This window comes from Ruditapes philippinarum, unplaced genomic scaffold (genome assembly GCF_026571515.1).
Source record: "Ruditapes philippinarum isolate M1 unplaced genomic scaffold, ASM2657151v2 ctg3836_1_1_1_1, whole genome shotgun sequence".
Taxonomy (NCBI): Eukaryota; Metazoa; Mollusca; class Bivalvia; order Venerida; family Veneridae; genus Ruditapes; species Ruditapes philippinarum.
In genome coordinates, this window is record NW_026863071.1 from 1 (window position 1) to 134378 (window position 134378).

At 31.6% G+C, this 134378-nt stretch overlaps 4 protein-coding genes and 1 long non-coding RNA gene across 6 annotated transcripts; 4 read left to right on the top strand and 1 right to left on the bottom strand.

Moving 5' to 3' along the window:
* Nucleotides 1-9809: 9809 nt before the first annotated feature.
* LOC132721066 (serine/threonine-protein kinase TAO1-like) lies at nucleotides 9810-22295 on the top strand (the record flags this gene model as incomplete). The annotated part of the gene is given in 8 exon segments (XM_060705318.1): nucleotides 9810-9945; nucleotides 10852-10986; nucleotides 11407-11535; nucleotides 12555-12752; nucleotides 13518-13757; nucleotides 14348-14560; nucleotides 15130-15312; nucleotides 15859-22295. Coding segments are annotated over 8 exon segments (1501 nt in total), but the record flags the coding sequence as incomplete, so codon positions are not given.
* A 2866-nt stretch (nucleotides 22296-25161) lies between these two features.
* On the top strand, nucleotides 25162-59996 carry LOC132721067 (serine/threonine-protein kinase NLK-like). Its single transcript, XM_060705319.1, has 10 exons — nucleotides 25162-25580; nucleotides 29601-29730; nucleotides 32436-32491; nucleotides 44087-44193; nucleotides 47835-47920; nucleotides 48502-48711; nucleotides 49333-49521; nucleotides 50013-50211; nucleotides 50660-50756; nucleotides 51723-59996. The coding sequence occupies exons 1-10, from the start codon at nucleotides 25384-25386 to the stop codon at nucleotides 51775-51777; spliced, it is 1326 nt and encodes a 441-aa protein (XP_060561302.1). The 5' UTR covers nucleotides 25162-25383; the 3' UTR covers nucleotides 51778-59996.
* Nucleotides 59997-68472: 8476 nt separating this feature from the next.
* Nucleotides 68473-80221, top strand: LOC132721069 (ion channel TACAN-like). The gene is made up of 12 exons (XM_060705320.1): nucleotides 68473-68636; nucleotides 69558-69673; nucleotides 70045-70161; nucleotides 70830-70889; nucleotides 71514-71627; nucleotides 72411-72500; nucleotides 73249-73314; nucleotides 74035-74096; nucleotides 74413-74505; nucleotides 75186-75250; nucleotides 75884-75952; nucleotides 77705-80221. Exons 1-12 carry the CDS (start codon nucleotides 68499-68501, stop codon nucleotides 77858-77860), a joined length of 1146 nt encoding a protein of 381 aa, XP_060561303.1. The 5' UTR covers nucleotides 68473-68498; the 3' UTR covers nucleotides 77861-80221.
* A 6642-nt stretch (nucleotides 80222-86863) lies between these two features.
* On the bottom strand, nucleotides 86864-95449 carry LOC132721070 (DNA repair protein Rad60-like). The gene is made up of 7 exons (XM_060705321.1): nucleotides 95195-95449; nucleotides 94092-94215; nucleotides 92132-92269; nucleotides 90935-91091; nucleotides 90549-90693; nucleotides 88130-88257; nucleotides 86864-87524 (listed from the first exon to the last, which is right to left on the bottom strand). Exons 1-7 carry the CDS (start codon nucleotides 95220-95222, stop codon nucleotides 87285-87287), a joined length of 960 nt encoding a protein of 319 aa, XP_060561304.1. The 5' UTR covers nucleotides 95223-95449; the 3' UTR covers nucleotides 86864-87284.
* Nucleotides 95450-121953: 26504 nt separating this feature from the next.
* On the top strand, nucleotides 121954-129351 carry LOC132721071 (uncharacterized). 2 transcript variants are annotated; one of them, XR_009624420.1, is made up of 4 exons: nucleotides 121954-122275; nucleotides 125301-125384; nucleotides 126082-126210; nucleotides 128777-129351. It is a non-coding gene; the product is annotated as an uncharacterized LOC132721071 (long non-coding RNA). The 2 variants fall into 2 exon arrangements; XR_009624419.1 differs by lacking the exon at nucleotides 121954-122275 and having other exon boundaries at nucleotides 123247-125384.
* The last annotated feature ends 5027 nt before the right edge of the window (nucleotides 129352-134378 follow it).

A 134378-nucleotide genomic window follows, 5' to 3' on the forward strand; every position in this document is an offset into this window, starting at 1 on the left:
AAGGTTTAGTATGTGATTCATAACATAAAAAGCAGGCTTCTTGATAACGATGGGTTAGGCCCCTTGTAATGTTGAAGATGAAAACTTTGTCTAGTATAGATAGTTACTTGTTTGTTAACTGTTTGCACAGTGGGTGATAAAAATTAATAAAAATAATATGTATAGTTTGTTGTGTATGTAAGTTTTTGGTTTATTACATATTGTTTTGTTGTTATAGAGCATTTTAGTGTGCATTATGTTTATTTTGTTAAGATTTTCAGTTTTTTTCCTGTATGACAAGCATGTTAAGCATCTTTATGCTGTTGAAAGATTAGAAAACTATTTGCCATTAATCACATTATCTTTGTCAATGACAAAAATTGTGCATTTGTTGCCATTGAATCGCCAATGCTTATAATGTGCTGAATTTTTTGCATTTCATTGTGAGAACAAGTTTTCATTTTTAGCTCGACTATTCGAAGAATATGAGAGCTATTGTAGTCGCCCCGGCGTCGGCGTCCGCGTCCGCGTCGGCGTCTGCGTTGGTTAAAGTTTTTTGTAAAGTCAAATATCTCAATTATTACTTGAGATATTCAATTGAAACTTACAATACTTATTTATAGTAATAAGGTACATCAGATTGACAAGTTTGATAACTCTGCCTACAATATTGACAGAATTATGCCCCTTTTTAACTTAGAAATTTTGGTTAAAGTTTTTTGTAAAGTCAAATATCTCAATTATTGCTTGAGATATTCAATTGAAACTTACAATACTTATTTATAGTAACAAGGTACATCAGATAGACAAGTTGGATAACTCTGCCTACAATATTGACAGAATTATGCCCCTTTTTAACTTAGAAATTTTGGTTAAAGTTTTTTGTAAAGTCAAATATCTCAATTATTGCTTGAGATATTCAATTTAAACTTACAATACTTATTGATAGTAACAAGGTACATCAGATTGACAAGTTGGATAACTCTGCCTAAAATATTGACAGAATTATGCCCCTTTTTAACTTAGAAATTTTGGTCAAAGTTTTTTGTAAAGTCAAATATCTCAATTATTGCTTGAGATATTCAATTTAAACTTACAATACTTATTTATAGTAACAAGGTACATCAGATTGACAAGTGGGATAACTCTGCCTACAATATTGACAGAATTATGCCCCTTTGGAACTTAGAAATTTTTTTTGTTAAAGTTTTTTTGTAAAGTCAAATATCTCAATTATTGCTTGAGATATTCAATTGAAATTTAAAATACTTTTTTGTAGTAACAATGTACATCAGTGTGCAAAATTGCATAACTCTGCCTGCAATATTTGCAGAATTATTTGCCCCTTTGAAACTTAGTAATTTTGGTTAAAGGTTAAAGGTATTCAAAGATATTTGCTTGAAACTTTACACATGCACTTAGGGTCATAATTGGAGGGTCATAATTGTATGTCACTGACCAAGTTCCATAACTCTATCTTGCATTAAGGCTGATTCATATCCCCTTTTCTACTTAGTCTCTTGGTTAATGTTTACATGCAAGTTTTACATATCTCAATAACTATTAAAGATATTTATTTAAAACTTCACATATGCTTTTAGGGTCATAATTGTAGGTCACTGATAAAGATCCATAATTCTATCTTGCATTTAGGCTGATTTTTCATGGTAAAGTTTTGTTTGTAAGCTGTTATCTCAATAACTACTGAAGGGTTTGTGCCTTTTTGGGACAATTTTATGCATTCATAATAATAAAGCAGTGATTTCTTGATAAAACATCTTAATAACAAGCCTTTGTACCTTGTCTGTCAATTTATGTATTCATAGGTAATTAGTATTATTATATTCAATAAAACACCCTTGTGACATTACCTTCCGAATAGTCAAGCCAATACTGTATAATTAGACTCTCTCTAAGGCCTATAACATGAATTTATAAAAAAAAATTAGCCCTTTTGTGAACTTAAAAAATTTAACATTATCAAGGCTCTTTTACTATCAAGCACTTAGAATAGTCGAGCGTGCTGTCCTTCCGACAGCTCTTGTTATATTGGCATTGTAAATACTGTTTATTATAATGATTGATTTTCAATTTATATGACAACATATAGCCAGTAGAACTTCATTTATGTTGGAAGCATTAATTCTATGAAAGGGAAAGAAGTTGCTTTGCTGAAGACTTCCCTTTGTTCTTGAACATGAGGCACTGATTGACAATGATAAAACATTTATCAGTTTATATTTATGTTTTGTTGATTTTCTCTAAATTTTTCCATTCAGATTGATATAATTTTGTCAAATATGAATACAAAGACTATCATTAGAAGCTATTTGTTAAGAAATATTTTTCAGAAGTTTTTATTATTACTAAAAAAATTCTGAACCTTTGACTTTCATTTCAAACCGTGTAGATGGCAATTCTAAAATGTAAGAAAAGGGCTAGGTAAATAAGTACTGAAAAGTTAGCACACTTGTTCTTAATATTGAAGCTTGATAATAAAAGGTTTGACATTTATTAAGGAAACCCACATCATATTAGCAATAACCATGACCTTTATAATGATGAATGAAAATAGACTGACCTTTCATATCTTCAAAGTAGAAATGTTTATTGAGAACAAGACTACAGTTGTTGCTTATATAATGATAAATCACATCATTCTCCTGTTGGTTTTTGTTGTTTTATCATTATAGTAATTATTTTTATTTTGGTATTTACACACTGCAGCCCAGTTGTAACGTTCATGTTGGGATCCAATGTCTTAATACCACGTTATAAAGGGGTTCTGATATATAACACTTATCATGAATTTACCGCATTGCTCCACCCACTGCCAATTCACATAACATTTAAGATATTTTACTGTCCATTCAATAAATATCAACATATTTGTATTCTAAAACAATTTAATAAGTTAATGTATATTATTTTGTAAAATATTTCTATTTATGTTCAAAAGAAACAGAAAACTTTTATAAGGAAATATAAATCACAAATGTACACAGTTGTACGGCTTCCATCTTTAGTTGTGTCCCTTAGTTAATAAATCACAAATTTACACAGTTGTACTATAAAGGCTTCCAGCTTTAGTTGTGTCCGATAGTTAATCAAACACAATTTGTCAACAGTCACAACAACTTATGTAGCTCAAGGCCTATGAGGGGGCGTCCGACGTCCGTGGCAGATCGGTTAAGGTCGTTGACTTCAAACCACTTGCCCCTCACCGCTGTGGGTTCGAATTCCTACAGGGACTTTGGATTCTTTCATGTGAGGAAGCTATCCAGCTAGCTTACGGAACGTCGGTGGTTCTACTCAGGTGCCTGTTCGTGCCTGAAATAATGCACGGAAGGGCACCTGAGGTCTTCCTCCACCAGTAAAGCTGGAACGTCGCAATATGACCTATACTGTGTCGATGTGACATAAAACCCAAAACAAACAAACAAGGCCTATGAGTGTTAAACTGATGTTAGTGTTATAATAGCACTACATACGGTAACTGCATGTTATAACAGGATAGCAGTGTTTTTGATTTAGTTACAGCATGACATGTTAGTCCATTTCCTTCAGTTTATTATTTTTTTGTCAACTTAAAAGTTGTCCTTTAATTTCTTTTTGGATTTAATTTTTTGTTGTTGTTGTGGAACACTTATTATCACAAGTACATTGTGTTTTAGATGTGACTTATATAGTAGCTCTAGTTAACTGATTGAGTTAAATGATTGAAAGCTAAAATAAAGATTTTTTACAAATAGATCAGAGAAATATATATAAAGAATGATAAAGGTTTTGACACACATTCTTAAAGTTTTTGATTTATCAAAGATTTGTTAATACTTTAACATTTCATATTGAATTGATAAGTAAAGCATTTATTTATTCTAAGAATTTCACATTGTACACATGGCAATTTTGTTATATTTTAAATCAAGGACTGGCCTCTGCAAACTCGACCCACCTCTTATGGTCATTTTGGACATACGAAGGTAACATATTGCGCAATCGAACTAGCATTTGTACATTTATATATATATATATATATATTGTTAACTGTGTGTTGTTTTTTATGCATATTGTATGAAATATTGTCACATTGGTTGAAATATTCCTGTTTGAAAGGTATTTGTTTTAATTTAGTCATATTTTAACATGTTGTCCATAAAGTATTAAGTATATTTTTTGTTGAAATACCAGATGTGTAGGGAAGTTTAATAAGGGCAAAGCTTAATTTCTCATTGACAAAAAAAAATGATCTTGGACTGGGAGTCTAATGGTTATTTGTCTCTACTCACCCCTGATTACAGAAATCATGTAGGCTTAGTAGTCAGTCACTTGTGGAGAAGTTGATAAATACTGATTTGTTATCCAAGAAAGCTGGTTAGCTGAATCAACTGCTAAGATATAACCAACAATATGTGTGAAAATTAGTGTAAAAATTAGTTGTTATCTAAATGTTTGATTGTTTTATCTTGAGTAAACAATGCACAATAATGATATTTAATTGTTGGTCAATTTGGTTTTATAAAGCCAATTTATCTTGAAATACATAATCGAATTTCTAGGTTTTAGGAAAATTTAGTTGAAGTTTTTTTCTAGGTAATTGCACAATGATTAAAAGTCTTCTACTACGGCTTTTTAAAACCTAGAAGTCTAATTACATGCATGGGGGTAAATTCACTTTTATACATAATGCAAAATTAATAACTTTGTTATTACCACTTATGGTTTTTTCTTTTTTTATGCCAATTTAAACTAGGGCCGGGAATTATATTCGAATATTCGAATATTCGAAACACTACCGAATATTCGAACATTGAAAAACGAATACGAATATTCGAAAAAAAGAAATGTTTTTTTTTTGTAATTACTTTCAAATTTCAATTAAGATAGCAAATTAAACCATTGATCTTTACTTGACCAGTTGTTCACACGTTTGTATGACACGTGTCAACGATTATCGCCAATTAACTGTGAAAACTTTGGGGTCTACAGTTGATCAAAAGGGAGCCCGGTCACAGTTTGCAATTTACCTGTTGAACAGAATATAATGTAAATATCTTATTTATTGTTTTCTGTGCAATAATCTGTCCAATTAATCAGTAATTGTCTTAAAGTTTGTGAAGACGATAAAATCGACACGTATTAATCGGTGCTTTATGTAAGCAGTGTCAGTGTCTATATTCCGTCAAAATATATTTATTCCGTAGAATTAAGACTCCGTGTGATATTTACTGCGTTATAGCTAAACGTATCTGATGAATGTTTAAACCTTATCTTAAATTATAAATAAATAATATATTTAATTCAAGTTAAGTTTCAATGTAAATTATGTGTTTTGGGGGCTAAGAAGCTACGGTGATTCATATTACTGTCAATCAAGTCACGTGAGTTACCTACCGTTAATTAGACCATGAAGACCAATGATCAGCAGTCAGATTAACTGAACAAAAGGCAATCAAATTATGAATTTATTTCAAAAGTAAACATTTATGTCGATTTACAATATATAAAATAAAAAACTTTAACGTAGTTATATAGGTATTTTTAATCGTCGATTATTCCAAACATATTAAAATTGTACAGTATTCGACGCAATCAATTTCGGATACGTATACGTCAAAGAGAAATATTGGAACAAATGTTGTAAAAACGAATATTCGAATATATTCGAATATGGAAAACGAATATTCGAACATCAAATTCCTTATTCGTTCCCAGCCCTAATTTAAACACATATTTTTATCATATCTCCGCGATCAGTCCACTTAACTGGCTTTCCAGGATGACTAAGCAGTATTTATCAATTTGACCAACTACAACTATACTGTAATATACATAATGTCCACACAAATAAATTCTAGGTATTTTGATTGACATTTGCATGCTATATTTTGCACTTTATAAATTCTTCAGTATATTTATCTATACATCTCTTTGTAATAATGATACAGATACTATGTAGTATCGAAGCAAAAACCTGGCTCCTACAGTTAAGTTCACTTCTTTTCATAGTTGTACAAAATATGTTATATTCACTATATTCTATTCTTTATGTAAGAAAATACCTTATATTCACTATTTTCTATTCTTTAAGTAAGAAAATACCTTGTACAATATCAAATAAGACTATCATCAAAAGCTCGTAAAAATATTGGCCGAAGTTTGTACCCCACTTTCCATGTCTGTTGAAGATGATCAAAGTATGCATACAAGCAGGAGCAACAGTAGATGTTATTATACAATGCTTTCTACAAGCCCAAGTGACAAGCAAAGTTGCTGTTATTACTGGCTACTTTTGCCAAACCTATGATAAATGAAAATGCTATAAATCAATCAGGAGTGCTTTACTGATGGGGTATTTTCAAATTTCCACATAACCACTTTCAAATTTATGGAGAGCTCTGTTAACAAATTTATATATATGTTTTCAAGTAAATTGCCATTCCAAAAAAAAAAAAAACGATATGGAAAGTGACGGCAATGGTAAAAATTGAAACAAGCTGTTGATAGTGTATGTTACCTTCTAAACAGGAATATTTCTATATACCAAACTTTATAATGTACATCTTCACTTCTGTATGATGATCTGTTATGTTTCTTGGTGCAGGTATTCTTGATAATGTAATCTGTAATCTTTTAATTTAGTAAGCATGAAATATTGTCTTGAAGGTAATGGACAAGTAATGGAAAGTTAGTGTCAATGTTGTTATAGTATTGAACATTATAATATTTGAAGAAAGCTTCAAGCATATCAGGAGCATGCCATAGTCAGCTTCTTGCAACTAACCAGTACGGCACCATTGTCATGACTTAAATAGCGCTTGAACCCATGACCCCTGGCTAAGAGGCATTATCTCCTATTCTGAATGTTGTTACATATTTGAACTTGGTACATTTTCAGTTTGTTAGTTTTTGGAGACTGTATTGTCAGCTTACAAATTGTCATTACTTACCCATTACCTTTTAAAAAGTTGTGAAATGTATGTGTTACACTTTTGAGATGAAACTCCTTCTCTTTCAAGAATAAAACTATCAATATTTTTTTTCCTGCTGGAGTTTCACCTTAGGATGAAAGTTTTATTTTGACTTCACAAAATGTTTGCAAAATGAACCCAATTTTCAAGATAATGTAAGTTAAGAATACAGTAAATTTCACTATAAGTTCATTGTTATGTACAGATTTTAGAATAGAACATTTTGTTCTTCCAACCCATTTTGTTTCATTTTTCATTGACTATCTTTAAAGGAAAAACAAAGCAATGAATTCTTAAATTATATTAAGTAAGTCATCAGCTTGGATCTAGACTACAGATTTTCTACATGTATATTCATTAAACACTAGTCATAAGTGAACTAAGACATGAAAATTATATGCACAGTGTGTTACTAGCTTACTTTTTCTGTGATATTGTTACATTGCATCAATTCTTTGCTTTTCTAGTATAACTACATATAAATCTTAAAATGGAAGTGAAATGAAGTGCATGCACTGCATCCAGTTAATATTTAAATTCAAAGTAGTCAGTACTTGATTGAATGATACAATTAGTACTTGTTGTTATGTGTTGGTTAACTATATTAGATATAAACATGTTTTATACAATTATGTATTTTAAGTGACTAATATCATGCATGTATATATATTGTGACATATATATTAATCACTAGTTTTGGTATGATATGATATAAATATATAGTTTAACATTTCTCTAATGCACAATTGTATGAATGCCACACCAAAACATATTCACTTTAGCGCCACTTTTTCGAAGAAAAGGCGGAGCTATTGTCATGACCCATGTCGCTATGACAGCTGTGTTGGTCATGGCATTGGTTAAATCGTTACAGCTAACCAATCTGGTAAAGTTTTCGTTTATGACATTCAATTCAATACTTACATAATGTAATCATTACAATCATTTTTGTATATGTATCAACTGAGGAAGCTTAATAAAGCGAAACATGTTTTGATACTTAATTTGTGTTGGTTTTTGATCCAATTATCCTATAATGTAACATTGAAATTTAATATGTGAGAGCACCTAGATCAGTTTTACATTTTGTACCAATTTTCAGGTGAAAGGTCACTGGCAAAAGCAATAGCAAACCAAAACATTGTTCATTTAAGCTTAGTGTGTTTTAGAATAAACTTTTTAGTCCCCTACCGGTTTACCGGAGGGGACTTTAGGTTTACCCTCCGTCCGTCTGTCCGTCCGTCCGTCTGTCCGTCCGTCTGTCAGTCCGTCAGTCCGTCCGTCCACAAAACTGGATCCCGCGATAACTTGAAAAGTACTGAAAATATTTTTATGAAACTTGGTATATGGATAGATGGCAGTATGGAGATTATGCACGTCTTTTTCTTTCTTCCTATGTTGAAAATTCTGGTTGCTATGGCAACAAATAGGCTGAAAATATGGCAAATTTTACACATAAACTGGATCCAGTGATAACGCAAAAAGTACTGGAAATATTTTTATGAAAACTTGACATATGGGTAGATGGCAGTCTTGAGATTATGCACGTCTTTTTCTTTTCTTCCTATGTTGAAAATTCTGGTTGCTATGGCAACACATAGACTGAAAATATGGCAAATTTTACACATAAACTGGATCCAGTGATAAAGCAAAAAGTACTTGAAATATTTTTATGAAACTTGACATATGAGTAGATGGCAGTCTTGAGATTATGCACGTCTTTTTCTTTTCTTCCTATGTTGAAAATTCTGGTTGCTATGGCAACACATAGACTGAAAATATGGCAAATTTTACACATAAACTGAATCCAGTGATAACTCAAAAAGTACTGGAAATATTTTTATGAAACTTGACATATGGGTAGATGGCAGTCTTGAGATTATGCATGTCTTATCTGTTCTTCCTATTTTGAAAAAATATCAGTTGCCTTGCAACAAATAGGCATAAAACATGGCAAAATAAACAATATTTGTGATTAGTCAAAAAGAGCTGAAAATTTTTATGAAATTGCATCTTTAATTCAAGAGTTATCTTCCTGTTTAAGAATTTTGCTTTTAAAATGTTATATTTTTGGTAACAGGGATGTTTCAAATATTAACTTTAGAGTGTCCTTCAGTCCGTCTGTCTGTTCATATAAACTGTTTCCTGTGATCACTTTTAAAGAACTTTTCCAACAAATTTACTTAAGATAGAGAAAAATTGAAAAATTAGTGAATGGCCCTTCAGAATGTTGATGGGGTTCTAACCGGTAGGGGACTTATGGATTGCTTGCAATACTATGATAATTGCTTGTTTATATTTGATTTTTTAAACATGAGATCTATCGATGAGCTGTGAACATAAAATTGAGGAAAAGAATTAGCTATTATATTGATTTACTGCTTTTGAGATGGAGGTCCTAGATCAAAAATTTGTGATTTTATCCTGATACAAGGAAGTTGAACTTTATTTATTGTTATTCAATTATTGTACGATACTAAAATTATTTATGTGTTTGTTCATATGTCAATGTTCTGTATTATATTTTGAATGTGTAGAATTCCAAGTTCTAGTTTGTTTTTTTTATTTTCGTATAGAATGATAATAATTATAAGAAGTTTAGAAGTTATAGAAAAACATTTGGTTATTAATTATATGCCATGTAGCCTTAGGTAAAATTTACATTATGACATTGATCTTGCATGATTTTATGACACTATAGTTTATCGTATTTGTCTTTATAGCTTTTTACATATTCTATACATACACCTAGTAGTTACAGGTATTGAACTTTAAACTTGGGCATTACAAATCTTATGACACTAATATCTCTAAATGTAATATCTTTAATTGATTACAGGTGCTAGGAAAGATACAGGAAAATAACTTTGCAACAATACGAACAACGCATATAGTGACCAAACAAATACAGGAGCATGAACATTCTAATGAACTCAATGAACAATTTGCTGGTTATAAACGAATGAGAAAACAACATCAAAAACAGTTACAACAGGTAGGACGAAAAATTTTAGCTACATTGTCTTAGGATAATGTGATAGTGAAAATGCACTGAGGTCCGTATTATCATTATCATCATAATCATGTATGTATGTAAAAGTAACATTGGCATTTCACCTCATATATCACAAATCAGTGTAAGAAGATTGGAAACATGTCTTGTTTGTTTTCAATTGTTTTTATCAAACATCTATGACATTATGCTATCTAAGTGTAAATGATGAGTGAACAGGTAAAAGTATTAAAGCTTCACATTTTGCCATAATTGGTTTTTAATTTTGATTGTACTATGCAAAAATGATCAATAGTCCACCTAGCTGAAGAGAAATTAAATGCATCTGTAAAGTTTAATTGACAAAGGGTACAATATTCCCTGATCAAATTCTTTATCTGTAATTGTAATAAATGTCAGAATGGAGTATTTTTGTAATTACTGGGTTTGAAGTTAACAAATCGAGAATTAAACAAAAAAATTTTCAATCAACTGCATTAAATTTTTCGATTGACAATAAAGGCATATAATTTTGATATAAGATATTGAGGATATTGAATGAGTGTAAGTTCAATACTGAATTTATTGCACACATTGAATAAAATTATTTTATGCGAGCATAATATTATTTTATTCAACATGTGCAATAAATTAAGTAATGAACTTACACAAATTTAATATTCTGTTTATCACATACCCAAAATAAAGACTGTTAAAAGTGAAATAAGAGTCATTTTTCATTGACGTGCCTATAGTATAATGCTAACATTATAAGCTTGTCTTTACACTATGTTTGTATACCCCTAATGACGTCATGTCAACATATATGCATGGCCGTGCAATACCATATTTACGAAGTCGCAAAATTGGCACGGGTGTGCGATAAATAATGTTTTGCAACAATTACAGTTGGAGACAAAGTATTCTGCAGAAATGGAAGAACACAAAGTTAAACTAGACAAGGAATATGAGACTACTAGACAGAGTTTTACCATGGAGTTAGAAAAATTAAAGAGGAAAATGATACAAGATCTGGAGAAAAGGGTAGGTTTTTAAATTTATGCCGTTCCTTTATAACTGGGGGAGAAACGTAAAATTTAAAAAAAAAAAGATTTATTCCATTCTGTAAAGTTTTCTTAGTTTAAACATATTGATTATAGCTTGATTGTGAAACTTGTAATGTATATTAATGATACTGGCATTATATGAAGAAACATCAACACAGAACAAATATTATTAAATGTTATTTACTTTAACAGTTCAGTGTGGTTTATAGCTTTTCAACTTCAATAATTATTAGCTTTAACATTTCTGAGATTCATAGCTAAAATGTTTATGTAAAATAAGTTATGAAGGTATTGGTAATTTCCCTAAATAATCAACTACTGTAGAAAATTTGATAATGCTTTGAAGTTGAAAAAAGCAATGAAAATATGAGTCTATTTGATTTGTTGTTTATTATAGCAAAAAATAAACCAAGACCAAGAGAAGAAGTTGACAAAACAAATTCAGGCCAGTCAAGAGAAAGAGCGTAAAAGCTTTGCTTCAGAACAGAAAAAAGAATATAAACATAATAAAGAACAAATGAAAAAGGTAAGTTCACCATCAAATTATTAACTTTTGCCAGTGTGATATTGATTGCATTTAAACCATTGCAAACTTGTTTGCTGGACATACTGCTGTAGGCAATAAGCAAATTAAATAAAAAAATAAGATTCGGTAACAATAAACATTTTCCTGTAATACATTTAGTTTGCAATCAATTTTATTTCAATAAAGAGCTGAAAGTTGCTTTATTCTTATATGAGTGAAATAATAATATTGATTGTATCATAGTTTGGAGACCTTTCTGTTGAAAATGTGTCAGAGTTAAATTGTATTACATAAATATACACAGTGCGTTAACTGGAGTGCAGGTATTAGTTACCCGCACTCCAGAGCATGCCCATTGATTGGCTCATTTTTGCTGGGGTTTACTTATTGTGACGGCAGAGAAAGTGAAAGCGATAGAAATATTATATTTAGATGTTCGTTCATTGGTTACTTTTCTCCAGGGTTTCATATTGTGACAACAGGGAACCTGTTTTATGTTTGACTATGATACAAAAGAGAAAGAACATCAAAATACTTGGCAATCAGATTTATACTCAGGGGGCTACACCCCTCGTACAAATCAGATAGCCTTGTGTTTCAATGCTCTTTCTATTACTTATTTTACTTAGTTAAACATAATTTACACAGCTGAATTTACGATCTGTTGTAATTTTCACAAGAATCATCATTTCAACAATATTTTATAGTAATAACACTGGCTTCTCATTATAATGCTTGAGCTGGGGTCCAATGTCTCTTACCCCGATATAACGGGGTTTTAATGTCTCAAATTAACAATTCAGAATCTATCCTCTACAAGAAAATAAAAATTAAGAAAATCTAGTAACTTATGACCATCACAGGCATATTAAGCTTTTCTAGTAAGTCTTAATATAGTGTACAGTCTCTACCTTATCAACATATGACAACATCAGTAGTGTTGAAGTCAAATCACTCATTCTAACATTTACACATTTATACTGTCTAAAAGAACCATATCCTACTTGATCTACTCACAGAATATAGATTCAAGTACACCTAAGAAAGAACGTGATGATGCAATACGAAATCAGAAAGAATCTATGACAATACGACAGAAGGAGTTAGAGGATAGATTAGATCGTCAACAAAAACAAAGTTTAGAATATGAAATTAGAAAATTCCGTCGGAGACGGTATCTGCAACACCATCAGTTAGAACAAGAACTACTCAGGGAGGTAATGTACAAAGTTTACTATTATGATGCATTAGCTAATTATTTTGGTGATTTAGAATAAGGTTCTCATATCCTGTATGTTGTATTTACGGTTGTAACCACACTTAAGTGAAATTTTATATTTGTATATAATTATGCTTCTAAAACAATTTTCAAACTCTGAAGAATATGTAAGATATGTACTAAAGATATTTGTCCACATTATACTTAGTCATAAAAATAAATGCATTCATTTCTTATTAAAAAAATTTTACTAAATAAATTTCTTATTACCTCCCTTTATTAACATGAAATGTAAATTTCAGTAATAACTTTAGGATAATTGGATCAAAAACCAACACAAATTAAGTATCAAAACATGTTTCGCTTTATTAAGCTTTCTCAGTTGATACATATATACAAATAATGGAACTGGAAATCTTGGAACTTGCAAAATTGATAAATCTTCATTTAAGCATTATACATGTATTTATGATATTTATCCATACAAAAAATGAATTACAGGATCTTTAATTAAATTTATGCGAGCAATGTTTTGTTTACACAATATACAGTTAACAGTAAAAAAAAGGTTGGATTTCAAGTACATGATAAGTTGTCATAGAATTGAGTACAATTAAAAAATGAGAAATATGTGAATAATATTGTATTAATTTCTAGAAATGATTATGCCATTAACGCCATCCTGTCATGTCATATTAAAAGAAATATTTAAGAGGGATATTATAGAGTTACAAAACCAAAACCATTGACTTTATTTTGACAGGAATTGAATAAGCGCCAAGCGCAATTAGATTATGAACATCAGATGTTACTTAGACATCACGAGTCAACGAGGGAACTAGAATTTAAACAACTTGAGTCCTTACAAAAACTTCGGGACGATCATTTGAAGAAACAGCATCATACAGAAAGACAAAATCAACAGAATTATAACCTTAAAGCAGAACAAGACCTGCGGAAGAAACACGCACTTGAACAGAAACAACAACCTCGAAGTTTACGGGTAAGTTTGTATGTTATATACACATTCTCTTCTTTTGTGTAAATAGATCCACATTGATTCCAATACCTCTAAATTAAAACAACTATAAAATTTACAAATATTCTTTCAAAGTGAGAAACAATGACAGTTTAAGTTCACTGATCAAAATTTATATTTTGTCAATCTTAATTGTGTAAAGCTGGTAAGTCTTTGTATTACCTCAGTGTTAGGATGTTCATACCAAAATAACATATTCCCTGAATGATATTATGCTTTATGCCAAATATCATTTTAGCTGATTGTTAGTAAAATTAAAATACACTAAATAACATTATTTATCAATTTTGTAAAAACAAACATCAAAACAATAGCCCCAAAAAACCAGACACAATTTATGCCAAATAAGATACATGTGTTCAGTACAAACATATTTTGAAAAAAAAGTTTGTCAGATTTGAGATCTGTTCAGTATAATCTTTTTGTATGCCAACAAAATATTTCACTTAAATGTTGTTGAAAATTAATGCAATTCATTTAAACAACAATATAAACAGATGTATATTTTACCTTTTACTATAAGTAATGTATAATACTGTATCATTATTTAACAGCAAAAGGAGTTACAAATACGGCGCCAGTTCCACGAAGCAGTTAAGACGCAGCAGAAGCAATACAAAGCTTTGAAGGACCATATAATTGCAAACACTCCGAAAAATGAAGTGAAAGCTGTCGCGAAAAAATTAAAAGAAGAACAAATGAGGAAACTAGCAATTCTTGGTGAACAATATGAGCAGAGCATAGCTGAAATGTTACAACAACAAAATGTAAATACAACAAGTTATAACTCATGTTACCTCATACTATGTTGTTAATATCTCAGCAGCAATTTTTGAAGATATATCTAGTTCTTTTTCAGAATAGCTATATATTCTTCACTTTTCATCAACTTGTTAATGTTCCAGAAACAATTTGACCTTTGCAGTGTCTATATTTAACATACACAAGTAGTTTGTTTAGACTGTTGCAAGGATGTTGTGGTTCTATTACGTTGGCATCTCTATTTTCAATATCTTGAGAGAAAAAAATAGGAGATAGGAATGCTACAATATAATGTACATGTATATACAAATAATACCAATTAGTAATGTACACAGTATAGGCATGAACTGTTGAAAAAAAAGGATTGGGTCTTAAAGCTGAGTTTCTAAAGGCCTTTCTGTAATTAGTGCATTAATGTAAAAAATAATTTGTCCAAAAATGACTTTTAAATGTATTTATTATGAAGTGAAGCAAAAAAAGATTTAACTATTTCTATTAATTAGTTCCGGCTGTCATATCAGATATTTTAAAAGATGTTAAGACAATATTTTCACAATGTGTGTTTATATGTCAGATGCGTCTTGATGACTCTCAGTTAGCAGAGGAGAATGAACTGAAGCAAAAATTACAGCAGGAACTTGAGTTACTGATGGCATATCAAAGTAAAATCAAAATGCAAACAGAGGCCCAACATCAGAGGGAGAGAAAGCAGCTTGAAGAGAGAGTTTCTTTGAGAAGAGCATTATTAGAACAAAAGGTAAAGTTGAAGCTGAATGGTTACATATTTTACATTGTATATATGATCTTGTCTCAGTAAAGAAATTTTTGGACCCTGTTAAAATGAAACTGTAAAAGCATTAATTTTTAGCTTGACTATTCAAAGAAAAAGGAGAGCTATCATACTCCTCAAGGCATCGCTGTCGCTCTTTAGTTAAGTTTTAATAAACCAAAAATATCGAAGGGAATGGGTTGAAATTTCACACACTTATTTGAGAGCTTAATAGGAGGTCACTTTCCAAGGCTCATAACTTTAACATGGATTTTTACAGAATGATGGCCCTTTTTGAACTTAGAAAATTTAACTTTTTCCAGGCTCTTGTTTTACTATCAAGGACTGAAAATAATGGAACATTCTGTCCCACTGACAGCTCTTGTTTGACTTGATGGATGTATAATATGAAAAGGAAGCAAAGAGAATGTTGTAGTTTTTAATTGTTGCAAGAGTTTTATAAAGCTTCCATTACCTGCAAGCATAGCATTATGTTTTGTAGACATTCATCAATATACATAAACTTTTTTTCAGATGGAGGAGGAATCCGCAAAATATGAGCAGGAGAAGGCGGAACGTATCCGTCGTTGCCAAGAGCGCCAGGCACATGAAATGGACGAATTTGATCATGAAACTGTTCAGTTAGGTATGAACTCGATGGAGTTAGCGCAAGCTTCAGTGAGAGACAATCAGTATGATGATATGAGTATTCGTGGAAGTATGATCAGCTTGACTGCTAGCAGTAGTAACAGTTCCTTTACGTCACAACACAGCAATTCACAGGCATATGTTTCACAATGAAACATGGTTATACTTGTTTTAACGGAAAATACTAATTGAAACAACGGTCAGCATGTCTGTTGGTGGGAAAAATAAACATACCATTGTCACTTTTAAAAGAAGTATGCTGAATTTAGAAAATATTAAGCAGGAATATGACCCTTGAAATACTGTATTATCATGAAGGGGCAGTAGATTGTAAGTGAACAGAATTCTGGAAATAATTCCCCCAACAGCTTGCCCAAGTTTGTTCTTAAATATTGAGCTATATTATATAAGTGCTCTATATATTAGTAACAACTAACTGGTAAAGTTGCAACGATACAAGTGCTAAGTGTTTAGTTAAGGTATGAAACTGGAAAAAGTATTTCTTGCAGTTTTGATGAGGAAAGTTATATACTAATATTCCAGACGTTAATTAAGGTAACAGGTATATGCGAAATCGAGCATTCAGGTTGAAGCCAACAGAAATTGAAGGGAAACTGCTGTTATACGTATAACTTAACTAGAGAAGGAAGCGTATGAAATTCTATGCGATACTTTGACTACAATAATGTGATATATCCACGTCGTCTATTTAACACTATATATAGAACAATAATAAATATTAATTAATATCGGTGAGTATAAATGATTGTAAGCAATAACAATACATTAATTCCGGTTGTTTGAGAGATTTTGTTCCTTACGTTCTTTGTTGATAAAGATGAAGTGATTTAAAGGTGTGATGATGATAGGTTTTAATTTGTTCATTACAGACTACCTGTATAGATTTGATTATTTATCTTACCCTCTAGTTCATGTATAAATTAACTCTTTTCTTTTATATAAGGAATGTTTAATCATTATTATGTTGCAGCTATTTTTATACCTTATTTTTGTTGAGTTATATTTTCCATTTCGTCTTTGCTACTCAGTGTACACATTCTAAATTTCTTTTGTTACAGAATTGGAAGTTTTGAGACCTGTCTAACAATAAATCTCTTGTCATTGGTTAAATTTTTGAAAGTGCTCAGTATTGACCAATTACAAGAGAGAATATTTTAGACTGGTTTCCGCTTTGAATTTTGTAGCAACAGACTGTGTCCCTTGCTCTTCTATTTATGGTAAGACACATACATTTATTAATTTGGGACAAAGAAAGTAAAATGTTAAATTTTTCATTTTGATATGTTAATGCATTTAAATGAATAATAAATGTTTCTTTAAATCTTATGTAAGAACGGTTATCCAAGACTTGAGTTATTATTAAAACTATGAGTAATGCTAACAATGATATAAGAATGTTTTCTGTTTAACCTAGTGAACAGAATGTTATCATTTAACGAACCTATACAACTTGGATAAATTTTAATCCGTGAATGATCATCTTGTGTATAAATGATAACTTGATTACTTAGATTATAGAAATGCTTGTTTCTTTCAGAAGATCAAAACTTGAGAAATTTTACACTCGAGTATCTATGAATAGAAGAGTAAAGACCAGGAGCATTACCTATGACTTTTAACTTTATTCCATTGTATGTCTTTCAGTTGTATTATACCGCTATGCCATTAACTTGTAGATAGGGCCTGTTAACGTGAAGTAGCGTTACATATATTAAAAGCTGTTACTACATGCCTGCTGATGTCATTATCTGTTGTGTTATTTTCGGAGTATGTTGCAAGTGTTTTAATGTAAATATATGTTAAACATAATGGGGGGGTGGGGGGGAGATACTGTTGTATGATGGTAGATGGTGAAAGATCATGCTACTATAAAAAGCTAGCGATTTTATTGAAAGTAAAGCTTTCTGCTTAAACCTTTAATGTGTTAGCATTGCCATATGACCTTGCCCCATACATTTTGTTTGTGTAAAATAAGAAATGAAACCAATTTAGGGGCACTGTAGTCAACCAAAGAGACTAGAAAGAAAGTAATGATGGATTCCTCCAATTGTAATCTATAGAAATAATTTAGTCAGTTTTCACATATAGCAACATTGTCATATGATGCTCTTGTTATCATTTGAATTATTTCAGTATTGTTATAAGGAACATGTTAGTAATTCTTCCAAATAGACAGCATTTACTGACATCATATTGCATGTAATAATAGCAAATATTGACACAAAATACCACTGTAAAAATAAAAGAAATATGTATTCAGACTTTATATACCCATATCCTGAAAATGCATGAATCTGTTTAAGGGTGTTAGTATTATTTATAATTTAGATTTGAATAAATCTGGCTAGTAAAAAAAAAGAAAAAAAGTCAAAGTCAGTAATATTCTTCATAGTGCAAGAATAAAAAGTTAAAATCTCCTTATCTAATAATGTGTTAATTTTGAGTGATTTCAATCCTTGACTCTGTATATTATTTAGAAAGGTTTTCAATCTCTCAGATTTGGGTCACAATTGATATTAATGGGTACCGAATATATTTACCACTGAGGGGAACAAAGGTCTGTCACTTAACTTAAAAATTGGAACATCTATTGCCTGACCTTGACAAAAGTTTCGCTGATGTGACCCAGCTAGGTGAATAAGACTCATATTGCAGAAACCACAGAACATTATGATACAAGTTCATACAACATGTTATGCAAGTGCTACCTTATTATTATTTATTGTATGTTAGTGCTTTTAAATGCTGATGATAAAAGGAACGACTGTATTTTTAATATTTTTGTTTCCTTTTGCAACATAGCCAGAAATTTCTACAGGCTTTCTTTGTTGATAGATATTGCAAAAAATAATTGTCCAGGGTCTTAAAATTTGTATACATCTTGCCATGAAAAATTGCATTTAAAATAGTCATTGAAGTAAAAAATGATTTCACTTTGAATTTTTAAATTTATACTCTGCTGAAATTTCAAGCCATGGTGTTCATGCTTTATGGAAAAAAAATCAGAGCTACAGAAATCTTGATTTGCAAAAACAATTGACTTGTTGTGAAGAAAACTCATTAGATAGAAGATCAAACAGTTAAAAAAAGAAGCTTTTTTACTCTACTCTAAATGCCAGGCATATGTATAACATTGTCTTTGAAATGTGAGGCATTTGTATATGTTACAATATGAAGACTGTGATATAAACCTGTAAGAAAATTATCAGCATATTTTGTAGTATAAAAAAATTTCCTTTTCAATTGGGGGGTTGGTCTAAAAGTCAACTTTAAGTATATGCGGCTTTGAAGGCTTTTTAAATAGCTCAGTTTGTATCTTTAATATATTTACACATACATATATATACTCCTTTTCCCCTCTCTTGTAAATGTACATTAATTGTAAATGGCGAAAATTTTGTAGAGATTATATAACATTGAATTGTATTCCGTTTTATTGCCAAATTTTACAATGGGATTGATAGTTATTACATAACAAAATGTATCAATTTTCTCCATTTAAAGCCATAAACATAGTAGGGAAACAAACAATAAAACTATGATATGATGTATGCCCAAAATGCAGCTTTAAAAAAATGCATTTCTTTTTCACTTAAGATTGTTTAGAAAGTTTAAAAAAGTTATTTTCTTTTACTTTAGTTATAGTTATACTATAACTATACTAGTTTTCTACTATTAGATAAGGTCCATGAGATAAAGTAATTCTTCTTCAAGTTCTCTCTCTTTTGCTGTTGCATGGCTATAGTCTATGTAAAGGGAACCCTGGCATACTGTACTGATTGAGAAGTGTATGTTTAATGTTCTTAAATGGGGACAGTTGAAATGTTTAATATTTAACTTTTGATTCCATTTATTATAAGTTGATTCAACACATCTATGCACATTTAAGTTTGTTCATCATCATCATCATTTCCTCAATGATGTATCCATCGTTTTTGTTATTGAATCTCTCTCTTCATCCCTTTCTGTTCTTGATATTCTGGCTCTTTTAAAAGGTGATTTATCCATTTATGGTTGGTGTAAAAATAACAATTCTTGTTACCTTCATATTCTTATTTTGATTCGAAATTTTAACCGTAAGCGATTAGCCTCTAGTATAGAGATATAGATATTGATAGCTATGTACTATCAATTATCTCGGGCTGTTATGGTTATAGACACCAGCTATTTATGGATATATTACTATAATCAGATTCATTTTCATTTGATCACAATGTCCTGATGAATTTTGTGCCAGTATACATTAGAAGAAGAAAAAAAAGTCAAGAGAAATGGAATTATTTGCTTGTTGTTATGAGCAACTCATTAACTTGTATATGTATCGCTATGGTTTTAATGTTAATACTAAAATATGTTATTTTTCCCTTGGATATATAGGATTAACTGATGCATATTATATAATGGTTTCAGTAATAAAGAATATATATGACTTGATTTTTTGTCATTAAAATATTATGTATACAAGATGATTGTTGATTAGCATTTTAAATGTAATATGTTGCAAAGAAAGTAATCTGAAATAATGAAATGAATTTTAGAAGTAAAAAATGATTCTTTTCTTTATTTAACCATTTGTTTTACCATAGCCATATTTATTTGATATTCAATCAAATCTGCCTGATTAAAACCATTATTTCACAAGCTGAAAGAAATGATATATATTATTGTTATTCAAAATAGTTCTTTCAGATAAGATGACTACAAATTATTGGTTTCTTAGGGGAAATTTAAGACAAAATTGAACGTAAAATTGTTTCCTTTATTATAGATCCTACATATAGTTGATCACTTATATATCCATGGTGTTTTAATACCATAATAATTATCATTGATATGTATTCTTACATACTCACTAATTAATGAGAGATTGAAATTTTAATATGTGCATATGCAAGTGTGGACTTTCAAATTAATTAGATTACTTAACAATTTAATATCAACTTTGCTCATTCACTAAGAAATTCAGCTTTTCAGGTACTATTTTTAACTGGCTATTGTAAACTTCATTTGCTAACTAGTATTTTGAAATGCTGTTATGCAGTAGCTGGCATTTTATCCATTCTTTGAAATCATTCGCAAGTCTTTTTGAATAATGCATTTTATTTTTTCACTCTATATAAATCATTATTACATGTATGATATTACAAGTTAATAATTACCAAGCGTTCAGTATAATTACATGTACACACATACTTCAATTGTTGTTTAACAGAATTGAGACCATTGTTAGTCATCTGAATATCTTATATCTTCTGTAACCATTTGATATCACTGTTTTCAGAACATACATATGAAAGTATTTAGACTTTTTTTCTCCCTTTTATATTTAAGCCGCATCACAAGAAAACCAACATTGTGGGCTTTTGACCAGCATGGATCCGCATGCATCTGCGCAGTCTGATCAGGATCCATGCTGTTTGCTTTCAGTTTCTCAACTTTTAATAGGGTAGATAAGCGAACAGCATGGATCCTGATCAGACTGCGCAAATGCGCAGACTGGTCTGGATCCATGCTGGTTGCAAACGCACTATGTTGGTTTTGTCGTGACGCGGCTCATTTAAAGGTGGCACTGTGTCATATGTTAAGCTCTGTTCATTGTTCTTGAATAATTGGTTTGTTAATGTATTATTTTTGGACAGTCATTTTCACAGGTGATAGAATAGAAAATACAACATATGAGACATTATACTGTAAACTTTCGTGCTTGATGGTTTACCTGGTCACTTTTACTTTTAATTTATTCCATATTGTTACTTATTAAATTTTTTTTGCTCCAACATATTGCCATTTGAAGTGATTACAATAAGATATAATTTACAATATATAACATTTTCTGTGTAGGACACAAAAATATGCATAAATATGTAAAGTGGTCTGAAGAGGATGAATTTAGTAAACAAAATTTGCTTTGAATTTTTCAAGCACCATATATTTTTGGATGGCATACATTCACTAGTTTTCTGTTCTAGAGGGTTAAAAGTGGCTTTTTATGTACAATTTGTTCTCAGCTGTACTGTATTTTTCCTTCACCATTAAAGTAAAGGAAATACTCTTAATGCCATAGACAGGGAACAAAAGTGCTAATAGAATATTGTTTCAATTGTTAACTGATAATGAAATACGATATTATTTTTTCTTGTTCTCAGAATAAACTATTCCGTTCTAGAACCTGTGGAAATGGATGTGTGAAAATAATGTGTACAAGCAAAATGTATGTAAATCCTGTATAACTCAGACTTACCTCAGCTTAGGTAGCTGTTGATCATCATATTTAATAAATAAAACAATAATACAGCAATATATCACATTGTTATATTCTTAATTCAACTCTCACCCTGTTATTATTATATTCTTATTTGTCAACTCTGGCCCTACTGGTGGCTACAGATTTAACCTACAGGTGTGCTAGTACTGTTGATCTTGGTCTGCGCTGGTTGCTAGTCAGACAGTTAATATTTTAAACTTACCCAAAAAACTGTTGTATGGTTGGTTTAGTACATACATGTACTTCAGGAGGACCAAGTCCATTTCAGATATTTAGCTTGGTAAGAGCATAATCACAGGTAATATTCAATCTTTGTTATTTTGCCAGCATTTGTGTTTTATCTCATTAATGCCAAAGTGTTTACTGGTGCAATTTATACAGGTATTTTTAGTTCATTGGAAGTGATTACCCTGCCTCTGTCATAGATTCAGAAAGTAACGCTAAACAGTGAACAAGTTTGACCAAATGGACGAATTTTGTGTGCTTTGACCATAGGATTAGAAGCATCGCAAAGGTGTAATTTGACCATGGAGTAAGAGTTTCGACATAGGTGATATTTGACCATGGCATTAGAGGCATACTGGTAGCCTATGTGTATTAAGACCATGGCTCAAAACTGGAAATATTTAAATTTGACTTGGCCTATGTGTAATAATTTGAAGCTGAAATAATGGCAGGAAAAAAGAAGTTCTGTTTATCTGATTGATATTTGGAGAAAAAAAAAGATATTTGAAAATGAAAGTAGAGGTTCTACAGAATAGGTTATCTATCACTTGCAATAACTATCTCATTCTGTCTGGTCAGGAAGAATGTTACATAACAAAAACGGACTTGTTGATCAATAACTTGTTAACATGTTACATAGAGGATATTTGTTTAGTTCGTTGTAAGATCGGAATATATTTCACCAAGTGAGCACCAAAAGGTATATTTCAAGAGTGGCGCAGCCACGAGTGAAATATGAACTTTTGGTGTTCAAAAGGTGAAATATATTTCGATCTTACACTAAACTAAACAAATTTTCTTTTTATTATATGCAAAGAAACGTTTTAAAAAGACATTAAAACCTAATACTGAATGAAAAGCGCGCCAAATAATAATACAACGTGACATCATTTACGATGTCACGTCATTAAGTTGGTACCCAGTTCTGTGAACGCTGGTATTTCACTGAAACAACGTAAGGGGCTTAAATTCAAAACAGTGAAATTATCAAAGTGATAATTTCACTGTTTCAAGCAGTGAAATTACCAGTTTTATATCACTGATATATTTCTATAACCCACCGAAAAGCATGTAATAAACAAGTATATTTACATTTATATAACTATCCAAAACAAGTCTGAGAAATAATGTACATCAGAACAAAACAATTGTATATAAATAGTATACAGGAAAAAAAAAGCAAACCTACTAAAATAGCTCAGATATTGTATAAATGTACTTCTATCAATCCCTTTAATAAATTTGGCTATATTTGACCGTTGACAAAAAAAGAAAGATGAAAATAGGAATCATTCACAGCAATCCCTTGATATCAAAAATTTTGATAAGAATGTTTCTAAAATGATTTTGTTTGCCTTCTAATCAATTAAATCCTCACCCTGATGCCAGCAACAGTTTCTATCCAAGCAACCAGGACCAAGACAAGATTAACAGGCACATTCTTGCAATCTGATCATGGTCTGCGCTGTTCACTATTCAGTAAATTTTTGTGAAAATTTCCCTAAAGAAGATGAATGACGTTGTCCAGATTGAAAGATGGGCACATTCATTTTAGATATGTAGTAGTAATAAGGATTAAAGACATTGAGTATTAACTTTATCTAAGTCTGTATTTTGGAAACATTAATTATTTTTTATTTTGTGTTGACTGATAAGTACTGTGTCTGAAGGTACAGAGCTTCTGTCGGACTCCAGATTTGTGTTCAATATTTAATAAAGAAGAAATTAGGCCTATAAATAAACAGATGTATTTGTTTATATATTTCCACTCTCATTCATTTGATTACACATCTATAGTTATGAGAATGGAACAGAATGAAAATGTTACTATATCTCAGCAGCATTAAGTTGTACATGTACTTATTTTAGTAAATAACAGTAACTCCTGCATGGTAAGAATAAAGATTTGCCTTTGTTACCCCCCTTGATAAAAATTTGAAATTTTTCAGTATCTGGGAATTTTTTTAGTAATGAGACTGAAACCAAATAAAAGTTGATAGATAATGATACATTTCTTGGTTCAATTTAGTCATTAGTTTGATTAGTCAGATACTAGTACAAGTCATGTCATTAGAAGACTAATTAATTGGCTGTCATCCATAGTTTGGTAATAAATAGAGACTGGGCATGTTTTATCTGGCACAGGTCAATGAAGAGTATGCAGGACTAAAACTGTTAAAGAACAATACAATGACCTGAAACAAAGCTCCAAGGCTTAAAAAAACTTATTATTATTCATTTAACACTGTGTTTGTTTGTTTTTTAAATTATTTTCTTGTTGTTGTTGTTCTTTTTTACTTCAAATTATCATCTGAAAATTTGTTGCCTTTAGTTTCAAAATTGAAAGTTACACAGCAAACACATGGTAAACTCTTACTGCAGAATTCTGAGTAACAAATTTTAAAAAATAAAAATTGCTTTTGATTTAGATCTAATAATTTACAGCAATTTTATTCCTGAATTTAATAAAATTTAAAGTATATGATTTTTAAAAGTTTTGTTATCAGACACATAATAACTAAAAGAATTTATACAAATATTTTCTAAAAGATGCTGTTCAATTAGCACACCTTTTGCCTCTGTACACACCTGTAATTACTAATGTAAACAATCAGCTCGCACCTTGCAACCTTTGACCCTTGTGACGTTGCATCTTGGGAATATGTACAAGGCGTAGTCACGTGACTTCTTTGTGTGCTAGTCTCGCCGCGTGTGAGTCAGTGGAGCACTCAGTTAGTGACTTTTGAAGGAAGATTCTACATGTTCTGTGCTCAATATTTTAGGATATAATTAATAGAAAGCTTGGTGAATCCTTGCTCAACGTGCCATTATATAAATTGGATATGCTTTTTGAATAGTTATCGCGTACGAGCTGGTTTTCTAACGGCCTATCCAGGTCAATGTTGACAATGCCAATGGCAATAGTGGGCCAAAGGCACGCTAGGCAAATGATGGCATTTTCAGGTCCGCCGGCTCCAGTTCCCTCGACACATGCTATCTTGACTGCCGCAGTAGCTGTCCCTTATTACCAGGTCGTGCCCCCACAAGATATTCAACCGGATAGACCCATAGGTTACGGGGCATTCGGCGTTGTTTGGTGAGTACCCCTCCCGACAAGTAAATTCCCTTTTTTCCATAACGGGTCATTGTTGTTTTTCCTTTGTTTTCACCTTTCCTTAATACTTTTTGTATGAAAGTATATGTATTTTCATAATGTTATTAATCTATGAGTAATTATTTGTTTCTTAGATTATTTTTAATTCTGAACTGATAAATTTTAGGTCAAGTCTTTGTTCATTATCTGAACAGCTGACTTCTGTCAAGACATGTTCCTGTAGTTTTTGGGTGAAGTCATTTATATTATAAATTAACTTTAAAATGTATTTTGCAGTAGAGTAATTGAATGATATTTGTATTATCTATATTAAAAGATAATTTTCATGAATTTTAAACATTTTGTACACTAATTGTTATTTGAACTATGGTCCAAATATAATAAATTATACATATACATGCTACTAAGGACCTCCATCATGGTCTTTTGTATTAGTGACTTGCCTTGTCGGTTATAATAACCTAATTTTAATCATCTGCCCATTGCGGTATCAATGGTATGCCATGCATTCCGGTTAAATTTGCCTATCAGTTTCATGTTGACAGGGATTTTGTTTTATGTGAATGTGGAAAGAAATTTTTCCTACGAATGTGAGGAAGTTGTTTATTGATGGTTGAAATGAATTATGAAGGTAAAGGATCAACACAACAGATGATGTCTTCCACCTGTTTAAAGTGGAGTCTGGCTTCCTCCACTATGAAGTATGAACCAATATAAATCTGAAAAAAAGTGAAAATCTGATAAATGTCATTTTTACGCAAGGGGTAAAACCTTTAATATAATTATTTAGCTTTAAATTATACTTAGGGGAAAAAACATTGCCTTGTCTTTGTCCACCCTGCAACAACTTTAGACATATTTTAAGGTCTAATAATGTTTTATAAGAAATTGAATTGTAAAAAATGCAATAATAATAAAGGAATGCCAATATGCATGCATACATAAAGCATTATAGAAATGTACTTGTTTTGTATTTGTATTCATGGTTTTGTATTGATAATCAATTATACATACAAGTGAGTGACTATTGTAATAATACAAATAAATTTGCATATGATGATAATCGCATAATGGTCTGACATACCATCTATAGGCATAAGTGCTTTATAATAATGTTCTCTGAAAATTAGGTTGAACAAGAGAACATCAAGTAGTTCAGGTGTTAAATTCCACTTGTGCCTTTCCCTGATTTATCACACAAAATATTGAGGGGATGTATTGTAGGGGTTGGTGCAGAAAGAATTGATATTAATTTATTTTTTTACCAGAGCTGTTGTGCTAACCTCATTCCACAAGCTTAAAAAAGCTTTCAAAGCTTTCTTTAAAACATTTTTATAACAGGACATTTGTTTAATTTTTATAAAGTGGAAAAAAAATGACAAAATGCTTGCCTTTTATGTTCGTGTTCCAAGAAAAATTGGCAGATGAGTGTCTCTGAGCCAATTATAAAGTACCTAAACAGTGAGATATTACCTTCTCTCTTTCTCACTAAATGTTGTTTTTTTGCTGTGTAAACCACTATATTAATAGTTTATGGACTTAATTGGTGAAGAAAATGTAAGAGAAAGAAAAGAAAATAGTTTATTAACTTAATTGAGGGAAAGGGAAGAAAGGAATGCGGCAGTCTTACCAGATATTGTGGCAGAAAGGAATTTAATTATTGAGTGCAGAGCAAGCATGATCAATACTATACAGTGGTTGTATAGTGAGACAATGGTTTGTGGAATGTTCACATTGAAGCTAGAATCTATTTAACATGGAACACATTCTTGTAAATTGCTTTTTGTCAGGGCTTTTACCCTTTTCTGTTGAGGCGAAAATTAAGAAATCCATACCATGTAAAAAAAAGATCTGCAACAGGCAAATTTACTATCATGATCGTTATTGTATAATTGTGTACATTATCTTATTCCAGCTGCAATTACAGACTGCAAAAGAAATCATGATAAACTTGGTCTCATCATAGATGCTTTTTGAAAATTATTTTAAAAATCCAAATTCTGCATGAATTAATTTCTATCATTTGTCAGCATTTTTACTTTAATTAGACTCTCAGAAATAAAATTCTTAAAACCCATGGACTTCAAACTGGATTTCAAACATAAATGATGAGACAAAATCAACTAGAAACATGTCACTTTGTTGACATGTTTAGTTACATACATGTAAATGAAAGAAAATTGTTGACAATAAACAAACTAGCCAGGGGTCATTAGCATGATATGAGTATTTCATTTAGTAGCATTGACCCCTACTGTGACAGATGTGTTTAAACAGAGCTAATTGTACACAAAGCACCATAGGGGACAGTGTGTCAAAACTCTAGAAAATATATTATTAAAAAATATGGTTTATCATAGACAGTTCAAAAAAAATTCAAACAATGATGCTACAATAGGTCATCTCGGTTTGTATGAAAATATCTATCATGGTAATGCAATGTTATATATATAAGAAATAAGTTCACTGAACCTTTGATTTATCATATTCATAAGATTTTTCAGGGAAAATGGATCATTAGATAATGTAACTAGGTCAGTTTTTTTCATTGGATATAGTGCAATGACCTATTTACTGTTGACTCTGAATGACGGGCTGAATCAATACAGTGTAGGAAATATTTTTTGTCGGATCAGTGGAACATAATAAAAACAAAATACTAATAACTGATGTAGAACAAAAATTGTGATAATAATTCAGTTGTATGACATGAATATATTTAATATAATGCTCAAATTAACCCGAAATCATGAGGGCTACAAAGAAACTGAATTTTAAGGTCTTTGGCCTATATAATGTTCTTTGTTAAGGAGGAGTAAGAAAATAAGTTTTTACTGGTACATAGGTGAGAAGTACAAATAAGATTTTTAAGGGAGCTTGCAGTGCTGATAAATGACTGACTGACTAACTACCGGTATACTGATCTACATTGGTAATAAAAGGAACCAAGCCATATTCATATTTCTGTAGGTCCAATCAGTCTGGCAATATCAAGAATAATCAAAATAGTTGCTTGAAAAGGTTATAATATTATATACTCAGGGTTGCATTTGGCAAAGTCAAGGATTCAGTGATGTCTAGTCATGGACTCATGGCTGACTGTCACACTGACTGTTCACTTTTCAGTTAGTATGTATTTTAATATGTTTTATCCAGACTGAAAGATGGAAAAGTCCATTTTAAGCATAGTAATTAGGTTTTATTATGTTTCCATATGACAAGATTTTGTTTTATACAGATGTAAGCTATAAATAACATATTTTCATATGTTAGGGCTTTCTGAATGACTCCCAGAGGTTAATGGGATCAGTTGTTTTATGACATATCTTTTGACTAATTTCATAAGCAACATGTTTGTGAGTAAATGAATTTTCCTGGACAAGTTATGATAATGTTGCCATGTATACTTGATATGTTATATATAGCTTAGGGAAAATCTTGAAATGTCATAATCATTTAAATGCATATACTGTGTAGAAAACCTACTCAATGTCACTCTAAATAATAATAATCTACTGGTAATATAAGGCCTTATATGGCTAATAGCTGTTTTTTGAACTTTAGAAAGTAATTAGCTGTAAGATAGCAAACCTTCTGAGATTGGAATAGGTCAGTACCCTGAGAAGAACTCCATATAATACAGCTTTTACAAAATAAGTGGAATGACCAGATATTAAGATAACCCCTAATTTTGTTTGTGTAGAAGAACAAGAGCAAAATAATAAGATTTGATGAAATTTATTTTTAATTATTTGTTTCTTGAAAAATTAAAAACACATGTCAGAAAGATACTAGTTGATTTTTTTTGTTTTAATTGAAAAATTAAATTAAATAAATAACTTCGCTGATAATGGAATTTAAAGGTATACCCTCAGCCTGTATCTATTCCTGCAGTATAGAGCCAGACCAGCCTGTAGCAAAAAATTGTAATCATGTGCATCAATAAGAAATTAAACGTTGTCTTGACTACAATGTAATTTCATTTTTCACATGTATTTTCAGGTCAGTAACAGATCCAAGAGATGGAAAGCGTGTTGCCCTCAAGAAAATGCCCAGTGTCTTCCAAAACATGGTCTCTTGTAAGAGAGTGTACAGAGAACTTCGAATGCTCTGTCAATTTAAACATGACAATGTACGTATCATAGTCAACCAAGTTTTTGATGAAAGTGTTTCTTAACTACTAATTAGATATGATTTGGAAATTTATTGGACCACAGTCCTGAGACGTGGGTCTTGGATAGATTGTTTGTTTTTCCGTGACCAATCGGTTAAACACTTGAATGTTGAAATACGACCATTAAAGTTGATGTAAAATATTAATTCATATATTGCGGGTAAAACTGCAATCAAACAAAGTTTTGAGGACAAGAAGCAGATGTTTGAAATTAATGTTCTTGTTTAAAAATTAAAAGGTTGACTTAATTTAACATAACCCTGGGATTTATAATAGTAAATTGGCTCAATATTTTACATTTCGTTTCAAAGCAGTCATAAAACTGAAATTCAGACACTTAACCTGTTACAGATCTACAATGTAATTTAGCTGGGCAAAAACTTCACTGTTATTTCTTTCTATTAAATGCTTTATATTTGAATTGTTCATTTTGAGATGTAACTGGGTTAGTTGGACAGATCTTACAAATGTTACCAACTAATAATATTAATGAAAAATTAAAGTCATTCTCTCAACACTAAAGCTGTTACAATTTGTTTGGTATAAACTATATTGTATATTTATTTACTCATTTTAACCTGGTAACAGTTGACAAATCACATTATTTGTATCTAAATTTAGGGTTGTTTAAAAATCAATACACCTTTGTGTTGGACCAGACTTGATATTTTATAGTTTATTATTAGTTGTACACATAGGATTTAGGAAAAACAGTTGATAAAACCAGATAGATTAGGTCCATTATGTTATTGTATATATAAAATTCAATTATATTTTTAACAAATATACTTGTCATTCAGACAGACTGTCGTAGTCTGTAAGTAAAACAGGAAGTTTATATTGTCACCATATCAACAATAATATTTATTCTTTTGTTGTTCTGATTATTTTACATTGTATTTTTTAAGAAAATAGTCATATTATTTCGGTTTTTGTTGTGGGAATTTGATTGTGAAATTTGTGACAGAAGCTTTCAGTTGATTTATTAGGTCACTGTCTGAAAAAACAACAAAAATACTTACAACAATTACATTGTTAGGTCTAAAGTTCATTTGTTTATCCTTAATTTGTTAATTAAGGCACTTTTGTTCCAGGATGGTATTCTGTTTCTGGTGTTTTAGCCTCATTTAATATGTGGTCCTACTTTTTACATTCATTTATTAGAAGCTTTCAATTTCTTTCAAAGCAAAGTTATTTGATAACTAAAATATTTGCCAGAAAGGTGATACATATCAGTGAAAGTTTGCAAAAAAATGCATTTTTCCTTTCATTTTATTTTAATGCAGTTTTGTGGTCAAAATATGGCCCCATTCACAGAGCCCAAAACACATTTTTTCACAGTTGTTTAACAATGTTAAATTATCAGAAATTGTATTTGTAAAATAAAGTCAATGCCTTTAAATCATATTAAGAATCTGGACGCATAAAAAATGACTAGGGAAAAATCAGTTACCTTTATAAAAAAAAAAAATTATTTATGCAACATATTTGGGTCATTTTCCACAGTTGTCTAAAATTTTCATGATGGAATTATTCAATAACATAAAGCCACCAGCTACAATTCTCTTAAAAGTCATCATTTGCCATCTATCATATAGACTTTTAAGGGGGTAAAAATGTAATAAACAGCCATAATAATAAACTTGCCTGCAGACATTATTTATAATGTTACTTTGCACTGTTGTTAATACTGAAAATGGTGTTTTATTTGTCATCTGAGCATTTCTTTCCATTGATTGCTTTTTGAATTAATAGGGAATAGGAACATTCTTTGTATGGTTGTATCAGGAGTATAAAAATCAATATATACCAACATTCCCTGCCAGTACTAACAATGTGTAAGATTATTAGTCATACAATGTTATATAGCCACAGTTATGTGTAAAATGACAGGTATGCTGTATGACATGACAAAACTAGGTCACACTGTTGCTACCCGTATTTTACTCCTCATTTATTTAAACTCATCATTGACCTGTTTTGATATTTAAACATTGGGCTAAGTTTATTCTAGATCTAGAAGGAATAACATATATTTTATAAAGAAAGAACAGCATTTTTTTTTAACTTTTGTCTTTTATAATGTTTGTCATGATATATTAAATTAATGGAGTTTTGTAGAAAGATTTAAGATTGTTAAGTTAAATAATTAAAATGAGTATTATAAGGATAAGTTTTTAGGATAGGTTTTCAATTAGATACTTCTATAGTAAATAATGAAAGGGAGAGGAAACACACATATTAAAGTGTTACATTATATATATGTGGACACAATTTCTTTGCTATTATTTTCTTTTTATAATCTTTTATGAAAACAACAAGTTTTGACAATTGTAGTATTTCGTAATTTGATATTCATGTTTACTGTAATTTGAGCTAAATCAATATACAGCCATAGTCTGACTTTGTAAAGTCTGGGTTTTTTAAGTTAGCCCATTTTATATCAAGAAATAATTATATAGGTTTGAAGAATGTTTCAAGACATAAAGCAGACTTTATTGGGAAAAAAATGTTGTTAAAAGATTTATATAAAATTAGTCTTTATATAAATTGTCCCAATTTGCATTTTATACAATTTAAGCATATTGAAATGTAAAAATTGAAAATTGTTGATTTTTTTATTAAATTAATAAACTGATTTTATATATGTTTCACTATTTCAGGTTTTGTCAGCATTGGATATATTACAACCTCCACACATAGATTTCTTCCAAGAAGTGTATCCTTTCCTATAGAGTAAACTGTACATATTGTTCTGAACATACTGTACAACGTGTACTGTGCATATTGTACATATATGAAATGGTAGCAGGAGGTAATAATTTTATTCAAAAGGCCAAGTTAACTTATCAAGTGTTGCATAAATCAAACATTAATCAAACATATAATGAGTATTTGATTTATCATATGCTACTGGAATTACTTCTGGATTTCATCAATAACATACTGGTATACATGTATATAAAAGTCATACATGTACTTACATGATGTATGTAACTCACTGTATGTAACACACTAAAATTTCACCTCAATTCATTCTTGAACATACAATGATAATAAATGAATAGAAAGTTTTTTTATAAAAAAAGATTATAATTATCTTTCTTTGAATAGAAGTTGTGGTACTTCTAGGGGTTTGGCCCGGTTTTAATAAACATAAACCTCCTGGTGAGATATGTTCCATAAATTATTTATCCGAAAAGAAAAAAATCTTTCATAGACAGCATAAATTTGATGATAACTACAAGACTTCGTTGAAATTATTCAATATGAACTGCTAATTTTGTTGTCTTCTGCCAAGGTTTGTTGCATATCTTGGCATATAATTTTGCTTTGAAAGTCAAATTCTTTGATTTCTAAAATTCTTTTTTGACAATACAATTCCATAATCTGCTTGGTTTTAGAAATATACATAATTATTATATTTTTGAGGACATAATCTCGTTTCCTTGGAAATAGATTTTAATATAAACCATTAATTATCTTATCCGTTTTGCAATGTATATACTGAACTTGGTTTAACTTGCGCTTCTATTTTTGTATTATAAATATTTTCATTTAAGCTGTTCCAGGGAGAATTTGCTGTATTAATTATTCATAGAGAACTAAAACAGAACCTTAAATAACTGGTAGACTTCTTGAAATTTTGGCCTAGTTCTTAAACACTAATGTGGCATATATTGAAATTCAGAAAATTTGATTTTGACATTTCCTTTTCTTGCACTATTTTAATTGTGAACAATCCTGATATATTTCGACACAAAGAAATACAGCATAAAATTATCAGTCTTACTCTTAGGCTGTCATGTTTATAAAAGAAACAAATCTGAGTAAGATTTTATTGTTTAGGTCACTGTCCTATTTGGTTTCATTAAGGCATTGACCTTAAGCTCATGAATTTTATTTTTTATTGCAAATACAAATGAACTGAATTTAAAACTTCAACAATCACAAAATGATTAGGGTTAATAACTCTCTTGTATTTTTTGGCCTTTAACTGTTATTTTCTTGTCTTAACAGAACCAGGGTGTTCTAAAAGTATTTCACAGTAATGTAATGGTTTTAAAATCTATATAAGAGTATGTAAAGAAACCTTTTCAGTTTCAGACTTGAGTCTACACTCCCTATGAGCTTGTAACATGTATACAACAAGCTTGTGTTTGAGCATTTTATATAGATCAGTTAGATATGCTTCCATGAATACCTTGATAAAATGTTGGGCAGATAAAATATATGTATAACCCTATCTCACCTCACAGGTGTAGACTGTATTTTTAACATTTTTAAGATACTTCTTTCCTCTCTCATAAATTCTTCTGATCTAGTGAATTCAGTCAACCGCAACTCTTAACATCTTTATTTGAAATTAACCTGTGGTTTGAAATCATTGATTGATAACACTGCACATACTCTGGAAGCTAAGAACTACTTAAGTTCAAAGTAATAAAAAAAAACCAAGGCATTTTATGGTTCAAAATTGTTTTCTTTATATATATTAATGTCTTTGTATATTCTTGGGCTATTAATAAACTTAAATATTATTTTAATTTTTTTTTTATTGAAAACTGTCAGAGAAGTAATAAGGGTTAAGTTGTAATTGAATGAATACTTTGGGGTATGATGTATATATATATATATATACACGCACGCACAATGTCGCTAAATCACTGTAGCAAAATAAAGAATAATAATATACCTGCAGAATTATTGTCTTGAAATATTAAGAAGAAAAAAGATGAATATTACATGTTACTGCAGGTGTTGAAAATTTGAATGATATCCTTTGATATGAAGTTTTAGATTGTCTGTAAAATTTTCATGTCTTATAACAGATGTTGTCTGGTATTTGGCACGGCTTTCTCTATGAGTAAATTTGTTTTGTAGGAAATTTGGATGTTCTTCGTTCATAGTTGTCTGCCACAATTATGTGAACAAAATATGCGGTAATTTCTGCTGACTCATCAACTGTAGTAGATTTGTATCATCATGGCATACTTGGTGAAATTCTGTTGCTGTAGTAGTAGTAGTAGTTTTTGTAGAAATTCTGATTGGGGAGGCATAAATTTGTCATATTCTAAATGCAACAATGGTGTTTTAACAGGAAGAGATCCATTGCAGTATAATGCTCAATTTGTAGATGATTGATATTTACATGATACTGAATTACATAATTATATTATGCTATAAGTTCAGGCCTGGGGTATATGTTTAAAAAAAATTTCATGCACAGCATAAAAACAACAAATTTCAGAAACTTAAGAATATATCAGAGGTGTCAAGATGAAGTCCATTTTTAGCTCTGACAGTTATTTCGAAGAAAAGGGAAAGCTATTGTACTCATCCAGTTGTCGGTGTCAACTTCACAGTTTCGTTAAGTTTTTGAGGGCAAGTTGATATCTTCAAAACTACTGACGGGAATGAGTTGAAGGTAACTTACTTGAGAGCATAATATTAGGTCATCTTCCAAGGCCCATAACTAGATCATGGATTTTGACAGAATAATGGCCCTTTTGATCTTAGAAAATTCTACATTATCCAGGCTCTTGTTTTACTATCAGGCACTGAGAGGATAGTGGAGTATGACAGCTCTTGTTAATTTCTGATCTTTCTGTTTTGATGTTATTCTACAGAAAAGCATATTAATACATTGCAATGGTCCTTATTGTTTACAGAAAGCAAGAGAGTCCTAATTGTTTGTTCACACACTGGGAGAGTTATTTTATCCTTGAAGTTATTAGGATAGTTCTTATGTTATTTTATTACTTTTTCTCAATAATGTTTTGGTGAGATAAAAACCATTTGGTTAATTGTTAGTTACAATTGTTTTGGGTTTTTTTCATTTCTTTTTTTTATAAGATCTAATTCTTCAAAAAAACACTTGACAGAATGAGATTTTAATTTCTGATTCAGTCAGGTTTTATCTATGTATTTAAATTTTCTCATAGAAAGAATTCCTATTGATAAAATCTGATGAAGGATAATGAATGAGTTTTTATAAACACCTGGACTATTTATACCAGAACATAGTAGACCGGAACTGTAGTCATTGTGTATGGCTTGTTGTAAACGTTTTGTTTATAGAGTCTGCTGGAATGAATAATCTGGTATCAACAATGTATAGAAATTATTTACATGAATTCTATAAATATCTTGGCAACTATTTCACAATTAATGAGATATGATATAAAGGTGTATATGTGTGTGTGTGATGCTAGGTACTAAATCACAGGGTCTGTGTCTGACATGCTGGAGATTAACATGGCATGCTAGCTCATGTTTCTGTCAATATTGTTGTTATTCTCAAACTTATATAAACGTTGTTTTTTCGAAGTAAAATGAGAAAACCTTTCATCTTTTAAAATATTGTTGTTATGTCCATTTATACATGTATTCATTCTTGATAAATACCCTACAGTGGTGTTGTTATGTTTTCAAATAACTTAAATTTTTTGCTTATTTTATTTATAAGGTATTATAAAGTAAACGAGGCCAATATAAGTTGGGTGCAATACTTCTTGTTGTGTTTAAATAAAATAGTTCAAGTAAAGATGTATTTAAAAGTTCCGATAGTACTGGGTCTGACTGTCCCTGTTAGTACAGCACTATAGTGAATAGGGGATGAAAAGAACGTAATTCAATTTTACTTATTATCTTTTTTCATCTTGATCCACTGCATGTTTCTTCGGTTTCTTCTTCTTCTGCTAAGGAATATTGTTGCTTTACTGTTCATTGATTTTTTCTGACTTTTCCTCCACAAAGTATCCAATTTCCAGAAATGGTAGTCATAAGTATCGGTGAAAAATAACAAGGCTGATCTTGAAAAGTAACCATTCTCGGAAAAGATGTTTAATAAAAGTAGTACATTTATGTATAGTTCTATGATATTAATGGCAGTTTTTTCTTGTTGGAATATTATAATGACAGCATCATCCAAGTTTTCAAACATCATCTGACCTTTTTACATTTATATGACTTGTCATAAAATGGCAAAAATAGATCATGTGATAATCAAAAGAAGTCTTAAAATGTATTCCTGTGCAATATATAATATCAAATGTCAAAAAGTAGTTACACATTCATAGATGACATAAAAGGCTTAAATTGTGTAAAAGTTAGTTTGTGACGCATTCTGATAACTTATGTTATTATACCTTTTGGTATAGACTTGCATTAATTCCTTATGGCAAGTCTGTGTTGTGCTTCATAGCATTGTTTTGATGGAAAAATAAAATACTAAAAAGTTCTTTGCAAACCCAGACAGTTTTACTTCATATTAATGAATTCTTCTATGTTGTATGACCAAAGTTCATGAACATCAACTGTCCTGATTGTTTTGTAAGGAAACATAAAATTCCTGTTAATTATTTAAAAATAAGACAGTTTCACGGTCAGACATATGTGCACATAATCTCTCTAGATTTGGTGGTGTTTTTTTGTCTTTTGGGTTAAAAAAAGTCTGTTGATAGGTGAACAACATGTGGTTTTATGTGCAGGTTCAATGCAGTTGGCCTGAGGTCATTGCACATATGTTTAGAGGTCAATGTACATTTTGTGAGGTGATTTACACGCTAATAATAGGCCAAGTAGTGGCGGTTTTCAGGTAGAAATAGAGTTTGTGCACAGATAATTACTGGTTGATTGACAGGCATCGTTTGCCTCATTTGACACCAATACTTGCTATAAAAATTGATGGGTGAACATTTGACCTGGAGAGACCTTAGACAGATACCAGTAAAAAACAAATTCTGATGCTTAACTTAAGAAATTTCAGCTGAATTAAGAATAAGAAAGGGTAAATTCCAAACAATGTAGGCAGGCTTATTTTGAACCCTCTGTATTTCTTTGAACAAAGATGAATCACACTGGGGAATTGTGATTGAAATTCATTTTGTATAAATGACATACCCCGGTATCAATAATGCTACATAATAACCTAGACTTAGCCGTATTGTTTTGTATCAAAGATACAGTTTTTCTGAAAATTTAGAGATCACAATATCACCATCATCTTTGTTGAGATTATATGAAAAATATGTCATTATCTTTAACATCCTTGTTTCATTTTTTTATCATCAAAAAAAGTCTTTGTTATATTGACCAGGAAAATTTTTCTTCCGTATTCATGCCAAAAGTGGATTAAGGCTAATTCTCAAGTTGAGAGCAATAAGGAAATGATGTACAGGAAATGACCAAGTTTAAATTATCATCCTGTTTTTGATGTTGTCCTGCAACATTCTGAGTATCCTTGTTTTTATATCCGAAACACTGATTGTTAATTATATAGGCTTTGCCTATTTATATATATTTATATATATATTTTTCAATTTCAGCTGGAAATGAGTCATACTGGTGTTGAATTAGCAAATGTAACTCGGTCAATGTAAAAGGTTTACCATTCATAATATTAAGAAGTGAATGTATAAACAACCATATTAAAATTGTTGTAATATTGTTGGTTCAGTCATGTTTCGGTTAGTTTTTTAAATAAAAAATTTCAAGAAATTGAATCTTGTCTAAAAAAAATTTCCATTGAGAACAAGTATAAAGGGTTTTAATCTTTCGCCCATTCATCCATCAAGTCCTAGGTATTTGTTATATCAGTTACTATATAAAGGAGAAAGTTTATAGTCAAGTCGAGACAAGTTATCAGACTTTTTAGGTCACTAGGTTTCAAATTATGGGTTGTTTGTTTCCGTACACTTTTTTATCCCATTTTTATCGCCCCTGTTAATGGACTTTAATTTTGAACAATCTGTTTTGTATATTGTTGATGATATAAATCAAACATGTGACAAGTTATAAAATATTTTAACAAGAAATAGACCTCTGTTTTAAATTTTTGAATTAATGTTTTTTTGTGTATAAGAGCAAAATTGATATAATACAGTGTATATATTTTATGGTATTGACTTAAAACATGAATAAGGACATCATTTTGTTATTTATCAAATGTGGTATAGTAAAGACGAAGTATTAGTAATTATGACATGGTCAAATGTGGGTGTTTTTGTGATGAACGTTGGTTACAAACATAACTAATATATAGGCGGTGTTTGCATTAGTCAGAAATTAAATAACATAAAATGTGTACTTTTAGGCTAGCTGTTTTTAAAACCTATAATTCTTTTGCAGAAAAGCATATAAAGGTCACGTAAAGAATGTTGGTTGAAAATATTTATTCAATAAAATCTGAGGCTTATTCTGTTGGATAAAGTGGCTGTTCAAAATATCTAGCTGAAAGAAAATGTCGAATTTTGAGAAAAGATTTTTTTTTTTTTAAATTATATGGTCATTTTAAAATAATTCTCGAAACAATTAATTTATTATTATCTACTCCACATAGTTTTCAACCTCCCTTTTGTGGAGTAGATAATTATATATGGTTTTTGTTTGCAAGAAATCTGACATTATGTATTTTAAAAGTATTGAGATGTTCTTGGGGAAAGTTTTATGAAAAACAAAGACGTGAAAAGTAACAAGGAAAAAAAAAAATCATCAAATTATATTAATTAGATTTAACCTCAGTTTTACTGTCTTTGTTGTTTTATTGTTAGAAAATACCAGTCCTATACTGTAAAAAAGAAAAGAAAATAGTGAAACTTTGAGGATTTGAATATAAACTCAAATGTATTGTTCTTTTTTTTTTTTTTTCCTTGTTTTTTTTCCTTAAGATTTATTTTCCGTCTTCTATTTATAAAATTATAAGCTATAAAGAGCCAAGGTTAAATTGTTAACTGAGACGGGAATATTTTCTTGTTTAAATGTACTGATATACTAGATAGATAGATTAGTAATAAACAGTGGAAAACAAATATCTGTCGACTGTGTTTTGTAAACAAAGGAATGGGTTCATATCAGTTTTCAATGATGAAATTAGGAACATGATTTCTTTGTGTCTTTTGTGTATTTGTCGATATGATTTAGCAGTACTTAAGGCTTAACTTTATTTCTAGTTTCTTTGTTCAGTTTTACAACCTACACCTAGTGATTAAACTCCGCAAAACCACACAAAGAAAAATTTTGGTAAATAAAGTCATAGGTTTTGGACCAAGAACATATGGAAAGGGAGAGCACCTTTGGGCTTTTGTGTGTACATGTGGTTATAAAGAGGTGGGGGGGGGGTGAATGTGACTTCAGTTTCTTTTTTTCCTTTGATGTAAGGGGAAGAAGAAATTGGCTGTAAAATATGTAATGCAATATATTATAAATTACACATGTTGAGTTAATTTACATTTTTTTCTTTGATGTTTTTTTCCTCATCTCTTTCCTGAATGTAAAATATTGTTTGTTGTTGTTCAGTTTAACCTGAATATGAAGTACATGGACATAACTGTTCAAGTTCATTTCCAAATTTAGTCATACTATACTTTAATTTTTCCACAACAATTGTTGCTTTATAATAAACAAATATTACTATTGTTTATGCAAAATAAGAATTATGTTATGTTAAAATAAATTATTGGTTACCAATGACAACTATTAACAATTAGCTACCGGTATTAAGGAAAGCTATAGCCAGCAGAATTAATGCTGTGAATCATTTTATGAGCACAGTACATATAACCTACTTGTATTCAAGTTAATCTTGTTCTTTGTGCTGACCTAGCCTATATCTGACTAACTGATAGATCTTATTCATTTACAAGCTGTTTATTTAGCAGTGTATGAATCAAATGATGAATTACTCATTTATAGATGATGTCTCGTAATGAAGGTGTTAATTAAAGCATAATTTGTGATATTGAAATGCATGTTACTGAAGTTTTCTTTGTTCTATACATGTTTTTGTTTCCATTAAATTCTGACTTTGATTGGTACTGTGAAGTCACTGTAGATAGATCATTTATTGCAAAAAGGTTGTAACTTGCTCTGTAGGAACATTCAAGTTAGAACATTGTATTCTCTGTCTCCCTTGTAATGTAAACCAACATTTTCTAAATTGATTCCTCCTCTTTGTTTCCTAGCATCTGTCAAGGTGCCGACTTTGAATCATCCTCTCTAGACACATCTGCAGTGGCTTCTCTTTTTCTATATGTAATTATTATTACTAATTATTAAATTACTAACGGCTGCGGTATAAATTATTAGGACTTCTTGTATAATGTATATATACGTTATTCTGTGTCCAAGGTAAATATATCATAGGGTGACATCATTCTTCTGCTATACTTATTCCTATTTCTCTTTTACTTTGTTTACATTTATTCATATAATAATGATTGTCTCTTTACTATCTTCATTTGTCTTTGCATTCTGTCTTATTTTTAGTCAGTCTGAATTTTGAGATAACATCAAAGTCTTTGAACAAGCAAAATATCATAATATGACCATATTGATATAGTGATTGATTTGTACTGAAATCATGATCATGTAAGTGCTTGCTATAAGTCAGTGACCCATGTCACATGTCACAATAACATCATGTAATGTATAACATATCATAAAATCATATAAATGCACATTAATATAGTGTAATTCAAATGACAGCTTGTTCATTATGTAAATAACACATATTTTCACTTCATGCATACATTAATGAATATAAATATTGTAAAAGTAATGCAAAGTGCTAACCTTGTGTTGTTTGTTAAATAAATAAAATATGAGCGGCGGTTTTGTTTTGTCATTGACTGATTATACTTTGTTGTATTTTATTTTCAAATGTTTTGATGGGTTTTGAAGGTGTGTTTTGTTACTCATTCACACTTAAATATTCAAGGTTTTAATGATATGACATTAGTGATTTTGAAAATGTAATACAAAAAAAATTTTCATTCATGATCATTCACCAACCCCATGAAAAAAGAAAATGAAAATATTCAGAAAAAAAGCTTTCTTTGTGCAATTGATTCCATGTGGGCAAATATTTAACACGTTGCTTTAGCAGTGCATGGAAACTCAACTTTTTTATTAAAACTTTGAAGGATCACAATTATGTAAGTTCCCAGCAATATTATCAAAGAGGCCTTCATAGATTTGTATTTGGTTATTTTTAGGTGAATTTTGCTCAACAGATTACTTTGAAAGTAACAACCTTTATATGGAAAAATAAGCGCGTTCAGAATTCTGCAGAGGCTGTCATTGCCATGTTTAGTTTCACTATAAATGGTGACAGAATTAGTATTTGTACACATATATTTTTCCTAATTAAGAGCATTTTGTATCTTGAAATAGACATTATTGAACTTGCAACCTATCCAGGACATTGTACTGTGAAAGGAGGGGTTGATTTATATAGTTATATGAAGTTGCTGTTATTGATCTATAAACAGGAGCCACAAGGGGAATGATTGCTCATTAGTGTTTTCTCTGATCTTTGAAATTGAATGACATTTCATTCTGTTAATGAGAGTGAAACATTAATATAAATGTAAAGAAAATAAGCGTGTTATTTTTTTTTTTTTTTTTTTTGCTGCTTTACTTTACATAGACTTTATGTTTTGACTTGTGCCCTATGGTTTCTAAAGATAAGAGAATAAGATATGTTCATAGCTCATTACTAATTTTTGTAAGCTTGATTATGTTTGGAAGCTTGAAAATATTTGATTCTTTAGTCTACTCTGGTTGTGACCCCAGTAGGGCATATTGAGACATGGACAGCTAAACCACATATCCACTGCTTACTGTAGCAGATATTATGAATGCTTAATGCTTTAAATGGGCTTGTCCATCTTTTAATATGTGTTTCATCATTTCCAGTGGAATTTCCAGGAAAAGTTTTGACTGAATAGCTAACAGTGCAGACCATTATTATATGGCATGGATGTGCGGACTGATCTTGGTCTGCACTGGTTGCATGGGTAGAATTAGATGCCAGTCTAGCAGGCATAGGGTTTATATCACAGGTTGTTTTAATTCTTAGATATTAAGATCATAATAATATATAACAGTGTATAATAAGTTAGGGTGGTACTCGAGGACTTGGGGTTGGGAAGAAAATAATACCTTGAGGTTGGTTATTGTTGAGATGGGGAAAAAAAGCAAATTTAATAAGTTTTTCAGTCTTTTTAAAGTTAGTTTTAATAATGGGTTATGAGGTGAAAGTACATTTTAAATACTGAACTTTATATTTTGGTACCCAGTCCTTAACTCTCTTTAGCTCCTTGTCTTAAGGTGAATGAATAAAAAAATAGGTCCCAGTCTGCATAGAAAAAAATACTGAACAAAGAGCTTAATGTTGTAATATTGCACTAGTTTGTTTTATACAAAGGGGGATATTATGTGCTTGAACCAGAGCACTGATATTATAGAAGGGAAGGTACAATGGTATGGGAGCGGTATAATATTTTTACGGTCTGCTAAGTCATCAACATAGCAGATTGATTTATTTAGACTCAACCAAAAAGTTGAACAGACAGCTGTCATTTTAGTACAAACAAGTGAACCAAGTCAACTCTCGGTGTTTAGTATTTTCTTTTTTATGTGTCCGATTGATCTATCCCTTGTCTCACCCAATGTTATGCCAGTACATAGTGCTATGTATTATTTAATGAGTGAGTGAGATTTTTTTCCCCTGCAATATGTTTTCTCCGATATTTGCTGGTATTTCTCATTGATTGAACCGATAAGCTCTGACTATATATTGTCAAGTATGCATGATTACTGTTTTATAGCTTTAGCCCAGATTCTAAAACTGCTGTAAAGTACAGATCTTTGTTTCAGGGATTGTTGAGATTTCAAATCAATTCAGAAAACTTTTTTTTTGTTTTACTTAAATTCTGTTTTTGGGTGCAAGTTGTATCATCGTTAGTACTTTATTTTACCAATCTGAACTTGACTATACCAAGGCTAAATTCTTTTCTACAGTCTAGTGTCAATTTTTCCTTTAATATTAATAAAATGGTCTATTGGAGTGGTGGCCTAGTGTTTGTAAAAATTGTTGAGTTACCCCTCAATGCAGGGAAATTGGGTTCAAGCCCTTAACTTGGATCACAACAATGTTATGTTATATGGCACTGGTACAATTGTTAGTTCATTAAAGTGGGCTCATTACTGAAGTTACTGTAACAATCAAACTACTATAGTGTTTAAACTGTTAATATTTGAAGATTTAAGATTAGTATAAATAATATCGAAAAAATAAATGAAATAGCACGAGTCCTATGATCAAACATGACATTATTTTAAATAAATGAATCATTTGAAAGATGTCATTATTTGTTTCTTTAAGCTTTATTGTGAATCACTGTGTTTAATTTATGAAATATCAATAATATTCAGTTTTCTTATACCAGCATATAAATATTTTATGTTTGATTTTATTTTAATAACATTCTTGCAGAGAAAATAATAGATTCCTTAACAGATTGTTTAGATATGTGTTAACGCCATTGATGCAGAGCGATCTCCATAAAATCATCGTATCACCCCAGCCATTGACATCAGATCACGTCAAAGTCTTTCTATACCAAATACTCAGAGGTAAGAGTTATTGATTCCAATTTGTTACATTTTTTTCAATAGTACATCATTCTTGCAGTGTATCCAATAAGGATTTCCTTCCTGGTGATTTGCATGGCCAGAAAAAGCTTCAGGGGTTCTCCCATGCTAATTATTCTTGTCCCTGTCAGCCTCCATAGTTAATTGGTGTTAATGGCTCTGACTTTAACACTTGACCTGCAGACTTTGTGTTATGATTTTGCCTTGTTATGAATTTAGAACATTTCATTTGAGGATTTAATAGATGTAATATCAAAATATAAAACTGGAGCTATCAGCTGAGCAGTATAGAGCCTGGTCAGACTGCAAGGATCTCCAGGCTAGCCTGGCTCTATATTTCTGGCAAATGCTTCCAGTTCCAGCAGGGTAAGGTTTAAAACTTTTTTGCTCAATACAGCAACAAGATACCTCATCTATTTAGTCAATGCTCAATATTTTAACTTTAATTTGAGTTGCTGTATGTTCGCTACATCTTGTTCTGTAGAAATTCTTCCAAATGTATCAGATTTATATAAAATTCTGTGGATACGCTTTGTCTGCGAAGTTTTTGTAGACAATGTCAAGAAATCAAAGTGTCTGTATAGCATTAAAAAAAAGAAATGGCAAAGGCCACAAGAAAGACGCATCATCTACGACCATTTTAGGTAATAACGTTGCTAATTTTGCTCCCAGACATCAGATGAGCGATTATCTCAGACTTTTCACAATTGTGGCTGACTTTTTTATGACCGCAAGGTATCAGTGAAGAAAATTCTGTCACTAGGAATGTTGTGGGCACGGTAACCAGACAGACTAATTGTAATGATAGGTGTACTACTGAAGAAAGTTTTTGGCCAACGATCTCTATGAAATACTATTCCAAGAAGAGAATATTAGACTTCCTTAAGATCAATATAGGTGGCTAGACAAGTTGAGATGTGATGGCATGGTGCACTGAAACATTATGCTTATATATAGTAATTTGTTCATGTTTGATGCATCCATAGTGTTGGTCAAGAATTAAGCAACTGTTACATAAAATTTTAATTGAATTGAAATAAGATTTTGCAGTATGTATTTCATAGTTGCATGCTGGGATGCAGTCAATTTCTCTGTGATAGTGCATATTTTACGATATTAAAACATATCATTTTATCATATTCAGTTTTTCCAATGGGACTAAATTGTCTCCCAAGATGAAAATTCTGCTGGCTTCTATAGATAAATAATTGTGGGTTTGTTTTTTTAATCAGGGCTCTGTAGATATAAATAGGTATATAATATTATATTTGTATATCAGTCAAATCTCACATGAAAAATTTATTGCAGTCCACACAATTACTTTTATAAGCAAATGCAAATCTTGTACAATATAATACATCTGATGCAGGTCTTAGTAACAAATTATGGCATGTGAATAGTTGCGTGTGTACAAAAACACACAAATACGTCATTTATAAAAAGTCATCATATTTTAATAAATCTTTTTTAGCTATCAAAACAATCTAATTTAACCCCAAAAAAAACAACATGAACCTTTTTTTAAAAATAATATTTAAAATATAGGAAAAAAATAAATATTATAATGAATAAAAATTAGATAAGATTGTGCTCAAATTCTCTTCAAGAGTATACTATTTATAGTGTAATAAAATCAGTGATTGACCCAGTTTTTCTCTTCTTTTTTATGCAGGAAATGTTTCTCCCAGATAACTTGATTTCCTGCTCTTCTCTCTCTAGTTATAGATTGTGCAGTATATAATATCTTTAACATGTAAACTATTGGGAAAAGATGGAAAAGTGCTCCCAATTTTAGACAGTCTTTTGTTGAGTGCATTTTTTTACAAGAATAATTTATAAATACAAGGAAGAAATTGACCTACTTATTCATGTTGAGAAACTTACAGATTTTCCAATTGGCAGGGTTCTAATGGGGGAATTTAGTTCACTTTGATTTCACAATGATTAGTCTACATTTTATTGTTATTATAGATGCTTTCATAAATGTTTCATGAGGTGACATTTTAATTTCTCCATGGCTAAAGTAGTTGCTGCATACTGTAAAAGCATATTACTTTAGCTGACTTTATTCTCAGGTTTAATAATGCAGCTGTGCCTGATTAGCCCATATTCTTCAAACTTTGTGCTTTTAATTTTGAAACAGCCTGTTTGTAAGTTTTCAGTGATTTCACTATCAGAATGCCTTGTATAATAGATAGACTAAAATAGACTCAAGTCAAAATAGCTGGTCTTATTCTGATTGTGTATCACACTAAATATCTTAAATGGACTTGCCCATCTCTCAATCTGGACAAAACCATTCATCATTTGTAGGGTTGGGGGGGGGGTGTTCAACACAGTCTGATTGAATGGGTTGAATCAGTTGCAGTCAGCAGCAGGCTTAGGGTTAAAAACCGAAAATTTGCTTTGTCAGCATTTCTATTGCAGTTTTTACTTATGAAATGAACAATTTGGCACTAATTTAAGCCAAATTTCCCATTTGATTGTATTTTTTTATTTCAAAATTGCAGCAATTCATGGATTCAATTGGAAGTTTATCATAAAACAATTCATGTTTTAATTTAATACAGAGGCAGTTTAAGCAGTCATGTGTTCGGATGTCAATTTACAATTGTGCACCTGCACTTTAGACTGCACCATTAATTACCCGTATCAAACCTGAATTTTGTAGTATAGGAATGTTAAATATGATACATCAAACAAGACAAGGATAGATAAGCTAATGATTTCCAATGCAGAAAGATAACTTTGAAATTCTTTATATTGAGGGGGGTATCTTTAAATTTCACATTCTTTCACCTATTAACTTACTTTTGAGAGAAAGAAAGAAAATCTCGGTAAAATATTACAATTTTTTTTTTTTTTCAAAAAAAAGCTAGAGAAAACAGGTTTGTGCAGAATTAGTTCAGTTTCTGAAACTTGATAGTTCTGTGTGTCATCTTTTTGTTTTTCTGTTCGAGACAGACGACAACATCCGTAATGTGATTCTTTTCACTTTTTCTGCAGCATTAAGACATATAAGGCATAAACACGTGCAAGGCACTTGTCAGCATAACAAATTTTTTGTTTAGCCTTTTTTTTTTATTCCTGAAAGTTTCTCATGCCAAAGTAATTAGGCACTTGATTTTCTTAACCACGATTTAGTTATATTCACATTTAATGTGTTGATATAAAAGATAGAATAAAGTGGACTAGCTAATGTGAGAAGGTTGATTTGTGTTAAGATTGTTCCAAGGCAGTTGAGCATAAGTCATGTAGAGTTATGCCATGATTATAGGGCCAGCTAATATAAGTGCAAGGTTACTGTAAAATTTATTAAGGCCTCTTTTTATACAGTCAGGTAGTTCACATGTTCAAAGAATTCCACTTATTATAATCATGAAGGCAGAAAACTTTAATGTTCCCTGCTGTTATTGAGACAGTGGTTTTGCATTCATGACCTTTTTGATAGCTTCAAGGTCACTGGAACTCACAAGTAAAATAGAATTTTATTTCCATAAAGTCAATGCTATTGGTTGTCACACTTTGCATGTATATTTTACACTGTTTCTTTGTTTGATAAATATTATATCTAAAATGTTTACATTGTTCTCATGTTTTGTGTATTTTCTGTATCATTTCAGGTTTAAAATATTTACATTCTGCACGAGTCATACATCGAGATATCAAACCAGGAAATCTTCTAGTCAATAGTAACTGTGTTTTAAAAGTAAGTTTTGTTTTGTTTCTTGACATGCGACATGTACTGTACTGTTTCCAATTACAGCACCTACCCTGCATGTTATTTAAATTTTTCAATTAGTGATAGTTGAAAAATCTGGTAGTGATATTTTAATATTCTTTTGAGTTCAAAATGTAGTAAGAAAAAAGAGAGATTCATATACAGTTTGAAATAGACAATTTACATGTACATTATAGAGTGAAATATTTTCTTGTTATAAGAAAGAAAAATCAATTAGAATTGATTCAAAAAGTGTGCAATAAGATTTTAACTATTGTTATATAATTATATGGTTGTTAAAATTTCTCTAGTTTGTTTCAAAGTTACTCTTGAGTTCTGAGGGTAAAAAGTTCTGAAGAAGGTAAAAGGTTTTCAAGAGCCCTGGCCCTGAAGTTATAAAACTTATTTTTTCTGAGTTCTGTCTCAAATCTCAGGAGTTTCATTGGCCAGTGTAGGTTCTGTGGGAGTTTTTGGCCAATCAAATACCTGAGATCTGAGCTTGAGCTTAGAGAATTTCTTTATAACTTCCGACCCTTTATAGTGATAATGATATATAAATTTTATTACAGATATGTGATTTTGGTTTGGCGCGAGTTGAAGAGCCAGACGAGTCAGTTCACATGACACAAGAGGTTGTAACACAATATTATCGTCCACCGGAAATCCTTATGGGGACCAAACACTACACCTCCAGTATAGATATATGGTCAGTAGGGTGCATCTTTGCCGAACTGTTGGGCCGTAGAATCCTATTTCAAGCTCAAACACCCATTCAACAGGTAAATACTCTAGAACATATACTGCCTTCCTACATAGCGGGCTAATGAAAGGTCAGTGCCCCTCTCTGTATTAGAAGATGACACCTGGGCACTTACATATGATAACTTGAATGTTGTCATACAAGCAATAGTATGACCAGAGGGGAAAAAACATAACCAGAAAAAAAAAAGAAATAAGTATTTACTGTACAACAGACATATTGGATTTAAACAAGTTCAGCCAGTTTTTATATGAAAAAAAAACAGAACATGTTAGATATCATTATCTCATTGTAATATTACAGCTTGATCAAAAAATCATAATTTTTTTCTGATAAAAAATGCTGAAAATTGAGTTAATTTTCATTCATAAGATTTTGAAACAAGTGACATTTTCAAGCTTATTCTACCATTACTGTCTTTACAATAACTGTCCATGTTCTGAATTCACTGTTCCTTTACTTATTTTGGGATTTGTCTCGGATTTTCTAGTGTAATCATAATAAAAGGTCTAATATTTTAAAAATGGTATTTAATTTATATGGATATCTGTTAGTGTTAATAACAGAATAATGTTTTTATTTACAACTACATAGATACTGAATGAAACAATTAATTGATTTTAATGTATTTTTATTAAAGTTGGATCTCATCATTGAACTATTGGGTTCACCGAGTCTGGAAGAAATGCGATCAGCATGTGAGGGAGCTAAGACTCATGTTTTACGAAGCGCACATCGGCCACCATCATTAGCAGCCTTGTATACTCTCTCAAGTCAAGCAACACATGAAGCAGTCCATCTACTATGTAGAATGCTCGTCTTTGACCCTGTAAGTAAACATGCTGTACATGTTATATGTACTGTGATAAATCGGGTTGGAACATGTCCTGAGCTTGTTTGGAAAATTTTCACTTGTTTTGCTTTATTTACAATTCGGGTTGTCCTGAACATGTTGGAAATTTTTATCATTGTTTATTTGTGGCTAAATCTGAAATCTGCTGTATCTTTGTAATCTTAATCTTTGCAACGACTGTAGAGTTAAATGTTGTTAGAAACAGTAATGACAGTCTAGGTTAGAAATTTGTATTTGTTTCTGTAAAAAATGTCATTAACACACCCTTGTGGCTGAATAAAATAAAGCACCGGGCATCTAAGGTCTTCCTACATAAGTAAAGCTTGAAAAAAATCGTTTTATAATGAAATCAACTTTAGATAAGGTTTTTATGATATAAAACTTGACTTAAAAATACTATTTTCATTTATATTGATATATAAACTTTGACTTTTAAATTTAATTTTCATTTTTTCTCATCATTATAGGACAAGAGAATCACTGCGGCAGACGCATTAGCACACCCGTATTTAGACGAGGGTCGGCTACGATACCATTCCTGTATGTGTACATGTTGCCATAATGTGGGTGGGGTACGACATTACACCAGCGATTTTGAACCAATATGCAAAGAACCATTTAGATATGACTTTGAAGATGATCTAACTTCTGTCTTCAAAGTAAAAGGTATCAAAGAGTTGTTTCCCTTGTCTTTTCATTTTGAAGTAGATTATTTTTATGACTTGAAACCAAATATAAGAAATGCTCAAAACTGTGAATATTATATTCTAAGCTTATGCATAGGATATTGGCAACAAGTTTTTTTTTCGTTTAGTTACGGCTTGAAAAAATTGCAACAATTCTTTTACTGTATATGATTTCTTAATATTATATTCTGGCAATTTCCACATGGGTATCTTTACCCATCTTTATGGACAATCTGTAGTCAATGTTCATGAATTAAGTATCAACTGAATAGTCAAATTTAGCCTACTGTCTTCGTGAATGACTGAAATCTTTAAGTGAATGTTTTTGTTTAGGAAAATATAGATTTGAATTTTCGAACAAATTTTTTTCAAATAGATATGTCTAACATCTTTTCACTTGATAATTGTTTTCTTTTCCCCCATTTCAGAGAAGCTACACAAATATATTCTAGAACAGCAAAAGGGAAACAGTCGTGTGCCTCTATGCCTTAATCCAAGTTCCATATCATTCAAAAACTTTGCAAAGTAAGCATATTATTTATGCAAAACATAAGTGTAATAAAGGTGTATTAAGAATTCTATATAGATAAGAATCTTGAAAATATTAAATGGAATTATATGCATAGTGTGTAAAGAATCAAGTTACGTGTATTGTATGGATTAACACAGCATTTTATGAGAGGATTTAGTGAATTATGATAAACTACGGTTTTGTGTACAGTACATACACACTGTATAGTTGTTTTTAAGAAAAAAAACATAATTTCGTTTTAGACAGATTTAGATTGAATAATCTGTAAAATTCATGGGAAATCATAATATAAAGATAAGGACAATATAGCACCGGCTTTAACTTATATACAGAAGTATAGTCTGTTTCAGGGAAAACTGTGTTTGTTCAGCAGTTTTCATGATTGTTAGAGCTTTTTTATTTGCTTTCGATTTCGTATTATTTCTCTCAAGTTGTATATTTTTTTCGTTAACACTAGTTAAAATCTACTAATACGTGTTACATCTTGTTATGCTGCTTTTAAGATATAAAAAGCCAGATTGTATGTAGCCTAGAAGTTTCACAGATAGCAAAACAACATCACAGAAACAACTTCAAATAAAAAAATAACTACGTCTTGCTTAAACAAATTCCTCCTTTTCTGTTGAAGGGAGTTTAGAATCGAAACATTTGACCTGATCAATAAATAATATATTAATAAGAGTGAATTGCTGATTTTGATTTGAATAATTACGTCATCAAAATCAAATGATGTAACTTATTGTTTTCAACAATTTTATTTTATTTATTGATAATTTAAACATAAATTTTAAAGTTTTATTTCTTGCAAAACCCTGAAAATATTTATTTTATAACCAAACTGGTTTTAGTATTTATTCTGGCTTTTTCCCCCTTTCACACTTAATATTTGGAATGAGTTGAGTTTTATGTTTACTGCCGCATGGAGTTATAATTTTTCTTTTTCTTTTGCAATTTTGCAGCTCTCAGGTTGCCCAACCCTCGGAACTGCCTCCGTCACCGCATGTCTGGGAATGACCAATGTGATCTCGAAATACTGCCAAATATTTATACATACAAGTTGTGTTTCGTACAAAGAAACATGTATAACTCTGCAATTCCAAAAATACAAAAGAGACGTATGGAAGGGATGATGACTGAAGACTTAAAGCTTTATACAAACAATGAGGACCAAAACTAAAAACAAATCGCGAATCAAATCGGCAGCCTAGTCTAAGATGTATGAAAGCTTAGTTACGAGTACAAAAGGTGGCGTATAAGAAGAAAAAACATTTTTACTGGTGCATTCTGGGATATATGTGAAAATGGACACTTGCTAAGATATTCCCACAAGTGATTGCAACTCTTTAGTGAAGAACCATTGTATGGATACATGGATTATTTTGCCTTTTGTTTGCGTATTTAATAGATGTATGTTTTAAATGGTGTTTGCTACCTGTAACCTTTTCTACTTTTTTTTTTCTCAGTTTTTGAAGCTTACAAAGGTTTGAGTTTGTTTTCCTTGTTCAAATTATGTTATAGCATAAACAGAAAGTTTTCTTAGCTGGAGTGATTTTTCTGTGTATTACTAACAGTAGTAGATAATGTTTTATGTAAACTAAATGGTGCTTTCTAGGTAGCAAGTTGAAAGTTTGTTTGGAATTCTTCTTCTTTAATTGTATCTCCCTTCTCAAGTACTTTATTTGGGGTTTTACTGTGAATTGCATGTAACAAAACTTAAGTCGGTAATTAGTTGAATGCAACTCACTGTACATAATATTATATGTTAAGGAAATGGGGGGGGGGGGGGTTACGAAGCTGGTACATTTTGGTATAATGAACATAAATATAATTGAAACTAAATTAGAATAAATGTGGTGATGACATTAGTTTTATAGGTCAGTTAATGCTATGTACATGTATTTTCCTGCATTTTACGTCACAAGTTTTATATGTACTCTCACTTTCTTGATCTCACGCTTTTAATGTGTCCATTTATGTCGATAGAATATGTTTACACATATGTATGCCATATTGTTGTGTACATTACCCCTTATCTATAAGAACATAAGTCTTATTCTCTTTTTATTCTATTGAACATTAACAAATTTAATATTGTAAAAGGTTGTTATAAAAACGGGCCAAATTATTACTTGTATCAAGGAATATTTGATTTAAAAGATTCGTTCAATTGTAAATAATTTTACTTGTTTTCTTAAGCTCACCAATTTTGGCACGAAGGTGATTTAAATAGTGATGGCTCAAGGATTGATTAATTTTGTGAAAATAGTAACTTTATAAGATATTATTGGATTATGTTTCATAATATTAGTAAACCATTATATCAAACATAGATTTTGATCCTCGGTGAATGTGAAATAAGAAAGAATAATTGGCCATTGCAGTGATCTGAAGTATTAGCTTTAAAAGCAAGAATAATTGATATGAATTTAAGGAATATACTTTATAATATGATGAAATGTTCATTAATATATAAGAGGTAAAAGACGATGCGTAGATTTTCTGATACTCTGGAAATATAGAGAGGGGATTATGGTATATAAGTACTTTGATACGTGAAACAATTAACATTGTATGTACTTGAAACATTGACATTTTATGTGCCGACTATTTATTATAAAGCCCAGCTGTATTTAAGTCGCTAAAAGCTACATAAAGAATTTAAGAGAGTAAATGCACTTTATGGTCATGACAATCTACGGAAATATTCGTTTGTTTTAAACGTTAAACTCAGGGTAAACATGCTTGCAAATGAAATTGCTACAAAAATAATATTTCCATGTGTGTGTACATTTAGCAAAAAAATATTTCATGTATGTTGCTGAGATGTATGAATATTTAAATGCAAATACAAAGCTGATTGGTTCTCTTACTTCATAGCTCCGCCCACTTGTTGAATAATTGATTTGAGATGTAAACTTGAAAGCTGGAGACATATCTTGTTTGAATTGAGTCGTTAAAAAAAAATTAAAAATTTTTTGTTCACTTCCTGCTAGCTTTCATGTAACTGTGTATGGGTCAAGTTTCTTAACCAACCTTGTATAAAGTTCATTTACAAGAGTGATAATGTTGATTGGTTGACTGTACAATGTTGTACATGTATTGAGCAGGGTGTTTAGACTTTAAGTAAACAGATTCTGGTAGCTGTGCAATGTTATTTAGGATTTTTCTGTTGGCAATAGTAAACAGATAGGTCAGTGAATGATGTTGTAAATGCTGAAAAATTTGTTTAACTATTTTTCCTGATATTACATCTACAAATGCTTGTAATATAAATTATTCATATGTAGAATGTGAAGAAAAAAAGTGATATTAATATATTAATGTTTTTTTTGTAAAACAAAAAAGTGAATAGTCCCACCATTAATAAAATATTGTTTTTAAAAGCATTAACAGCAAGTTATAGATTAAAAAATTGATAAGAACGTCAATTTATTTAGATTTGTTCTCGATATATACATATATATGTAAGTGTATTTTCTCTAGGTTGTTTCACTGCATCATTTCTTGTGTGTGTGTATATATGCAATGAAATATGCATATTTATTATAAACAAAATGGTGCATTGTCAATACACAAAGTGTAGAGAAGTTGGGAGAAGAATAAATGTAAACATATCTAACGAGGTTATCATAATGTGTGAGACGCATTTTGGAGAGAAAAAATCAAATGTGTAGTAGTTCGACCACATAATGTCATTTCTGTATAAAATCATGTATGGAATCGTGTATGATACGTGCCAGTGGGTCAATATACTGACAAACTGATGTATCAGTGTTCAATACTGTCTGAAAATTGGTTAATTAATAGAACAAATATATTAACATCATTGTCTTCAATTTTGATGTGTGCATTTATTTTAAATTGAAATTAATTTGAAAAGGGAAAAGCCATATTTGGGTCATATATTTATGACGTTGTAAAATGATTCCAGTTTGATGAGATGATGAAAGCTAAGCTTGATGTACAGGATGTTTTATTTATATTATTTCTTTCCAGTAATTGTACATAAAAATTTGCTTTCTTCTTTTTCTTCGAGGTCTGCTGGACCAAGTCTACTTATTATATATTGTCAAAAAGAAATGCAAAATTGAATGGAGATCAACCAAAGATGCCAATTTTGAATCTCCAAATTTATATGTATATAGTTTCTTGAATAGTTTTGTTTTATTGCATGTATTAAGATTGTGATTATCCATTCTTGTAAATCAGGAAAGATTTTTTTTTTTCGCAATTGGACAAGGGTATGTTGAAATATTCAATTGGTTTTTGAAGTTGTCTACATTTGAAAGTGTCGGTCCTTTTTCAATTACAGAGAAGGGACTAAAAAAAATTTACTTTCGCAGATGTCATTTAATTTTTGTGGCAAAAAATGAAATAGCTGAAATGAATTTCTCTTTGTAAATGAAGAATTTGTACAGTGTAGTGATATTTTATATTAAAGTAGCATTAGAATCTGATTTTTTATCACCATCTTTTTACTGTATGTAATAAGAGTAAAATCAAGGCTTCTAGTTTATATACCGTAAATAGTTGTGATCACTTTGCCTTACATATTTTATACTGGTTATAGACATGTAGATCCTTTTATGTCCAGATTTAAAAAACAACAACATTTTATTTCTGATCCATTTTATGCGAATTGCAGTCAGTTTTATTCTGTTTTTGGTCCTTGTTTAAAGTTGGTATTTGCATACAAAAAAGTTTTTCTTAAACATTTTCTGTTATTATTTGGAGTGTACATAAGAAGTTAAAACAGGTAAAAGATAATGGCCCTGCTGTTTTAGTTATTCATTTTATATTAGTTTTTGTTAACAAAAAGAATGTTAAAGTGACAACTTTACCCAAATTATAAATTATTTGCCCAGAATATAAATAATAACCAGCATTACAATATAATAGATAAATTTTGAAATTTTGTTTGACTCGTATAAGACAATGACATTTTCTCTTTTAATGCTTGAAAAAGGTTTATTCTTGATAAAAGATTTATTTTTAAGGCACCAAAAGTTCCCTTTGTAATTTTGCATGTATATTAAAAAGGCTTATTCTTATTAAATTTATATGGAATTTACCCACCCTGTTTAAAATTGTGCTAGAATTTGTTTATTAATTATACATATAAAACACACAGATATAGTAGCTTATGTGAGATGCTCTTATCCAAGACTTTGTGAGGGAATAAAATTGAAAATCTAAGGTATATTTTCCTTTTGGTTCTGTTTTTTAAACTTGATTTGGTGTAAATTTGTGTTTCACTTTCTCATTAATATGGAAAAAAAATTATACAAATTAAAAATTCTCTTTAAACTGGAACATTGTCATATGTTCAGAAAATCTATTTCAAGGAATTTGATTATATCCCAAAAGGTAATCCAATTTTTGAATGCATATGCATTTTTTTGAGACCTTGTTTAGTTGAGAATGATATTGTTTAGGTTTGAGGTTTTATTTTCTGGCCTAAAATGAGGACATGTTCAATATAACGGCATACAGTGGCAGTGAACACTGAAAGAAGAAAATATTAGAGAAATTGTATATAGAAGTATATATATAGATATATATATCTGCAGATAGCAGTGTGTATTAGGGTGTGAGGTTTTCATGTATTCATTTGTATCATATATGTCATAGATTAGATGTTTTTTCTAAGGTGATTCTACGTGTTTGTCTTGTATTTGACAAGAGTTGTTCCCCCTCTAGCAGTTAGGCAAATTCCAGTAATATGTTGTAGTATTGTCAGAACTAGTTTTAAACTAATGAGAAATAAAATTTGGAGGATACGTTTTAACAATTTTCTTTGATTGAGATTATGAAATGAATGGCTACCATTTTAGCTGGTAGAAGTAAGAAGGATGGTCTTGGATTTACAGTTAAAATGTTACTCTCTGGCATGTTACAATGGGGATTCTTCATGATGTATCATACGTTTGATATATTCTTATTGAATAATTTAAGAGATATATTGAAAGAAGTTGATTATGGAGGTCATGGTCTGTACAGTTCAGTATTATGTTGATCTATATTTTCAATATTTCCCTTAAATGATGAATGAGTTTGTCCAGATTAAAAGATGGACAAGTCCATTTAAGATATTTGGTGGGGGTATTTGTTAATACTGCATTATTTAAACAGAATCCAAGAACAGTTCTTAACAGCTAGCTTAACCATCAACTGAAAGTATTATATGACAGAAAAGCTGAGTTAAAAATTGACAAACATTGAAGTTTTGCTAAAAAATGTGTCAATTATTTGGGGCAAACAGTTTTATACAGTTTTACGTAAGAAAAATAAATCTTTTCATATTATCATCATATCCATCACACAGATCATGAGAAAATGTATAGTTGTATGTACAGAGATGTTTAAATTACTGTCATTCCAGATTCGTGTACATATTCTGTGATTATTCTTTTTTCTTATTTTTTCAAAGGGAGTGTTATTCTTATTTTGTCCATCTATATTATAGTCGAGTATGTGATTATTTATATGTGTACATGTAGATTTGATGTAGTTTTTTTTTCATAAGAAGGGAATTTTCAAACTTCCGTTACATTTATTTATGATAGTTGATTTTTTTTTTGAAGTGTTGATAACCTCAGATAAAGCAATTATAAATATAGCTTTGTTTCCTTTTTTAGACCTCATACGTTATTATTACTTTTCCTGTTAATAAAGCAGATATAAATACTTGCAGATGAAAAAAAAAGAAGAAAATTGTGGTTAGAATCCATTAGAATTTTTTCAGTGTTCTCCAAATTGGTTATAATGCATGAAATTGCTTTTTGTTCATAACTATTTTTTGTGTGAAATTATAAAACTAATACTTTATATACTAGATATGTACCATATTACTTCAGACTGTGTGCAATTGAATTTTTTACTTGTTTTCTTGTTGTTTTTGTTTGGGTTTTTTTCGCTTAGAAAATAACTTCTTTTTTTTTCTTTTTTTTTCAAAATTATGACAAGCTTTTATTTACAGGTAAAAAGTCCGTCAAAAAAACAAAAAATTATGTAATTTTTTCATTATTTTTATATAGTTTGTAGAATGGGGTTCTGAAAATGTTTAAAGTGCATGTTGGTGTGTATATTTCTCACTTGTATTCATACTCATAATCATTTCATATTATTCAAGCACTTATCGAACATTTTGCACAACCCTCTCAGGGTGAAAAAAAAGTCCTTTTTTTGTAACTTTTGATTTCCACAATGCTTTTGCATTTTCTATTTGGTGTTTACATGTATTTATATGAAATATTGTTAGTGGTGTATGTTTCTAAAAACCTGTACATATTGATGTTATATTTGGAGCTTAGAGACTTTGTTGTTTGCCCTATACTATAGCCAGTGTCCCCATCCCAACACCCCCTTTTTATTCAGTCCTGAAAAGTTGTATGAAAGATGAACAGAAAAACTGTTGTATCATATATACATATATAAATATGAGCCACGTCATGACAAAACCAACATAGTGGGTTTGCGACCAGCATGGATCCAGACCAGCCTGCGCCTCTGCACAGTCTGATCAGGATCCATGCTGGTCGCTTACCAACCCTTTTACAAGTAGAGAAACTGATAGCGAACAGCATGGATCCTGATCAGACTGCGCGGATCCATGCTGGTCGCAAATGCACTATTTTGTCGTGACGCGGCTCATATATGTAATCAGTTACACAGTTCTCCTGTTCGATCCTTCATACACAATATCTAACTACCTCTTACGGTGCATATTTAAGGCAGTTTTGAAAAAAGAAAATTTCACTCGTTATTAAATTACATGAGACCAAGTCTGATGAATTTATTCATAATGAGTTTTCAAACACATTTAAAATGTGCCTAAATTTTGAAATTGACATACATGTAGTTCTATGTATAAATGTTTTTTTTGTTTTTTTTGCTTAAAAAGAATTGCCTCATACTTTGCATTGTGATAGGTAGGATTAAAAGTAGTTTTGTGTAATTGCTCTTGTTTGATGATCAATCATTTTCACACGATACTGCTTTCTATATGTATCAATAATAACCAATTCAGTAAACTTCTCTTCCAGTCCTAGATAGGTGTCATATTTAAGCCTTTATCCAAACCATCTTTGAAGTGGTCAGATAAGACTATACTGTACCCTGACTGACTTGAAAAAATTCATTTCATCTTGATATCTGGAAAATTGATAATGGACAGTTCCAAAGATGGAAGCCAGACAAGTCCATTTAATAACTTCATGAATTTAAGTGTTATGGAAGAATGGGTATCAGGACTGGGAATGTCTGGTCATCATTATAGAACTGTTACTATTGTGGATAGATGAGTGTACTAATCATTAGTAATTTTTGATAGAGATTTACATGTTAGCATATTGTGTGGAATCAAGTTCATGTAGCTGTGTCTTTTCAATTTTTTATATATATATATATAAATTTCAGATCTTTTTTTTTCTAAATGAAATTTTTGTCCTTGCAATTTATTTTGCTGGTCAAACATTGTTAAACTAAAAGGGTTTTATACAAGATGATAAAAAGAATGTTTTTACAGTAGATAATAAAAAAAATGGACTGTAGATTTTTATGGGAAACTTTTTTATTTTTAAAAAATCGTTTCCAAGGAAGTTGACTTTTGATAGGTTTTTTTATTTGGAATCTTTTTCTCAGAATTCAAAATTTTATATTGTAAGTATAATCAGGTTGATAAAAAAATATATTAGGTTTATGTAAAACTTTGGACAAATTGAGAAAACAAAGAAAAGAACTACATAGCTTTTGCTGATAGGTATTTGGCTTTGTGTGTGTATCATTATTTATTTCCATTTTAAGAACTATTTGTTCTTCTTCATTTCCAGTATTCCTTTAAACTGCATGTCTTTATTGTCCTATAAAAAACAACATAAAACACTGCATACCAAGTTCTTTATTGTCAGTATTTAATAAAATCTTCATATTGTCATGCCATACTTCATATAACATTGTAATAAACTTGTCTACATTTCAAACAAAATGCACATCATGTGTACTAGACCTGTGTAAGAAGTGAATGCTATTTTTAGAACCTATATGTTGATGTGTAAACACGAACAAAGTTAAGTATTGTGATGGTCATCCACAAAACAAAAGCATTTAATCACAAATTGTTCATATACATGTAGTTTATTGTTCATCCAGACACATTTTTCATTTAATATGCAAATTACAGTTTTATATTGTAATAAAATATTTCATACTGTAATAAAAATTATTTCATACTATGTTCGATATTCTTTTTGCTTTATTCAACCTTGTTTGATCATCAGGAGATAATTGAGTTTTGAACTTGAAAGAAATATGTTTGTTTCTGAATTGGAAACAAAGCATAAGGGGCAGAGCCACCGTAGACAACGGGTAATTGTTAGGGTACCTTATCAACATTGATCAAATGAAAGTTTTGTCAAACTTTTATGTAAGTTTATGCTAATATATTAACATATTCAGTAACATGTATAGTGTGACTGTTGATTGGTCATATAAATGATATTGAACTCTGATTAACGAGATCCCACAAGAGCAATAAAAACTATCGATGGCATTATTATCAAGTGCTTAAGGTGCTGTGACAAAAAGTGATTAGCCTTGAACATGGCCATACTGCACATCTGTATACCAGGCTCCATATTATTAGATGCTCAATTTTTGTATTTTGACATTCAGTTCCTTAAACTTTGTACAAACCGTTTCAAAATCAAAGCATGGAAAACACACTTTCAGCAAGCTATTGGAGACAAGAACACCCTGGAGGTCAAATAAAAGTGAAGACCAGTCCATAGATAGTAGCCTTTTTTTGGTTATTTTGTGTCTGCATCCATAACAGGCTAATCAGATTCATACATTTGGTGTACAGTCCACAAACAACATTTACTATAAAAAAAATCTTGTTTGTTTGTTTTGGGTTTTACGTCACATCGACACAGTTTAGGTCATATCGCGACGTTCCAGCTTTACTGGTGGAGGAAGACCTCAGGTGCCCTTCCGTGCATTATTTCAGGCACGAACGGGTACCTGAGTAAAAAAATCTAGAAGAATGGTGATCCCTCGAAACTTGATTAAATACACTTGTTTATATACTATATCTAGTAACAAAATTGACTGTTTTCAACTGATTACCGATTATAAGAGTGCGGTTTTGGATGAAACTTGTCATCTGACTCGTGCAAAAACAAAATGATGTTACATTTCACATTATCGAACAGCTAGCTTTAAAGAGAAATAGGCTTTTACAACTGATCGCGTAAGTTTGGGGACATAAAATATTTTAAGTCCCAGCTTGATTTTAACAAACTCAGTTTTATTGAAATGAAAATTAAACTTTCACCCACATAAATGAAGCAACTGTGTATAAGTTACTACATACATACAAGTACAGATACGGAATTTCAACAACTGAAACATCAAAATAATTAAAGATTAGTGTCGTGCACAGTACTCTTATGTCAAGACATTAATACACGTCAGAGGCGGGTTGGAAAGTGATTATTGGCCCTGAAACGAATAATACCCTCTTGTCAGTATTCATTTAACTGGCCGATTATCACCTTGCGGCCCATCTCTGCCGCATATTTCCCTCACATTCTCTTTTTCCATCGGTATATGTACTTTGTGGAGAATACACATGGCATCGGCCGAGGGACAGGACGTGAAGTGGTATCAAACTTTATTCAAGCGAGGGAAATGGTTGCAAACTTGACAAAATAATAGTCATGAAAATTTATAAGGCCCGCAAGTCTTTTATTTTATATATCAAATACATTGTATTTTTGTCACAAAGTCTGTGTCCAAACAATTTATTTAATTTTAATTCCTTCCTTGTAAAGTTTTGAGGAGCATTGGGGCTAAAGAAAATTCAGAATAACAGAAAATGCATCTCATAATTTATTGGAAAAAATATTCATGTTGAAAAAAAAAATCGTCCAAGGCTGGAAACGGTCATGTTTTAATCTACTTACGTAAATAACTATTTTTATAAATACACGCACCTAACTCGTACCACGGTAATAGGGCGTTTACCGCAACGTCAAAGTATCTTACTTCTGTCCCAGACACGGTATTTTTCTGCAATACAAAATGGACAGCAAGCCTATAAACGAGACGAAAACAGAAGATTGTTTGCTCAAACAAGGTAAAATCATCATTTCTTCTTTTTCATTGAATTCGATTTGAAACTTATTTATCTTTATCACACACCCGTGCCGATTTTGCGACTCCATAAATATGGTATTGCAAGGTCGTGCATATATGTTGACCTTATAGTTATTGGCGTTATACAAACATAGTGTAAAGACGCGCTAAATGTTGGTTATACTATAGGCGCGTCAATGAAAAATGACTCTTATTTCAATTTGAACGGTCTTTATTTTGGGTATGTGATAAAAAGAATATTAAATTCGTGTAAGTTCATTACTGAATTTATTGCACTCGTTGAATCAAATAATATTATGCTCGCCAGAGGCTCGCATAATATAATTTTATTCAACTCGTGCAATAAATTCAGTATTGAACTTACACTCATTCAATATCCTCTATTTACTACATGCAAAATGCTTCACTAACTAAACATTTAGGGCATACTGAAAAAAATCTTGCTTTAATCATGAAATATTACGTCTTTCAGTCCATATAACTGGTCAAGATACTATATATTAATAATATCTGTCAAATGTTGCGGTTCGGACCGGAATATCCGTCCCGAGAGGACCCGCCTATTGGGCGGGTTCCCGAGGGACGGATAGGCCCTATTCCGATCCGAACCGCAAACAAATGTCTGATTTTTGTCTTGCATATTCTGCTATATTATTTCATATTTTAAGTTGTTTACCTCAATATGATATATGTTCATGAAAATTAAAGTCATTTCATTCATAACTTTTTTCTTACAATAGCGTATGAACTTACAACTTAAATAACAACGGCGAAATGACAAGTTTTCAAGTTTGATATCTCAAGGCCCAACTGGGCATGTGAGAAAACAACAATATAACAAATGATTACAAAACAAAGTAAAGTGATACATAATTGAAATGGCAATGTTATGAACATAATTATGTACATAAAAAAGAGAACAAAATATGATGAAATATAATAAAAAATAGAATAAAAATCCTAAGCACATATTTCCCTTCTAAAACGACGTCATTTTAACGCGATTCAGTCATAAAGTGCGCTAAAATGACGTTGTTGTTTGGCACACGACTCATCTGGCATCCCCATGCCAGATGAAATTTGTTATGAATCCAAAAAGAACAACCACACGCGTACATTCAGTTATTTTTTTTAATATTCAAATCGATTTCGAACAAATATGTTCTTCGTCAGTGAATAAACAGGAAGTGAATAAACAGGAAGAGACGTCACATGACGTCACCGTCCGAGATGGCGGGAAACATACATTGTTACGTTACGTTATATTAAATTTCATTAAAAATTAATAAAGTTAATAAAGATTTAGATATATATGTATATAAACATTCACGGATTATGAAATACAAGTATTTCCTATATAAAATACATAAAAAACAATAATAGGAAACAACGTGAATGTTACGTAACGTGTATACATGCATAAAACAGATGAAATATTATATTGGAAAAAGTATATAACCATTTATAATGGAATGTCTACGCAAAAGAACTTACGGAAATAATTAAATGTCGTATATAATTTTTGCATTTAATCCAGCTGGTGAAAACGTCTTAAGCTTATGAATCCAGTAGGTTTCTCTACATAGACGCTCCATTGTGTCGCTGACAATCTCAAACGGTAAAAATGAAAAGTCATTAAATGAATGATCAATTGAATTAAAATGCGTTGCAACAAGAGTTGAAAACGCTGGATCTTTGAAATTTGTAATATCAAATTTATGACTATTCATTCTACGTGAAACCGGTTGAGATGTCTGGCCAACATATTGCATATTGCATTTTTGACAGGAGATTAAATAAATAACATTATTTGTAGAACAGTTTGTAGGGTTTCTCAGTGTATGTTTTTCGCCTGTGACACTGCTTGCAAAAGATACATCCGAAGTAATTCGATTACAATGAGAACATCTACTTCTGCTACAAGGAGAAGATGAATGAATTGACATTTGCTTTGAAAAGCTAGAATGCACAATATGATCACGGATATTTTTGGGTCTCTTAAACGCAACAATAGGTTTGTAAGTCTCATAAACATATTTTACAGTTTCACTTTTTGACAACTTTAGTAAGTCCCAATATTTGTTTAAAACGTGACCAATGTTAGGAAGATGAGGATTATAAGTAACAACAAATGGTATGACAAAATTAGATTGGCTACTTTTTGTGAGTCGCAGTGCCTCATTTTGACTCATAGAATTAATTTTCTCAAATGCATTGTCAATTACTTCTTTCGGGTATTCACGTTTCAGAAAAAAGTCTTTCAAATCAACTAGAGAGTCCTTGAATGTACTGTCATCGGATATTATTCTGCGGTAACGCTTGCCTTGACTGTATGGTATACCATTCTTGCATGCTTTTGGGTGACAAGAGGTATAATGAAGATACTGATGATTATTAGTGTTTTTCACGAATATGTTTGTTGAAAGAGTGCAATTATTTTTGGAAACACGCACATCAAGAAAATCAACACATGAACTGGAAATGGTTTGCGTAAACTTAATCGTCGGATGAAAATCATTTAGATCACGAATGAAATTCTCGAGTTCCTCGCGAGTATCGTCCCAGATTAGAAAAATGTCATCCAGGAAACGTAGCCACAGCGTCGGTTTGATATTTCGTGACTCGATAAAGTCCTTTTCCAGTTTCCCCATGAACAGGGAGGCATATGCTGGCGCCATAGATGATCCCATAGCAGTACCGCACGTTTGCATGAAAAACTCATTATTAAATTCGAAAAAGTTATTTTCAAGAACTATCCGTATAAGATTAGAGAGCACTGGTGTTTGTAAGTTATGATCACTATTTCCTTCATTTAGAAAATATTCACATGCTTTTATGCCGTCAGAGTGCGGAATACATGTATACAGTGAAGATACATCCATTGTAACTAATAATGAGTCTTTGCTTTTCAACTTCACATTTTTAATTTTTTGAATAAAATCCGTCGTATCTTTAATGAAAGATGGGAGTCGGAACATATACGGTTTAATATGCTATCCAAATATTTTGAAATATTCTCAGTCGGTGAATTACAGGCGGAAACTATAGGTCGACCCGGATATTTTAACGGAAGATCAGCATTCGGTTGTTTATGCGTTTTTGGAAGAACGTAAAATGACGGTGTGCGACATTCATTAGGAAAAACGTCGAATTCGTGGTCAATAGCATTGTTTCTCTCAGTTAGTTCCTCTATACATTTGCTTATATTTTCTTGAATGTTGATCATTGGATTATAACTCAATTTTTCGTAAAATGCGTCATTACCAAGTTGGCGTAAAACTTCATTTTTATAGTCTTTTCTATTCATTATTACTATGGTATTTGATTTATCTGCCTTTTTGATAATAATGTTTTCGTCACGGGATAACTTCCGGAGACTTTGTAAATCCGATTTTGAAATATTTGAGAAACGTTTATTTTTGTTTTCGCAATGAAGAATTTCTTCTGTGACCGCGGTTATATAAAAGTCCAAATGTACATCCCGACCTGATTTTGGAATGAATGATGATTGTTTCTTGTTAAAGAAAGGTAAATCTTTATAAGTGTCATCGCCAGTTTCTTTATCGGCAAAAAACTCTTTTAGTCTAAGACGCCGAGTGAATTTGAAGACGTCTTCTGCTAATTTAATTTTATCGTGCGATTTTGTTTTAGGGCAAAACGTAAGTCCCTTACCTAGGAGTATGTAATCATCGTCAGTTAATTTGCATGATGATAAGTTCAAGACCGTTTCTCTTCCCCGTTTTATTTTTTGGAGTCTTTTCTTTGTCTTCTTCCATGAATTTTTGTTTTTTGTGCGAATAAACCGCCTTTGTCGCTTTTTATTTCTTGCGATTTGATGAGCTGGGTCACCGCTTGAGTCAGGATTTTGAGGGTCGTGTGTATATTGTCTGTTGTTGCCTCGCTCGCTGCGACTTCCGCATAGGTTTTCTTGCCGCTCGAGGCTTGGACGTTTTTTGAATTACAATCTGTTGTTGTTTCTCGTTGCGAGGCTGGAACGGTAAGATCCACAACATCATTTTTTTGTGTATTTCCAGTTTGTTGTTTTGGAATATTGTTCTGTGGGCGTTGTTCATTGTGATTTTTTTTGTGTTTTCTTAGCTCCTTTCTTCTTCTTGGAAGTCTTGATTTGCCAGTCGTCGCTTTGGGTTTTCTCAGTAATCAACGGCTGAGTATTTGAAACATTTTCTTTCAAAAAATTCAATTTCTTTGCATGTCTTTTTTCTATTGTCGTTCTGGATTTCTCGATCGAATCACTTATTTCTTTGTCAAGGTTATCCAATTGTTCATTATCTAAGTCCTTTTCTAGATCTGCTCGCAGTTTTTCCATCTCCGATGTCAGTTCATTTGACCTTCTCATATGATCTTCTTTGATCATCTCGCAGACTTCAACACTTACTCTGTGGAGAAGGGAGTCTACTTTCTCCTGCAGTTTGTTTGACGTGCCGCCGACGGTCAGTTTGAGTTTAAGTAACAGTCCTTTTGGAATTACGTCCTCGGCTCGGCAGTTTTGAAGAAACTTTACGTGGAGAATTCCTTTCATCTGTTTAGTTGCCATCTTCTTCAATTGAAGTTCGCGTGGATCTGTAGTAGATGCCATGTTGTTCTTAAATATTATTAAATATGAATCCAAAAAGAACAACCACACGCGTACATTCAGTTATTTTTTTTAATATTCAAATCGATTTCGAACAAATATGTTCTTCGTCAGTGAATAAACAGGAAGTGAATAAACAGGATGAAATTTGTAAAATAGTAAGATATTTTGCAAGCTATTACCTGCAATTTGGTTATCCCGCCATTAATATTTTTTACAGAAATATACGGTGTCTCGGTCAGAAGGATGATATTTTGACGTTGCGGTAATAGGGCGTTTGTGGTTACGCGAAGTCGGTCTGTGCTAATAATATCTGTCATATGTTGCGGTTCGGACCGGAATATCCGTCCCGAGGGGACCCGCCCATTGGGCGGTAACGAGGCTTGCCGAGTTACCCCCCATGGGCGGGTTCCCGAGGGACGGATATTCCAATCCGAACCGCAAACATATGTTAGATATTTTTTCTTGCATATTCTGCCATATTATTTCATATCTAAAATGGTTTACCTCAATATGATATATGTTCATGGAAATTAAAGTCATTTCATCCCTAACTATTTTCTTAAAATAGCGTATGAACTTACAACTTTAATAACAACGGCGAAATGACGTCATCCTAAGCACATATTTCCCTTCTAAAACGACGTCATTTACCGCGGTTCATTCATAAAGTGCGCTAAAATGACGTTGTTGTTTGGCACGCGACTCATCTGGCACCCCCATGCCAGATGAAATTTCCGGCATGGGTAAAACTCACGGAAACGCCAGTCTGCTATGCAAGAAATCTAAAATCAAAAGTCCCCCTGCCAAACAAAACAGTGTACGAATATACTCTATCCTTGTTGGGGTGTGGTAGGGTATACAGTAAAGTGGCTATTAGCAATGGACACTAAGAAATACAATACAAAAATACGTTATAACGTATTATTTCTAAAATGTTAAAACGTGTACAATGTCATAATATTCCACAGTAAGGAAGTATCAGTTGGTGTACATCTTCTCCATCCAAATACAACAAGAAAATATTTGACGTCATTCGACATCTCCCCACTCGGACGAAAATCAGAACGTGAGATTGAAAAAGTAGATACAAAATCTGGTAAATCATATCCTATACTATCCTATCCTAAAGGCTATGCTATGCTGTCCTGTCCTATCCTATCCTATCCTATCCTATCCCTCATCTCTCATATCTCATATCTCGTATCTCATTCCTTAACTTGTCTTATCTCATCTTATCTTACTACAAATACTCATGAATTAATTCTTCCCAATGACCATTTTTCATTGGAATATCCATGTTGAATAAGGATATAAGCCAGATTGACCATGTCCCACCCTAAATACACACCTGTCTTGCTTTTTATCCTTCTTACTAGTGACGCATAAAGTCTTGGTCCCCAGCAGGGGTTTTCTTAAATGGAAGATGAGATAAGAAACAACAATAGACTGTCGAGTTAACTCGAATATACCAATAAAATGAAATACAAATATGTTTAACAACATTGAGTGTAGTTGTTAGTATTTTTTCTGACGTCATTTAGTTAATTGCCGTCATATTAGCTTAAGGTCTTCAGCGTACCCGTTTATATACTATGGCATGACGTGAACGCTGAAGACAACCCCGTAGGGAAAGTCCACCAATAATCGTGCCAGGAATCTGACACGCTCGTATTCATTCATCGAACATGCCATGAAGTAAAGTGAAGCATACCTTGATAAAACTATATATAATCTGTTGATAAGCCAAGGATGGACAAATAAAAATCTTATTATGAAATAATAATGCCGAATCAGATGAAAAACAAAAATGTTAAATAGCGGCTTATAAAGTTTTGGAATCTACCGTCATATCTGCTTTTTTTAAATAGAGTTGCATCACTTGACGCTTTTTTAATATCTTCACATTGTATTTGGCCATATTACGCTGTTTTGTTTTGTTCACTTTGCGCTTCATTGTACCGCTTTACGCCATAATCGAACAATGGACACGACTGAAGGTAGTAATCCCACAGAAAAGGATGCTGTGGCTGATATCAAGCCAGAAGAGAGTGATAATCCACTTATTCAATCAGTTTTACAAGATTTGGTTGACCTGGATAAAGATTATATGGAGTTAGAGGTATGGTTAAGGAGATAAATGCAAAGTGTAACTGTCATAAATTTCGGATATGGATTTTTTCAACCACAACGCAAAATCATTTTACTGCTTACTGGAGTCAGTAAGAAATGCGCGTTAACACGCAGCCCTCAAATCATGAAATTTCAAATACACTTACTATGCTTTCATACTGTTTGAAAACACATGCAGGAAATGAAAAAAGTTACTGATGTTAACATTTCAATATTCTGGCAAAATATGTTTGTTGGGCTAATGATCATCTAAACTGTTTTTAGTCTTTAAACAAAACGTTGTTTTGTGATATTCTTGTCTCTTGGGATTGCACATCATAAACTATAACAAGTGCATACTCAATCACACACTGACAAGATGTAAGTATTGCTTAATTCCTTGTTAAAATTGATTAAAAATTTAAATGGGAAAATTGTCATTAGTAAAACTTGTCTTGAACTGTCAGCGTCTGCTGTTTCTGTCTGCTGCACCTATTAAAACAGCAATTTATGTTAATTAACTTTCTGCTTAAACCACTTATGTGCGAGTAACAATGTTAAGTACTACCATTTTTCTTTCCTGACTTGCTTTAAGTTAGTTTCCTTGTGTTACTTTCCAACCAAAAATGCATAAAGCCTTGATTGCCACTTTCACCCACAGTGTTAAAAAGATTGGAGTGATTGGGCATTACTTAGTACAATATTGTGTACTGTTTAAGATTGACAATCATTCATTTCTCCAATTAAGAAGCTAGTAAAGACTATTAAGAAATCAAGAATGCAGCAAAAGAATAAATATTTTCAGCATATAATTTTAATCAACACTTTTATGATATTATTATAGGACTATTGTATGTACTGAAAATTCCTGCGTTTGCCTATAGGCAAACATTGAAAATGAGAGTTGTTAATGTTATTATTATTTTTACAGCTTGATAATGAAAATTACAAAAAGAAACTAGATGAAGTTAAAGTGTTACAGAAGAAATGCTTGAGTGGAATTGCCCATCAGCGATACAGGATCAAGAAAATAAATGAAGCTCTCAAGTAAGCATTGAAGTAGCTGCAAAGAATTTTTGTAAAATACTTGAGAAATAACAAACACTTTTACAATATTTTTTATGAATATTAGCTAGATTATATTTCATTGCAGAGTTTTAACTACTAGAATAATTACTTGCATTATAGCAAGACAATTTTACATTTTTAATATTTTGATGTTGCGGACATTAAATGAGCTGTAGAATTTTTTTTGCCCTTTTGAATAAGACAGAGAAAGTATAAGGTCTGTTAATTTAGAATTTTTCACTTCACATTTCACTTTTAATTTTAGGAATGCCATCTTTTTATTAGAAATAATATCATAAAAGAATTTGCTGGCATGTTTTGTATATTTCCAAATTATTATTTCACTATAGAGCTATCCCAAATCCTTCAACTGAGGACAAAAAACACATGACAGAGGCACAAAACAGAATGACCAAGAGGAAAAATACATTTCGAGACTTTGAAGATCATTTGCCTCATAAAAATGGGTAATTTAGAAAGAAGAATGTTCTAATTTATTAATTAGAAATTAAATAGTACTTAACTTTTCAATGTTAAAAGATATTGTTATATTTTGTCTGTGCATGTAAACTGAAATAATTGACAGAATGTTTATAGATGTTAATTCTATATAGATGAGAACTTGTTGATCTGAACAAATCTATTGTGTCACTTAACATTAGATTTAATGTGTCATGTTCTTGCCTGTTTTGTTGTTGTTGTTGTTGTTGTTGTGTGTTTGTTCATTGATTTGGGCTATCACAAATCAAGTTGTTGCCCATTTTGCAGTCATAAATAATATGAGATATATTTATAAAAAATGGCTAATTACAAATCTTTGATGTCCAAATATGTATGTGAAGAAGATGTAGATACTTTCAGATAAAAAATAGATAAACTATTTAGCTATTGTAGTAAAGAATCCAAAATCATTGTTACTAGATATATGTTTCCGCCAGGATAAAATTAATAAAAAAACCTGTAAAACTGGCAATAAACTCTACAAATTAAATTGTTTTAACTTTTTTGTGTGGGACAAATAGATATATACTTAAATTATTTAAGTAAAGTCTGGTATACCTATCTAAACTTATATTCTGACTTTAATTTATTGCTTCTCATAATAAAATATTGTGATTGTTCTGTTCTTTTTTAGGATCTACCTTAATATTATACTAGGTCAAGTCAACATTTCTCTTCTAAACAAAGAAGATAAGTAAGTACATGTATACAGTGTGTTTTATTTTATATGACTATCAAATATTTTGTGTGTGATTATATTATCAATCTTAGTGTATTAACAAATGCTTTTATAAATTTGAACACTCTTAGAATAAGCTTGACAAATCATAAATTACTTTATTGCTGTCTGGAATTCCCTTGTGGCTGCAGGGTTGCCTTTAAGGGTTGAGGCATCAGAATTGCAGCAAAGCTTTAGCTCTGCTTGATCAGAAGAGGTTTGAATTATGGAGTCTATGCATCTCTTAGCTCTAGCACATGGTTTTGACCAGGGGTGTTGCTTTAAGTTTGTAACACCTGAGGTTAGCTAAACTTATCTTTCTGTTTCTGGTACCATATGACCTAAATTGTGTTGGTGTGCCGTAAACCAAACAGACAAACAAAGCTTTCTGGCATTAAGATGCACTTTTTTCCATGAGATTAGTGGTATTTAAATTGAAAGATTTTTTTCATCAAGATAATCCTACATCAAAATAAATCGTTATATAAAATCTTCTGGTGTATGTCAGTGCTCTAACCTAGTAGAGGTGTTCATCTGTTTATTAATTATCTACTAGTCTGTAAATAATCTATCAAGTTATTCTATATAAAACATTTACAGATACCTATACAAGCAGGACTATGAGAGATTTAAGCTAACACTCAGCTATATTCAGCTGGGATTATCCATGATACTGGTGTTTGCCAACTATATTGTAAACTTCACAAGTCTCAGGTATGTCATTGTTAACAGAGGGGTGTACACAACAAAAATATGTTTGTTATTTGTAATTATTAAATAGCTTTTAATGAAAGATGATAAATTTGAAATATTTTCATGAGGTTGTAGCCGCCCATATAAAATCGTGGAGCATTATCTTACATGGAGAGAAAACTATATCATCATACACTTAAAATATGTATCAGCAATAACATGATCCTGCAAGAAGTCATTATCGGTAATGGATGAAGATGCAAACACATACGGTAACTAATAATTTCCAGTAACTTTGCCATTGTAAAACAAGATGGTAGAAATTGAAACACCAAGGCCTGATAAATCTTGCTGAGGTCTGGATGGGAAACAAATTTAATTTTAGAGCTGCTTATCCCTCTGTAATAAAAATCTCTGACAAAATGTAAAAAGATTTTAGCAAGATTATTCAAATAGGTGGGACTATCCTACCCACACTGTCACTAGCAGTGATATAACACTTGTTTAAAGTTTTGTACCTATCTAGCCACTGAGGATATTCTGATATTAATTATCACCAACCAAGACCCACTATTTCTGCTATGATATTTATTGAATTATGACCATTAATATCTTTTTAAGGTTGGGCATGCAAAATGTTTGTAATGGTTGTAACCATTGAAAAATTGATGATTGTTTACTATGCCAAAGTCATCAGTCTGAAAAAAAAAATTAATATAATTTAAATTTTCCCCTGTACTTAAATATATTTTTCATATTTAATTGAATTTTCTTCTAAGTGTTTTGCCTTTCTTTTTATTTTAGATGGGCAGATTCTGTGTTACATTTCCTGCTAGTATGGTATTATTGTACACTAACAATTCGGGAACAGATTCTGATTGTGAACGGGTCAAGGTATTAAGTTTTCCTTTTAGATTATGATAAATACAGTATATATGATAGTACACATGTTTATATGATATTCCAAAAGTGTTTTTGGAATATTGTTAATTACCAGTCATTGTACATGATCAGTTATGTGTCCAAAACAAACAAGTACATGAATGTTAGTAAAGTAAGTTGACAAATGTGAGATCTATACTGAATAAGGTATCATTCATCTTGTTGCCTACTGGAAATCAAACAGGGAGTATCTTGTGAAGAGTTGTGCAGTTTTAGTTGAAGCAGAATTCATTTTATCTTGATTGTGTCAGACGCTATAAGCTTATAGATACACTCTGTTCCTGGAACCAGCCAGTACTGAGCAATGAGTTTGAAGTTATTTGCCCAAGGAAACAGTGGCACTGTGCAGTTTTAAGACCATACTAAGACTATTTCATTACAGTTTTATATTATTTTATAAAGAGGTTTTTTTTAAAATTTTAATTAGCCAGAAATAAGTATGGATAATTCATTTTGTTGTAGTAAAATATTGTATATTTTACTACATGTATTTATAAAAGACATACATGTTTATACAAGTGTGAAATATTAGTTAAACTATTTATGAATTTTTACATATATTCTTTTAAATCATTAAAGATTTATGTATTTAACAAATATGATTTAAAATAATATATTGAAAAAGGGTTTTTTATATTGCATGTTTTTGCATTGTTCTTGAATATGTGATTGAAATAATTTGTGTTATTTTATTATTCAGGATAAAGGGTTGGTGGTTACTGCATCATTTCGTCTCAACAGCATGCTCTGCTATTACTCTGATATGGTACTTATAACAATTTTATTTACTTTTTGGTGCTCAAAGTTTGTTGGTAGTTTGGGTGAATCTTATCATATGATTTAGGTTGCTGACTGAACATCTTGCCTACCTCTAAATACTATGATTGAAATATTGCAACATGTGCTGAATATGTATGTTAATGGTAAGGAAAGGGTAAGGAAAAGTGTGCTGCCTGACTGAGACTCAAACCTGCAACCCTTGGAGCTAATCCATACACTTAGTTAGTGAATAGCTCTATACCATGACATATTCCCCCTATTGTCCCATTATTTCCAGTTTGTACAGAAATCAATAAGAATCAACGACTTATACTCCATTTGGATCCCAAATGAGTGCCAAATGTATCAGGACGAGAAAAATGTGCAGCCTAGCCAGGACTCAAACTCAAAAATCTAGAAATACTGTTTTTCAGAATAACTAAATGAGTTCACTGGACATTTCTCCCAAATTATTTCTATGCTGTGACTCTTTTTGTGAAAAAATTACTGAGGTAGTCTATGTTATGTCAGTTGATGAACTAAGATGCTCTCTTGAGGCTGATACATTATACAGTATTAGGATAAAATGTTTATTTTCACCAGTAAACTCTCAGAATTCTTCACAGTTATCATTGACTGTTCCAAATTAAAATCAAGACCAGTGCGTTATACAGATCAAGTAGAGGTAAAGCTTATTATATGATTTTATGTGAGTGTTATTTTACAGGCCTGACGGCTACTCCTATCAGTCATTTAGAACACAGTATGGATGGTTTATTCTCTATATTGGTGAGTATTTCTCATTATTAAAGTCATGTTTTCATCTTAAATTCTATCTTAAATAGGTGCTCTTTTTCATCTTCAATGCTTATCTAGTTTATTATTTTATATAGTTTATTATTTGGATTTATTGAATATTGCAACCATATAACCTATTTGAGTGCAGATTTTGGCACCTGATGCTTGGTAGCTCTACCAAGGTTTCTTTGCTGTTTCAATATTTGCAGCATTCCTTCAATAAGGGTGTAATTCAACAGTGTCACAGGTGTTTGGTAGATCAATCAAGATAAAATTTCAGCCAAATAATTGTATTTGATATTTGCAGCTTTCGTGCAAGTGTTACAGTACTATTATCAGAGAGGGTGTCTGTATCGGTTGAAATGTCTCGGCCAGCGACATGACATGGATATTACAGTTGGTAAGTTAGTTACATTGTGCCAGAACTGTGTAGCTGTTTTAGTTCCTCTATCAAACATGTGTAAATATTTGATTGTCATGGTGACAGAAAATTATATAACGAAACAGTTTGTGTTCTAGTCTCTCATGTGCATTACTTTTTTATCATGTACTCTCTCATGTACTTTACATACATGTGTATATCAGTGTTGTGCAATCTGTTGAACAATAAATATTCAAGTTAATCTGTTTCTTTGCTTATGTAACACATTTAGTTTCTATTGCACCATGTAAAAGTAAATAAATAAAGATCAAGTATAGAATATACTTAGTTAGGTATTTGTACATTGATGCACTATGTTATTAAAAGTTTAATCACTAATGGCAACAAACTTTGAAGCAGCCCAGGCTAAATACAGTTTGGAATAGACCATATACATGTAATATTGATTGATTAGTTTCAGCAATTTAATATACATTAACAATATAATAACAATGGAAACTAAAGCAAGGCTAGTACGAGTACATAAATTTAGATGATAAAATGTTCAAATCGTATTTGAATCATTGCTAATTAAAGTTGCATACGATCAATTACATGTTCCACAAATCAGCTGTTTGTTGCAGTTTTGATGTCAGAATATTTATGTATTATTTTCTAAGTGTACCAATATTATATAATATTGTTGTTGTTTGTTTCAGAGGGATTCATGTCCTGGATGTTCAAAGGTTTAGCCTTCCTCTTGCCATTTCTCTCCTTTGCTTATGTAAGTTGTTGGTTAAGATATCTGACTAATAAATTGACCCTCACTATTGTAGTTTAACTAGATAAAAATAAAGACCAGTTTTAGGATCAAGATCAATATTCAGATGAACTTATAAAGACATATTAATTTTGTAAAGTAATTATGAAATTTGTCTTAAATTTTATGAACATTTGCCATTTTAACTACACTTTTTTAGTTGATATTGAATATCTAATCTATGATGACAATAAATGAGGGGGTGGGGGGGGGGGGGGATAGTTCTGTGAATATGAGCATTAGTGATGAAATTTTTGTAAAGACAATGTCAGGTCAATTGGCCGGTCATTGGTGAGTTTAGAAGTTTCAGGTTCTTGTCTTGTTTTTCTGCTGTAATTTTGTCAAAGGTAACCTGTCTAAGTTCTCTCAACCACTGTTGTAAGTAATATATAATGTAAGTAATATATAATGTGTTCTTGCAGAAAAAAAAGTTAGAAAATGTTTAGGCTTTGGCCTCAGTGGAGTTTTTTTTTAATTTCTGGTACTTTATTCTTTCATTTATTGTGTTTTATATTTGGTGTGTTTAACAAAAACATGAAACAAAAACACAGTAATAAATTTGTTTGTATAACATGTGGTTATTGTTCTATGTTTCAGTTTTTCCAACTGTATAATGCTATTAAGTTATATCACCTATACCAAGATCCAAGATGTACAGAATGGCAGGTAAAATATAAACCTTACTCAATATTGTGAAAATAGAAAATATCATTTACATTTTATGTTTACAGAATAATTTGGGATCAGTACTGTTCAAAGTTTCAGAACTTTGGAACTGTTTTTAAATGGCATATGTCACGGCATTTCTATTTTGGATTAAAATTTGTAGACCTGCCCTATGAATCAATCAATATTTGAAGATATAATCTTTAATCTACATTTATAGATGTAACTTTAGACCTGTTCATTGTTTAAATTTTAGTATGATTGTTTTACCTGTCATTTAATATGTTGTTATACCCCCGCACAACAAAGTTATGAGGGGGGTATACTGGAATCAGCTTGTCGTTCCGGACGTCTCACCGTCCGTCCGTCGGTTTTTCCTTGTCAGCCCAATAACTTGAGGTTCCTTTGGCCCACAGTCTTCATATTTGGCATGGTGGTTTGTCATGATTAGTAGATGACCCCTATTGATTTTGGGGTCAAAGGTCACAGGGGCCTTAACTTTAAAAAGCTTGTCCGCCCAATTACTTGAGATTCCTTTGGCCCACAGTCTTCATATTTGGCATGGAGGTTAATCATGATTAGTAGATGACCCCTTTTGATTTTGGGGTCACTGGGTCAAAGGTCAAGGTCACAGGGGCCTTGACTAAAATAAAACCTGGTCCGCCCAATAACTTGAGATTCCTTTGACCCACAGTCTTCATATTTGGCATGGAGGTTAGTCATGATTAGAAGATGACCCCTTTTGATTTTGGGGTCACTGGGTCAAAGGTCAAGGTCACAGGAGCCATGACTTTAAAAGCTTGTCCACCCAATAACTTGAGATTCCTTTGGCCCACAGTCTTCATATTTGGCATGGAGGTTTGTCATGATTAGTAGATGACCCCTATTGATTTTGAGGTCACTAGGTCAAAGATCAAGGTCACAGGGACCTTAACTTGAGATTTCTTTGACCCACAGTCTTCATATTTGGCATGGAGGTTAGTCATTATTATAGATGAACCTTATTGATTTTTGGGTCACTGGGTCAAAGGTCAAGGTCATGGGCCTTGACTAAAAAAACCTTGTCCGCAAAATAACTTGAGATTCCGTTGACCCACAGTCTTCATATTTGGCATGGAGGTTAGTCATGATTCGTAGATGACTCCTATTGATTTTGAGGTCAAAGGTCAAGGTCACAGGGGCCTTGACTAAAAAAAAGCTTGTCTGCCCAATAACTTAAGATTCCTTTGACCCACAGTCTTCATATTTGGCATGGAGGTTAGTGATGATTAGTAAATGACCCCTTTTGATTTTGAGGTCACTGGGTCTAAGGTCAAGGTCACAGGGACCTTGACTGAAAAAAACTTGATTTTAAAATTTTCACATTTGAAGCATGGAGAATACATATCTTAACAATGCACTGGCTTAGTAAACTCAGATTTTGCAGGGTGGTTGTCCTTGAGTTCTAAATGGCCACTGTTGATTCTGACAAAGTGGTATGCGGGGGTATTCATGCCATGACAGTGGCAGTTCTAGTTTTTTACTGTAGTATATTTTGATAAAACTTTTGACCTGTATCTTTGAAGAAAAATAATTTGCTTATTTTGGTTGATGTAACCATCAATTGATATTTCAACTTACATGTATATTTTTGACCTATATTTGTTGATGTAACCTTTGACCTATATTTGTAGATGTAACATTTAACCTATATTTTTGTAGACTTAACCATTGACCTATATTTGTAAATGTGACCTTGTACTTGTTTTCCAGGTGCCTGTGTTAAGTATAATCCATCTAGTGCTGTTTCTAGGCAACATGACAACAACGTTGAAAGTGCTGAAACAGAAATTCACAGAGGACATGAGGAATAAAAAGAAGTTTTATAAAAACAAGTACCGCTTCAATAACAAACAGAAAGTTTTGTAAATACAGAAATGAAAAAATATATTTAAGAGAGGTTTATTTGAACATGTAAATTATGAGAAATTACTTATTTTATATAGTTATTTGGAAAAAAAAGATGTAAATAATTGATGTTAATAGGGCATGAGTATTGCTCATATGCATGTAAAGTGATCAGAAAATATTGAATATTTTAAATAGAGTTACAATATTTTTCTTATAAGACTAATAAGGACAAGATTTTTTATATGAAATGATTTTTTTACATTATTGAAACAATTGGTGCACAGAAATTTGTTTAACTACACAATTTTAGTGTTTGATGTATAAATATCTTTATATATAGACCAGTAACCACTTAACAACAACCAAATCAAATCTCCCCAAAGATTTATACTGAAGTTAACCTCTTAAGATCAGCATCTCTCAGAAACAACCAAACACTTTCCCTCCTAAAGGGGGTTTAAGACTCAGTAGAAGTTGTACTGTTTTAGCTTTTGCAGATGATGGATAAATTTTGGGAAGTCAGTTGTTTCTATTGTGTTCAGAATTTCTCTAAAAAGATAATGATAAAATTGAGGAGTATTTATGTATTATATTATTTATAATGCAATAGATGTTTTTTTTTTTTTTAAGTTTTATTTTTTTTTGTTAATGGTGCTCATTTTGTTTTATTCTTTGTTGATTTTTTTGCAGGAAATCATATGATTATTTTCATTGATAAGGTTTTTTGTGTGTAATTTTGTTATTTTTTTGTTTTATTATCATATGCCCAATTTTTTTTTTTTAGATATTATTGTTCAAGAATTTGTTTAAACACAGTAATAAATGCAGACATACACATTATCTATGTATTAAAACATACTTACAGGAGGGGCTGTCAGTATGTATATGATGTTGTATCAGGTAATGGTAATTTAAGGTCTTCTAGCAGCAAGTGATTCTACCCTGACCTGGGTTCCAGTCTGTCCATTTTTTGTGTGCTTCTGTTCCGCAAATCGACATTGATATTATCAAAAATACGAACAAGTATGAAATAGCGCGTATATAATGAATTAGCAAAAACATATAGAATTGGATTTAGGCGTTGATATTTTTTTTGCTTATCAGACCAAGATCAGCCAGAATATTGATGCTGTCTGATCATGGTCTGCACTTTCCGCTGTTCATTCAATACTTGTATTGAGCTTTTCCATAAAAATGATGAATGCTTTAGTCCATATTACAAAATGGACGAGACCTTTTGAAAATATTTATAGTGGTAAAAGTTAATAAAATTGAACTGTAAGTTTCCCTCAAAATTGTATAAATAACACCTGCACTGTTAAATAATTGTATATAATGGACCAGCCCTGTTTTGAGATTATTTCAAGGGGGTTAATTATCTAACACCTCAAACTCAGCTTGCAATAGTCTAATCAGAGGACTTCAGAGAACCATGGGAAGGTTTGGTAATTTGCTTCAGTTTATCCTCATTCTTTTATTTTTAAGGTTGATGCAGGGAGCCAGGGAAAAGTTTGATACCTGGCTTTATGCATTAACCGGTCATTAGTCATATAGTTTTATATTAATTCAGGGAACAATGGAATGATTTGGTGCCTTGTTCCATGCATTTTATATACATCTATATATAAATCCATGGGTGTTACAGTCAATACATTGTATTCAGTGTCCAGTCATTGGTGCATTTCTTAATACTCATAATAAATCAGGCAGCCATAGAATTATTCCAACAACAACTGTTGGTTTATAAGCTTAATGCTACTGTAGATACTAGTCCAACAAATTGTGTGCCAGGGCTTACAAAGGGCGGCTATGTTAAAGATAGACCTAATATCAGTTTGTAAAATCAGTTACTCCTAGAAAACATCTGTTGTTGAAACATTAGATTTGTATTTGCTTTATTTGAACTTTGTTAGTCTTGTAATTTTATTGTTAATGCATAGTGCAATATGTTCACACACAAACATTCTTTAAGACCTACACAAGTACATAGGAAATTTTTGTATGTTAACAGAGATACCTTAAAACTTTGAATTACGAGGAATTGTTTTAACAAAATATTAAAACATCACATCATTATTGCACCATTATATTTCTACTATCACAAAATCAGTGTAATTTGAATTATGTATATATTTAATTTTAACTCTTTGTTAAATGCTAATTTTAGATTTTAAAGATTAATGGAAACAATTGCTGAAAATTGCCTGACTAGAAAAAACCTTATGTTAATATTTTTTGTCTTTTTCATAATAACAAGTATAGTTATAAGGAGAAAATAAAGTTGAAATCCATGTTTAATGTCTGAATGCACAATATTTTATATCATCACTTTACTGAACAATTTATCATGGACATCTGTCACTGACTTCTTATCTTCACTTTAACAAAATAACAAACATCGGAAATTTAATATATATTGTCTGCTGTTGTATGTTACAAATAATGATATTACCATTCATAATTTAAATTGATTGTTATAATACAATACAATACAGTTTATTTGCTTTAAACATTATACAACATTTCTAGCATAATATGACCGGTAGCTTGGTCGATAGCAACAATATGCAAAAACAAAACGTTGTCAAATCTGTGTAAGCGGAAAGATATTTGTTATATGACCATAATTACAATGGATCATTTATGATATGATCATGGTTAATAAAAGTAGGTTAGATAATAATGTATTTGAAAACAAAGGGACTTAACTCATTGACAATTTATCTTGGGGAATAAGCTCCCTTTTGATAATTTTGAATAAATAATAACTCCATAACTACAGTTTCATCAGATTATTAATTTATTACAATGTGTCAAAAATTCAACCAGGTTTAACATTTAAAATTGTTTTGTTAGATATTGTATTTATATCTTTTCTGTTGGCATACGTCAAAATTTCAGTGTTTACTATTATTTCAATAAAAAATGATTCTTGAAATAGTCTTTGTGTTAAATCGAAGCATTTTGGATAGATACTTTTCTTGAGAACAAGTCGTGCATGTATTGACCCATGGAAAATGATCAATAATGTCGGTTTTTCTGTCATAATCCAGCATGATACATAGTTATACATGTGACAGATATTCGATGGGTGAAAAGATTGTGTACCTTTGTAACAGTACTTTAGTCATATACAATCAGGCAGCTGGCTATAATTATACTAGTTACAGTTACCAGTTATTGTACAAGTACATGAAAACCTTCCAATATATATCGACAAAACAGGAAACATTATTCCTACAAAGGGAAAACCTATAGTTGTCAATTTGTTGGTCCTTCCATTTGTCTATTTTTCATTATTAGATTCTTTTGATGTTCTTATAACATTTGTAAAGTAACGGGACAGTCCAACACTAAGGTTGAAGTCAATGGCTCTAAAAATCTATTTTTAATCTTTTACAGCTTCTATTGATTTACTGGGGTCTTTCTAATTCAGTTGGTAAATACATGTATAAGTATTTTGGTGGAGACTTGGTGGCGAGGTGGTCACTTGGGCTAAGGTCAAGGTTATGAGACTGATAAAAAAGATTTTTATAATTTTGCTCATATAACCTTTATTTATTGACTGATGTCTTTCATATTTGGTGAGTAGATACCTTGGGTGCAGGGGGTGCAAAAAATACAGTTTTACACTTTCCCTCTTACAGTCTTTCTTGAGTAATGTGCATTAAATACATTGGCAAATTATTTATGTTCAGGTTTGGGGAGCATCCATTGCCTTTAGCAATATTCTTGTATTTCAAGCTAACAACCTGGAATACTGTATTTCCCCTGGGCAATAAAATCCATATCACTTTTAGTAAGACTGACATAAATTTATCAAACCTTATTTGGCATGTATTCCAATTTTTGATATACAAATAACATGTAAATAACTGTTGCCTGTATAGTTTTTTATGTCAGGTGATGGTATATTTCTCAATTTAAATACCATACTTTTATAAAACTTGCTTGTCCATGTAGCCTGTCTAGGCTCGATACTGTTAGCAGACTTACTTGAAAATTTCATCTTGATAACCCCGAAATTGGAAGTTAATACAGATTCAAACATGGTAGTTGATGGAATAAATGTAAGAAATTAAACAGGTTAATGGTTAAAATATACTTGTACTATTGCTTAAGCAGTTGTTAAAAACTGTTTTACGTGCCTTTCTTCTTTTCAGTGCTCCAATGAAAGCAGTCAAAAAATTTGTTTTTAAAATAAATAAGGTTGAAATTTTTTTTAAGCCCCCACAATGTGGGAGCATATTATAGTGTTGCACTTGTCTGTCCGTCCCGAAATCTTGTGAACGCAACTCCTCTTAAACCAGATGGCAGATTTTGCTTAAACTTAAAGGGATGAACAATCTTAATGTGTAGATGGTAGTAAAGGAAGGAATTTTCGCTGCGACCAAATTTAACAGAATTATGGCCCTCTGTTGATTTTTTCACTATATACTATGTAGAAATTTTGTGAACGCAACTCCTCTTAAACCGGATGGCAGATTTTGCTTAAACTTCCAGGGATGCACAACCTTAATGTATAGATGGTAGTAAAGGAAGGAATTTTTGCTGCGACCAAATTTAACAGAATTATGGCCCTTTGTTGATTTTTAGTTTTCAACTTGTGGCAAATGTAGTCCAAAAAATATTTGACCTAGTCATAAGATTGACAGAACAGTGGCGTGTGGGGGCATCTGTGTCCTATGGACACGTGTCTAGTTTTTGTGAATATACTGTTCATCTCACATTGAAGCGAAGATATAAAACCACATTTTGAGTCACACTTGCACATTTGTGAAAATATTGCCATTTCCTCACTTCTTTGGGCAATATATTCCTTATTTACTCAGCACTCTCCAGCCTTCATTCACATGGGTCTATAGGTGGTTGTTTTATTGTGTTATTGGCCGTTAATAGTCAAATTCAAAAGTTTAAAAACTCCCATCTAATTTGGCAGTTTCACTCCCCACTATTGTTATTAATTTCTTTTATGGTTGTACAAGATTGGTTTTATAACTCATTCCATTGGTACCAACTACTCTCTCCTCTGTTAACTTTTCACTGTAAACAGGTTTAAATGTTTGATTGGTTTTTACACTGATTTCTAACAGTTTTGGTCAATATTCAGTAATTGCTCCACGTAAGGTTATGGTCAATGTTAAAGTTTGCTGACGGCAATGGCAATAGCAACGCCAACATAACTATAGCAATACCTGTATTTCTTTTCCTTTAAAAAAAAGTCGAGCTAAAAATGCTACCACAATTCATTAAGTCAAGTATGGACATGGACTTCAGTAACAATAAAACAAAGTGGGGATTTTGTCTACTTTAATGTTAACATGAATGATTATGTAATGCAAGCAACTAAAACTTTTAAATAATATTACAAAATATTACAGCCATGACATTCATCATTGGTAGGGTCTTAGTGACTCCATTAAAGTGACATTATGCCCATCTTAGGGTCAATAGTGGGTGAACAGGTGAAAGACAAAATCAGTTTACATTTTGCCACAATTCCTTTCACTTTCAAAATGTACTTCACATGATTAAATAAATATCTCACATGGCTCAAAGAAATTTTTTTTAAATATTCATTGGCATTTACTTGTAACCTTCAATTTGGAAAAGACTGGGGCAGTCTTTTTTATATTTTTTATCATTAACATTTTCCAATAGCAACTGTTGGTAAATCTTCATTATAACAGTCGATCTTTTTAAATTACTACTCAATTCAGCTCAACTTGTGTGGCAGCATGGCTGAGTGGTTAACACGCCAGACTAGTAATCTAAGGATTGCCGGCCTCGTGGGTTTAAACCTTGTCAGGGGCAAGCCAAACAAGAAATTCTAAACTCATTGCTTAGTACTGGTTTGTTCCAGGAATTATTCAATTCAATTATTTTATTCAATAAGATAAGTTTCAAACACAATCAAACTAAATTAAATTCGCATAAACTAATTCAGCTCAAATTGATAATGAAAAAATGAGCATAATGTCACAAAATCATTATTATTGATGAACTGAAAGGGGAATTTCGAGTTTTAAAATTAAAAAAATATATAAAAAATTCAACTTTAACAAGTCAATACATCAAGAACTAAATTTAATCATGAAATTTACATTTTTTATGTAACACTACATTAGAAATTAATTGTACAAAAAAATAAAAGTTCAGTTCACTATGTAAGAAAATGTTCAAATGCTGAAATATAAGGGGTGGGGGTGGGTCTAAATTATTACTGCTATTTATTAGTCTTAAAACCTTTTAAATGCAACTACAGAATGTACAACAATGAACTTTAACTGTCTTTTATATACTTATAATACTGTCAAGTCATTTGAATAATCATAATATTGATAGCAAAGGTTCATTTCTTTTTTTAAAAAATTATATACTTTTGATTTCTTTTTACGGTTTTATATTTGTCATCATCAAATTTATGATGTTTAATGGTCATATGCTACATCATCAAACTGTTAGACTGCTGGCTAAAATAGTTTACCAGCAAATATATGGCTGACCCTCATAAATATTACAAATAACCGTAGTAAAGCACAGACATACATATTTCTGATTATATAATATCTGTTATCAGTGTATAGCTTGGTCAGATTGCAGGGTTGGGTAGACTTGCCTGGCTCTATACTGGTGTCAAAGGTTAATTACCAGTACTTCTCAGTTCCTGCAGGTTAAGTAACAGCTTCTGATGCACAAATTATATAATTGAAATGTTCATCTTGTCATATAAAGTTATGTAAAATTGATTATAAACAGCCCCAAAAATGCAAGCTGGACAAATCCATTATACAAATTTAGCGGGTTATGGGATATATGTATAGTGTTATTATGCCTCCTTACAAATCAAATATTTTGTCTTACAAAAAATTATGCTTTATATCCATTCTTTCTCATTTAAGAAAATATAAACAAAATTCTCATTAGAATTTCCTCCATATGAAATTTAACAATTGTAATAGTAAATTGAATTCACAAAATTTAACTATATAGGAAAACAATATTATACCTTCTTTTGCAATTTTATGTGAAACATGAACTTTACAACCTCCACATCTCTTATTTACTTTGACATAGCACCTGTATGTAATGCATTAACAAAACAACAAGAGCCATGTCAACATGGCCATTCCCCCGCCGAATGTGTTTGCTCATTGGAAGAATGTATATGTAGTAGAGCAGAATAATTCCATTTTAAGAGGTCTTTTGGTAATGAAAACTGATGGCTATAGTGATTACAGATTTGAAACCTATGTGAATACTGATGGCTGAAAATAACAAAGGGCAATAACTGAAAAATAATGCAGGGTAGGTTATCATTCTTGTGTGCTGCATCCCTCCTCAGTAAAATCTATCCACCTATGAAGTTTCAAGTTGATACCTCAAATACTTTTGAGAAAAAAATTGAATTGAAAAAATAAGTATGAAAAATAACAAAGGGCAATAACTCAAAAATTATAAAAGGTACAGTTATCATTCTTGTGCAGTGCACACCTCCTGAGTGAGATATATGCACCTATGAAGTTTCATTTTGATATCTCAAAGGCTTTTTGAGTTATGCTCTGGACAAAAATTAATTTTGAAAAATAACAAAGGGCAATAACTCAAAAATAATGCAGGGTAGAGTTATCATTCTTAAGCACTGCACTCCTCCTCAATGAGATCCATCCACCTTTGAAGTTTCAAGTTGATACCTCAAATACTTTTGAGATAAGCTCTGGACAAAATAGCATGAAAAAAAAACAAAGGGCAATAACTGAAAAATTGTATAGGGAAGAGTTATTATTCTTGCGCACAACAGTCCTCCTCATTAAGATCTATCCACCTATGACATTTCATGTTAATATCTCAAACACTTTTTGAGTTATGCTCCACTCAGGTGAAAAATTAGGTATGAAAAATAACAAAGGGCAATAACTCAAAAATTATGAAAGGTAGAGTTATCATTCTTGTGCACTGCACACCTCCTGAGTGAGATCTATGCACCTTTGAAGTTTCATGTTAATATCTCATAGGCTTTTGGAGTTATGCTCTGGACAAAAATCAATTTTGAAAAATAACAAAGGGCAATAACTCAAAAATCATGCAAGGTAGAGTTATCATTCTTGTGCACTGCACTCCGCCTCAATGAGGTCTATCCACCTATGAAGTTTCAAGTTGATAACTCAAATACTTTTAGAGATATGCTCCGGACAAAAATGTCGGACGGAAGGACGGACGGACGGAAGGACGGAGACTATTTCTATATCCTCCGCCGAAAATTTTCGGCGGGGGATAACAAAAACATGGTATAATGTATGTACAATCAGATATGGCAATACATGTAATGAGACTCATAACTTTAAAATTATAAACTAACAGAAATTAAAGGTTCATTATGCCCCATACATGCTTTTATTTCCTAAAACGTTTTTATTTTTTGGTGATCTGTTATAGCTCCCAAAAAGTTACTCACTGGCTAATAACCTGAACTATCTTTTGCTTCAGTTGATTTTTGGCAGTTAGTAGTTTTAGTGATCTAGTACTTTGTATGGAAATACAACTTAAAATACTACTTTTTTGACATTTTGCTACTTTGGCTTCATATGATAAAAATCTTACATGTTCTAGAATCATTATTTAAATGTTATAAAAATAATGTTTGCCCTTTCTACAGAAACTACAAATAGTTTGTTTCTGAAGCATAATGTGCCTTTAACGAACAACTTCCTGATGTAGAATCCCTGACCATTATTGAACACAGTTGTGGACAGGTATCATTTACTAACAAAATAATGTTGCCTCAAACCTGGTGTGAAGAAACTTGATTTCTAACTACATTTGAGCCGCATCACGACAAAATCAAGTAATGCGTTTGCGACCAGCATGGATCCAGACCAGCCTGCGCATCCGCGCAGTCAGATCAGGATCCATGCTGTTCGCTTACAAACCCTATAACAAGTAGAGAAGCTGATAGCAAACAGCATGGATCCTGATCAGACTGCGCGGATGCGCAAGCTGGTCTGGATCCATGCTGGTCGCAAACCCATTATGTTGGTTTTGTTGTGACACGGCTCATTTAATAATTATAAGAATGATACTTTTCTCAAACATTTGTTTATATAATTTATTAGACATCTATAAACTAGTTGAATAGTTTCTCCAAGTAGATAAAATTTGTAGAAACTTGCTTAGCAAGAAGAGTAGAATGAATGAAATGACACTACTTTTTTATCAGACGGTAAGTATTAATATAATATCTTGTGTAAACATGTAAGTTTGGCTAGAGGAAGATATTGATTTTACTCTTGGCTTGATAACATATTGTTTGCCACTAATTGTTCCAATTAGAAAATTTGTTTAAAAAAGTAACAATCATTAATCATTCAATTTTCAAGACAAAAAACTAAAATATATATATAAATATATATACTCTCTCACAAATATCAGCATGTCGTACAAATCAACTTATTTCAATGATTTCATGTAACTTGGCAAGTTTTGCCTTTTTGGCACGAGCAACTTCAGCAGACAAGGGTTCCGACACTTCTTTAACGTCTATGACATCATTGTCTTCCATGTCAAACATTTCTGGTGTCTGACCTGGATCTAACTGTTCTCCATCAAAAACAAACTGTAAAAACTTCTGATCCTTTTTCATCCTTTTTGCGTACTCGCTAATAATATCTGATATTGGTTTTTTCTGGAAAAATAAAACATCAAAGTAAATAGTTAACTACTGAGAAGAATGTTAGGGTATGATTTATAACTTAAACAATTTTATTTCATATGAATTAAAGTAGCAGGTGTAGCAGTTTTACTCTTAGTCCCCTATATGTATCATTTAGTAACTGGAAGTGTTGGGCAATATCTTAAAAAATACTTTCCTATTAAAAACTGTCTTAAATGTGAATGTGCAATTTCCATTGTGAGAAAACAGTTTTTTTTTGTTTTTTTTTTTAAAGAAAAGCAGTTTATTGAAGGAACAATCTTACCCAATGCTCAAATCCACATTTCAAGGAAAATTATACAGAAAATTTTCCATTTAAGTTTCATTATTTTTGATGCCATTAAATACCAAATTTGAGACAGGGAACAGATATGATCAGTCCAGAAAGGAACCTTCTGCAAAACTGTTATATCTTGTCACTGAAAAGCCATAATACCATCTTTCCATTTTAACAAATTAACATGCAAATTGTCTTCTTGTCTGTTTCGATACTTAATTTAAAGCCACTATTCGCCCTGCCCGAACACTGTACACGTTATGTACAATTATCATAATAATATAACATAAAATATACAAACTATATGTGCTTTGACTAGTTCACGCTGTTTTGAGTTCTGGCCTTGAATCACTAGCTCGATGATGTTAGGATTATCCTGGTCATAACTATCATTTAACGAATCTTCCAAGCTGGATGTTATATGACATTCTGTTAAAACACAAAACAAATATAGACATGCATATAAACATTTATAGGGGTCATAACTCCCCGTTGTTGGCATATATAGGGGTCATAGCTCCCTGTTGTTGGCATGGCCGAGAGGTTAACACGTCAGACTTGTAATCTTAGGATTGCTGGCCAAGTGGGTTCATACCCTGTCAAGAACAAGCCATTGTTTCTGTGAAAACTGTTTGTTTTAGGAACAGTTTCAATAAGCATATAGCTTCCAACAAGATCACACTAAAATTAATTTGTATAAACTATAAACTAACTCCTAGATCCTAACTAAATCCGGTATGTTGTGATGAAAGTAGTAAACCAAACATTCAACCAAACTTTAAAGCATCGAAGAATATGTAAAATATGTACTGCAAATATTTTTGCATATAATATGTAATCATTAAAATATAAACTTTATAGAAAATATTTTTTTTATTACCTCCCTTTATTTACATGAAATGTTAAATTCGGTAATATCTTTATAAATAATGCTTTTTGGAACCTATAATAGTGATAAATCTTAATTTGAGCATCATATTTATGATTTAAAACCATAAAAAATTGTGTAACAGGATCTTTAATATATATTATTGTGCAAAAAAAACAAATAATACATTTAAACAAGAGGGCCATGATGGCCAAGATGTCGCTCACCTGTATATAGCCCCCCCCCCCCCCCCCCCCCCGGCCAATTTTTACCCAAGGGCTTTTATTTGTTTATTTGAACAGACTTGGTAGACAACCATATGATAAGAAGATGTTTCATGCTAAACATCTAAGTTCTAGCTCATTGGGTTTTTTAAAAGAAGATTTTTTAAGTTTTTACTATACACATATAGTTAAAAACAATGACACCCCTGGGGCAGGGACAGTTTTGACCCCCGGGCTTTTATTTAAACAAACTTTGTAGATATTTACTTAAAGATGTTTCATGCTTAATATCTAAACTCTAGCTATTTGGGTTTTTTCAAAGAAAATTTTTAAGTTTTTGCTATACACATAAATAATAAGGAAAATCAATGACCCCCGGGGCAGGGCCAGTTTTGACCCCAGGGCTTTTATTTGAACATACTTGGTAGACACCCATTAGAACATGTTTCATGCTAAATATCTTAGCTCTAGCTCTTTGAGTTCTTTAAAAGAAGATTTTTTTAAGTTTTTACTATATGCATATAGGGAAAATCAATGACCCCCTGGGGCGGGGCCAATTTTGACCCCAGGGCTTTTATTTGAACAAACTTGGTAGACACTCATTAGAAGAAGTTTCATGCTAAATATCTTAGCTCTAGCTCTTTGGGTTCTTTAAAAGAAGATTTTTTAAGTTTTTACTATATGCATATAGGGAAAATCAATGACCCCCTGGGGTGGGGCCAATTTTGACCCCCGGGCTTTTATTTGAACAAACTTGGTAGACATTCACTAGAAGATGTTTCATGCTAAATATCTAAGCCTTAGCTCTTACCGTTCTTTAAAAGAAGATTTTTTAAGTTTTTACTATATGCATATAATGAAAATCAATGACCCCCTGGAGCGGGGCCAATTTTGACCCCAGGGCTTTTATTTGAACAAACTTGGTAGACACTCACTAGAAGATGTTTCATGCCAAATATCTTAGCTCTAGCTCTTTGGGTTCTTTAAAAGAAGATTTTTTCAGTTTTTACTATATGCATATAGGGAAAATCAATGACCCCCTGGGGCAGGGCCAATTTTGACCCCAGGGCTTTTATTTGAACAAACTTGGTAGACCCTCATTAGAAGATGTTTCATGCCAAATATCTAAGCTCTAGCTCTTAGGGTTGTTTAAAAGAAGATATTTAAAGATTTTTCTTTCGGTTGCCATGGCAACCAGAGTTCTGCATGGAATTAAATTCTTTGAACAATTTTTAAAGGTGACCACCAAAGGAACATTCCTGTGAAGTTTGGATGAAATTGGCTCAGTGGTTTATGAGGAGATGTCATTTAAAGCAAAAGTTTACGGACGGACGGACGACGGACGAAAAGCGATCACAAAAGCTCACCCTGTCACTTTGTGACAGGTGAGCTAAAAAAACATAACATAACAATTCGTAAGCATAAATTTTGTATAATTTTCTGAATACAGACCATTCTCTCAAAAATTGTCCTTAATTATTTAATCTTAAAACAAAATGTATTCTGAATAAAGACCATCTGTCCATAACAACCACATTTTGGTCTCAAAATCAGTGGCCTATGATCACAGGTTTGACTGAAATTTCTCTCATTTATTTTACATGTAGGAATGAATTATCTGAGTATACCTATAATATCAGCAATTTGTAGGTCAGCTGATACAGGTGTGTCTGTAGACCTCAATGTCCGATCTTTATGTACCAACATTACACATTTCTCTTCTACTTTCTCCTTCTCAGATATCTGCGCCATTATGATGGAGAATGGATCATCCTGAAAATTTTCATTAAATGAAAAATTTTTTGTTGAAATATAATTGCTTCAAATTTGAACAAGTAAAACCATTAAATGGCCTTATTTTAATTTGTATAACATGTGAAGATATATTTTTTTACCATTGCTTTTATCATTATACCGTTTCAAGGCTAAGAAAAATAATTATCTGTCTTTTAAAATTTGAGTAAAACTGATAAATCAGAAAAGTACTAAAGCTAAATTAGTTGATAAAACTTACTTTTGAAATAGTGTATCTCAACAAAGAGCCAAGATGGTCTACCCGCACGGTTACCATATCATCCCCGTCTATGATACAAAAATCTGGTTCCTGGTTTTGTATGTGTTGAGAGGCTTTCAGTTCTTGCTGGGCAGCAGATAAACTTTTTGTGTAATTGCTAAAAGAAAATGAAATATTTGAGACACAAAAAGTGAAAAACTGTTGAAAAAAATCAACACATAAAATATGTGTGTTTTCAGTATTTAAAAGCTGATTTTAATATATTTTTGGTCACATCTTCGTGTTCGATAGTACTAACCAGCTTTGAAGCTTTCCTGGATAATTAACAAGTAATTAACAATGTCTCTGCAAATGACTTACTAGTAACTACTTATCCCAAATTTCTAAATAAATGGTGAGAGACAATCGACCAAAAGACTTGATGTCCCAGATCAACTGTCACTGGGAAGTATACATTTATTGGAGGACCAAAATAAACATACCCCTGGATTTCTAATCTGATGCTCTCTCTATAATATTGAGCTTAATGGTCGGTCAAACCATGTAACACATTAACTTATAATACATAGCATGCTAGTGATGACAATGACTGTTCTATGTCACCAGTGCATCAAACTTGCCAGTAGTTTGACCAGTATTTATCATTTAGCATTTTTGGCTGCCTATTTTTAACATTTTTTAAAAACAGACACTTAAATGTACCAAATTCAACTTGGGGCAAGTGTCTATAGTATAAAGGTGGCATGTTAAGGTTTAAAGAAAACAAGATGATAAATTCAGTAAATGAAATCGAAATTCAGTAACTAATTGAAAAACAGCTAGGATAATGATATATTTATCTTATCTTTTTAATTAAAAGTGTACAGTTCTGTGCTAATATTGAGTGCATTTTTAAGTTAAATATACCCAGTTAAATCATTAAAAGCAATCAAAAAGACAAATCTTTAATAAAAGAAATCAAAAACCAGTGAAATCAGCAATTTGTTTACACACAACATTAAATAACTTTTTCCAAGCCACCAGCATAAAATTTGGTCAATCTGCATATTTCAGCAATCAGACCAAATTGTAAACGTTGTTAAATGCTGGCATTTTATATTGTAGCTGTTAAACTAACAGATTGACAATTCTTAATTAAAAGTTAAGCTTCTGAAAATAAAAGCATCATACAGCACTGTTAATATAATATAAACTTACTCCACAGCATTTAACAGATTCTTCTTTTGTTTCGTTGCTCTAGATCTCCTCTTCTTACCATGAGCTTCAGGTGGTGGTGGTGGTGGCGGGGATGGTGATTTGAGAGCGTTAGCATTTACGTTTTCCTCACATTCATTCCTTTAACAAAGATAAAAAATAATATGCTAAATATAATATTATTGTCATCAGAATGCTCATTTCTTATAATCATCTAAACCAAAGTTGAAAAACTTATTGGACTAGAATGTCAAGCATCAAGATTTCTCCAATAAATGTCTTCAGAACATTGTCTACCATTGACTAATATGATAAAAGGTTACAATTTAAACAACAAGAACTGTCGGAGGACAGTAACGCTCGACTATTCGAAAATTTGTCACAAGGGTGTTTCATTGAGTATAATAATGCTTACCTATATGAATACATAAAATTGTCCGAAAAGGTACAAACTCTTCAAGTTTCAATACATTCCCTTCAGTAGTTATGGAGAGACAAGCTTACATGCAAAAACTTTACCAAGAATTCATGAGTCGAAAAAGGGGCATAATTATGCAAAAAAAGCAAATCAGAGTTATGGGACTTGTACCAATCATCTTAGATAATCACAGAGACTAAGTGTGTTAAGTTTCAATCCATTCCCTTCAGTAGTTATTGAGATACCAGCTTACATGCAAAAACTTAACCAAGAATTTCTAAGTTGAAAAAGGGGCATAATTATGTAAAAAAGGAAATCAGAGTTATGGGACTTGTGGCAATTATCTTAGATAATCACAGAGAACAAGTGTGTGAAGTTTCAATCCATTCCCTTCAGTAGTTATGGAGATACCAGCTTACACGCAAAAACTTAACCAAGAATTTCTAAGTCGAAAAAGGGGCATAATTATGTAAAAAAGCAAATCAGAGTTATGGGACTTGTGCCAATCATCTTAGATAATCACAGAGAACAAGTGTGTGAAGTTTCAATCAATTCCCTTCATTAGTTATGGAGATAACAGCTTACATACAAAAACTTAACCAAGAATTTCTAAGTCGAAAAAGGGGCATAATTATGAAAAAAAGCAAATCAGAGTTATGGGACTTGTGCCAATCATCTTAGATAATCACAGAGAACAAGTGTGTGAAGTTTCAATCAATTCCCTTCAGTAGTTATGGAGATAACAGCTTACATACAAAAACTTAACCAAGAATTTCTAAGTCGAAAAAGGGGCATAATTATGAAAAAAAGCAAATCAGAGTTATGGGACTTGTGCCAATCATCTTAGATAATCACAGAGAACAAGTGTGTGAAGTTTCAATCCATTCCCTTCAGTAGTTATGGAGATACCAGCTTACATACAAAAACTTAACCAAGAATTTCTAAGTCGAAAAAGGGGCATAATTATAAAAAAAAGCAAATCAGAGTTATGGGACTTGTGCCAATCATCTTAGATAATCACAGAGAACAAGTGTGTGAAGTTTCAATCCATTCCCTTCAGTAGTTATGGAGATACCAGCTTACATACAAAAACTTAACCAAGAATTTCTAAGTCGAAAAAGGGGCATAATTATGAAAAAAAGCAAATCAGAGTTATTGGACTTGTGCCAATCATCTTAGATAATCACAGAGAACAAGTGTGTGAAGTTTCAATCCATTCCCTTCAGTAGTTATGGAGATACCAGCTTACATACAAAAACTTAACCACAGGGACGCCGACGCCGACAAATGGGTGACTGCATTAGCTCGATTATTCTGCGAATAGTCGAGCTAAAAACTTGTTTGTAAGCTCAGACCCTTATATCTCAAGTACAGTCAGATTTATGCATATATTTAAATGACATTTTAAAAAGGAAACTTTCACATCTTTTAGTTAATTTTCAAGATAAAATTGGAAATTTTCGACAGAGGTTTGTCAATTTGGGTAAAGAAACTACATTCTGCTTCTTTTTCATGCAAAATCACTATTATAGACAAAGGATTTACCCGTAATTTGAGCAATTTTCATTTGTCTCTTCATCATCTGAGATAAGATTTAGCATATCTGACGTAGGTATCGAAGGTAGATCTTTCTTTGTTGTACAACGCAGTAACAAGTCATCTTCTACATCTGTAAAATAAGTAACACTGACATACACATAATAGAAATTTATGTTAAATTCTGTTTAAATTAATTTAATTGGTTGGCTTCCAGAAGTTTTACGGGCGTCCATGGCAGGGTGATTAAGGTCTTTGACTTCAAACCACTTGCCTGTCACTGCTGTAGGTTCAACCTGTGTCAAGTGTCATTGGATTCTGTATGTGAAAAAGCTATCAAGCTAGTTACAAATCATTGGTGGTTCTAGTCAGGTGCCCTTTTGTACCTGAAATAATGCACAGAGGGGCACCTGAGGTCTTCCTCCAGCAGTAAAGCTGGAAAGTTGCCATATGACCGAAACTGTGTTGATTTGACTTAAAACCCAACCAAAAGAAAAACAAAACAAAACCCAGAAGTTTTGACCATTTACAAATTAAACATTAGACTGAACAAAAACAAAACCCAGAAGTTTTGACCATTTACAAATTAAACATTAGACTTAACATTACTTTAAACTAAGTTTCAAGAAGCAGGAAAGGAAAGAACCAAATATATATTCCAATACTATATGTAAGTTACACATGCTTAAAGTGTATAAAGCTATATATCTGATGCAAAAATTATTGTTTGGATTTAAAAAAAGAATACATCTAAAATGTTTGTCTGAAATTAAAAAGGCATTTAATTGCCTTAAAGCGAGTGGTGCATGCACAAAGTCACTGCTAAACAGAAAAAAACCCTACTTAAAATAGCAAAATAATATTTTGTTCCGAAACATTTTATTCTGTTTACGTACATTATTCATGTGTATTAAATAACAGAGACATTCTATGTTACAAATTTTTTGGTAATTAGCCATATAATAATGGAACCAATATAATTTTACTGTTGATAAATTTTATAAAAATATTTCATAAGATATAGATTTATACCCTTTACTGTCAATGTTTACAAGAGTAAATAATTGACAAGTCAGGAAAAATTATTTTCAAACATTCTTTTTTTTCTTTACCTTCCTCATCTTGAAGTGCAGACTTCATTGCATTATCAAGTGTGTGTGCCTTAATCTGGTCAAAACATTTAGTAACACATCCAGAATAAAATCCTGTGTTAACTGGTTGCTCTTTAATCGTGTTGGTATTTTTCTTTCTTCTGGCAAATCCTCGAACGCCTGACCTGGGCTTTGTAGCCTGCACTTCCTCTTTATCATTTTCATTTGAACTCTGTGACAGATATAAATTAAGTAAATTAGGATTAAATCTAGCATTATATTAATGTTTATAATTAGCACCTATATAAATAGAGTTAATTTTACAGTTTCTTTAAAATTTATTCACATGCATTATTAGCCTTTCCCCAGCTGTCAGACACAGATTCTACCTTTACAACCACTGCCGTATAAACATGGTTTGCACTGTTCACTACTCATTCAGTGCATCTATGCCATCTTTTAACATTTTCCCTTAAACTGATGAATAGTTTTGTTCAGATTGAGAGATGGGCAAGTCCATAACCATTTGTGATATTTAGAAAACAAAGTGAATAAGTATTTACAGTATAAAAGAACATATTAAATTAGAACTCAAACCATTACCAGTTATGTTACTGGACTTAAAAGATTATGTATTTTGTAATGCTAGAGTTATAAGAGAATCACAACCAGAAATATCTGAAGGTTATAATAAACAAACTGCAGAAACTGTCACAAAATCAGGTTTTTGCATTGTTGGCAAATTTTCTAAACAAGCAATCTATGTTTTTCAACAGATATGTTTTAAAAACATTATTTTCTGAAATATCCTTTTTTTCACAATTTTAAATATTTTTAAAGAACATCATGTCGTTAGAATTTTCATTTTTGCTCTTATATTTAAATTTTGCCCTTTTCTTGAACACTTACCTAATTTGCATATAAAGCAAACTATATCGAGTTCTGCTGAGACATGTTTTAATTGTAGCGAGAAGGGTTTACATAGCGTGTTTCTGGACCATTCTATGTAAAGGACCCTGGTAGGAGTTATAAACTCTTATTTCATGCTTTAAAGTGTTTTAACTTTTATTGTAATATATCAGATAATTATATTCTGATAAACCACAAGTGAAATTTATAAAATATAATTTTCACTGTAGCTGGACTATATCTGAATGCGGGTGAAAAGAAAATCATAACTATTTGAAATGGAATAACAGGCAGAAATAAATGCTGTCATGCGTAAATTTTGCTTCATTAGGGAAAGAAAGTCGATGTCACCATACATCATATTAAAAATGGGTCAAAGACAGAAAAGGCCGGGTTGCATTTGTACACCAAATATCATGAGGCTGTGATGTTACGAAAAAAAATTTCCATTGACCCGTTAATGTCGAAAATTTAATTCAGTAGGGTATACAGGAAGTGGATGAGCTACACACCTAAAATCGAATCCCACAGTATGGGGCCATGTGTCAATGCTGTATGCCAAATATCAAGAGGCTGTGATTAGTAGTTTCTGAGAAAAATGTTACGAAAATTTCCTACCAGTGACCATAAATGTGAACAGGAAGTGGATGAGCTGCTGACTTGAAATCGAATCCCACAGTATGGGACCATGTGTCAATGCTGTATGCCAAATATCAAGAGGCTGTGATAAGTAGTTGCTGAGAAAACTGTTACGAAAATTTCCTACCATTAACCATTAATGTCAAAAAATCTAACTAATTTAACTAAGTGGATAAACAGGAAGTGGATGAGCGACAGACCTGAAATCAAATCCCACAGTATGGGACCATGTGTCAATGCTGTATGCTAAATATCAAGAGGCTGTGATAAGTAGTTGCTGAGAAAACTGTTACGAAAATTTCCTACCATTGACCATTAATGTCGAAAAATCTAACTAATTTAACTAAGTGGATAAACAGGAAGTGAATGAGCGACAGACCTGAATCAAATCCCACGGTATGGGACCATGTGTCAATGCTGTATGCTAAATATCAAGAGGCTGTGATAAGTAGTTGCTGAGAAAACTGTTACGAAAATGTCCTACACTTGACCATTAATGTCGAAAAATCTAACTAATTCAACTAAGTGGATTAACAGGAAGTGGATGAGCGACAGACCTGAAATCCAATCCCACAGTATGGGACCATGTGTCAATGCTGTATGCCAAATATCAAGAGGCTGTGATAAGTAGTTGCTGAGAAAACTGTTACGAAAATTTCCTACCATTGACCATTAATGTCGAAAAATCTAACTAATTTAACTAAGTGGATAAACAGGAAGTGGATGAGCGACAGACCTGAAATCAAATCCCACGGTATGGGACCATGTGTCAATGCTGTATGCCAAATATCAAGAGGCTGTGATAAGTAGTTGCTGAGAAAACTGTTACGAAAATTTCCTACCATTGACCATTAATGTCGAAAAATCTAACTAATTTAACTAAGTGGATAAACAGGAAGTGGATGAGCGACAGACCTGAAATCAAATCCCACGGTATGGGACCATGTGTCAATGCTGTATGCCAAATATCAAGAGGCTGTGATAAGTAGTTGCTGAGAAAACTGTTACGAAAATTTCCTACCATTGACCATTAATGTCGAAAAATCTAACTAATTTAACTAAGTGGATTAACAGGAAGTGGATGAGCGACAGACCTGAAATCCAATCCCACGGTATGGGACCATGTGTCAATGCTGTATGCCAAATATCAAGAGGCTGTGATAAGTAGTTGCTGAGAAAACTGTTACGAAAATTTCCTGCTATTGACCATTAATGTTGAAAATTTAACTAGGTCAGCAAACAGGAAGTGGATGAGCGACAGACCTGAAATCGAATCCCACAGTATGGGACCATGTGTTGATGCTGTATACCAAATATCAAAAGGCTGTGATACGTAGTTGCTGAGAAAACTGTTACGAAAATTTCCTACTATTGACCATTAATGCTGAAAATTTAAGTAGGTCAGCAAACAGGAAGTAGATGAGCGACAGACCTGAAATCGAATCCCACAGTATGGGACCATGAATTGATGCTGTATACCAAATATCAAAAGGCTGTGATAAGTAGTTGCTGAGAAAACTTTTACAAAAGTTTTTTCCCCGCCCGCTTGCGCCCGGACGCCCGCCCGCCGCCGCCCAACATTCACCATACTATAACCCGGGTTTGCACCAGTGCAACCCGGCCAAAAATGTAACAAAATTAGAGAAATTTAACAGAACTATATTTCAAAATTGATGATGAGACGTCATGATGTGATGACGTCACAAAGGAGAATGCGTGACGTTACGCGGCAAAATCAGTAAAAATACTTAAAATCACTTAAATAGCATGAAATAAAAAGAAAATTTATTTGTTTTAATAAGATTGAAATTTATTTCATTCATGAACACCAGCTATTATATTTTCACTCGTGGCTTCGCCACTCATGAAAATATTGCATCTGGTGTTCACTCAGTGAAATTATATTTCAATCTTACATGCAAAACAAACAAATATCCTCTATCTAATTAGCCTTTTTTTTTTATCTCCTTTGTAGAACCGAATTATAAAGTCCTACCTAGGAGTTATAAAGTCCTACCTAGGAGTTATACACTCTTAATTAGGCGCCTATTTTATCCTCTTTACCTTTACCTTCGTCTGAGCATTTAAGCCAAGATGGCTTGTAAGCTCCTCCTATACAGTATTATCAAGGATAACTTCAATAAATGTCACTTGTATTAAATCTTTTACTTTTCCATCTCCAGTTGAGTAGAGTTTTAAATGTCAAGATACTTTCTTACATAGGAGTTATCTTTTTTTATAGAACATGTTAAATTGGCACCAGGATGAATCCGTATTCTTGCATCTAAAATTGTTTGGTTTCTTTTAAATTTACATGAAAACAAGAACGTGTTTGTTAAACACAAATGCCCCCGGCTCAGATTCTTGTCAGTAGCAATACTTCAAAAAATGTTTACCCATTCACTCAGTTATGGACAGAAAAATCGCCAAAAAATTGTAAACACAAGTTTTATAACTTGACAAAGTCATGGCATTTTGTAATTGTGAAAAATATAAGTTGCCTAGTCATTGCTCTGACTTGTGAAGTTGAAAAATATTTAACTTCATGCAAGTTATCTTCCTACCAAATATGAAATACAGATTCTTGTCAGCAGCAGTATTTCAAAAAATGTTTACCCATTCACTCAGTTATGGACAGAAAAATTGCCATAATATTGTAAACACAAGTTATGTAGCTTGAAAAAGTCATGGCATTTTGTAATTGTCAAAAAATGTTGCCAAGTCATTGCTCTGACTTGTGAAGTTGAAAAATATTCAACGTCATCCTACCAAATATGAAATACATCTGTCATTAAATAAAGGCTGTATGGGCAAAAGTGTAAAAATCTATTTTGAGCACTGGTGACCTTGATCAAACTGACCCCTAACTCTATCCAAAAGAAGAATACCATGTAAGTTATCTTCCTACCAAATATGAAATACATCTGTCAATAAATAAAGGCTGTATGGGCAAAAGTGTAAAAATCTATTTTTAGCACAAGTGACCTTGACCCAACTGACCCCTTACTCCATCCAAAGGAAGAATACCATGCAAGTTATCTTCCTACCAAAAATGAAATACAACTGTCAATAAATAAAAGCTGTATGGGCAAAAGTGTAGAAATCTATTTTTAGCACAAGTGACCTTGACCCACTGATCCCTACCCCAATCAAAAGGATGAATACAATGCAAGTTATCTTCCTACCAAATATAAAATATATCTGTCACTTAATAAAGGCTGTATGAGCAAATGTGTAAAAATCTATTTTAGCACTGGTGACCTTGACCCAACTGACCACTAACTCCATCAAAGTTTATGTTTCTATCAATTATAAATAATATCTGTCTATAGAATAAGGTCAATACACCTGTAAAAATGTAAAAATCTATTTTTAACATTGGTAACATTGACCTTGACCCAAATGACCCCATACTACACCCAAAGAAGGAGGTGTTTGTATTAAACTAAGACATCAACTAAACAAGAGGGCCATGATGGCCCTGAGGTCGCTCACCTGTATATAGCCCCCCCCCCCCCAGGGCCAATTTTTACCCAAGGGCTTTTATTTGTTTATTTGAACAGACTTGGTAGACACCCATAAGAAGATGTTTCATGCTATACATCTAAGTTCTAGCTCATTGGGTTTTTTAAAAGAAGATTTTTTAAGTTTTTAACTATACACATATAGTTAAAAACAATGACACCCCTGGGGCAGGGCCAGTTTTGACCCCCGGGCTTTTATTTGAACAAACTTTGTAGATATTTACTAAAAGATGTTTCATGCTTAATATCTAAACTCTAGCTATTTGGGTTTTTTCAAAGAAGATTTTTATGTTTTTGCTATACACAAAAAAGGAAAATCAATGACCCCCGGGGCAGGGCCAATTTTGACCCCGTGGTTTTTATTTGAACAAACTTTGTAGACACTGATTAGAAGATGTTTTATGCTTAATATCTAAACTCTAGCTATATGGGTTTTTTTAAAGAAGATTTTTAAGTTTTTGCCATACACATATAAGGAAAATCAATGACCCCTGGGGCGGGGCCAATTATGACCCCAGGGCTTTTATTTGAACAAACTTGGTAGACACCCATTAGAACATGTTTCATGCTAAATATCTTAGCTCTAGCTCTTTGGGTTCTTTAAAAGAAGATTTTTTAAGTTTTTACTATATGCATATAGGGAAAATCAATGACCCCCTGGGGCGTGGCCAATTTTGACCCCAGGGCTTTTATTTGAACAAACTTGGTAGACACTCACTAGAAGATGATTCATGCCAAATATCTTAGCTCTAGCTTTTTGGGTTCTTTAAAAGAAGATTTTTTAAGTTTTTACTATATGCATATAGGGAAAATCTATGACCCCCTGGGGCGGGGCCAATTTTGACCCCAGGGCTTTTATTTGAACAAACTTGGTAGACACTCACTAGAAGATGTTTCATGCCAAATATCTTAGCTCTAGCTCTTTGGGTTCTTTAAAAGAAGATTTTTTAAGTTTTTACTATATGCATATAGGGAAAATCAATGACCCCCTGGGGCGGGGCCAATTTTGACCCCAGGGCTTTTATTTGAACAAACTTGGTAGACACTCACTAGAAGATGTTACATGCCAAATATCTAAGCTCTAGGTCTTAGGGTTGTTTTAAAGAAGATATTTAAAGATTTTTCTTTTGGTTGCCATGGCAACCAGAGTTCTGCATGGAATTAAATTCTTTGAACAATTTTTAAAGGTGACCACCAAAGGAACATTCCTGTGAAGTTTGGATGAAATTGGCTCAGTGGTTTATGAGGAGATGTCATTTAAAGCAAAAGTTTACGGACGGACGACGGACGGACAACGGACGGACGGACGCCGGACGAAAAGCGATCACAAAAGCTAAAAATAAAGGCTGTATGAGCAAAAAGGTTTATATTTATTTTTTAAACCAGTGACCTTGACCTTGACCCTAGAGACCGCTTACTCCAAAAAAAATTGGAGGACCATCAAGGTATCCACCTACTAAATATGAAAGATATCAGTAAAGAAATTAAGCAATTAGGAGAAATTTAAGATAAATCCAACTTGCCGAAATAGGTTAACTAGACAAGGCCCTATTTTTAAAGTGAAAAAAGGGAAATAACTGGGAAATATGGATGACACAGTTATATAACTTGGCAATATCATGTGCTTTGTATTGATAAGTAAGTGTGGAAATTATAAAGCCATTAGTAAAGATAGAACTTAAGATATTTCCAACTTGCCGTTTCAGGTTAACCATTATTCATTTTCTAAGTGCTGAAAAGGGCAATAACTTGGTAAATATGAAAGCCAGAGTTATGAAACTTGCCCAGATCATGTACTTTGTATTGATTAGTAAGTGTGTAAACTTAGAAGCCATTGGTACAGGTAGAACTTAAGAAAAATCCAACTTGCCGTTCTAGGTTAACCTCGTACGGACAGACGGACGGACAGACGGACGGTTCAATTACTATATGCCCGGGGGCATAAAAATAAGATTAACAGACTCTGACTTTTGGGGGTGAAGTGTCTTGAGGACTTGTGCCGCAATTTTGTCTACCAAGGATTTTTAGCACGAATTCGCTCGTTTCCTGATAAATATTTCTTGAATGGGAAGGGCTAGAGACTTGGGGTCAGTCTCATTTGGAAGCTTAATACAAACGTGAAATAGAGATAAAAGTTTTTTTAATTGCATGGCCAATTGTTTTCACAACGGCCCGGGAAACTCGTACATAACTCGGGTAGACAGACGTTTCACTATTGAGACGGTTCACACCAAGACGGTTCACTCCCAAATTATTATTTTGATACTTATGATATACTAAAATAGACCTAAAATATTGAATTGAACTAAAATAGACCTTTAATTTAACAAAAATAAATTAAAAAGGGGGATATAACTTTTTTGTCAATGACTTAAAACTCAGTACTTTAAGTTCTATCATTTCAGTTATCTTATTTTCTTTATTGTTGTTTAATATAACTAACTATTTGATCTTTTGTAAACATTGACTCAATAGGCAATTTTAATTTAAAGCATAACAATCTGGTGACAACAATTAACTTTGAGTAACATGTTGTTTTTTTTGTTGTTTTCAAACATGGGATAAAAATTTGTTAAATTATTTAATGCTAGTATAGTGCTTTTGCGATATATGTCAAACATTTTAATGGCCACTGAAATCAGAAATATCTTTAAATTAAACTAGAAACATTGGCATTTTTTCAATATTTGTCATGTATAATCATTTTTTGTGACTAAAATTTATTATTATATAAACAAAACTTATGGAGAAGTTTCTGTGTTTAAATTGCCTGTTGTCAAATATTTTAATGGTCCAATAAACAACTGATTAGTAAACAGCTGATGCTTAAGTGCAGTGTTTATACAATTGATTTAAAAGTGGTGTCAAACTGTTAGTTGATTGTCTCAGTGTTTATACAACTAATTAGGCGATGAGATAACACCACACTTACTTAAGTTTGTTTAATGGCTATTGTTTAATAAATTGATGAAGAAAATAATTTTAAAAAATAATTTATTTTATATTATACACATGTTTCGCATTTCATTGTTTAAGACTTACAAAAAATAATCAGTAATAGTCAATATATTTAATATATAAATTATAGATATTTTTCATTATTTGAATAATATTAATTACTTTACAAATAGTGATTTCAATATTTAAACTAATACTTATAATATGTCTTTGCCGTTCTTTCTATGTAACATAGAAAGAACGGCAAAGACATATTATAAGTATTATTGTTATTCTATTTTTTAAATTTACTATACTGGGATCCTACATGTTTACCGTACAATCAGTTTACCGGACAAAATCTATTCCTGTCAAATAAGGCTTTATTTTTTGCTTCGATTAAAAAAATCATCCGGTCCTAATCGTACACACACTTTCTATTTCAAAGTAAATAACAACAAAACCACTCTCAGGTTAACTTTGTTGATTCAGTTCTTTATTTACTAACATGCCCTTATGTTTACTAGTTATTCCATGACCTGGTCATGCGGAGGAATAATCTGTTCTGCGCATTCCCGAATATTGAGGCCCTTAATGGGTTATTTTAGATAGGTTTTACTTTTAATTCTTCTCAACGTTACCTCAGGAGACAATCTTAACATATTTTAATGATAAAAAGTAATTTTAAATTTCGTTTAAACAATATCTCATTGTTGTCTTTTACAAAGAAATGCAAATTAAAAAACATATACGGAAACGGGTTACGCCCATGGGAGGAAACTCTACATGAAATGTACAAAAAAAAGAATTTAATTATGGCTTTTGCAACATGTTACATGATGACCAAAAGGAAACTGTATGAGAAAGAACAGAATTCCATTTGAATATCAAAATGTGTCATACATTTAAGGATCATTTAAGGATCATGAAGAATCAATATGTTAATTGAGACGAGTTTATAGTGTTAATTTCAATTACACCCCTACATTGGCCTCTTCTTAACAAGCATGACAGCCGTGTCTATTTTAGTGACATACTGGGTTTTTCCAGCATTTTAACTTTGTCATTCAATAGTCGTAGTTTCCTTTCTTAATTTCAATTTAAGACTTCAAAAAATTTTGAAACACAATGTCCGGTAAATTGAGATGTTTACACGATTTTTTCCTCTTTTAAGGCCCTACTTTAAAGACACTTTTCAACGGTCAAATGTATAATTTTATGTTTGATAAAGAAATGCTAATGTATATTAAGAACTCACAATTATTTGGGTAAAATTTCATTCTTTTTTATTATTTTAAATAAAAGTTACAACGAAAAAACATCATATTTTGTCCGGTAATATGTAGGATCCCAGTAAATAGAATTTTCTCAAGTTGTTACATTTAATAAAAGTGATATTTCAGAAATTTGCCTTTCATATACACCTCTTATCACTCAACCCATAATTAAATGAGTAATATTCTAATTAATAATTCGTATTAACAATATCATTGAAATCAATAAAATGAAACATTAAAAGAGCTCCATCAAGAGGTTACTCCCATACTGACCCACATCTTTCAGATCTCACTTAAAACAGGTATTGTCCCAGAAGACTGGAAGCATGCAATAATTGCCCCAGTTTACAAAAAAGGCCCAAAATGCAAACCCAGCAATTATAGACCAATCTCCCTCACATGCATAGCGTCCAAATTGATGGAGCACATCTCAGTGTCCAATATTATGTCCTTTTATGATAAACACAACATCCTTAGCCCCTATCAACATGGCTTCAGGTCAAAACGGAGTTGTGAGTCCCAGCTAGTAAGCTTCTCCCAGGAAATTCATGACAATCTTGAAAGTGGCCAACAAACTGATGTCATAGTCATGGATTTCAGTAAGGCATTTGATAAGGTGGACCATCACAAACTTGTGAGTAAACTAGAAAGATTGGGTATAAGTTATGAGGTTACAAATTGGGTCCATTCCTTCCTTAAGTCACGCTCCCAGCAAGTTGTAGTTGAAGGTCAAAAATCAGGAATACTACCAGTTCTCTCAGGTGTCCCCCAAGGCTCGGTATTAGGTCCCTGCCTTTTCCTTTCTTACATAAATGACCTCCCAGATAGTGTCAAAGGTAAGGTTAGACTCTTTGCAGATGATACTGTTGTCTACCTAACCATCAGATCTAAACAAGATGCCCAAACCCTCCAAGATGACCTTCATGCTTTAGAAAAATGGGAAAAAGACTGGTCCATGGAGTTCAACCCTGACAAATGTGAAGTTCTCAGGATAACAAGAAAAAGAAACCCTGTAATATTTCCTTATACCCTCCATAACATCCAACTAAACTCAACTCAAGAAGCAAAATACTTAGGAGTCACTATTAGTCAAGACCTTTCATGGACCAAACATATAAACAACATCACATCTAAAGCAAATAACTCCCTCAGATTCATTAGAAGAAATGTTAAAACTCCAAATAAAAAGATAAAAGAAACTGCATATAAGACCTATGTTAGACCTCAGGTTGAATATTGCTCCATAGTTTGGCATCCTTGGCAGAAATACTTAATTTATAAGATAGAGCAAGTACAAAGATCAGCTGCTAGATACATTTTTAATGATTATGACTATACAAGTAGTGTCTCAAAAATGATAAATGATCTTAATTGGCAAACCCTTGAACAGCGTCAAAACATCAGTGCTGTAACCTACTTGTATAAAATCCAAAACAATATTGTTTTTGTTGACCACCAACACCTTACTCAAACAAGAAATCTGAACTACCTGATATCCTACTCGAGGACACAATACCATCAAAATTCTTTCTTTCCTAGGAGCATACGTCTTTGGAATAGCCTTCCCCTAACTGTTCAGTCTAGCCCCAGTTTAAACATCTTTACTGAGAGGCTTGACCCATTCTATAAATTCTAAACTGCACACTATGTCTTTTAAATTTATAGTCTTGTAGAACTTTTATTCTTTTATCTGTATAAATTTGCATATAAATAATGTCTTTTATTAACAGTTCCCTCACAACGCGCCTGCTAGTCATAATCAGAATTGATTGTTAAGCAGTATGATGTAGATTAAATTGAATTTCCTTTTTACACTGTTTGATATTAATGAAATTAAAATTTGTTCACTTGCCTAGTAAACTTCTCTAAAAATTGGGAGTGAAACGTCCATACAATTGACAAAATGGGAGTGAAACGTCTAGGTGTGAACCATCTTGGGAGTGAAATGTCTCAATAGTGAAACGTCTTGGGAGTGAAACGTCTGACATTCCATAACTCGCACTAACAAAGTTCTATGCTCCTGCGTTTATGAATAAATTATGCAAATGAGCCAGGTTGAGCCGCCATGTTGGAGTTTCGGTAAGCGTGTTGGAAATTGCTACCTGTTCGTTTTGAAAGCTCGTCCTAACTTACAGTTTCCTTGAATGTAGGAAAACTTGGTTTTGTTTGATTGCATAATGAATGATATGTATTACAAAATAAATATAATGAAAATCAATCAATCAATAATTGCATACGAGCTTTATAAAGTCAATTGAATTCGTCAGAATAATAAGGTTCTGTTGCAGGGTATCGGTAAAAGACTGCTTTTTTCCCCGTTTTTGAAATTTATTTGTATACGGAGACAATTTTTCTCAAACAGGTTTATGAATATACTTTACGTTGCAACAGAGTTTACCGAGTGTCCATTCCTTATTTAAATTGTCTAAGAAGTTAAATCTGTTTGTTTACATGTAAATGTGTACCGTCATTTTGACCGACTGGAATAAAAACTACTATGACGGTGATAATACCGGTCGTAGCATAGGGTAAGAGTGCAAACTTTGTTAGTGACTCGTAGGCTCTAATAGTATCCTGCAAACCATAAATGTTTGGAAATTGCATTTTTAATATCGTCATTGCTGCATTTATATGTTTGTCTGTCAGCCATTGTTGATCTTCAAGTATTTTTTATCATTTAAATCTAAATATAAATTCGTCAACCAAGGGGCATAATCTGTAACATCGGAATTTCTTCCCGTGTTTAATTCGTTAATACATTGATTTTTTATTGGTGATTTCAAAGTTTGCATTTCTAATTTAACTTTTTTCTTTAAGGTCCTATCTGGAGACGCGTGTCTTTTTTGTCTGAAGTGGCATTTTCACTTTCAGTTATATCCGGTAAAATGACGTCGTTTTCCAAAGTTTCTAATTGTTCTTCTACAATTTGAATATTATCAATACTTAAATTTTTCTCCTCTTCGAGTTTAGCTATTTTTGAATCGGGTGCCGGAACAATGTTTTCGTAATCGGAAGCTTTTGGTTTTTTCTGTCCAAGGCGTTTTTGTGTTTTTGGTCGGTTTTTATATCTCATCAGACTAATAAGTTTTCTTTCTTTCTTTTCATCAGCAATGTTTATACCTATACTTTTCTTAGCAGCTAAGATGTGATAACATGTTCCAACAGAAGGACAATGACATTTCTCTTCTGGGAACAATGTCACAGAATAGTTGCTACCACCTAATCCTTTCACCATGAAAGCGCGATGTATACCACCTACTAATTTAACGCCGTCGTTTTTTATCACTTTGTCAGCCAAATCTTGTTGACTGTCATACCGTTTTTCATTATCATATTTATCATGCTCATTTTCGCTGTTATTTTTCAGTGAATTTTCGTTAAAGTTTTTTACAGCAGCTGTTATTTCTTCTGGCTGAATAATTTCATTAGGGAATACCAAATCTTTCAGTTCTATAGAAAAGTGCATAAATTCTTCTTTTAAATTGAAATTACCAAGAGATGCCCTGCCACGCATAATTTCACAGTGTATGCTATTTTGGAGATAAAACAAACTCAAAATCATATTATCAACGGGCAGTTTTTTGTGATTATTCATGAATTTTAAATAAGAATTAAATGACTCCGAAATATTAGTTGTAATGCCAGATTTCTGCGAAAATATCTTAGCATCTTCTAACAACCACCGGCCAGAATATGAAAGAATGTCAGGTTTTATACGATTCTCAAAATAATTGGTAAAAGCCTCGCACCAGGGTCCATTTAATTCTTCCATTTTTTTCATGAACTTGTCTTCGCTTGGTTATCTTAGTAATTCATTTAAGTTTGACATATACAGATCAACGTTTGATATTGGCGTTTTTCGTTGACGCAGCCATTCTCTAACGTCCCTTTTAACATGATTCCAACAATGAAATACTGACGCTTTCGGGAAATTTTTCTCCACTGCTTTAGTTAATGACACTTGCCTGTCTGCTACAAAATTGATTTTAGTATCTCTGATATTTGGAAATTTCACTTTAGACATAGATAGATATTACTATATTACTAGAAAACTTTCAAATGACCAATAAATTGTTACGGTAATATAATTTGGTAACGCACACATGCTAATTGATTGGCTAATTCTCGATAATTAACTAATACTCCGCCCACAGAGATTGCGACAATTAGTGTAATTAATAGATGGCTATAACATATTCACGCAACAATTCTCGTAACAGTTTTCGATTATTTGCCATTATTACTAATTAACAATCCGCTCCAACAGATTGATTTAAACGATTATTTTTTACCACTTTTAAATAAATGCTTCAAATATAGTCCGCTTTCCACCTCGAATACATAAACACTAAAAACAAAAATACATATAATTAATTAGACTATTTATGATCAAGATGTTACCCATACTAAATATCTATGTTGCATTCCTTTCACGTGTTATTGCCTGAAACATGTTAAATGTATATTATGTAATCTATGACAATTTAAAATAAAGTGGTTTGTATTTGGGTTGTATTGGACATGGATTTTGGTGTATTATATTTGTACATGCGAGGAGACTTCATTAAATGATATAAAGGGTAACGACCTTAATTTCTGTAATAAAACCTTGTTAATTTTTGGTTGATTTGAAAAAGAAAAGAAGTTGTCTTAAAGTGTGAAACAATGTTTAATAAATCTGTCTTCTCAAAAGACAGAATTGGTTCTTATCAGTTAAACTATAACAAAACTTTTTACGTTTAAAACCGTTTTCGGTATCTTCAAACATATATATCCACTGAAAAATATCCTGTTATTTACTTATAAACTGAGCTATAGTTTATTTTAAATGTTCTTTTTGTTGTTGGTCAATTTCCCTCTTTTAATGTCATATGTCAAAATAACAGAACTAGGTCTGGTTACCCCCCCCCCCCCCCTTCTGTAAGCGCATGACATCAAGTAGGTGTTGAATTTTGAAGCCTTAAAAACATCTGTTTATGTATAGATTTTTTCTGATGATATGTCTGCTATGTAAACATGTATATTTAATTATGTTTAAAACAGTTTATCCTCAACACTATAATATAAATTTTTGTTAATTTGATATAACATTCTAGAATAATTACTAAAGTAACGTGACATTGTCTTTAAAGTCTGTTTTAATTCATTGAACATTAGTAATGTATTGTTTTAATTGTTTATGCATTTCTATCAATGTATTATCACACTATGTATGATTGTGATTATGTACTATGTACAAGCACGGATTTATATTACATGTAATATAAATCCGTGGTATTGGATTGGTCATGGATTGCTTATGATACGCTGTTCATCGACGGTAAGCCTGTCCGGGAGTAGGGGTGCGCCGGAGGTGAGCTAGCTATCTTGTCATGGAACGTGCATGGGTTAACATCTGACAAAAAAGCTCATAAAGACTTTGTAGATATTATTTCAAGTCACGATATATGTTTTTTATATGAATCTTGGACAAATTCTAGTAGTAATGTTTCTTTAAATGGGTATATTTCATTCAATTTCTATAGAAAATTTCAAAATAGGGGTGCGCGAAGATGCAGTGGTGGGGTTATTTTGTATTTTAAAGAGCATTTAAAAGAAGGTATACAATTAATAAAAAATCACCATGATACAATCATTTGGCTTAAACTTGATCGTAATTTTTTCAATACTAAAGAAGATATTTATGTGTGTGGTGTATATATATGGGGTGCAGACTCACCTGCGTACAATACTTTAAATGTTGATTTGTTTGATTTATTAGAAAATGATATATTTTTATACGACAATTTAGGGGCTGTGTACATTCTTGGAGATTTCAATAGTAGAGTAGGAAATAAGCATGACTTTATTATACATGATACTTTGAATAATGTTTTTGATGATATAGATTATGACCCCGATAATAGTTCATGCAGGGCCTCAATAGACTGTAAACATAACAGCCATGGTATAAGATTATTAGATCTTTGTAAATCATCATGTTCACGAATAGTTAACGGTCGTATCGGGGACACTAATCATCATACCTTTATTTCACATAACGGGGCATCTGTTATAGACTATGTATTATGTAATGAACGCAATTTTTCACTGATCAATAATTTTAGTATATTGTCATTCAATGAATGGAGCGATCATGCCCCCTTACAATTGAAAATATCATGCAACAATACACCTGATAAAGATATTATATTTACAGAAATGAAATACAAATGGAATGATGTATATAAACAACAATTTAGATCAGGAGTCATTGCTAATTTACCATTATTTAATAATATTGTTAATGATTTAGACAATAACAGTCGACAGTCTGTCAATAATGCACTTAATAGTTTTACAGATGTATTGCGAAATGTTAGTGACCCATTATTTTCAAAAACATGTCAGTTTAAAAATGTTCATTGTTTTTGAAGAAGAAAGTTGTATTAAGCATGCTGATTGGTTTGATGTAGAATGTAGGAATGCACGTAATAAGTATTTAGAATCTTTAAGGTTGTTTAATATCTCAAAGACAGATTATTTTAGAATAAGGTTGTGTGAAAATAAGTCATTTTATAAAAGTATTGTTAGAAAAAAAGAAAAGCTTACATTACAGAAAGAAATGTCTGAGATAGAAAATTTAAAGAAAAGGTAAACCTAGAGATTTTTTGGAAATATTTTTAAAAAGAAATCGAACAATTTTGGAAAAAAATATTACAATGAACAATTTAAAGAATATTTTTCAAAATATAAGTAACGACTTATTTGCTTGTTGCAATGAGGAGGCTAATCAGTTTTGTCATAATAATGATTTTATGAAGTCAAATGAAATTTTTCCAGAATTAGACCAGCCAATAACAGTTTGTGAAATTTTAACTGCTGTAAAATCACTAAAGCGTAACAAAGCGTATGGTAGCGACTGCTTATTAAACGAGTATTTTATTGAAAGTATAGATATTTTATCGGCTCATATTTGTGATTTATTTAATGGTATTTTAGACTCGGGTTATTTCCCCGAGAAATGGACAGAGGGTATTATAATCCCTTTACATAAAAAAGGTTGTCACGATGACGTAAATAATTACAGAGGTATTACTCTTGTTAGTTGTATGTCAAAATTGTTTACTACTGTTATTAATAATCGAATTGAGAAATTTTGTAACGAACATAACACTATTTCGGATGCTCAATTCGGATTCCGTAAAGGAAGGTCTACTGTAGATGCTATATTTGTACTTATGTCATTAGTTTGAAAAATATTTAAATGAAAATAAAAGATTATATGTTATATTTGTTGATATGATGAAGTGTTTTGATTCCATTGATAGAAATGGTTTTATGGTTAAAAAATGTATAATTTTGGAATACAGGGTAAATTATTGAGAATTGTTCGTGATATGTACCAGAAAAATTAAGTCTTGTGTTAAACTTTGTTCAAGTTATTCTGAATATTTCCAATATGCTGTTGGTCTTCGTTAAGGGGAGGTAATGTCCCCTCTACTATTTTCAATTTTTGTAGAAGACATCGAATTATATCTTCAAAACAATCCCAACTCAGGTTTAATACTAGATGATATTGTTTTAATACTTTTACTTTTTGCAGATGATATGGCAATTATAGGCAAAAGCCCTGAGAAAGTACAGGAACTATTAGATCTTTTGTATTTATATTGTAACAACTGTGGCCTTAAAGTAAATACAACAAAAACTAAAATAATGGTATTTAGAAAAAAGAGGTCGTATTTTACCAACTGAGCAATGGAACTATAATGGCCAAAATATTGAAGTAGTTAATGATTTTAATTATCTTGGGACAGTTTTTTTAATTATACGGGCAATTTTACATTAAATCAGGAATATTGAGTGGTAAAGCTTTGAAGGCAATGAATGTACTTCTTTGTAAATTGAAAGAATTTGACCTTTCTCCCAGAACATTATGTCAGTTATTTGACTCATTTGTTTTCATCGATATTGAATTATTCATGTGAAATCTGGGGATATACTAAGTCTAAAGAGCTAGAAAGAATACATTTAAAATTTTGTAAAAGGTTATTAAGAGTTCAACCTAACACCTGTAATGCTAGTGTATACGGCGAGCTGGGAAGATATCCCTTATATATTCATAGGTTTGTAAGGATAATAAAAATACTGGTTAAAAATTGTAGAAACTGATAAACATAATCCTTAAGACAGTATATAATCAAAGCTTTGTATGATAGCAACAATGGTCATAAAAACTGGGTTTCAAATGTAAAAAAGCTTTTGAATGATTATGGATTTTCATATGTTTTTAATAATGTTAATATTATTGACAAAAAAAATATTTTTATTTGAATTTAGAAGTCGCGTTATTGATTCTTTTTAAACAGGAATGGTATGCTACCTTAGATAATAGTTCTGTATTGTATATGTACAAAAATGTTAAATGTAGTTTTGAGTATGAACTTTATTTGGATATCTTGCCAAGATGTTTTAGATTTTATTTCTGTAGATTAAGAATGAGTACTTTGTCTTTGAGAATACAAACTGGCAGATATTCTAGAAATAGAATTGTTAGAGAGGAAAGGTATTGTTTATGTTGTAATGCCTCAGACATTGAAGATGAATTTCATTTTGTTTGTATATGTCGTTGTTATGCTTTTGTTTGTATATGTCGTTGTTATGCAGAGTTAAGAAAAAATATTTGAAAAATAAATATACCAGAAACCCATCAGTTAAATTTTTTCTAAATATTGAACTCAAATAGTAAATATTTTTTTTTTATGAATTAATTCAGTTATTCAAATTTGTTAAAGAAGCAATTGCTTTGAGAAACACACTGTTAAATGTTGAGCGTTAAACATCATTATTGCTCATTCTCCTGTTTGTATGTCTTTACTTTTTTTAATTTGTAGTATACATATTTATTATTTCATTTTCTTGTTACTAGATGAATTAAGATTAAGAATTTTGAAAATGTCATACTTGCTATTACCATTATATTGACGTTATGCTTGTAAATATTATTGTATTATAGATGATGTACTATGTACAAATCTTAATAAAGTATCTGTTCTGTTCTGTTCTGTTCTGGTATAAGTCAAAATAAAATAATGTTCTGTTCTATTCTGTTTAACCCGGTAAGCGACATTTTGACAAATACACAAGAAATTATGTTGATAGGGTTTAATAAAGTTATTAAACGAAAACATTAGTACAAAGTTTGTTACTGCAATCAAGTCAATGAGTTAAATTTACTATTAAGAATATATAGAGCAGACTTGCTTGTTTTATATGTGGAAAAATTAATTCACTATGTATAGGCAATTTTAATTACGGTGTTAATATTTTGATACTTTATAATATATATTTTTTAATATAAAAAAATTGTTTTATCGCGAAATGCACAAGAATTAATTGTGACAAGGGTATGTCATAAGTATATTATACATGCATTGTGCTCTTCTGTTAACTGAAAATTGTATTGCTAGTTTTATTGCAATACAATATTTGTAGTCGACGGTCCGGTCTCTCCATGATGACGGTCTTCTATGGTCTTAAGAATATAAAGAAAATATACAATTGTGCATTAATATTATATGTTAAAAATGAGATTATACTTCCATTACTGCTAATAATGATAACAATAACGATGAAGTTGATGTCAAAATAAAAAAGGAAAATAATAGCAATGATCTATCCGACAAAGTGTCAGTCTTCAAACAATTTATTGCCACGATAATTATGCCTTAACATCTTTTTTCAAACTTATTAGTTATTTACAAATCATAAAAAATGACACAAATATACTATCGTCTTTAAGAAAACGCTTATTTGTCGGCTACATAAATTCTAACCACGAGACCGTCGATTTGTATAGTAACCTACTCAAGATTCAAGATTTTATTTCAAAAGGCATAAACATTTTACAATGTCCGTCGCCATAAACAGAATGACGGTTACAAATAGTATATGAGAAAAGTATGTAACTGAATACAAATAATTTTACATTAACATTCTTATATTGTAAAGAACACATATGCAATGTATTTCAATATATGTTTGTAAATAATAGTATTCTATGTATACCAATATCAGTATTTGAAAACAATCAATCATTCGTTCTATCACGTAATACATTTGCAAAGTAGATATATTTTGATAATCTATTAACAGTTCCATGCTTAGAATTTTTCATTAAAGATATAAATTTATTTAAGGTAGGCCAAGAGCAATAATATTTTGGTAAATGTTCTTTCCTTAATTCCCTATAAAATGGACAAACAAGTAAAAAGTGATATTCTGTTTCAATTTCATTCATATTACATTTTAAACAAATTCTCTGATCTCTGTCAATATTTCTAAATCTACCTTCTTCTATCATAAGTCTATGTGCTGAGCATCTAAATCGTGACAAAGCTATTCTAAACTTTGGATTTTTTACTAAAGAAAGGTATTTTTCAAAATTAAAACTATCTTTTATAATCTTATACGTCTCTAATTTTGATGAATTACTAATTTCCGATAACCATTGTTGATTATATTGATCATATATACGTTGAATGATGGTTTTTAAATCAATAACATTGGGATTATCAAAAATATTAGCAAATCCTAAATTTTGAAACAATTTTTTAACAATTCTACTAATCGACGGTCTACACGAGACCGTCGATATTTATCAAACTACTGTGGTCCCTCCATGTTGACGGTCTTCGACGGTCTAAGATAATTGTGTGCAAAACTTACAAATTAACAATGTTTGTGTTAAAATAATTCTGAGTACACTACTATTACTTATACAAATGAAAATAGTATCGATGAAGTTGATATTAAAGAAATACAAAAAAAAAAAAATAACAATGATCTATCAATTAATTGACAGTCATCAAAAAAATCATATTAATTATATTATATCCATTTTAAAGGAATATCTTATTTGCTTTTTTTACAAATCATAAAAAAATTGACACAAATAAACTATCGTCTTAGAGAAAATGCTTATTGGCTGGCTACATAAATTAACAACACGAGACCGTCAATTCGTATATTAACCCACTAATCGACAGTCTCCTACAATCAACGGTCTTTGGAGACGCAACCATACCACGAGACCGTCTATATTTATAATACTGCAAATCGACGGTCTCTCTCAATTGACGGTCTTCAAGGGTCTTTAGAATATATACAATTCTGCGTAAACTAACACATTTTTATAGATTTTTAAATTAAAAATATCGAGATTATACTACTACTTATAATAATAATATAGAGGGAGTTCATGTAACATAAAATCTGAGACCTTAAACAAGAAAATAAAATAAAAATAAAAAACAAAAAAGAAAAATGAAAAGAAGAGAGAGAGAGAAAAAAAGTTTTGCTTATTGACCGGCTAAATAAACTTACATTAACAATTTTTCTGTTTAAATTATTCTGAGTATGCTACTATTACTTATACAAATGATAATATTATCGATGAAGTTAATATTAAAAAAATACAAATAAAAACCACTCATAAATACAAAAAGGGGAAATCTGGAAAAATAACAATGATCTATCAATTAATTGACAGTCATAAAAAATCATATCAATTATATCATATCCTTTTTAAAGGAATATTTTATTTGCTTTTTTTTTACAAATCATCAAAAAAATTGAAACAAATAAAATATCGTCTTAGAGAAAATGCTTATTGGCTGGCAACATAGATTAATAACACGAGACCGTCGATTCGTATAGTAACCTACTTATCGACGGTCTCCTACAGTCAACGGTCTTTGGAGACATAACCATACCTCGAGACCGTCTATATTTATAATACTACTAATCGACGGTCTCTCTCAATTGACGGTCTTCAAGGGTCTTTAGAATATATACAATTGTGCGTAAACTAACACATTTTTATAGATTTTTAGATTAAAAATATCGAGATTATACTACTACTTATAATAATAATACAGAGGGAGTTCATGTTACATAAAATCTGACACCTTAAACAAGAAAATAAAAAAAAAATAAAAAACAAAAAAAAAATGAAAAGAAAAAAAAAAAAGAGAAAAAAAGTTTTGCTTATTGACCGGCTAAATTAATTAATAACTATATAATATCCATTAAATTCATGTATAATCACGAGACCGTCGATTTGTGTAGTAACCTACTAATCGACGGTCTCCACGAGACCGTCAATATTCATCAAACTACTGTAGACTATAATTGACGGTCTCTCCCTGTTGACGGTCTTCAACGGTCTTAGACAATTGTGTGCAAACTTACAAATTAACAATTTTTCTGTTTAAATTATTCTGACTATACTATTATTACTTATACAAATGTTAATATTATCGATGAAGTTAATATTAAAAAAAAATACAAATAAAAACCACTCATAAATACAAAAAGGGGAAATCTGGAAAAATAACAATGATCTATCAATTAATTGACATTCATTAAAAAAAATCATATTAATTATATTATATCCTTTTTTAAAGGAATATCGTATTTGCTTTTTTTTAAAAAATCATCAAAAAAAATTGAAACAAATAAACTATCGTCTTAGATTGGCTGGCTACATAAATTAATAACACGAGACCGTCGATTCGTATATTTACGTACTAATCGACGGTCTCCTACAATCAACGGTCTTTGGAGACATCCACATAACCATACCACGAGACCGTCTATATTTATAATACTACTAATCGACGGTCTCTCTCAATTGACGGTCTTCAAGGGTCTTTAGAATATATACAATTGTGCGTAAACTAACACATTTTTATAGATTTTTAGATTAAAAATATCGAGATTATACTACTACTTATAATAATAATATAGAGGGAACTCTGACACCTTAAACAAAAAAAAAAAAAAAAAAAAAAAAAAAAAGAGAGAAAAAAAGTTTTGCTTATTGACCGGCTAAATTAATTAATAACTATATAATATCCATTAATTTCATGTATAATCACGAGACCGTCGATTTGTGTAGTAACCTACTAATCGACGGTCTCCACGAGGCCGTCAATATTTATCAAATTACTGTAGACTATAATTGACGGTCTCTACCTGTTGACGGTCTTCGACGGTCTTAGACAATTGTGTGCACACTTACAAATTAATATTTGTTCTGTTTCAATTATTCTGACTATACTATTATTACTTATACAAATGATAATATTATCGATGAAGTTGATATTTAAAAAAAATACAAATAAAAAACACTCATAAATACAAAAAGGGGAAATCTGGAAAAATAACAATGATCTATCGATTAATTGACAGTCATCAAAAAATCATATTAATTATATTATATCCTTTTTTTAGGAATATTTTACTTTCTTTTTTTTTTTAAATATCATCAAAAAAGTTTGACAAAAAAATAACGGTTTTTTTTTTTTTTTTTTTTTTTTTTGGTAGTCACGTGACATGGTGAAAAGGTCGAGATTTTTTTGCTCTGATAAAATATTAGATTTTTGCCAAATTAAGCAAAGTAAATGGATATATTTTTGTTTAAAGTGAAACAATAACATTGGATGTAAAGTGTGTAATGTAAAAAAAGAGTTTGATGGGGAGAGGAAATAGAAATAGGGACGGTAAAAGGAAAAAAAGTGATGACAGTGTAAACAATGACTCTGAAATAAAAGCGGGAAGATTTACAGCGACACCTGAAGATGTAAATTTAAGCGATATTCTTAGTCAGACAAACAAGGTACTTTATGATAACAATGATAAAAATAATGACGATAGTTGTGCTTTAAATCTCACCAGTGTGTTTGATCAGGAGTCTGAATTTGAGACCCCCACCCACCGACGTTCAGGCAATATGGCCACCAGCAGAGAAGGTAAACACCAGCCAACAAACTCAGATTTATTAACATATTTAGAAATGATAAATGAAAAACTGTCTAGTGTTGATAAACGTTTAATTTCTCTAGAGAAATTAGAAATGAAAGTTGAAAATTTTGATAAGGAGATGAAAAAATTATGGGTTTATATCGAAGACAAAAGCAAAAAATCAGATGAAAGAATAGAAAAAATTGAAAATAAGACAGAAAGTACAGATTTTTCTTTAGGTCTTGTTAACGACAAAATGATTCAGCTTGAAAAAGAGAAAGAGAATTTACACGACGAGTTAGTTTATCTACAGTCGCAATCAATGCGAAACAATCTAGTATTTGGGAATATACCGGAGGCCCCGACAGAGGATAGTGATGAAACGGAGAAAAATCTTAGAAACTTTATGCATGAAAAGATGAAAGTGGCAAGTGAAATTGTAGATGCTATAAAATTTGAACGTGTTCATAGGATGGGACCAAAAGGCAATGGTAGATGTCGTAAAATTGTGGCAAAATTTACATTGTTCAAAGAGAGGGAAATGATCAGAAAGCAGTGGAAAACTTTAGAGAGCACACCATTTTTTGTGCATGAACAATTCCCAAGGGAGGTTAGCGACAAACGAAGGCTTTTACTACCAAAGATGAAGGATGCGCGGAAACAAGGGAAGACGGCGTGGCTGGCGTACGACACGCTCTATATTGACGGGCGACCAGTGAAGGATTAGGGACTCAGAGAGGATGACCTTAAGATTCTGTCTTGGAATGTTAATGGATTAACCCGAGGTAAACGTGGATATGACGATTTTGTGAAAATTATTTCAGATAACGATATTGTGTTTTTATATGAATCTTGGACAAATAACTACAGTAACATTGACGACATAGTTTTAATTTTGTTGTTGTTTGCAGATGATATGGTCATTCTAGGAAAGACTCCTGCGGAATTGCAAAACAGTTTAGATCTTTTACACACATATTGTGATACCTGGGGTTTGGAGGTAAACGCGGAGAAAACAAAAATTATGGTGTTTAGAAAGCGCAGAGTTTATTTACCTAACGAGAGTTGGACCTACAATGGCCATAACATTGAAAATGTAAATGATTTTAATTATCTGGGAACGGTGTTTAACTACACCGGTAATTTTTCAATGAATCAGGAGCACTTATCAGGTAAAGCTTTAAAGGCACTGAATGTGCTCTTGGTAAAATGTAATAAGTTTAAATTAAAACCCTTATTGTTATGTCAGTTATTTGACTCATTTGTTGGTGCTATATTGAACTATTCATCAGAACTATGGGGTTACACAAAATCAAAGGTAATTGAAAGAATCCATCTTAAGTTTTGCAAACGTATTTTAAATGTTAGAATTTCAACCGCAAGTGCTGGTGTTTACGGCGAGTTGGGAAGATTCCCGCTATATATAACAAGATACGTAAGAATTGTAAAATATTGGTGTAAATTGCAACAGTCAGATAATATTATTTTACAAAAGACATATGAGCAGGGTTTGATAGATTGTATTAAAGGACGTAAAAACAGGGTTTCAAACGTTAAAAAATTACTAAGTGATTATGGATTTGCAGATGTTTTCCTCAATCCTAGATCGGTTGATTTGAAAAAATTTCCTAATATTTTTAAGACACGAATCGTTGATTGTTATAAACAAGATTGGAACGCATCAGTAAATAATTGTGCAGTGCTTGAAAATTATAAACATATTAAGCAAGAGCTAAGTTATGAAACTTATTTGGATATTTTACCTTTTAATCTAAGAAGTTATTATACAAAACTTCGTTTATCAGCACACTCACTTAGGATACAGACCGGTCGTTATTCAAGAAATAGAATACCTAGAAATGAAAGATATTGTTTGCAATGCAATTTGTTAGACTTAGAAGATGAATTTCACTTTTTATTTAAATGCCCATGTTATGAAGATATAAGGAAGAAATACATTAAAAGATACTTTTTTCAAAGGCCGAGTGTGTTTAAAATGATGCAGCTGCTAACAAATAAAAATTATACTGTAATAACAAATCTAGCAAAATATATTAAAGCCGCTACATACGTACGACTTTCACTATTAAGTAACTGATATTCACGTACATTGTTCATCCTTTGTATACTGTTTCACAATGTTCATCCTCTCTATATACTGTTTAATCTTAATTGATATCAAATTATATGATTACAAGCAAATGTTCTTCAGATTTTGATCACAATAAAATTTCTTTCATCTGTTTGTTAAAATGGTTTCTCGACCTATGCACATAATTAATTTAAATTATATGATTGCATATATGTGTTTATTGTATGATGAATTACTTTTGCACAAATCTCAAATACTATTCCTGCTTTGTTTTACTTAGTATGTATTATTGTGCAATCAATATACTTTTCAAGTGTTAACATAACCATGTGACATGATATATTGTATTATATATATATATTTGCAAGACGATGTATTATGTACAAGTCTCAAATAAAATGTCTGTTCTGTTCTGTTCTGTTCTGTTTAGAAAAAATGCTTATTGGCTGGCAACTTAGATTAACACGAGACCGTCGATTCGTTTAGTAACCTACTAATCGACGGTCTCCTACAATTAACGGTCTATAAACTACAAATCGACGGTCTCTCACCATTGACGGTCTTCGACGGTCTTTAGAATATATACAAATGTGCATAAACTCACAAATTTGTGTATGTATTTTTTAAGCTAAAACATCGAAATTATATTACTGCTACTAATTACTACTATTACTTATGATATAAATAAAAATATTAGACATTGATATTTCTAATAAATTTAATAGCATTTTTATATTCCAATATATTTCATTGTCTTAAAAAAAAAGAATAAAAAAAATAAAAAAAATGGCATGTTAATTATGTTTCATCTTATTCAATTTTTTAATCGTATAATTATAAAAAAATACTGAAATCAATAAATCATTATCTTAGAGAATTTGCTTATTGACCGGCTAAATTAATTAATAACTATGTAATATCCATCAAATTAATGTATAATCACGAGACCGTCGATTTGTATAGTAACCTGCTAATCAACCGTCCACTACAATCGACGGCCTTTGTAGACATAAAACTATACCATGAGACCGTCTTTATCTATAAACTACAAATCGACGGACTCACCCCATTTTGACGGTCTTCGACGGTCTTTAGAATATAATTTTATATGCAAATATGCATAAACTCACAAATTTATATTTATACTACTACTACTACTACTAACTACTACTAACAATAATAATATAGATCTAAATAAAAATATAAGACCTTGATATTTATTAATAAATTCAATAACATTTTTATATTTCAATATATTTCATTGTTAATTTGTTCATCTAATTTGCTGCATAACAATATCTTATTTTACCCATATTTTTTATATTTTTCCCTTTTTTATCTAATCATTTCTTTCCCCATTAATATCCTTAAATATTGACTTAAATAAAGTATCGTCGTAAAAGAAAAATGTTAATTGACCTATTATTAATTATTTCTAAATTATTCTTATCAATTCATCGCGAGACCGTCGATTTGTGTGATAACCTACTAATCGACGGTCTCCTACAATAGACGGTCTTCGACGGTCTTTGGAGACCGTCAAAGACCGTCGATTTTGCGGAGACCGTCGATTAGTATCCCCCTTATTTGTTCTACCTTCTGGTTCCCGATGCATGAGAGCCAAAGTACTTGCAAAAATTTGGTGCCAATTTTATCAAGTCATAAATTAACTAACTATCATAGAACACAATAATTCAGGAAGATGGAAAACGATTTTCAAATTAGATAACTTTCAACAGTTCAAGCTTAAAATGGTTAAAAAGTGTGAATGACAGAGTAAAAATTTGTATGCGTATGAATACGAACTATTTTCCCTCTGACGTCATTTTCCCGAAATCGCCATCTTGGTCAGATATTCCGAGAAAATGTTGAGAAGATCTGCTATCAATTAGGAAGTCCCAGCTATTACGTTGATATTTTGGTTGCAATCAATTCTGTATGTATAATCAAGTTTTCTTCACAATCTGGTAAAGCTATTGATATATTTCGCTTGATAGACTGCAAATTTTAGTGCAGTGTCGGCTCGGCCCTAAAACGTACTCGGCCCCGAGTCAGCACGGCCTTTTTTCAACTCGGTCCACTTTTCAATTTATCAACATATTGGTTTTTCTTATCATTTTTATTGTTGAAACCACATAATTAATATCTGGACTTATTCAGAAACCTGGAAAGATATTTTCTTAAATTATTATTACATTTTTGACTACTTTTTGAACACATCTCTATCAGTATAATACTCAATTTACTGTATTAGCTATCTAAGCTTAACAAGATAGGCCCAAAACTTGTCATGATATACAGGTAAAATGTAATAATTGGTGAAAAATGATAGTTTTTAATTTTGTGATCATGATTTTTGCAAGCGACTGGAGGTACTGTCCCAGCCCTGTAATGAATAAAATCCTATCCTATGAGACTAGAGGTCCCAAAATTTAAAGGACTAGTAATAATTATAATTGTTAAATACATTAATATGACCCCTGCAGAACAGGGCAGATCGTGAGACAAGGCGGACCGTACCAGGGCGGACTGTGACTTGAGACTAGGCGGACCGTATTTTAGGACATCAATAATTTAATACTTTTATTACATTAGTCCACATATAAATACTTTTTAAATCACGGTCCGCCTAATCTTGAGTCACGGTCCGCCCTGTCCTTAATTCAATATGACTTAAAATAAGAAATACTTATTTCATACATGTAGATCTGATTTTCACACTTTTGCCTTCATCAGATGTAGGATTTCATGATATTTATGGTCAGTCCATAATTTTATAGATTTTTTATTTTATAAAAAGAATAAGGAAAGTGAAACACACGAAACAAAGTGGGTCAGGTTTCTATAATTTTATTTAAGACCTACGTTACGGCTATTCAATAGCCTTCATCAGGGTACCAATTTTTTTTTATTTGTAAATTTATAGACATTTATATCTGAAAAAAGTAGTTGAATTAAAATTCAAAACCACAGGTCGATAATAATAAGATAACTGATTATATCATTAAATATAACAGATTCCAGATAATGTGAATATCGGCATATATTACGCTTTAAAATCAACTAAAAACGTACAAGGTTAACAATTTGTTGCGTTCATTTACGCACTCTGTAAATTAATTACGCAAAGAATGTGAATTTGAAGTGTTTTTGGTGTGTACTTTCATTTTCGAAACAGCTGATTGACCGCTTCCATTTAACAGTTGAACTGTGTATCTATTTCCAATTAATACCTGTCAAGATACTTTCAACTATTTTTTTCTGTAAACCAGTCAAATTATGTCTTTATTGCTTACGTGCTTGATAAAATAATTGTTCTATTTTCTTGATAATTGTAAGGATTTATTAATACACATGTTGTGCATGGTTGCTTCAAGGGCTAATCAAATTGACATTTTTTTCACACAACTCGCCGGGGAAACTTGATAAACTTACCTCATTACCTTTGTTGATATACACAATCAATAAAAACAACTTGTCTTTAGCAGCGGAATTTTATATACATCATATTAAGTCATCATTACTTTTATTGTTTAACATCTATATGATTATTACACTAATAGTATTCATGGAATTGGTAGAGGAATAGGCAGTGGCTAGCAGTATGAACCAGTATTGGCTGTATGCGAGTCAAATACGACTAGCATATACTCACTGTTGAGGCTAGCTGTACAGCATTTTAAAAATGAGTTGCCTAAAACAATAATATGCAAACTTGTTTTTCTAAAAGAAGATTTTATTGAATATCATATACAATTTCAGTCAATGCGAAAGTAACAAGAAATTCCACCCGCAAGGACTGGGATCCTTAGACTGATGATTTTTCCCCGCCCAGACTCTGACAGGTTTTTTTGTAGGTATGGGGGAGGGATATTGCCATAATTATAAAGAAAAATATTTAGCATATATGAATTATCAGACTCAACTATAAGATACTAAAGAAAAAAATATACAGAAACATAATTGATAAAACATTAGCATAATTCACAAGAAAACAATTCATGTACATCTTTCAAAGGTTTAATTTTGAAGATTGGAGAAAAAATATGTTTTGGTAAAGAAATTATCCGAGACAAGATGGTGGCTTACATTACTTAGCAAAAACTGGTCGTATCCTGCGGTGATTTTGGTTATCTTGGTCTGTGAATACAAGCACAAATTAAAAAGATAGATCGATCTTGGAAGCTTTGCATATTTCAGAAGGCCAAAAATTGTTTCAAACTGGCTGAAATTTTATTCGGACATGACAACTGACTGTATCGAAATTTATCTCGACCCTACTGATTTTTAGTTGGCGAGGTCCGAGGACCGACAGCCTTTTGCACAGACTGCAATTTACAGTTGGTATAGTAATTTGTAGTGTTTGATGATCAAAGGATTTTTTTTCCTTCTGAAAATCATGGAGTTGAATAATTTAAATCTGTGTGAAAGCGCAAAGAGAAAGAGACTGAAAATTACTTTATTATATTTTTATGGACATTATTATATAGATACATTTGTAATCAAACATGTGGGTCAATTTCCAACAGAAGTTGAATTATGACAAAGTATTTTTAATAATTTTATTTCACTTTTAGCTACTTGAAAATTTCATGCTGGATGTTTGCTTACCATTACATTTTGCATAAGAGCTCTATGATTGACATTAAAGTCCACGGGCCAATTCATTTCTGATATATCTTTCCGATATCTTGTTATAATATAAAAGGCTGAATGTCATCGTAGAATTATTAGGAAAAAATATATATGTTCATTCTTTGTAAAAATGTTAGAAGACTTGCAAGTTACCAATTTTATCATTGCATTTATTTATTATTGAAAAAATGCTGAACGGCTATCCTCAACAGTGTGTAACTATAGGCTAGAACTTTCAGTTTGCATTTAGGGTCAAAATATATTGTTACAGTCATGACAGCTTTCCCGTTGCTGTCAACAAACTTTAACCTTTCATAACTTTTCAGATCTTGGTGTATTGTCTTCATACTTGGCCACAACAACCGTTCAAATAGACCAGACTAAACTTGACCTCCATATAAACATTCAAGGTAAAATATTTAAATTTTCCTGATTTTTGCTATTAGTGGCTATGACTTTGTTATTTTTGAATGGATTGTCTTCAAACTTGTATGCAACAATCTTTCAGGATAGGACCTGATTCACTCATTAATGTCCTTGAAGCTTTTGTGATCAGAAGTTGTGTAGAATAATACAAATACAGAACAATTTCATTTACTTGGTTTTGCAATTTCTGAGACAATGGATTTTAAAGATAGTTGTTTTCTTAAAATTTAAGGACAGTATAGTAGATTGAAAAGACATTTAGTACATACTGTATATACACTATAACTACTATAGTATACTATAAAAATCTTTGTTCTTGGACAATTTTGAAACAAATTGTTTCTTAAACAGTGTAAGAAATTAGGATTTGAATCGACTAGTCTGGTCGGACTACCAGATTGGAATATTCACTAGCCAAAAGACATTTCTCTGGCACGATTTAATTTGTTCAAAACAGTTGTTTATATTGCCTCTTAAAATACAGTAGCTTGGTCAGGCTGTTACTGTGAAAAGTTGGTAGCCCGAGGAGAAATTTAGTATTCGGGGCTATAGGACTACTGCTAATTTCTAACACTGCTTAAATTATTGATTTGACTATTGATTTCAACTAACATAATTATTGGGATACTATATGTATATCTAATAATAATTATATTTTATCTTTCCAACTTTCTGTTTCAGATGGTCGGCCTACATGTCAGATTTGTAAATGTGAACGGCACGATATCGATTTTAAGGATGCTTTAGGGTCAATGAGGATGAAATAAAATGTGAGACTGTCAATCTGACAAACCTTGCAGTGAATAAATGGTAAAATGTTTCTTTCAGTAGCATGGCATTTAAGGAAGCGGTACATGATGATTTAGAAGTGGTTGTATATGATATTTCTTAATTATTATATTCTAATAGCTTTTTAGTCCCCTACCGGTTTACCGGAGGGGACTTTAGGTTTACCCTCCGTCCGTATGTCCGTCCGTCCGTCTGTCTGTCAGTCCGTCCGTCCACAAAACTGGATCCCGCGATAACTTGAAAAGTACTGAAAATATTTTTATGAAACTTGATATATGGATAGATGGCAGTATGGAGATTATGCACGTCTTTTTCTTTTCTTCCTATGTTGAAAATTCTGGTTGCTATGGCAACAAATAGGCTGAAAATATGGCAAATTTTACACATAAACTGGATCCAGTGATAACGCAAAAAGTACAGGAAATATTTTTATGAAACTTGATATATGGATAGATGGCAGTATGGAGATTAGGCACGTCTTTTTCTTTTCTTCCTATGTTGAAAATTCTGGTTGCTATGGCAACAAATAGACTGAAAATATGGCAATTTTTACACATAAACTGGATCCAGTGTTAACGCAAAAAGTAATAGAAATATATTTATGAAACTTGTAATATGTGTAGATGGCAGTCTGGAGATTATACACGTCTTTTTCTTTTCTTCCTATGTTGAAAATTCTGGTTGCTATGGCAACACATAGACTGAAAATATGGCAAATTTTACACATAAACTGAATCCAGTGATAACTCAAAAAGTACTGGAAATATTTTTATGAAACTTGACATGTGGGTAGATGGCAGTCTTGAGATTATGCATGTCTTATCTGTTCTTCCTATTTTGAAAAAATATTGGTTGCCTTGGCAACAAATAGGCTTAAAACATGGCAAATATAACAATATTTGTGATTAGTCAAAAAGAGCTGAAACTTTTTATGAAATTGCATCTTTAATTCCAGAGTTATCTCCTCTTTAAGAATTTTGCTTTTAAAATGTCATATTTTGGTAACAGGGATGTTTCAGATATTAACTTTAGAGTGTCCTTCAGTCCGTCTGTCTGTCTGTTCATAAAAACTTTTTCCTGTGATCACTTTTAAAGAACATTTCCAACAAATTTACTTAAAATAGAGAAAAATTTACACATTAGTGAATGCCCAATGGCCCTTCAGAATGCTGATGGAGTTCTATCCGGTAGGGGACTTATGGATTGCTTGCAATACTATAATAATTGCTTGTTTTTCTTGACTTGTTTAAAGGCTGACACAGGATAGTTTATTTTAAGTCAGTGAGCTTCTGTCACTGGATAGACTATAGTCACAAAAATCCAAATTTATAAAAAGGAATTACAGTGAATTTAAATATCATCTTATAGAATAGAAATTAGGAACAGAATTAATAACAAGAACAATTGTGACATGTAACATGTATTTAGGAATTCAGCTTTCCTTTCCTTTTCACCTCAGGAGAATTCACATTAATTTAAAATAATGAATATTCACAATAAGCACTCCGACATATCTGACATCAGTCTTCACGAAAAACTTTAAAAAGCACAGGACATTCGGGCCAGTAAAATATCAAATCTTACTGGACCTGGTGATTTTTAGCTGGACCAAATACATAGATAGGTAATTAATTGATGGGTACAAGAAAACACTTTATCATGCTTCCCTTGATAATTTTGAAAGAAGCATAATACGTCTTGTATTCTGGGCCATATATTGACAGCTTTGAAAAATCTTTAAGGACCAAATGTTTAGGCAAAATTGACTAGAATTGAACATGAACAAAGGAATTTGCTTCAAACAAATCACTTTCACACAAAATATTTACTTAACTCAATAACCACAAAATCATAGCTAAATAATGACCATAATAAACAATGGTTTAATTTCCGTAACTGTACGGTGCAGTACGGAAAATATCCAAGAAAAAAAAATACAATTTAGACATCTCTCGCTGTGTTTTGAACATTTAGGACAGAATTGATGGGTTTCATTTGCAAAAAAGGCAAAAAGGTCAATCTTTTAGAGAACCCTGCTTCATTATTTTGATGAATTTTTCTTATAATATTTTTTCATGACAAAAAATCTACTGGTCCGTCGGACCACCAACCTTGCAATAATCACCGGACCGATGCTGAATTTAGTGGCCTCGGGCCTCGGACTGGCGTTAATTTCGAAGACTGTGACATATATGATTATCTTATCTTCACTTAGCTGTCTATAGCTTATCAGAATCACTCACATTTATAAATTTAAATGATTTTGAAAAAAATGCTGCTTAGCAAATAGATAAAATACTTGGGGTGTCTGTGGCGATTGGTTGACTTTAAACCTTTCACTGCTGTAGGTTCGTGCTCTGCAAGTGTTTACGGATCATTTCATGTGAGAAAGCTATCTAGCTCATTTATGGAACATTGATGGTACCAAGGTGCCTGAAATCATACACATAGGTGCACCAAGGTCTTCCTCAAGCAGTAAAGCTGGAAATTGTGCTTTAAATTGCCCCCACCCCCCCCCTCCCCGAAAAAAAAAAAAAATAATGATATTTTTATTTTGCTATTAACTTTTTCTAAACAAATATTTCAGGAAACAGTGGCGTTTGTATGATAGAACAGTAATAGCAGGAGTGATAAGGACAGATGCATGTAGATGTGTCTTCATGTCGGAAACACTAGAGAAATTGACACATTTGGGTTTTTCAAAATTAAAGAAATTGGAATACCACGAGACTGCTTGCCATTTGCAATGTTGGAATGTGTGATGTCGAAAGCCTCATGAATATAGTAACTTGACTTTATTAATCTAATAAGAAAAAGAAAAGACATTGAGGAGAAAACTAGTCACCAGTCTTTCACCAAGAACATGAGATAACTTTCCAATATTTGAAATATCATAATATGTATAGAACTTGAATGAGCGACATAATATGTATTGATATTGAATGAGCGACCAGTTTTTCACCAGGAAAATAAGATCACTTATCTATTTTTGAAATATGTATGAACATAACTCTATCAACTTCAAGGTGAGAGTTTATCATGAAGAACATGAGATAACTTGTGTATGAACAGAACCACATTTGAATATAGAGGCGCCAGTTCATCACCAAGAAGATGAGCTAACTTATCAATGTTTGAAATCTGTTATACCCCCGCACAACAAAGTTGTAAGGGGCTATACTGGAATCAGCTTGTCCGGCCGTCGGGCGTCCGTCGCTTTTTTCTTGTCCGTCCAAAAATTAAGATTCCTTTGACCCACAGTCTTCATATTTGCATAGAGATTTAAGTCATGATTAGTAGATGACCTCCATTAATTTTGAGAACACCAAGTCAAAGGTCAAGGTCACAGGGGTCTTGACTGAAGAAAGCTTTCCTGCCCAATAACTTAAGAATCCTTCGACCCACAGTCTTCATATTTGGCATGGAGGTTAGTCATGATTAGTAGATGACCCCTATTTATTTTCAGGTCTAAGGTCATGGTCACAGGGGCCTTGGCTAATTAAAGCTTGTCCGCCCAATTACCTAAGAATCCTTAGACCCATAGTCTTAATATTTGGCATGGAGGTTAGTCAAGATTAGTAGAATACCCCTATTGATTTTGAGGTTACTGGGGCAAAGGTCAAGGTCACAGGGGCTTTTATTACAATTAGCTTGTCTGCTCAAATGGTCTCATATATTTATCATAAAACACCTCCAGGCAAGGCTGCATGAAATGGGGGGGTTATTGAAGTCATTCAATGGCAGTTTTAGTTTTGAGGTCAGTAGGTCCAAGGTAAAGTTCACTTTGATCTTTTCTACTAAAACATGTAGAATATATAACTTAGCAATGCACTGGCTTACTTCCCTCAGATTAGGCTGAGCTGTAAATGACTACTGTTGATTCTGACAAATTGGTATGTGGGGGTATTCACGCCATGACAATGGCAGTTCTAGTTTGTACAGAAAATATCAAGATGCAAGTTTCTTTTATTAAGAATAGACTTATTGATTAGATAACTTACAATATTTACAAACATTTATAATACCACACCCATTTAAAGTATTTCAGCTGAGAGTGTATTATCCAAAATACATGTATTGTTATAATGTACTTTATAGTATATTTATTGATATATTTATTGTAAAGTTTTGATTCTACTAGATTTTAAAAACATTTAGATTTTACTTGATCTTGAAAATATTTTGTTCCATGCTCTTTCATTAAATTTTGAATAATGAATCCAATAAATACCTATAATAAGTATAGGATTAAAATTGATAATGTTTTCTATCTTTAACTTATATAAAAAAAGTAATGTTTAAAAACTGTTGGTTAGATTTCAAAACAGGACTAAACAGGGGTGTACAGTGCCATCCTTAGTTGTGCACATTGTTGGCATGTTCTCATTGTCGGATACCCATGGCCGAACCATTATATTCATCATTGATTGCATGTTATGTGACATGTTTATCAATTGTGGGTATCCAACGATGGCAGCCATGTCCTGTTTTCTCTGCACAAAATGGCCGAAGAGTTGAAAAAAGAAAAAATCTATCACATGTACAACTGCCAAAATTCAAAGAGTGATCAGAACCATACACAGTTTTGGGAGAACATGTTTTTGTGACAAAAGCCCTTCAAGTTCATATATGACCTTGACCTTTATTTGATATAAAAATATCTTTGGAGTTAGCTGGAATTGTCATTACTTTGTTATTTTTTACAGATTTGAATCATGCTTGAACAAACAAACACGGAACCAACATGTTGAATTTTTTCTGATATATTTTGACCTTTAAATGACCATTACCTCCAAGGTTAAACAATTGAAATTCACTCACATTGTCATAACTTTGTTTTTGTCTATGATTTGATTCATTCTTGGACAAAAGAACAATTATCATTCAACTATGACCTTTACTATTCAAATTTGAAATTTACTTTATACATTTATATTATGTTTTCTAGGAGTACTCTAAATAGATATTACAATATTCTCCTACTGATGTGTTTGACTTTCAATATAAGAAAAAGCCAAGCATGGCCCAAGCTAGATAGTGGCTCTTGTTTTCAATGCCAACTTGATTATATGTATCCATTCCAATTTACATTCTCACATGTATTATCTATTGTGCTTGAAAGGTTTCTACAAAAAAATAAGTTTGTTCTTACAGTCCTGGTTTTATTTTAGAAAATATTTTATAGACAGTTAAATTTTCTGTTTATTTTCTATCTGCATAATCATTTCTTGGAATAAATATAGTAAGTACACTGATTTATGTGTTTTATACATTCACATAAGGAAGTACTTTACATGAAAATTGGTTAAACAACTATAGTTTCCCAACAAAATCCAATGTCATAATTTAAAATGTTTATTCGTGATATATATGATATCAATTATGCATTTTGCCTGGGTTTGTTAGTATGTTCTTGGTACATGATTTTCTATTTTGACAAGAGTTTGGAAGCGATACTATTATATTGTGTACAAAATGGGCACTTATTCAACTTTGAAAGAAGAATGATATCAGATTGGAACACCTAAAGTAGATTGCTATACAAATCTCGAATTTAGCACATATTGCGCCCCCATCAGTGCTTTCAGCACTTTGATTATCTTAGTGTCTGTATTATATTTATAAAATGGTCAGTATCATATTCATTTAAGATTGTATAGATCTACATTTTGGTTTGTTATTGTTAAATCAGAAGGCCGTACTGAAACAAATTTTTGATAACAAATACTTCGCAGATATAAATTTAAGCTAGTACGCACAGCAGAGATAACAAACACTTGTGATTCGTCTGGAAATGCAAAGTTCTGTGCAAACGCAAATTAGAGTAACCAGCAATGATCCGTATTAATCTGTAAAATACCACGTAAAAATTCTTATCAATGGAAAAACTGAAATTACTTCATCATTAGAGACATATAAAAGAAATTCATAAATTTGCGTCATATGCTATTAATTCTGAAAGCACATTACAATCCTTGAACAACTTATTGACAGAACAATTAGCAGGTATTCTTGAGCATCCCGTTGAAGAACCTCACTGTGAAAGACAACCTACAAAAAGAAAGCATAAATTGTTTAAAATGCAAGAAAGCCAGTAAAACTAAATCAACCTAGCTATTGCAGTCACGGCAACCACTGGATCGATACATTACAACTGTGAAAGGCTCTCGAAAGATAAAATTTTGATACTATAGGAAAGTAACGGCAGTTCAACATACAAATTTAAAATCTGTCCTAAAATGAGCATGATAATAGAACTCTTATGTTACCACAAACAAATTTCTAGAAGATCTTTAGCTTAAGTTTACTTATAGAAGAACTTGAAAATGCTAGTTCACAAAAAGAAGCCAGAACATAAATCCGGATGAACCTATATGTCTGTCATCAAAGTGTCATGTGACTTAATCATTGACACCGAACCAACCACTTGTGACGTCTGTCAATTATATTTTCACACTAAATGTATAAGACAAGAAATTTTGTCATGTATATGTTAAAATTTTATAGGGCTTGAAGACCAAACTCTACTCCATTCAGGAACTGATACAAATTTTAAATCCTATCCAAACTGACATTAGTACAAATATTGAAGATGATAATGCATTTGTCCAAACACAATATGAAGGTAAATGAACTTAGAGTGCTAGGGGGCGTGGACGGTAACTTGCAATTTCCATTACCGTCCATGAACAGGCTCAATCAAACCGAGCCTGCAACATTTTCAATTTTGCCGTGTTGGGCTTTCTTTAGGGATTCTGTATTTTATCTATTTTTAGAGAACTGGAACTGAAACTCCGGAAGAAAGAACAGGAATTATCGAAAAGGGAGAAAATCATGGTAGAAACTGGTAAAGAGGTAACACGATTACAAAATATGATACACAAGATCAACAAGGAAAGGCCGCGTTCAATGAACGCTTACAAGCTTACATTAAGACACTGTAGCATTAGAATACGAAGCAATAATTCAAAAAGACATAATTATATTAAAAACACCTTTAATTAATACTGACGAAAACCAATATTGACACACTTGAGATTATCCAGAGTCATGCGATACGATGGGTAAAAAGGGATTAATCGCCTCTCTCTCGTGTCACAGCCATGCAGAAAGAACTGGGCTGGCGATCCCTTGAACATCGCAGATTGGACTGAAGACTGATAATGTTTTATAAGATATACCATAACCTAGTTGCAATTAATATCCCACCATATGTTCAAGCCCCATATGGGTTAACCAGACATATGCACACTTTATCCCTACGCCAAATACAGGTTTCCTCCGATTACAATAAGTACTCTTTCTTCCCTCTTAGCATTATACTATGGAATAAACCCCTAGCTACATTGCCATCCTGACCAACTTAAGTCAGTTCAAACGGGCAGTGGTGGGATTGCGGTACTAGTCTTGTTCCCAGCGTTTCTAACTATTTTATTCTTTATCTTCTTCTTTTATTATTAACATTTTAACCATGACTAGAATACATTTTCAGTCTCACCTTCCTAGCATGTTTATAATGCTTGGACTTTCTTGCTTTTCTTTCACTTTTTACTAACAATCCGACTGGAGTACCGCTCTTTGGAACCGCTCAAGCCGGTGCTAGGGGACGTGAGGGATGTTGCAATTATTCATTGTCCCTCATGTACAGACTCAATCAAACCGAGTCTGCAAATTTCATGTAATTTTGTTGTGATTAATGCTTCCGAATTCCGATAGATCACTTTGTTTCCAGATTTTTTTGCACTTAGTAAACCAGATCCATAACCTCCCAGGCATCAGTGATCACAATATTGTTGAAGTGAAAGTCAAGACGTCCGCAAGGATAAGTTACTAAAAGCCTCGTATGATTCCCCTTTATAAAAAGGCAAACTGGCAAAACATTAAGTAGTCAATAATAGACTATCACCAAAATATGATAAACAAGATCATCAAGGAAAGGCGGCGTTCAATGAACGCAGCCCCCACCCGACCCAGCACAAGAGCCAGTGGCAAGGAGCCCAGGAGGACCCCAAACAAAAACAGGAAAGGGCACAAGGCAGAGCACGGGCAGGCAAACCACTGCCTAAGAATAAATAATCAGAAACCGACAAGGAACCAAAAGAAAACAAATAAATGATTGAATACTAGGCCCATACAGTCAAAAGGCACAGGGGAAGGGACATGAGACCCTGGGAGTGGGGGGGGGGGGT

What these genes read in the sequence shown, in the direction of transcription:
- LOC132721070 (XM_060705321.1), bottom strand. Translation starts at nt 95,222, where the DNA reads ATGAAGTCTGCACTTCAAGATGAGGAAG. An exon ending in TGAGATACACTATTTCAAAA is followed by an intron (nt 90,694 to 90,934) that starts GTAAGTTTTATC and finishes GAAAATTTTCAG; the next exon opens with GATGATCCATTCTCCATCAT. An exon ending in ACAAATTGCTGATATTATAG is followed by an intron (nt 88,258 to 90,548) that starts GTATACTCAGAT and finishes GTGTTTTAACAG; the next exon opens with AATGTCATATAACATCCAGC.
- LOC132721069 (XM_060705320.1), top strand. Translation starts at nt 68,499, where the DNA reads ATGGACACGACTGAAGGTAGTAATCCCACAGAAAAGGATGCTGTGGCT. An exon ending in TGACATGGATATTACAGTTG is followed by an intron (nt 74,506 to 75,185) that starts GTAAGTTAGTTA and finishes TGTTTGTTTCAG; the next exon opens with AGGGATTCATGTCCTGGATG. An exon ending in CATTTCTCTCCTTTGCTTAT is followed by an intron (nt 75,251 to 75,883) that starts GTAAGTTGTTGG and finishes TCTATGTTTCAG; the next exon opens with TTTTTCCAACTGTATAATGC.
- LOC132721067 (XM_060705319.1), top strand. Translation starts at nt 25,384, where the DNA reads ATGTTGACAATGCCAATGGCAATAGTGGGCCAAAGGCACGCTAGGCAA. An exon ending in GAATGCTCGTCTTTGACCCT is followed by an intron (nt 49,522 to 50,012) that starts GTAAGTAAACAT and finishes TCATCATTATAG; the next exon opens with GACAAGAGAATCACTGCGGC. An exon ending in TTCTGTCTTCAAAGTAAAAG is followed by an intron (nt 50,212 to 50,659) that starts GTATCAAAGAGT and finishes CCCCCATTTCAG; the next exon opens with AGAAGCTACACAAATATATT.